This window comes from Ursus arctos, unplaced genomic scaffold (assembly GCF_023065955.2).
Source record: "Ursus arctos isolate Adak ecotype North America unplaced genomic scaffold, UrsArc2.0 scaffold_33, whole genome shotgun sequence".
Classification (NCBI taxonomy): Eukaryota; Metazoa; Chordata; class Mammalia; order Carnivora; family Ursidae; genus Ursus; species Ursus arctos.
This window is the reverse complement of record NW_026623019.1, coordinates 4,737,589-4,871,012: the sequence shown is the minus strand read 5'-3', so window position 1 is coordinate 4,871,012 and position 133,424 is coordinate 4,737,589. Positions and strand designations below refer to the sequence as shown.

Below are 133,424 nucleotides of genomic sequence, written 5' to 3'. Positions count from 1 at the left end.
TGCACTGGCCATTTCTTAAGTTTAATTCAAAGTAATCAGTATGCTAATGTGGTTTCCTAGGTTAGCACAAAGATACCATATCAGCCTAGTGAGAGCCCACAACCTTCTAACACAAGACATCCAGGCCTTTCATAAAAATACTACACACACACACACACACCAGTATTTCCTATATTGATGACATCCTTATGTGTGGTGGTAATATGCAAGAGCAGACTAGGGTAAAAAGAGTTCACGGAATACCTAAAACTCAGAGGAGGGACAATCAACTGAAGTAAAGACCAAGGACCCCATCTATAGTAAACTTTCTAGGCATAATTTCATTCTCTGAAGGCAGAAAAATTCAGTCATAAGCAAGATAGATTGTATACCAACTCCTACTACAAAGGAAAAAGCTCAGAAACGGATAGGAAACAGCACAAACCATACATGGGGTAATATTAAAACATGTTTATGACAGAAATAGGAAGAGCAGGGAACGGCATGGACAGAGACTCACGAGGCATCCTTTATGTCCTTGAAAAATGCGGTCAGAACTTGTAATACACTGGCACCAGCTAAAGAGAACTCCGAGTGTATACTAGAGTACCTACTCTCACAAGGGCCCGGAACAGGGCCACTGGGGACTAAAACACTGCAGGACCCCAAATTTTACCCAACTGGGTTTTGGGCGAGGAAGTCACCATGTTTTGAGAACAGATACCAGTTACTGGGAAGACTCACAACAGCACTCATGGAGGCTCTAGAAAATGCAGAGCCACTAACAGAAAATAAACCAATGATGCTTCAAGTCTGACAGCCTATTCTGGAGTGGGTAAGGCAGACCCCTGACAAACAGACGGGAGCTACTCTCGGCCATCAGTCTTACGTGGACACGGTACACGTCTGAGCAGGACGTAGAGATAGATGGTTGACCCTCTGCATTAGCTGAGGAGATCCTAACAATGCCAGAATTCCTGAAAGGTGGGACCACCCAAGCCTGAGCACTTGGGCAATGGGAAGCACCACAGTCCATGGAACTCAACATCGCACGGCTTACAGACGGACCAGACTCCATGACATCATCCAGAATAGTTGCCAGGTTATTGCCTTGAAAACTAATCCTAACGAGAATCAGCACAATACACTGAACAAAGAGCCATGAACTTGGCAACTGAAGAATTTGTTAAGGAAAATCAGAATGAAGTTTAGCTTTTCTCAGACTCATGGGGGAATAGCTAGTGTTGGTCAGGAACGTGGTGGGAAATGGCCTGGAAAATAGGACAAAATAACATATGAGGTAAGGACATATGGCAGAAAAGAGCACTGACTGACATCTCCATCTTCATCACCCATGTCTCTGCACATCAGAAGGGCAACTCCGAACTGACCAAACTTAATAACCAGGTAGACAAAACTCACTAGAAAAACGAATAAGGCAAAGATTCCTAAAGTTGGTCTTAAACAATACAATGATTTATGACTAAGGAGGAAAGCAATTCAAAACACAACCATATGTTGTGTTTTGAAAGACAATGGAACATGAAACCTAAACACATGGATATGTTAATCGACAGGACCATTGCATGGGCACCTGCAGGGCACCAAACAGGCTGTGCTGGCAAACACAGCAGGAGAACGTGGCTAGAGGCAAGGAACAACTATCTATATCCTTACCAAACACCTCCACTCTCAAATAAAGACACGTGTTGTAGGTTAAACTTGGAAAATTTAAAGGTTGAAGAACATTAACGAACACTCCAGATTAGGTCAAAGCTGACAAACTCTTCTAAATTATACAAATTGTTATAACAAACCCTTGTCTATATCAGAGAATAAACTATTGCACGCACCATAGTAGACACATGGCCAGGAATAGGATTCCCCTATCCTTGCCAGAAAAATGATTTAAAAAACCAACCCCAGAGCATTAGAAAGCTGGATTGCTTGCTATGGTATCCCAACCATCATCAGATCAGATTAGGGCACCCACTTCACAGAAAAGAGAATACACGAATGGGCTGAGGAACAAGGCATAACATGGAACTCCCACTTACCCAACTGCCCCTGGTTGAACTGAAAGGTACAGTGGCTTGCTCACGCAAAATTCTAGGTTGCTTACTAACAATCTAGGTAGGAAAGTGTGGACTAAAACAATTTGGGAGGCTGTAAGATCTGTAAACCATAGACACAGGAAGGATAGAAAAACTTCTGTTGAATGAATAGTGCAGACACCCACGGATATAATAATGAGCACTAACAACACCCTGGAATCTAAATTAAAGGAACCATTAATTAAAAACCCAGTGCTGTATACAGTACTGGGAAAACTACAGCACCTGACATTAATAAAATCAACTGGGTGACTAAAGGAAAAGGCATATTAAATGAAATTACAAAAAATAACATAATGTCTCTAGAAAAATTTCAGGCATGAAGAACACTATCTTTTATTTGTCAACACTAGGTGCCTAATATTTAGCCTCGCGTGATGCAAGGCAGCTATGCTTGAGTCAATATCAGCACTCGTGGCCATAATAAGTATAGATGTCCTTGAGTGGCAAGAACAAGAGAGAATTAAAAAATATAGGACACTATCTTCATGTGGCAGGCATGAAACCACTCGCTGGCCACAGTATCCACTGACTTGTCCCTGCTAGACACCATGCTCAGTGCAGCCAAGGACACTCTTCTAACAGCTCCAGAAATAGCAGTCATACCACTGCTCTGAACGGGAACACCACCTTTCTGGTCCAGATCCAACTCCAGTGTCTGTGACATCCCCTATATCCTCTGTGGACCGCCATCCTGGTCACCTGATTACAACTGAGGACTCACCAGCATCACCAACACCCCCAACATGCCCTTCCACCCAGCCTTTGCTATCAGCACCATCTGCTCATTGGAAAACCCTCAACCTCCTGAGAAACCAGATACATAGGAAGCTGATGAAGCAATGGAAACCTTCCCTTCAGTCTCCACGAGGATCAACCAGGCTGATGAACACCCCCCCCCCATTATACATTGAATTGGAGGACAAGATTGGCCTGACCACTAACTGGATCTCAGTATTATAACCCAGGGTAAATATCAAGACCGTTAGGGACCGACCTCTATACTTTGCCTTATCTAACTGAATTGAATGCGGCGTTGGACACATGGTGGAGATTCTGTGAAAACAACCATGATTTAATCCTGAATTACTTTGTGGGCTGCATTTTATTGTGGAGGGGCAGCTGTTGCATCCATACAATTGTACCTTCAAATATTAATAGGCCAACAACTTGATGATTTATGACCTCCCAGTTTCACTGTTTAATCCATAGCCACTGTTGGAGGAAGCTGTCTAGAGGGTGTGACCACTCCATCATCAACTGGACCTGGGATCAGAGGCTCTTCACACTCCTGTCCTTGGAATGTGGGTGCCGCTTGCCTTCCCTGCTCCTGGATGCCACTCCTAGGCCACAGCCTTGAGATAGTGATGTGCCATCTGGGTGGAATATGTGGCTGAACCCAGTTAAGGCCTCTACGTAAACCTTAAGATGTGGCAGTCCGGTTAGAGATACACTCATCTTCCTGCTGCCCAAGACAACCCTAGTATGTAAGTTCCCTTGCTTACTAAACCTGCCACCTTCCGTTCTGGAGTGGCTGCCTCTTTCTTCAGTCTTTCCCTGTGCTCTGAGTACAGGGGCCAGTTTCAGATCATACCTGGGAAGCTCCTGAGGAGCCTGCGATCCAAGATTGGTGAGCCAGAGACGGGACAGAAGACACGGGCCTTGGGAAAGAGGCATCTGCGGGGGAAGTCTTGAGTTTGTCAGGGACCTCTGCATGGGGGTGGTGGCCCATATGTCACATAGTTGTGGACCAGAGCATGAGTGTGGGGACAACCTGAAAATACCAGCCTTCCTAATACACTTGTTGGAGGAACTGTAAGTGCACTACAGCAGAGAGGGGAACTGAATGGCTGTGCAGCGGGCTCCCTCTTCCGTGGGCGGTTTGGCTGCCTACTGATGCCCGTTGGAGGCTGAAGCTCGAGTTAGAAATTTGGAAGGAGAGTGGAGGTTAGGGAAGAATGTGTGTGTCCATCACTCTGCTGGCTTCAGGGCCTACAGACAAGGTAGAGAGAGAGAAGGATGATAAATTGGACCTTTGCACATGGTTCTACAAAGCTAGGAGGACAAGATCTGTTGACCATTAAGACCTGATCCCATGGGACCAAGCCCTGTTGGGACACTAAGAGGTGGGATCCCTAAAAAAGTGAAGAGATTGAAGGGCCAGATGTGGTGACTGACAGTGAAGTAGACAAAATGCCCCGGGCCATTCAACCCCTAATGCAAAGGAAAGAAAAACACAGCAATGTAGCCCAGCCAGTAGGCACCCCACAGTTCAGAAATATTTGTGAGAGAACCCCCCCCCAAGATTATTAGTATAGCTGCCAAATTCCAACAAAAGGCCACGAATATCCAGGCATGGTTAGTGCGGCTACGGGATATGGGGCACAATGGCATTCTGACTAGGCAGGAGGCACAGAAATGAACACCACCACCACACACCCTGCCTTCTGGCAGCACCCGCACTGTGCTGGGGTGGGGGAAAGGTACTCACTCACTCATAGATCAGATCATTCTATCCTGCAGGAGGACCTCCTTGAACAGGTGGGAGCTGGAAATCCATAAGGGAGGTACAGCAAATTCTCAGGGAGTTGGGGATGAGACAAACATCCTACATTCCTATCGTTGAAGGCCCTGATTAAGCCACATTCACTGCAGGAATGAAGGTCAAGATTCTTCAGCCTGCCCACAGCACCTGCTAATGTGATACTGGTATCCATTCTGAGCTCAGTTGTGGGACAAGACATTTATGATGGGCAATCCATTGCTTATCTGGGGAAAATGGACAAATCCCAGGAATGGGTACAGGCTGTGGGAAGGACCCAGGACACAGAGGAAGCTTGGAAAGTCAAAAGCTCTTCCAGTTTGCTATAAAGCATCCAGTAATACTAACCCACAAGTAAATGTGGTTTGACCTCATTGCTGCAGGATGCTTCCTTCTCTGGAGCAACCCAACAACCCAACACTGCTGGTCAGCCTGTGGAAAGCCTTAAAAACTGAACAATAGTTAATATTTGCCCCATCTTCCCCTACCATCCCTGATGTCTCACCTTTTCCTGAAAAGATCTCAGAGATACAGTCCTAGACAGAGTGGGTGCCTCCCTTCCCCAGGTCTAGGATGCAGGCCAAGAATGCCTCCAGGAGAAGACCACTGGAGGCCATCAGAGGCTTCATGGTGAGCTCATTATTCACTGGTCCTCCAGAAATAAAGGGTGACAGCTCTGGCAGATAGTAGAGCTGGATGTACTCTATACATGATAGTCCTCAGAGATTTCCTGGTTCCCTCGGTGCCATTGATGGTTAGGGAGGGCAGACAGATATAGTCGGGAAGGTTCTCTAACACTGCAAATCTGGCATCCCCCCACCTCCACTGAGAATATAAGGTTTCTATCTCTCTAAGACCAGAGAACATATTGGGCTTTGATATCCTCCAAGGGTCAAACTCTGTAAAACTCTATCAGTAAGTTCTGCCTCTTGGTTAAAGTAATCAAACCAGTACTGAGGGAAATAGGAACGGGGAACTGGTAAGCCTGCCATACCTGTAAAGTGTAGTGATCATTAAATGTATAAATTTGAAGAAGGAGATGAGAGAAACCATTCAAGAGCTGTAGCAAGTGGCTATTGTACGCCCTTCCCATAATAATCTCAACAGCCCAGTATGGTCTATGGTCATAAAGAAGCCAAATGGTTCATGGCAGAGGATGGTGAGCCTCTGAGAACTGAATAAGGCAATGGCCCCCCATCTGTTTGGCTTTGCCCAACAAGGACACCATCTTAGATACTTTGGCCATGTTCCTAGGAGTGTACCATGCTGTGCTGAACTTAGCAAATGCCTTTTCCAGTATACCCCTAACCACTGAGTCACAGGATCAATTTGCCTTCACAGGGGAGGGGCAACATAGACCTTTCAAGTGCTTCCCCAAGATTACCTGCATGGCTTCACCATATGCCATGGCGATGGCATCCCACACCAGTGAAGTGGGCTTATTACATTGATGGTATAGTGTTAACATGTGAAGATTTGCCTCTGTGGCAGGACACCCTTCAAGCTTTGCTGGAGCATCTGTGAGGGTAAGGGTGGGCAGTGTACCACATAAAATTCAAGGTCAACATGGACTGCAGTAAGGTTTTTGAGAGTTGTCTGGTCAGATAAGACCGTGTTGTCCCAGAAACTGATTGATAAGGTACAAACCCACCCAACCCCTACAAATGTGAACAAGATGCCAAGACTTCATAGGGATTTGGGGGCTTTGGAGGACTTTTATTCCCCATCTGGCACAGTCCCTCTGTACTTTAGACCACCTGTTAAAGAAAGGGCATGTGTGGGACAGGGGATCAGAGCAGTGAACCACCTTTGAGAAGCAAAAGTACTAGGTGAAGCAGGTTATAGCTTTGGGCATCTCTCAAGCAGGACTACCACCTGAAATAGATGTGTCTGTGACTCCAGGTGATATGGGCTGGCCATGTGGCAGAAATAAGAGAATGAGAGAGTATCCCTAGGATTTTGGTCTCAGCTCTGGAAGGGGGCAGAAAGCTGATATCCCCCCCCCCCCTTACGGAGCAACTACTCCTAGCAGTGCACATAGCACTCCTCCAGGTAGAGCCCCTCACTAAAGAACAGTCCATAGTGATAGGACTTCCCTGCCTGTCAAAGAGTGGGGTAAGAATATGTCCCATTGACCTATTCCTGCTATGGCTCAAACCCCCACTGTGACTGAAGGGCATGACCATTTGCAACAGAGGAACCCCCTGTCTGGGAACCCCCTGTCTGCTATTCCACTGTCCATAGAAATGCAGGTACTACTAGACCCTATAGGGTATGTAGGTCCTGCAGGTGTCCCTGCACCTGTTTCTGCCATCCCGGCAGCCCATAGAGTGGAAGCAGCAAAATTCTGGCTGGTGACTGGTGTACAGATAGATCTAGTTTTTGCAGTCTACCACTCTGACTGCGGTCACTATTCAGCCCAACACTGACACCATCTGGAGGGAAACAGGAACAAAGCATAGCAGCCAGTTCACCCAGGGCTGAACTCAGAGCTGCTTTGCTGGTGATCACTCATGAGCACATTAACCCATTGCACTGACAGCTGGGCTGTTCTAAAGGGATGAACCCGATGGCTTGGACCACGGGAAGCCGAGAGTTAGATGATCATGAATGAGTCCTTGTGGGGTCAGGATATGTGGAAAGACATTTAGATCCACTGCAAGAGCATGAGGTAGTCCCCACTGTTTCTCATCTTCCAGCTCCTATGGCACTGACAGCTCCTGGCATCAGAAAGTAGATGCCCCCGCTCAGGCATGAGTCTTTGCGACTGTTTCTCAGCAGATACAGAGACTGGGTGCATAGACGGTGGCCACCACAGCACCCAGGTGAGGTGGCATATTGCTAAGGATGCCAGATTGCCCTTACAGTACAGCAACTTGGTTAATGCAATGATGCCATGTCCTGTGTGCTTTAAACAGCACCCAAGGCCACTGCCGAAGGAGTCTGGGACCACCCACTGGTGTTCCTAACTGGGGAGGGATTGGCAAATGGATTATACTGGCTCCCTCCTGCTGAGTGAGGGTTGTAAATATGCCTTGGTTTGTGTAGACACCACATCTCGCCTAATCCAAGCTTCCCTGTCACCCTGCAAACCAGGCTGCCACCACTAGGGGTTAGAGAACCTGAGTACCATGGATGGACACCCTCTCTGTACAGACAGTGATTGGAGGGGCCACGTTTCAAAGGTCATGATGTGCAAGATTGGGCAAAAGGCCATGACAATGATGGAGGTTCCATCTCCCCCATAACCAGCAAACAACAGGGCTGGTAGAAAGGAAAAATGGAATATTAAAGCAGCAGATTAAATTACTAACTGGTAAAACCACCTTGGCTGGGGGGACTAAAGTACTGTCCAGGATCATTTGAATGATCCGCCAGTAGGGCCTGTTGCCCCGTATGCCAGACCGGGGCCCTTGCGGAGCACCCAACACTGTAGAGGTATGCACATCACAGGACACGGCCATTGCCCCGACTCTCATGGGCGATCAACGTGCTATTCTGCTGAGACCGGCAACCCCATCACACCTGGGAAAGGAATCATGCACTGGAATTTGCAATGGGAAGTCCCACCAGATTGAGTGAGTTATTTCACACTCCTGGGTGGCAGGAAACGACTCAGTCTCCCCTGGGATCCTGCTGTCCTGCTGCGGTAGGAACTATGGAAATGCATTATACCTGGAATGGCGCACACGCCATAGACAGAAGTGAGAAGACGAGTGTCCTGGTGTGGCGTACCCCACCCTCCATCCACCTCCTCATGGTGCTGCCTCCCCCAGGCCACGTGGCTGGAATGCACAACCTGGTCAAATTCTTAAGGCTGTGGCCACATTAACATCTAAAGATTAGGCCACAAGTGTCATGCTTGTAGAAGGGGAAGACATCCCCCATACAAGTTCCTACAAAATATCTGTCTTTTGACCTTCGGCTCTGCTGCTTCTGTGGTGTCCAGTCACAAGACGAGCACCTGAAGGAAATACCTTTCTACAGCGGGCCCACTCATATGCTCGACAAGGAAATCCAGCCAACTCTTGGGTATGTGGGCAACAGCCCCTCTCCAGCTTGTCAGGATTGCCAGGGTGGGCACTGTCCCTCCAGAGAAGGGATTGGATAGCCCTAAAGCATTACACTGGACAAGAACAAGCTAAAACCAGCACCTTTGGTTCATCTGATATCACTGATACTGACCCAGAAACTTGGCTCGTGCACACACGACTGATAACACCAGACATGGGTATTCTTTTTCTGTCAAACACACGATAGAGGCAGCCCATCAAATTGCTGACTGGAAAGGTCCTAGAAAGACCACTGTCAGAGCCATGAGTGGCTATGCACAGATTTGGGGTGGGTTTATGTGATTTACCCCAGGCTAAGGAGATTTGAAAACCTGGGCATCCCTATGTTGGAAACAGGAAAAAAAAAATCACTCTAAGCAAAATCAACCCAATTTTACCAGAAACATGGGTTTGACGCCACTGGGACTGTGCATCTGTTCTCTCATGTAAAGGGAGGCGACTAGCTTGACACTGACTGGTCATACCATGCAGGTGTTTATTGGGTAGCCCCAAATGGAGCCCAGTGGTTTTGTGGCACAAATCTTTGGCCACGGCTTCTACCTGGGTGGTTGGGCTACTGTATGCTGGGTTTTCCCTGGGCACGGGGAGAACTGGTCCCATGGTAACAACAGTGGACAACCTCCCTCTCCTGAGGCAAGATGGGTACACTCTGTCTTTGATTGGTACAATCATCTGGCTGCCATCTTTGTTTGCTCCAGTGGCTTTGCAGACGTTGCAGCACATACGGCTGTATGTCTGTAAGGACATACAGACCTCACTTAATTCACTTAGCATGCTTCGAAAGATCACGGAAAAAGCTTGCCCTTACTGAACACTGAAACGTCTCTAATGAGAAGAATTGTCCTCCAAAATACAATAGTCTTGGACATTATGACTGCTTTGCAAGAAGTGCTGTGTGTTCACACTTGATGAGTCTGCCACTGTGTCATGTTTAAGTCCTACAAGGATACAGTAAATGCCCTGAATGATCTCACCACTAGTCTTGGATTTAATTAATCGGTGGTTGGGATCATGGGACTCCTGGTGGAAAAAGTTGCCACTGATTCTGGGAATCTTGGTCTTAATCTGTGTTTTCTCTTGCACTGTTGCCATGGCATCTGCCTCCAACGCAGCCAGACAGACGCCACAGGCCCCACCTCCAGGCTAGTGAGGCCCCTTGCTGACCACGCAGGGCACACTGCAGAAGGGGTGGGGCATGCACGTGAGGTCATAAGAGCTGGTCATGAAAGGTGGAGTGTTGGGGAGGTCACCGAGAGGATGCGACCATCACGTGCTGTGGTCTGGACTCAGGCAACCAGAGGCTTCTCGCCCCCACCCCCTTGACTTGAAATGTGGATTTTGCTGCCTTCCCTGCTCCCAGAGACTGCTTCAAGGACGAGGCCTTGAGACAGTGAAGTGGTGTTGGGACTAAACCCAGTTAAGACCTCTCTCTAAACGTTCAAGATGTGGCAAGTGGGTGTGGGGATCTACTCCTTTTGCTGTAAGTGCCCTTGCTTAGTAAGCCTGCCTCTTTCTTTGGTCTCTTCCTGCCCTCTGAACAGGGGCTGCCTGCACATTACATCTGGGAAGCTCCCGAGGATACATGAATTAGATCGTTAACAATAGATCCATGGACATTATGTCTAGACTTTAACAGAACAGGGACACCTAGTAACGTGTACAGAGGACACACGGGAAACTTTGCACATAACACCATTATCCTTGGTGGCATATATCAGGCTTCAATCTCATACTACCGATTTCTGCCCCCAAGAATATGGGATTCTTTGTTAATAAACCCTCTCACAATCATATTGGGAGCTACAACAGTGGCCTAGTACTTGAAATTTAATATGCAAGACTTTCTAGACAGACAGAGGGCCCCCAAATGTGCTCCGTTTTATCCACCTTGCAACCTATGCCCAAAACAGAGTCACTAAAGGGAAGGAAACCCTTCCAGTTCCCTGTTGGACTGGTAGGAGGTTTAAGTGGAGGAAAAACAGCAGCCACATTTTCCTCAATTCCAAATCAATCAAATCACATTAAGCTTTAAATATTTTGAAACCAGACAATCTCAATGTAACACACATGCCATGGCAGCTCTGTCATCACTGGGTACACAGACGGATGACATTAGCAGCCTGTTACAAACCGTACGTGAATTTCACATGGAAGTTAACAGAGCAATGGGAATTCCACATAAAGCAGTTGGAGGAATCGCTAAAAATAACAGAATACCAAAAAACCGCCATGAATGATGTTTCTCTATTTGTAGACTGACAATGGTTGCAGTTAAGACTGGTTGAAACGTGGAATACATAGAATCATAGAGCATTTATGATCTAAGACATCGGATAACCCAGCCAGAAGCGAAGTGGGCAACACACAGCCTGATGGTTGTGATTCCTTGGGCAACTGTGGAATTGGACTATTGGCATTTCAAGGAGGACACAGGACATGGAGTATCACACTTCTGTGGTTCCCCAACATCGAAAGACGGAGTGGAGCCTATAGGCCACAGAAGCCCCTTTATGACAGAAGGGAAAACATGTTCTCAGGATGTGTTGGCAGAATGCAGTGAAAATGCCCTTATAGGTCTTAGAACTTTGGCTGTACCTATACGGCCTCAACACCTCCTTACCAGTTACGTAGAATATAGGGAACTGGACCAGGACAGTATGGTGTAAGCCCAGCGTCTCCCTGACCTACTGGAGTCAAGGGAAATGTAAGGACACAACGTGGTGGGATGCGTAACAACCCGAACAGGGCATGAACGTAACCATAGAAAGAAAGGATATTATTCGAGGCTAGAGAAGATAAAGCAACTATTAAAATAACCAGAGAAATATTTCACATTGAACCTCCAAAAATTGATCTAATACATACATGTCGTATGTTAGCAAAGTAAAGACAAGTACGGAAACATTGGAGATTGAGGCTAATAAAGTAAAAGAACTTTTCAGGAAATGGAAAGAGAGCAAAAATACGCATGCCTGAAATAAATTGGCAGCTTGGAATTATGATGTTCTCGTGTCTGGAGACACGCTCGATCGTGCTGTACGTGGTTCTGGCCCCTGGAAGGGGACCTTAAGAAAATAATATTTACTTGAAGACATGATTGTCAAGGAAGGTAACAAGGACTGGTTTAGGCAGTTTAACTCCTGGTCATTCGACGGTTAGATATGGCGCCGTGTTCAAGATTTCTTTGGTGCGCTTGTGCTGACCGTATTAGGTACACAGTGGCTGAAGCGGGTCAGTAAAGTGTGGTGTCAAAAATGCACATCTGGGCAAAAATACTCACAGAATATGACTGATTGGGATTAAGACCCTAAGTGATACGCAATCCCAGGGCGGACTGACGTTTCGGTGGAGCTGGATTTGTACAGGGCATTCGGCCCTAGTGTGAATCACTGTGTGAGTGATTTGAAACCACAGGGTGGATCATTGTGTGTTGATTTGATGGGATTTCAAATACACCTGTTTCTGGTGAATTCCACCACCCCCCCAATTGTTCTTAGTAGCAAAGTTGTTTTGATCTCAGAACGCAGAAAGTTGTGAGGGGATGGCATCATCCCACCTGCTCTCACCTGTAGGAATTCAGTAGCTCAGCTGCTGTGGGGCCCCCGGGAGGGGTGTCAATGAAGACACAGGTGAAGCAACTATGGTAAGAAAACACTTAGACTGTAAACCCCGACAGCTGTGAGGACCATCCAAGAGTATTCGGTCTGGCAAAGCTAGAATCTGCGGACTTAAAATCTTTCTCCAAAGACCTTGGAACAATGAGTTCCTGCCGAGGAAGACGAGGCCCTTTTATGGGCAGTGGTGAAAGCCACGCAAAGGCCCCTCGGGGGCGTACATCTGGCCCATCAACACCAGCACCCTCCTTCCCTAGAAACATGCTCTAGCAACACCCAGCTTTTAATTTGGTTCTGATAGCCGCAGGCCCGATCTCGGTGGGCAAAGGTGTCTCTCCAAGTGCCGATTCTGTAAACATACACCAACTACACTTGAACTTTACCGCTTTCATCTCCCTTTGCCTGAAACAACAGTGTGACTAATCTAGCATTGGTTTGGGATATATTAATTCTTTAATGGTAAATTAAAAAGCATTACCCTGTATGCTATTGGCTGGAGATATCCACACAGTGACCCAGTGTTAAAGACATTGTTGGCAAAGAACCAGTCTGAGCATATTTGCTCCCCCAAACCAAGCAGACCTCAAGGGGAATATGCGTTTGTGTAGGTTAGGACTTGGATTCAGGCAGATGCAGGTAATCCCCCCCCCCCCAAGAGTCTGCCACTGACCTCACCTGTCCCGTGTCCCTGGCTCCCCTGACCCGGGAGGCTCACACAGGCACAGCGTACACCCACCAACTCCCCAACCCCCGGCATCATCTCAAGCATGGAAGGCGCCCACCCCTAAGAGTCCTTTTGCGGCAGCCACTGAAATGGCGAGAGACATGTGTACTTACCCTTTTCTGAAGCTCAGGGCTTCTGCAGCCATCAAGGCTCCCGGGTGTCTCTAATTGAGGACGCCCTGGTCAGCATGCTGCAATCAGCCCTTGCGAGCCTTCCAGACTCCTCAGCTCTGCCTGTGGGGACAATGCGTATTTGTGTGGATTAGCACTTGGAAAGAGATGCTGGGGACCCCGCTAGCCCACTCCTGCGAACTGGCCTCTCCAGACCCCTGCCCTGGACCAGACCTCTGGCTGTGCGCGCCCCTGCGAGGCTGGAGCAAGCTCCCGAAGCAGACCGTCAGCATGCAGACGGTAGCCCAGCGTCATCCCAGCCTTGGGATGGTCCTGAACCACGTGCATAGCTTCCAGGCTGGAAGGAGCCCACCACTCAAAAACCCTTCTGACACGCACCTTTCAACCGGCCAGGCTCAGTCCCCATTTGGAATGGCTCCGTGATGGGTCCCAGGCTTACCAGGAATCAAGGCTCCCAGGTGTGTCTTCGGGAGGGAGAGTCCTGCACCCGACAAGCCACGTCCTGGCCGTCCAGACTTCTCCATCTGTGCCTTCAGAGAGGATATGCACAACTGTGCAGGACGGGCTTGGAACAGGCAGGTGCGCTGTAACCCCAAGAGCCTGCTCTGGAGACCCAGCTTCTCAAGCCGCTCGGTCTGTTCCAAATCACCGGCTCCGCGGACCTCCCAGCTCGCCCATGCGCAGTACGTGCCCCATCAGCCAGCCAGCGGCAGCTGGGGCCCTCCATGCCCGTGGGGGGTGAGCCGGTCCTGAACCACCTGCCTAACCAACAGGCCACTGAGATAAAAACCCCACAAATATTTATCGATCCATTTTTTTTTTAAAGGTTTTCCTCTAGTAACTTTAGGATGGGGCTATATCCCATGATATAGGTCTACAATTTAATGAAAACCCCACAAATATTCCTGAAAAGCAGCTTTAACCTGGTGACCATCGGCCCCCGTTTGCACTGACTGCCTGATCAAATCCTTGCCTTCTCCAGAACTCGAGGCACCCAGGTGTCTCTTATAGGAGGATGACCCAGGCCAGACCCACCCCCGCAAGGCAGTTCAGTTCCCTCTAGCTCAGGCTTAAAGGGAAATAGGCCTATTTGTATAGGTTCAGGCTTGGAAGCAGATTTCATGTACCCCCAACAGCCAGTCCTTGAGACGCTGCCACACCCAACACTTGCCCTGACCGGGTCCCTGGATGCCCTGGCTGCCCTGGCTTGGGCAGCTCGAGAATGTCATTGGCACACCTGTCAGCCAGCTGAACACCTCCAGCCAGTGGAGATTCGGATCTGTCCCAAATCACCCCCAACAGCCTCCAGGGTGGAAGAAGCCCTCCCTCCGAATACTTTTCTCAGGTGGCAGCTTGACACTGTGACAGAAGGGCCCTGGTGGGATTGGCTGCCTGCTTAATCGGGTCCCAAGCCCAGAAGTCAAGGCTCTCCCAGGTGTCTCATAGTGAAGGATACCCTGGCAGCCACACGACCGGCAGGCAGAGCAGACCAGACTCCTCCAGCTTTACCTTGGGAGGGGGGGTGGAATAGGCTCATTTGTGTAGGATAGGGCTTGGAATGAGGCAGAAGCTTTGGACCATCCCAGGCCTGCTCCAGAGACACAACCTCTCTGCACACTTGCCCTGTTCACTAGCTCCCTGACCTGCAAGGCTCGAGCATGCTTAGTAGGCTCCTACTCAGCCCGTTTGGGGGAATCTGGGGCCCTCCTGGCCCTGGGAGCTCAGGTCGGTCCCGAACCACCAGGACAGCCTCCTGGCCAGAGGGATCCCAGCCCCGAGCGTCTATCAGAGGTGACAGCTTGAGTGTGGTCCCCATTTGGACTGCTTGCCCGATGGGGTCTCCAGCTGCTCCAGCAATCAGGGCCCCCAGAGGTCTTCTGCAGGACGGTTACCCCTGCCAGCCAGCTCCCACCCGGCTCTGGCAAGGCTGTGCCGTTGCCTCCAGATTGGCCTTCAGGAAGTGTGTGCATTTGTGTCAATTAAGGCCGCCAATGAAGCAGATGCCAGGTACCCTCAAATAGCCCCTGCTGCAAGCCGGCCTCTCCCTACACACGCCCTGGTCCAGGTGGCCGGTGCCTGGACCTGAACGGCCTGTGGACTCACCGTCTGCCCCTCGTCAATCTACATTTCTCCACGTCTGCCTCCCAGCAGGATACGTGCCTTTGTGTAGGTTTGGACAGAAATCAGGCAGACGTGTATCCCCAGGCGCCCGCTCCTATGACTTGGCCTAGCCCTGTAGCTTTCCTGGTTTCGGTACCTGGCTCCCCCCAGCTTCTTTGGCCTTGCGGACCCCGTGAGCTGGTCTTGGTGAGCCCAGTTGTGGAGCTCGGGCCCACCCTCAACCACGTGCAGAGCCTCCAGGGTACGGGAAGCCCACCCACCGAAAAGCTTGCTGAGGTGACAGCTTTAAACTGGTAACAGTCACTCCCCATTTACACAGACTGCCTGGCGGGGTGGGGGGGGGTGGTGAGGGGGTTTGCCAAGCTTCTCCAGGGCTCAAGGCCCCTGGGTGTAGCTTTTTGAAGGCCACCCAGCCCGTGGTTAGGCCTTGACCCAGGAGGACAATGCAAGTTCTCCAGCTCTTCCCAAAGGGGGCAGAGGCCCGATTATGCAGGTTAAGGCGTAGAAAAGGCTGATGCCCGGTACCCCCAACAATTTCCTCCTGGTAACCAGTCTCGCTGGGCATTGCCCTGTTCTAGGTCCCGGATATTTTGGCCTGCTGTGAGCTGGCCTGGGGCTGCCAGGGACAACCCAGGCCTGTGGACATATGACCTAACCCAACCAGCTTCAGAGCCTCCAGGGTGGAGGGAGCCCACGCTCTGAGTAGCTTTCGGAGCCTTCCTGTTACACTAAGGACTGTCAGTCCTCTTTCGGGGGCCGGTTGCCTCTCAGGCCTGGGGCTTCTCCAGCAATCACGGCTTCCCAGGTATCTCTTCTGGGAGGGTACCCCCAACCACCGCACATGGCCCTTCTCTCACGGCTCTCAGGTGCTCCTACTGCTGTGACTGGTGCTCTTCAGCCACTTGTCCTTAGTTACCCGGACCTGGGGCGCCTAACAGATAGACAGGGAGCACCCTGTCAGTTGGCCTTGGGCTGCAAGGTGCGCTCCAAATCTCTGGAGCTCTAGCTTGACCACGAGCACCCGAATGGGCTCAGGGTGCTGGAGGGCCACACCCTGAATATTTTTCTGAGGCTACGCTCCTGTTCATATCAACAGATTTCTGGTCCAGATGCCAGTCATCCTGTTGAATTTTAAAGAGCAGCTGCTTGTAAAACGGTGGCTGCTTCTGGCCCCGTTTAAAGGTCTTTCTGCCCAGTTTGAACTCCTTAGCTATGTGTTTCAAAAAGGAAAATGGAGCTTTTCTCAAAATGGAGTTTTTCATGTACAGAAGTTTTACCCAAGTCCACACCAGGGATCTCGAACACAGCAAGGTCTTCAGAAGCTGGTCATAGCTTTCAGAGGACAAGAAGGTTGTCTAACGACAAGCCCTAGCTTGCAAATAGGCACCTGCTCCCTCCCAGGGGCAGAGCTGGTGGATCCTGGGCTGCATAGCCAGGGAGGGGCAGGGCTGCTGGCTGGTGATTCCCCCAAGAATAGAGCTCTGGTTGCTGGAGAAGCGAGGACCTGCTAGGCTGCAAATCTGCTAGCATTGACAGATGCTTCAAGGTGATTTGGGAGGTATGGGGCTGGGCTCTTCACACCCAGCAGGGGTGAGTTGGGTCACATGATGCAGGAAAAGTGGGCCCAAGGCCTTCCCACCTGCTCTGTGCTGCCGGGAAAGCCACCGCGCTCCAGGGGAAGACCATAGTCTCTCAGGCTGAAGTCACATTTCCCATTCCTGTTTGTTCACTGCAAATCCCCCCAAGCCAGGGGGTATGGGAAGGCAGTGGGAAGAGCACTGACCAGCTGTGTCCCCAACTCACCACCCTCATTCAAGCCTTCAGTGGAGGCTCCATGGGGCAGGGACCTGGGGTTGTTCACGATACAGCCATGGCAGGTCCTGCCACCAAGTAGGTATCCATCCACTTTGTGAAGGATGCATTCCGCTGGGAGTCTGGAGTTGGGGGGGACAAAGAACTTGACTGTGGACTCGTGTCTTCAGTCCTAGAAGAACCCCAGAATGGGGGGGGGCATGTGAAAAGTTGTTCAAAGCGGCTGTTAAAAACCTTTATTATGACAGGTGTTTAGAACCAGTTAAAAGTTCTAGAGACGTCCAGAAGGCACCTCCTGGAAAGACACTGAGATCCCCACCCTACCCAGGGCGGTGGGGTGACCTCAGTCTCGGCATGCTTGTGTAGGGAGAGGGGTGCATGGGGAACACTGAACAGGAGAAAGAAGGTGAGGGTAGGCAACTTGGAGTAAAGAGGGGAGGGGACAGAAAGGGAGGGAGGGAGGAAGGGCTGCGTCAGGTCTACATGGCTACGAACCTCAAATGCTGAGACCCCCACCAGAGCACCACAGGTTGGTCGGGAATGCAGTGCTCACAGCCTGACTGGTGTGTTGTTGGAACCTTGCAGCTTGGGTCCTAATCTGAAACATAACAGAGAAGGGAGTCCCTGTGTTAAGAGCCTGTGGTTCCACCTTTTGGACTCCAGTTTCCCCTTTCTGACCCTGAAGCAGGATGGTGAGCAGGGGGGCAAGGTGGCTCGTGCCCTAGAAGAGTCCCCTTCAGAGGCCTCCAGACTTCAACCCCAGAGAACCCAAGGCCTGGAGTCAGCAGCCCCACCCAACCTGTGCCTGCCTGAGTCTTGGGATCCCACTGGAGAAGAGTGCCTGTGGCTCCGTTAACCTACTCCTATGTCTACACAGTCTTTGGGCTGGGTGTTTTGGGATTTGTCTTTTTCTGACCTCTGGCGTCCTGGCAGCTCCCAGGCCATGAGCCATCCTGTAGGGGTGTCCAGGGGTCACAAGGGTTCTTCCAATTGGAGCTGGGCTTGCAAAGAGCAAGGGCTCCCCAGATCTGCTCCCCTGGCCTAGGCTGCACACACTGATCCAAGGCTCCTGGGCGGAGGTGACCCAAAATAGGGAACCTCCTGTCTGCCGTCACTCATCTCTGACCTGCAGAGCCCAGAGGTGGCCTAAACAGGCTTTTATACCCAACCCAAATATCTCCCAAAACTGAAGGTCAGCAAAAATAGTGTGGAAGAGAAGAAATGAGACTACCTCTCTTTGGGGATGACATGCTCCTATATGCAGAAAAATCCCCGATAATCCACACACAAAAACTAACAGAGTCAATAGACTAACTCTGTAAAGTTGCAGGGTATGAGATAGACAAAAAAGAGTTGTTTCTATACACTAGCAATGAACAATCTGAAAAGCAAATTAAGAAAATAGTTTTATTAAGAAAATAGTTTTATTTACAATAGCACCCCTAACAATAAAATATCTGTGAATACATCTATTCAAGGAAGCAAAAGACTTACCCACTGAAAACTCTACGACATTGCTGCATGAGATTAAAGAAATGGAAGGCTAGCCCGTGCTCACAGACTGGAAGATTCCTTGGCATGAAGGGGGCACTGGCCCCCCAAAGGGATCTGCAGACCCAGTACAGTCCTATTCAATGTTTTTCTTCTGCATTTTCTAATTGCTGTCAATCCCTTACAGTAATTTCCTTTCAGACATTGTAGTGGGCATCCCTTGAAGTTAGATTGGGTCATTTATCTATTTTCCATTTGTCTCAACGTCTTGAACTTAGGGACTACTGTTTTAATAAATGTTCTCATGTCCTTTTCATCCCAGAATCACTAAGATATCTGTGCCAGCTCGGGGTCAAACTTTCTCAGGCAGTCAATGGGAGCAGGTGCAGGGCTCCCCTGTTTGTTTCCCGTCCTTTGAGCATTCCCATCCTCTTCGGCCTGATGCCCAGTATCTTGAAAATCTGCATTTCATGTATTTTGTGTGGTTTTGTTTGTGCTGTTCTCTTGCAGTGGCAGGCCAGCAGACCCCGTTCCTGTTACTCTGTACCGGTCTGGCATCCCCTATTTTAAAATCAAGGTTGGAAAATGTCGATCTAGATTCCAAGTAGAATAGAGTCTCTATTACAGAATAGAGACTACAGCCACAGCCAGGGGGAATCCTTGAAGGAAGAAAAAGCCCTTAAGTTTGTATTTAAAAAGGACCATGTCAGTTCTAAGAGCAGTTTTGCTTGACTCTGTCTGGGATTGCAAGAAGCCTCATGACCCATCACCCAAGAGCTGAGTGGGTGTTCCTGTGAGGTCTGTGGTGGAAACAGGATCTCTGCCAGATGACAGGCCTCTGTAAAAGACTTTCTTCTTCTTTTCTTTTTTAAGATTTTATTTATTTATATATTTAGAGAGAGTGAGTGAGTGTACAAGCGGGGGGAGGTGCAGGGGAGAGGGAGAGAGAATCCCAAGCGGACTCTGCACTCCGTATGTGGAACCCCCACGCCGGGCGGATCCCACTGCCCCGAGATCACGACCCTAGCCCAAATCAAGAGCCGGATGCCCAAGCCACTGAGCCACCCAGGAGCCCCTAAAAGACATTCTTTAAAGATTTGATCATTCTATTCTGTCAAAGGTCCTCCAAAGGATTAAGATGACTACAAAGTTGCCTGATGGGAAGTCCCCACTTTCTCTGGGGTTTTGTAGGGTGTCCCTGGGAACACTGGGCTCAGACCGATTTCTATTCCCTGGGGAGTGAGCAAGAGACAGCAGCTTTGCCCAATGGATGGGCTGCAACCCAAGCACTGGAGGGAGGACAAAGGTTCCCAGATGCCTCCCAGTGCTGCTCCAAAGGAAACCCCCAAAAGGGCTCCACTCACCAGACCCTTCCCTAAGCATCCCAGAATCACTAACTTCTGCGCATGCCCAGTGGGCCTGTTACTTAAACAGGACGCTAGGGAAGCGCCCCAGTTAGAGGTGCACCCACAGCCTGAAGTGGGGCAGTCAAGTTTCAGGTATCTGAAAACACCTCACAGGGACAGACAAGTCTCCAAAGAAAGGAGTGAGCACAACACTAAGAATTGTATCCTCATAAATGGGACATTTCCTCCCGTTCCCTACCCCCAGTTGCCTTCCCATTTGGGTAATCCCGCTCTGGTCCTCCTCTTGCATCCTCCCCAGCCTCCTTGGTCTCCTCCGCAGACTTTTCTTGTCACCACTCTTCCCTCTCCCTGCAACTGCTGCCCCAGCCCCGCCGGCGCGCGCGCACCCGCACACATGCACACATGCACAGGGACACACACACACACACACACACACACACACACACACACACACAGCGGCCAACACAAGAGAGGCTGCCCGGTCTGCGAGGACGACGAGGGAAGCGTTTCCGCCAGCGGGGAAGCGCAGATCCATCGAGGGAAGCGTTTCCGCCAGCGGGGAAGCGCAGATCCATCTCTCTCGGTCGGAGCCTGGTTTGGAGGAGACCGAGGAAGGTGGCTTTACCCGAGGAGCTCAGCCTCTACAGCCAACCCCCCAAGCCCGCGCAGCGCCACCCGGGCCAGCCCCGGGGATGCGTGACCGCAAGTCAGGAACCTCTGTGCACGCAGGCTGACACGCGAGCCCGGCAAGATCCCGACTCACGGCACATCCTAGTGCCCGCTTCTTTACCAGGCGAATTCCCAGGGAAGCACCGCCGCGCCCCCTCGTGGCCTCCGGCGGGAGGTGCACAAGGATCCCCGCGTTCGGGCGAGGGTAGGTCCAAACAAAACCATTCCATTGGCCCCCTTAGATCCAGCTGCGAGTTCATAGCCAGAGGTGAGTGGGGTCCCAGGCACACGGACTCCGCCACCGCCTTCCCTTCCTCCACCATTGCACTCTTCGCCCCGGACGAGATTTCTACAGTCTGCCTTTGCAGGGGGAAAAAAGCCACATCTGGAAAACACAACTACTCTAAAGAGGGAGTCCCTGTGCAATTTTAGGGTCATCAGCGGACACTTCTAGGCTTCTACCTTGGCTTCGTTTTCATTTGCTGTTCTAGATTGTGCTCTGGGGTACTGTCTTAATTTTACTAACCTGGCAAAATTAGAAAATATATGTTTTTAGTTTCAATATTTATTAGTTGGCCCCTGAGTCAATCGTGTGGCAGTAGGCAGAATAATGCCCCTCCCCTGCCGAGGAGGTCCCCATTCGAGGCCCTGGAACCTGTGGATATGTTATAATCACATAGCAAAGGGGGCTTTGCAGATGTGCTTAGTTAGGTTAAGGACCTTAGATGAGTAGGTTATCCTGGACTTCCACGTCATTACATGACGGCTTTAAGAGTGGAAGGGGCAGAAAACGAGGTCAGAATGATGCCTTGTGAGGAGGGCTCTACCTGCTGTTGCTAGTGCTGAAGATGGAGGAAGGGGCCCTGAGCCAAGGAATGGGGGGTGGGGTCCCTAAGTGCTGGAAAAGGCAAAGAAACAGACTGTCCCCTAGAGCCTCCGGAAGGGAAGGCAGCCCTGGAGACACCTGGATTTTCATCCAGTGAGATCCTTGTTGGAATCCTAACCCATAGAACAGTGAGATAATAAATGTGTGTTCTTTTAGGCCACTAAGTTTATGGTAACTTGTCAGGACAGCAATAGAAACCAGTACACATGTCATTGGCTCGAGCGGTAATACAATCTGCTGGGTGTAATAAAGGCTGTATGCATTCTGCAGGTTGTATCAGGTCGAGAGCTAGTTTTACACATTTAAAGTGTTACATTAGGCACCTGCCTCTTTCTCCTTTCCATTCTTTCCCGTAGGGTCACCCCGTTCCCTGCACAGAGCGCCAACATGGTTCTTAGGTGAATTACACAAATGGGAAGCCAGTGGTTGTCACACACAAGTTTTTTTAAAGAATGGGCTCTGTTTCTGTCGCATAGTAAGAAGAATATAACATACAGAATGTTAAATACTGGAGCACCCTCTTCTCAAAGATACGGTTTTTTTGCAACTAGTTTTATTACAGCACAGAGCTACTTTTTAACATCTCACAGAGTGGAATGCAAGAATGGTTTTCAGTCTTTTCCCCAAAAAGGATTTATGACTGGATTCTGAGCTGATCTGATATTTCCTTAATACCTTGCTGCTCTCATAAATGTTATGCACATAAAATGGATTTCTTAGAAGCAATATTTGAGTTCTTCACGGATTACTGATTATTTGATCAACACCGACCAGACCTGGGAGCACAGGGATGAAGGCAAAATTGCTGGGATACTTGAATAAGCACAAGGCAAGAGGGCCTCACATTTGCTACTGCATCTTTAAGTAATACTTTATGGTGTTGCTGGCTTTTCATCCATCCTGCTGCTTCTGCCAGTGAGCTCTGCCGTATTGACAGCCAAACACGCTCACGGAACCACTGAAGCCACTGAGTGTGAAAGCGGATGTTGAGGCCACTCCATCCATAATGAAAGTGGGGCATGTCTTCACCCCAGGCAGGAGTCTGTTCGTGGATCTTTTTGGTGGTGGTGGTGGTAGCAACAGTGGTTGTTTGTTCTTAGTCTTGTTTAAATTTTTCAACTGTTTCTGGGGAATAACTGTGGAGTGATAGTTTTATTTTAATGCTGGAGGGCGAAAGGACATAAGGAATAGCTGAAGATGTTTATGCCAACATCTATGGAATGACTTATATACTTTTCAGTGACAGGTTCTTAATTAAAGGAAAATGAATTGATTTACAGTTTTGACTCAGTGTTGCAGAACAAGGTTCTGTGAACTGTGGTCTGCAGCCCACTGCACCAGAGCCTTCTGGGGTGTTGACGTGAAACATGAGGAACCCAGGGCCGCCCACCAACTAAACCTCTTGGGACTGGAGCCGAGGAAGTTCTTCTATAATCTCCACCATAGACTCGAAGTCTGCCCAAACCTAAGAACTGCTGTCTCATATTTTTCGACTGGGGATTCTCATAAAATGACAACGGAGAAACGTATTCTTGTAAACTTAGACTTCACATATTAGGCTCTGAGCTACTTAACAAGTGTGTCTTTCCTACTCTTTCACACGCAGCCTGGAGACTGGTGCTGAAACTGGAAACAAAGCAGGTGAAGAAAAAATGTTTATTTCTTTGTATAACATTTTGCTTTTCTAGGCACCAAAATGACGGTGTTTCATTTCCTCTAATGGACCCTGTCCACCAGTTTTATTGGCTGTCAACATGTCGCTATAGCAACGCATATGAATGTGGACCCTACATTTATACACACATTCTAAAGCACCGTGAGACACAGGCTAGGCTTTTGCACAAAAAAGATCAACTGCACACGCAAATGATCACTGGTTTGCTTCACACAAGACTTTCAGTGGGCTTGGTCTGGCCATTAGTCCCAGTTCCCCAGAGTTCAGATGATGAAATGGGACAGTGTATTTAGAGTGAGGTCACCACACTTTGGAGATCATAAAAGAACGGAAATGGGAGGTGCTGGGCTAAGCAGGAGATGGCACCAGGGAAGCCACTGCTTTCATCATGTGGATTCAAAGTACTGGGGTGCTGCAGTGTAGACAGACACCCAGTCTGATGGTGACTCAGCTGAGCTGGCCCTGGGTCAGGTGTGGGTCTGGGAGTAGGGCTGGATGAGCCCCACTGGCCAGCAGCACACCGCTGCTCCATCACGTTTTTAGAACTGCCAAGGAGCTCCAGTGTTGGGACCACATGCCCCATTCCTCGGAAGCAGGGCCCTGCTTCCCCTGAGTTGACCATTTGAGGATGAGCGCCGAGGGGAGATGCAGTGGGACGCAGATGCCACATATGCCATGTATCACAGGCAAGCAGTGATACTGGCCACAGGCCTTCATCAAATGCACCCATGTTCCAGCAATGAGCTATGTCAGGTAAATGAGGACCATGAATATCCTTTTGTCAGTTCAGTTATGTTTTGTCACCAAACGAGTATATGGAAAAGATTTCAATTCACAGATCTTATTGGATTGTAGAATTAAGGGTAAAGGATTATGGGGCTTTAGTGGTAGTGCTTTGAAATGAATCCTAAAAGACCCATAAAAATGGATAAAGACATGAAAGGGGAAGTATTTCAGGATGAAGCTGTTTGCAGAGACTAACTCCAAAGTTCTATGATGTTCCTCTGTTTCCTTCCCTAAATCCAAATTCTCACAAAGCTTTGCTTACTATTTATTCCCCTTTATCTTCCTGACAGCACCTAGATTAGACCCTCATCATTTCATGCCCAGAACATCACTGCCCCCGTTCAGTAGGCTTCTCCGGTTCTAATGTCTCCTGACTGTAGCTGGCCACCATTCTTACCATCAGAGAGTTCTGTTTCTGTCACGTACCTACTGTACTCAGAAAAAAGTACTCATTTTCCATTGTCTGCTATGTGGAATGCACACTTTCATCCAATCCAATCGTAGGCCTTCTACATGCTGGCAACTGTTCTTTCAACTGACCTGACTTCTCACACCTTCCCGATAAAACACTCTCCTTGAGGCAAGTAGGACCCAACACTCCCACAACTTTGTGCATAAGCTATTCTCTCAGCCTGCTGTCCTCCTATATTTCTTCAATTTCTGGTTCACCTTCTCATCAGTAAGTCAGGAAATTCAACCAAGCTTTATAAAAACTCAAAGTTTGCCAAACAGTGAACATTCTTAATAAACCACATTAATAAACCATACGGAATTTTAAAACATATAATCAAAAGAACTTAGAATTAAAAGGTTAGGGAGTCAACATCTCACCCAAAGCAAGAAATGCTTCCATAGGATCTTTGACAAACCGTCCCTTTCTATGTAAAGAGAGCTTGGATGGGGAGCTTACTTCTTACAAACCGGCCATTCCTTCACTAGAAGGCTTGAGCAGCGAGGAAAGCATCAATTAAGTAGATTCCTTAACCTGTACCCTTTTCCCCTTGTTCAGCCCTCCAAAGGGACACAAAACACATCAGCTCTTCTTCACCCGACAATTCTTCAAATATTTAAAGCCAGTTCTCATCCCCTCATCATCTTTTCCAGGCCTAAACATTTTTAGTTTCTTCAACCAGTTTGAGATTTCTGGTCCTTCAGTATTGTGGTCCCTGTCTTAGTGATGTTCCCTCATTTGTCAATGTCCCTTAAGTGCCTCACAATCTACCAATATTTCTGACACGGTCTCATCACATGGACACCACTCTTACACAACTGCGGTCTCAGGTGGAGTTGGCTTTTCTAGCGACCTTGACCTATGAGTTCCTGTGTACATGTGTTTGCACTTAACTCTCTCATCCTCAAGCCCACAAACGGCTACAGGGCCAGACCTCCCCATTCCCCTGTACTCGTGCCACTGATACTAGCTCAGGACTTTCTGTTTGTATTTGCTGAATTTCATCATACTGACATCAGCCCTCTGTTGCAGACTGCTTGGATTTATTAATGTTTAGAATACCCTCCGATTGAAGCATGGGGGAAATACAAGATTCTCAAATAGTAGGCTATCATTTCAGCAAGTGGTGAAAGTGCTCCATAAAAGAGTTTAAAAATTTAGATTCAGGCTTGAAATTCAGCTTCTATTAGTGGTATTTCTGTAATTTTTTTTTTATCTTTTAATTTTCTCACTGTGGAGTGGGTCAGTGTGGGAGCAGGCTGTTACTACATTGGCTGTGTGGGTGGTCAGTGTGTATTATTCCCCAAATTTAAGACCTTTTCAAATGATGGTACCACCAGGACAGTTCCTTATATTTAAAAAAAATCTTGTATAATCCGGACTTTAACTTGTCTCTGGACATCTGGGTAGGTGAGGTTGGACTTTTGTGGTCTATTTTTAGGGTTGGCAGGGCTGGGTCTTGCTCATGAGACCAGCCTCTGGGTTTTCTGTATGAGGGCTCTCTATCTTCTTTTTGGGAGTCTCATGCTTGGCTAGGGGTCTTTCTGAAACAGAACTCTTAGCTTTCCAGATGTCCACAACTCCCAAGGTAAAGGGAGTCTATGATCATAAGCAAGGGAAGGAAACTTGTGGGGTGGGGGAGCACCTTACAGTCCCTTCTTGGAATTGCCATGAAGTGCCTCATAGATCAGTAGCTCTGACTGGAGGGACCTCAAGAGCTGCTATTTCTCTTCACACTGTTGCTGCGGGAGGCCAGCTTATGCTGCAGATGCCAGGGTAGAGGCAACGGTCTGCTGAGCTGGCAAGGGTCCCCAGGGCAACCAGCTGTGAGCTAGCCTTTGCATCAGAGTTTTAGCCCTAGATGTCAACCCACAGGTCATGAAACCCACCACTTTTATTTTACAGATGTGGAAACAGAGACTCAGAGAGGTGAAGTAACTTTGCCTGACGTCATGCCATTAGCTACAGTAGCTAGGGGCAGACACCACAGCTTCACGTTCTTACTGCCCCTGCTCTTTTCATGGTGACAAGCAGTTATACCGTTCATGCTGGGGCTTAGTGTCAGGGCTGGTGTAGATGTTTCCTACATTACAGTGAGACTAATATTTTTAAATAAACTGGAAGCATGAGAACATTCTTTCTCCAATATCCGATATGCTGCATCCTTCTATAACAAAACTTTAGCCTCCCAACTTTGGAGAGAAAAAGATGTCCCCACAGAAGTCTTCCCTTCTGCTCCAAGTCACCCATAATCAGGAATAGCGGAGAAGAAACAGATTTCCAAATGAGGCCATTAACTGTCTTGCCAATATCCCTTCTAAATCTGAAAATGGGGCCATTTTCCTTATCAATGGACTCCCTCTTACCTGGAGTAGTTCTCCTGGAGGGTTAGTTGTTCCTCCTGGAAAAGCAAGATCTCCTGTTGCTTCTCCTTCGAGTCTTCCAAAAGCTGCTCCATCCCACCTTTTGGTCCTCCAGCTCCGTTTCTAGCTCTTGAAGCCAGGACGGAGAGGAGCATTCTGTTTTCTGGGAAAGCTCTGGTGAGTAGGGACACAGCGGTATTTATACTATGGGGCTAAGGGTCAGCAGGAAGATGAGCCCTAGAACATCCATCCTGACAAATAGAACTAAGACAAGAGAAAAGCCAGCTTGGGCTGCAGCTGCCCAGGGAAGCAAGACAAGTGTCACCTCACTGTGTCCACACACCCTCCATCTTTGTAATACCTGTGATCCTCTGATTTACTAAGGTGTGTCTTGCTTTTCAGAGAAAATACTCTGGTTTCTAATGCTCACTATTTTCTAAGTTTTCACATACCCTCTGTACAAAAATCTATTCTTGAATTTTGCCAAAGATAATCAAGTTTGTCTACAGATTTTAGAATACATTAGGTTCATCATTTTGAAAATCGGGACATCTGTTCTTTTCTGGGCTTGCAGCATCTCTCGCTCTTCCTGGTTTCTCAAAGACTGTTGATGGGGATTCTGAGGATAAGGCTGCAGCGCTGTCAATCCTCTGGGGAGAGGTCACCTGGGCCAGACAGACTGTACTCATTTACATCTTATTATCTTCTCCCCTGTGAGGTCTGTGCTCATGTTGCCAGGCATGCAGTGGTGGTTTAGTAGTTCTGTCTTCTCTCTTATCTATTAAATTCTGTTACTTCCCTAGCACTAACCTTTCCCCTCACATCCTCTTGCTCTGAGGTGAATTTATAAATACCACTTGATGTCTTTTCTGGTTCCACAAGCATTCTTTCATTGTGGGCTTAAGCCTTTTTGACACTATTCTTAGTCTTTTATGGCTATTCAATAAATATTTGTAAATAAAAATAATTTGTTCTTGATAATATACTGATTTGATCAAGTCAATTAACACTGAGATCAGCTGTCCCCTGGGCCACACAAGAAATAATGCTCCACCATGGATGCCCATTGAATAGGGTTGGGAAAGCACTGGAGGACATTTCATTGGTACCTCCATACACAGAGTCATGAAGATTACTGACCAGAGAGGAGCCTTGAGTGCATGAGTGAGGGGACATGGTGAGGAGATATGGGGAGGGCAGTTGAGTACCAGGAGGAACACACAGAGCTGCAGTAAAGCCTGGAGAGGGAGACCAGATACCTAAATGGTATCCAGTTTGATAGCTAATGACTGAATATCTGAGTATCTGTGGGTTTGCATAGGAGTGGTAGACTTCCTGGTGCTATTTGTTTTTGAAAGTCTAGGAGTGTGAGCACCCATGGCTGGGACCTCTCAGGAAACAGCTCCTTCTAGACTGAGAATAGTCATGGGACTTCATGCTGATGGATCTGGGTAGCTCTGTTATTTCCACCTTCTTCTCTTTGCTTCTCCAGTTGGTGACTGGTATGGCCAGGGAGGAAAGGGACCCAGGAATGACCACTGTTTATGGCTTTTATTACCCACTTCTGGAAACATGACTCTGCCTGAAGGCTCTGGTTTTCTCCCCTAAGGGCTTGTTGTTCCTTGTTGTAGAGTTGAGGTGTTGACTCAAGGCTTGGACATAGAAGTTAAAGGTGGACCCTTGTCCCAGAAAGTACAAGATGAATTATCTATTTGGGTAATAGATGCTTTCAAAAGTTGTCCATTCTGTATCTCCAAAGATACTGTCCCAACCCTGCAGACACCTCTGGGGCTCAAGGCCTGGGCCTAAAGCCTGATGGACAGAGTACTTGGTTTCCATGTGCCTCCTCTCAGTGGCTCTGTGCATATTAATTGTAGTCATCATTTTTTTAAAGCAGGCTCCATGTCCAGCATGGAGCCCAACATGGGGCTCACAATCACAACCCTGAGATCAGGACCCAAACTGAAATCAAGAGTCGGATGCTTAACTGATTGAGTCACCGAGGAGCCCCTAACTGCAGTAATCATGTTGCCAAAACAGGACCTGTGTTATAAATAGTTCTTATGTTTTGGCCACCTTCATCCAGTTCTTCCCATCCCCAACCCCCTGCCTCTGCGAACCACAAATATGATCTCCTTTTGATGAGTTTAGTTTTTTGTTTTTTAATTATTTTAGATTCCACATATGAGTGAGATCACACAGTATTAGGTTTTCTCGGTCTTATTTCACTAAGCTTAATGCCCTCAAGGTCCATCCATGTGGTTGCATATGGTAGGATTTCCATCTTTTTTATGGATAAATAATATTTATATATATATATCACAGCTTCTTTATTCATTCATAGGTCAATGGACACTTAGATTGTTTTCATGTCTTCACTAATGTAGATAATGCTGCTATTTTCATGGGGTGTGTGGCTATTTCTTTGACAGTGATTTCTGTTTCCTTCAAACATCCCAAAACTGGAATTGCTGGATCATATGGTAGTTCTTTTTTTTTTTTTTTTTTTTTTAAGATTTTGTTTATTGGACAGAGAGAGAGCACAAGCAGGGGGAGTGGCAGGCAGAGGGAGAGGAAGAAGCAGACTCCCCAGTGAGCAAGGAGCCCGATGCGGGATTCAATCCCAGGACTCTGAGATCATGACCTGAGCCAAAAGCAGATGCTTAACCGACTGAGCCACCTAGGTGTCCCAATGGTGGTCCTATTTTTAAAAATGTTTGAAAAACCTCCATTCTGTTTTCCATAGGGTTGTAAAGGTTTACAATCACACCAAAGTGCACAGGGGTTCCCCTCTCTCCACATTCTCACCAGTATGTATTTTCGATGATAGCCATTCTGACAGGTGTTAAGGTGATATCTCATGGTGGGATTTTTTTAAATTGTAGAGTTGACATAATATGTTATATTAGTTTCAAGTGTACAACAGAGTGATTTGGCAATTTTATACATTATTCAGTGCTCACCATAATAAGTGTGGTCACCATCTGTCACCATATAGCATTATTATAGTATTATTGAATACTTTACTTATGCTGTAGTTTTCATTCCTGCGACTTATTTTTTTATAACTTCTTAAATTTACTGAGACTTATTTTGTGGCCTAACATGAGATCTTGGAGAATGTTCCATGTGCACTTGAAAAGAATGAATACTATGGGATGTCTGGGTGGCTCAGTCAGTTAAGTATCTGCCTTCAGCTCAGGTCATGATCCCAAGGTCCTGGGATTGAGTCCCACATTAGGCTCCTTGCTTGTCAGGGAGCCTGCTTCCCCCTCTGCCTGCCGCTCCCCTTGCTTGTGCTCACTTACTCTCTCTCTCTGACAAATAAATAAATACAATCTTAAAAAAAAAGTTAAAAAAAGAGAAAAGAATGCATATCTGCTGTCTTTGGATGGAATGTTCTGCATATATTTGTCAAGTCCATCCGGTCTAATGTGTCGTTCAAAGCCATTGTTTCTTTATTGATTTCTGTCTGAATGATCTATCCATTGATGTAAGTGGAGGTGTTAAAGTTCCCTACTATTATTGTATTACTGTCAATTTCTCCCTTTACATCTGTTAATATTTGCTTTACATATTTAGGTGATCCTGTATTAGGTGTATAGATACTTATGATTGTTATATTCCGTTTTGGGGCTGATCCCTCTGTTGTGCAATGCCTTTTTTGGTCTCTTGTCACAGTCTTTATTTATTTATTTATTTATTTATTTATTTTTTAAATTTTTATTTAAATTCTAGTGAGTTAACATACAATGCCATATTGGCTTCAGGAGTAGAATTTAGTGATTCATCACTGACATACAACACCCAATGCTCATCACAACTAGTGCTCTCCTTAATACCCATCACCCATCTAGCCCATCCCCAACCCACCTCCCTCCAACAACCCTCAGTTTGTTCTCTATCATTAAGAAACTCTTATGGTCCCCCCCTTTTTTTTCCTTCCCCTCTTCCCATATGTTCATCTGTTTTGTTTCTTAAATTCCACATATGAATGAAATCGTAAGGTATTTTTCTCTGACTTATTTTGCTCAGCACAATACATTCTAGCTCCATCCACATCGTGGCAAATGGCAAGATTTCATTCTTTTTGATGGCTGAGTAATATTCCATTACACACACACACACACACACACACACACACACACACACCCACCCCACATCTTCTTCATCCATTCATCAGTTGATGGACATTTGGGCTCTCTCCATAGTTTGGCTATTGTTCATAATGCTGCTATAAACATTGGGGTGCATGTACCCCTTCAAATCTGTGTTTTTGTATCCTTTGGGTAAATACCTAGTGGTGCAATTGCTAGATCATAGGGTAGTTCTATTTTTAACTTTTTGAGGCACCTCCATACTCTTCTCCAGAGTGGCTGTACCAATTTGCATTCCCACCAACAGTATGAGAAGTTTCCTCTTTCTTTTTTTTTTTTTTTAAAAAGATTTTATTTATTTGACAGAGATAGAGACAGCCAGCGAGAGAGGGAACACAAGCAGAGGGAGCGGGAGAGGAAGAAGCAGGCTCATAGGGGAGGAGCCTGATGTGGGGCTCGATCCCACAACGCCGGGATCACGCCCTGAGCCGAAGGCAGATGCTTAACCGCTGTGCCACCCAGGCGCCCCTCCTCTTTCTCCACATCCTCACCAACACTTGTTTCTTGTGTTGTTAATTTTAGCCATTCTGACAGGTGTGAGGTAATATCTCAACGTGGTTTTGATTTGTATTTTCCTAATGATGAGTAATCTTGAGCATCTTTTCATGTGTCTGTTAGCATGATGTCTTCTTTGGATAAGTGTCTATTCATGTCTTCTGCTCATTTCTTAACTGGATTATTTATTTCCATTTCTTTATGTCCTCTTCAGTTTCTTTCATTAGTGTTCTATAGTTTTCAGAGTACAGATCTTTTACCTCTTTGGTTGGTTTTATTCCTAGTTATCTTCTTGTTTTTGGTGCAATTGCAAATGGGATTGATTCTTTTATTTCTTTTTCTGCTGCTTCATTATTGGTGTATAGAAATGCAACAGATTTCTGTACATTGATTTTGTATCCTACAACTTTGCTGAATTCATGTATTAGTTCTAGCGTTTTTTTGTGTGTGTGTGAAGTCTTGTGGGTTTTCTACATAGAGTATCATGTCATGTGCAAATAGTGAAAGTTTGACTTCTTCCTTGCTGATTTGGGTGCCTTTTATTTCTTTTTGTTGTTTGATTGGTGAGACTAAGACTTCCAGTACTATGTTAAAAAGTAATGGTGAGAGTGAACATCCTTGACTTGTTCCTGACTGTAGGGGAAAGGCTTTCAGTTTTTCCCCATTGAGGACAATATTAGCTGTGGGTCTTCTGTATATGGCCTTTATAATGTTGAGTTATGTTCCATCTATCCCTACTTTGTTGAGGGTTTTTTTTTTTTAAGATTTTATTTATTTATTTATTTGACAGAGAGAGAGAGAGAGACAGCCAGCAAGAGAGGGAACACAAGCAGGGGGAGTGGGAGAGGAAGAAGCAGGCTCATCGCAGAGGAGCCCGATGCGGGGCTCGATCCCATAACGCCAGGATCACGCCCTGAGCCGAAGGCAGATGCTTAACCGCTGTGCCACCCAGGTGCCCCTTGTTGAGGGTTTTTATAAAGAATGGATGTTGTATTTTGTCAAAGACTTCTACATTTATTAAGAGGATCATATGGCTCTTATCCTTTCTGTATGAATATGGTGTATCACATTGATTTGTGAATACTGATTCAGCCTTGCAGCACAGGAATAAATCCTACTTGGTCCTGGTGAATAATCCTTTTAATGTACTGTTGGATTCGATTTGCTAGTATCCTGTTGAGAATTTTTGCATCCATGTTCATCAGGGATATTGGCTTGTAATTCTCCCTTTTAATGGGGTCTTTGTCTGATTCTGGAATCAAGGTAATGCTGGCCTCGTAGAATGAGTTTAGAAGTTTTCTTTCCATTTCCACTTTTGGGGACAGTTTGAGAAAAATAGGTATTAACTCTTCTATAAATGTCTGGTAGAATTCCCCTGGAAAGCCATCTGGCCCTGGACTTTAGTTTGTTGGGAGATTTTTGATTACTGATTCAATTTCTTTGCTGGTTATTGGTCTGTTAAAATTTTCTGTTTCTTTCTGTTTCAGTTTTGGTAGTTTGTATGTTTCAAAGAATTGTCCATTTCTTCCAGATTGCCCAGTTTGTTGGCATATAATTTTTCATAATATTCTCACAATTCTTTGTATTTCTGTGGTGTCGGTTGTGATCTCTCATCTTTCATTTTGATTTTATTTGGGTCCTTTCTCTTCTTTTTGATAAGTCTAGCTAGAGGGGATTATCAATTTTATTAATTTTTTCAAAGAATCAGCTCTTTGTTTCGTTGATCTGTTCTACTAGTTTTTTGTTTGTGTATTTGTTTCTATATAATTTATTTTTGCTTTTTATTATTTCCCTTCTGCTGACTTTTGGCTTTGTTTGCTGTTTCTTTTCTAGCCCTTTTAGGTGTAAGGATGGGTTGTGTATTTGAGACTTTACTTGCTTCTTGAGGTTGCAATGTACTTCCTTCTTAGGACTGCCTTTGCTGCATCTCAAAGGTTTCGGACTGTTGTGTTTCCATTTTCACTTGCTTCTGTGTACTTTTCAATTTCATCTTTAATTTCCTGGTTAACCCATATATTCTTTAGTAGGATTTTCTTTTTCCTTTTTAAAAAAGATTTTATTTGAGAGAGAGCGAGAGAGCAAGCATGAGTTGGGGGCCAGGGTAGAGGGAGAGGGAGAAGCAGACTCCACATTGAGCAGGCTGCCTGATGTGGGGCTTGATCCCAGGACCTTGACATCATGACCTAAGCCAAAGGCAGCTGCTTAACCAGCTGAGTCATCCAGGCGCCCCAGGAGGATTTTCTTTAACCTTCATGTATTTGTGGTCTTTCAAAATGTTTTCTTGGGGTTGACTTCAAGTTTCATAATGTCATGGTCTGAAAATTTGCATGGAATGATCTCCATCTTTTTATACTTGTTGAGGGCTGATATGTGACCCAGTATGTGATCTATTCTGCAGAATGTTCCATGCGCACTTGAAAAGAATGTGTATTCTGCTGCTTTAGGATGAAATGTCTGAATATATCTATCAAGTCCATCTGGTCCAGTGTATCATTCAAAGCCATTGTTTCCTTGTAAATTTTCTGCTTAGATGATCTATTGATGTAAGTGGGGTGTTAAAGTCCCCTACTATTATTGTATTATTATCAATGAATTAGTTTCTTATTAATTGCTTTATATATTTGGGTGCTCCCAAGATGGGGGCATAAATATTTACAATTAATAGATCTTTTTGGATGGATATACCCCTTAATTCTGATATAATGCCCTTCTTCATCTCTTGTTACAGTCTTTGTTTTAAAATCTAGTTTGTCAGATATAAGTATGGCTATTCCAGCTTTCTTTTGATGTCCATTAGCATGACAGATGGTTCTCCATCCTCTCGCTTTCAATCTGCAGGTGTCTTTAGGTAAAAAAATGAGTCTCTTGTAGGCAGCATATAGATGGATATTTTAAAAAATCCACTCGGATACCCTATTTCTTTTGGTTGGAGCATTTAGTCCATTTACATTCAGAGTGATTATTGAAAGATATGAATTTAGTGCTATTGTGTTACCTATAAAGCTATGTTTCTGATGATGTTCTCTGTTCCTTTCTGGTCTTTGTTGCTTTTGCTCTTTTTTCCCCCCAAACAGTCCCCCTTAATATTTCTTGCAGGGCTGGTTTAGTGGTCACAAACTCCTTTAGTTTTTGTATGTCTGGGAAACTGTCTTTCTATTCTGAATGACAGCCTTGCTGGATAAAGTATTCTTGGCTGCATATTTTTCCCGTTCAGCATGTTGAATATTTCCTTCCACTCCTTTTTGGCCTGCCAAGTTTCTGTGGACAGATATGCTGCGAACCTGATCTGTCTTCCCTTACAGGTTAAGAAGTTTCCCCCCTTTCTGCTTTCAGGATTATTTCCTTGTCTGTATATTTTGTGAATTTGACTATGATACGCCTTGGCGATGGCCAGCTTTTGTTGAATTTACTGAGAGTTCTCTGGGCTTCTTAGACATTGTGTCCTTCCCCAAATTAAGGCAGTTTTCAGCTATAACTTGCTCCAATAACCTTCTTTCCCCCCCCTTTTTAAAAAATCTCTTCATCTTCTGGGACTCCTATGACACAAATGTTATTACATTTTAATAAGTTGCTGAGTTCCCTATGTCTAAATTTATGATCCATTACCTTTGTTTTTTTTTTTTTTAGCTTCGTTATTTTCCATAATTTTATCTTCTATATCACTGACTTATTCCTCTCCTTTGTCCATCCTTGTTGTTATGGCATCCACTTGGTTTTGCATCTCTGTTATAGCATTTTAAATTTTGGCCTGACTAGATTTTAGTTCTTTTATCTCTGCAGTAAGGGATTCTCTAGTGTCTTCTATGCTTTTTTCAAGCCCAGTTAGTATCCTTATAATTGTTTTATATTCTAGTTCAGACATCTTACTTCCATCTGTATTGATTAAATCCTGGCTGTCATTTCTTTCTGTTCTTTCTTTTAGGGTGAATGTTTCTGTCTTGTCATTTTGGAGGTTAAAATAAAATAAAATAAAATAAAAATTAAAAAAGAAAGCAAGCAGGCTAGATCCTAGGTGTGTTTTGGTCTGCTTGTTAAGAGAAGCTTGATAGTAAAAAAAAAAAAAAAAAGGAAAGAACAAATAAAAATAATTAAAAAATAAAATAAAAATAAAATTAAAAAATGCTTTAAAAAAACCCCAAGGGGCGCCTGGGTGGCACAGTGGTTAAGCGTCTGCCTTCGGCTCAGGGCGTGATCCCAGCGTTATGGGATCGAGCCCCACATCAGGCTCCTCTGCTATGAGCCTGCTTCTTCCTCTCCCACTCCCCCTGCTTGTGTTCCCTCTCTCGCTGGCTGTCTCTCTCTCTCTCTGTCAAATAAATAAATAAAATCTTTAAAAATAAATAAATAAAAAATAAAAAAAACCAACAAAACAAAAAACAAACAAAACAAACAAATGAAAAACTACAAAGGAAGCTAGATCCTGTTTCCCCTAGAGCTGAAGCTTTATATCACTCTACGATCAGTAGACTTGGTGCATGTGAGGGGTTTATGCTGGTCTTCTGCAGGAGGGGCCTGCTGCTTGGATTCTCAGGTGGATTTACCCTAGAGGAGATGCGCCTGTAAGATGGAGGGGGGTGGGGCTTGGTGTAGAGGGCTCCAGTCTTCACTTGGTGGTGCTGTTTTTCTCTCACTGTAGTCGGTCACTGCTGGTGGGTGAGGGGTGAAAATGGGTTCGCCCCACTCTCTAGTTTCTGGAATGAGGAGCTCTTGCTTTAGGAAGCCCTCACTGTTGAGCAATCACCCCTCCTGTGTCCCTGGCTTCCATCAGATCCCTGCCTTCACCCTGTCTGCCTACCAAGTGGTGCAACACTCTTGTCTTTTTTTTTTTTTTTTTAAGATTTTATTTATTTATGTGACAGAGAGACAGCCAGCGAGAGAGGGAACACAGCAGGGGAGTGGGAGAGGAAGAAGCAGGCTCCCAGCGGAGGAGCCCGATGTGGGACTCGATCCCGGAACGCCGGGATCACGCCCTGAGCCGAAGACAGGTGCTTAACGACTGTGCTACCCAGGCGCCCCAACACTCTTGTCTTTTATCTCAGGCGAGGCTGGGTTTCAAAACCCCCTGTTCGTTCCCAGGGCATGGACCTGCACTGATCCTCTGGGGGAGAGTCTTACCGTGCTGTGACCAGTGTCGGCTTGTCTCAGAAAACAGTTGCAGGACCTCACAGTGTATTGGGAGTTTATGGTAAACTGCAACACACAGCCAGGGCCAGAGTTTGCTGCCCTCAGCTGGTGTCTTTGTTTCTATGCTGGTGAACAGGGCAGCTTCATGGCGCCCACAGGGTCTTTTGCCCCTGGAGCAAGAGGCCTTATCACCTCTATCAAATGCACTCCAAGCAGGGAAACCGCTTCTCCCTGTGTGACCTAGGGGATCCTCAGACTGTGCTGCCCCCTCCCAGGGATCTGCCCTCCTTCCCCACCAGAAGAAAGTCGACAGGTGCGACCCTAGTGATGGTGCTACCTCTGGAGAATTTTCCATGTGCACTCGAAAAGAATGTGTATTCCTCTGTTTTTGGATGGAATGCTCTGAATAAATCTGTTAGATCCATCTGGTCATCCATGTGTCATTCAAAGCCACTATTTCCCTGTTGATTTTCTGTTTGGATGATCTATCCAATGATGTTAAGTGGGGTATTAAAGTTCCTTACTATTATTGTGTTATTATTGATTTATTCCTTTGTTAATAGCTGCTTTATGTGTTTCGGTGCTCCCATGTTGGGTGCATAAATATTTACAATTGTTATATCTTCTTGTTGGATCGTTCCCTTTATGATTATGTAGTGTCCTTCTTTGTCTCATTACAGTCTTTGTTTTAAAGTCAGTTTTGTCAAGTTTCATTCTTTCACATGTAGCTGTCCAATTTTCCCAGCACCATTTATTGAAGAGACTGTCTTTTTTCCACTGGATGTTTTTTTCCTTCTTTGTCAAACGTTAGTTGCCCAAAGAGCCGAGGGTCCATTTCTGGGTTCTCTAGTCGTTCCACTGGTCTATGTGTCTGTTTTTGTGTCAGTACCATGATGTCTTTGTGATCACAGCTTTGTAGTATAGCTTGAAATCCGGCAATGTGATGCCCCCAGCTTTGTTTTTCCTTTTCAACAATTCCTTGGCGATTCGGGGCCTTTTCTGGTTCCACACAAATTTAAGGGCTGTTTGTTCCAGTTCTTTGAAAACTGTCATTGGTATTTTGATCGGGATGGCATTGAAAGTGTAGATTGCTCTGGGTAGCATAGACATTTTAACTATGTCTATTCTTCTGATCTGTGAGCATGGAATATTTTTCCATCTTTTTGTGTCTTCTTTAATGTCTTTCAAGAGTGATTTGTAGTTTCTAGAATATAGATCCTTTACGTCTCTGACACCATTCACAAAGACAAACTCCAAATGGATGAAAGACCTTGATGTGAGACAGGAATCCATCAAAATCCTAGAGGAGAACATAGGCTTCAACCTCTTTGACATCGGCCACAGCAACCTTTTTCATGACACATCTCCAAAGGCAAGAGAAACAAAAGAAAAAATGAACTTGTGGGACTACATCAAGATAAAAAGCTTCTGCACAGCCAAGGAAACAGTCAAAAAAACTAAGAGGCAGCCCATGGAATGGGAGAAGATATTTGCAAATGACACTGCAGTTAAAAGATTAGGTATCCAAGATCTACAAAGAACTTCTCAAACTCAATATACGTAAAACAAATAATCAAATCAAAAAATGGGCAGAAGATATGAACACTTTTCCAATGAAGACGTACAAATGGCTAACAGACACATGAAAAAATGTTCAAAATCTTTAGCCATCAGGGAAATTCAAATCAAAACCACACTGAGATACCACCTTACGCCAGTTAGAATGGCAAAAACTGACAAGTCAGGAAACAACAAATGTTGGAGAGGATGTGGAGAAAGGGGATCCCTCCTACATTGTTGGTGGGAATGCAAGTTGGTACAGCCACTTTCGAAAACAGTGTGGAGGTCTCTTAAAAAGTTAAAAATTGAGCTACCCTATGATCTAGCAATTGCACTACTGGGTATTTACCCCAAAGATACAGATGTAGTGAAGAGAAGGGACATTATACACCCCCATGTTCATAGCAGCATTGTCCACAATAGCCAAATTGTGGAAGGAGCCAAGATGCCCTTCAACAGGTGACTGGATTAAGAAGATGTGGTCCACATATACAATGGAATATTACTCAGCCATCAAAAAGAACGATTTCACAACATTTGCAGCAACATGGACGGGACTGGAGGAGATAATGCTAAGCGAAATAAGTCAAGCAGAGAAAGACAATTATCATACGGTTTCACTCATTTACGGAACATAAGTAGGAAGATTGGTAGGAGAAGAAAGGGAAGAAGGAAGGGGGGGTAAAAAGAAGGGGGCATGAACCATGAGAAACTATGGACTCTGGGAAACAAACTGAGGGCTTTAGAGGGGAGGGGGGGCGGGGGATCGGGATAGGCTGGTGATGGCTATTAAGGAGGGCACATACTGCATGGTGCACTCGGTGTTACACGCAAGTAATGAATCATGGAACTTTACATCAAAAACTAGGGATGTACTGTAAGGTGACTAACAAAAAATTTTTATAAAAAAATAGTCAATTTTGTCTGATTTAAGTATTGCTACCCCAGCTATCTTTTTACTTCCATTTTTATGATAAATGCTTCTCCATCCCTTCACTTTCAATCTGCATGTGTCTTTAGGTCTGAAACGAGTCTCTTGTAGGCAGCATGTAGATGGGTCTTGTTTATTTATCCATACAGTCACCCTATCTCTCCCTCCTTCCCCCCTTTATCTCTTTCTCTCTTCTTCCAGGTCTTTTGGAGTGTTTTGTCCTTTTACATTCAACGTAATTATTGATAGGTATATACTTTCTGCAATTTTGTTGTTATAGTTGTTTTTGTAGTTCTTCTCTGTTCCTTTCTTCTCTTGCTCTCGTGGTTTGATGGCGTTCTTTAGTAATAGGCTTGGATTCCTTTCTCTTTATTTGTTGCATACCTATTACAGGTTTTGGAATTGTGGTTACTATTAGGTTTATATATAATACCGTATGCACATATCAGTCTATAATAAGTTGATGGTTGCTTAATTTGAACCCATTCTAAAAGCACTAAATTTTACTCTCCTCTCCCCACCATTTTATGTACATGGTGTCATACTTTACATTCCCTGGAGCCAACTTGATCATCATGCATGATCACTGATTGTATGTTGAATTTAGTTTGCTAATATTTTGTTGAGGATTTTTGCTTCTATGTTCATCATGAATATTGGACCATAATTTTCTTTCTTGTAGTAACCTTGTCAGGTTTTTCTATCAGGGTAATGTAGGCCTCATAAAATGAGTCTCGGAGTGTTCCCTCCTCTTCTATTTTTTTTTTGGAAGAGATTGAGAAGAAATGGTTTTAACTTTTCTTTAAGTGTGTGGTAGATTCACCACTGAAACTGTCTAGTCCTAGACTTTATTTTGTTGGGTTTTTGATTACTGATTCAATCTCCTTGCTGGTAATGTCTGTTCAGATTTCCTGTTTCTTCATAATTTGGTATTGGTAAGTGGTATGTTTTAGGAATGTATCCATTTTTTATAAATTGTCAAATTTATTAGTGACTAATTCTTCATAGTAAAATCTTTTAAAAATTTTTATTTAAAATCAATTAATTAACATATAGTGTATTATTAGTTTCAGAGGTAGACTTTAGTGATTCATCAGTTGCATATAACATCTAGTGCTCATTACATCAAATCCCCCCCCTTTTTTTTTAAGATTTTTTATTTATTTATGTGACAGAGAGACAGCCAGTGAGAGAGGGAACACAGCAGGGGGAGTGGGAAAGGAAGAAGCAGGCTCATAGCGGAGGAGCCCGATGTGGGACTCGATCCCGGCACGCCGGGATCACGCCCTGAGCCGAAGGCAGACGCTTTAACGACTGCGCTACCCAGGCGCCCCACATCAAATCCCCCCTCAATGCCCATTACCCAGTTATCCCATCCTCTCACCCACCCTTCTTCAGCCACCCTATTTACTTCCTATAATTAAGAGTTTCTTATGGTTTGTCTCCCTCTCTGATTTCATCTTATTTCCCCCCCTTCTCCTGTGTTCATTTGTTTTGTTCCTTAAATTCCACATATGAGTAAAATTATATATTTATCTTTCTCTGACTTATTTCGCTTAGCAGAATACCTTCTAGTTCCACTCACGTCATTGCAAATGGTAAGATTTCATTTTTTGATGGCTGAATAATATTCCATCGTGTGTGTGTGTATACACATACATGTACATATACATACACACACACACACACATTCATACCACATCTTCTTTATCCATTCATCTGTTGATGGACATCTGGGCTCTTTCCATATTTGAGCTATTGGGGACATTGCTGCTATAAACATTGGGGTGCATGTGCACCTTCAAATGACTATGTTTATATCCTTTGGATAAATACCTAGTAGTACAATTGCTGGGTCATAGGGTAGCTCTATTTTTAACTTTTTGAGGAACCGCCATTGTTTTCCAGAGTGGCTGTACCCCAAAAGCAATCTATACATTCAATGTAATCCCTATCAAAATACCATGAACAGTTTTCACAGAGCTGGAACAAATAATCCTAAAACTTGTACAGTAGAATCTTATGATCCTTTATATTTCTGTGGTATCAATTGGAACATCTCTTTCATTTTTTTTCTTCTTTTGGTGAGCCTTGCTAAAGGTTTGTCAATATAGTTATCTTTTCAAAAAACCAGTCTTAGATTCATTGATTTCTTCTATTGTTTTCATGTTCTCTATTTTGTTTATTTAGACCCTGGTCTTTGCATTTCTTTTCTTCTACTAACTTCAACTTCATTTGTTCTTTGTCTAGTTCTTTGAGATGTAAAGTTAGGCTGCTTATTTTTGATTTTTAAAAAATGTTTCTTGATGTTGGCATTAATTGCCATGAACTTCCCTCTTGGTACCGCTTTTGCTTAACACCGTAAGTTTTGGTATGTTTTAATTCCATTTAGTTGCCTTTTAAAAATTTCTTTTGATTTCTTCTTTGACCCATAGGTTATATTCAGTAGCATGTTTTTTGATCTCCACTTCATGGTGAATTTTCATTTTCTTCCTGTAATTGGTTCCTAGTCGTGGTCAGAAAAGATGTTTGATAGGATTTCAATCTTAAATTAATGAAGACTTGCAATGTGGCCTAATGTATGTTCTCTCCTGGAGATTGTTCTAGGTACATGTGAGAAGAATGTGCCGTCTGTTGCTTTTGTATGGAATGTTCTGTATATGTGTTTAGTCCCTTTGATCTAGTCTTCCAACTCTTCCAGTGAGAGAGTGGCCTCATTTAGAAGATGAATCTTGCTATCCCTTATGTTCTACATGAGTGAAACCATATGATAACTGTCTCTCTCTGCTTGACTTATTTCATTTAGTATAATCTCCAGTTCCATCCATGTCGATGCAAATGGTGGGTATTTATCCTTTCTGATGACTGAGTAATATTCCATTGTATATATGAACCACATCTTTATCCATTCATCTGTTTAAGGGTGAACCATGAGAGACTATGGACTCTGGGAAACATTCTGAGGGTTTCAGAGGGGAAGGGGGTGGGGGGATTGGGTAGCCCGGTGATGGGTATTAAGGGGGCATGTGCTGTAATGAATACTGGGTATTATACGTAAATAATGAATCATGGAACACTACATCAAAAACTAACAATATACTGTATGGTGACTAACGTAACATCATAAAAAAAAATTTAAAAAAAGGAAGATGAACCTTATCATTCAACTCTGCCGTAGCTCTTGGTTGTCTCTCAAGCCATTGTGATTGTCTAAGTAGTCGATTCTTTCTTTAATGGCTCCCCATATTTGAGGGTATGCCAACCTGTCAGTGTTCCAAAGGGGAGGATCTCAGCACCCGAATTCAGGCTGTTTGGAAGCCAGACACTCAGGCAACAGCTTTTATTTTTATTTTTTATAATAATATTTTTTATGATGTTAGTCACCATACAGTACATCCCTAGTTTTTCATGTAAAGTTTCATTATTCATTACTTGTGTGTAATACCCAGTGCACCATGCAATACATGCCCTCCTTAATACCCATCACCAGCCTATCCCATTCCCCCACCCTGCTCCCCTCTGAAGCCCTCAGTTTGTTTCCCAGAGTCCATAGTCTCTCACAGTTCATTCCCCCTTCTTTTAAAGTATGTAAATATATGTAGTCCTGTGGTACCACAAGTGTAATCCTCACTGACTACCAGAGCCAAGTGATCTGGAGATGTGCCCTGGTAATTGCAAAAATACAGGCTCCAGACATGTGTTTAAGCTTTTAGGGGTTTATTGGTGAGTTGTAGCAAGGCAGAGGGGGCACGGTGTCCAGCAGTCTACATTCTCTGAGAACATATCTGTAGGCCCTTTGATGTGTGCCAGAAGCCTGCCCTTCAGGCTAAAGCTCCAAGACAATCAAATATGACTTTTTCACAAAAAGACAGGGTGGTGTCTTAGTCTGTTGTCTGTGTAGTGCCCTATGATGGTATCCTGCCAGGAACTGACTCTCCAACTGTTAAAGTCTCACAGGACCCAGGAACACAAGCCCCCTTGGCTGCCAGAGCCAGGCAATCAAAGGGTATCCTCTGAGTGGCAACTGCAAAATCCATGGCACCAGATGTAAATGTTGGGACACAAGATGCATGTAAAAGCTCCTCTCCGGGAAATACTGGTGTTCCGGAACACAGCAGAAGGACAGCATAAAGATAAGACCTGCATATGGAGGTCTCTGGAAAGGATTAGAAGACTGCTTCTCAAGCTGTAGGTATAGTGATAAGCAAATGGGTCTTTTCACAGAAAGAGTGGGCTATAGGGTATGTTGACTCTTGCTGTGCCTTGGGTTAGTGCCATTTAAGAACAACTATTTCTCAATGCTTTTATAGTCCTGGGGAACCCATAAGCATAAGACCCACTGGTCACCAGAGCCAAACAATGTAGAGATGTTCCCTGGTGGTAGTCACAAAAACTGGAGCATCAGACTAGCGTAGAAGCTCTTTTATTGGAGAAGGAAAGCACAAAAAATTGTGTCTACTAATCTCCGTTCCCTGAGATTACCTTGGTTCCTTGCCCGAGCAAGACTGTAGGATGGTTTTCACAGTTGTCTGGGTTCTCTGATCAAGCTTTCTAGATGGTCAGGACTGGCTACCACACTCAGCAATAGGCAGGGCTATGAATTAGCTACCCTGCTCACTTGGGGCTGCAGAACAGGCTCCAGGATCAGCAAGGTTCTTTGGGAATCAAAGCAGAGAAACATGCATGCTAACCTCCCTTGACAGATGAAGTCAGTTTTGGCTCTGCATCTAGAGCTGCTGGTCAGGTTCTTTACTCAAGTGCTGCTGTAACTGGGGCTGAAGGATGGGCTACTAAGCATCGCAGGATCTCTGGTTAGGTTTCCTGGTTAGTGGGGTCAGGCTGCATTCAACAATGGGCAGGGCTATGAATTCCCTCTGCTGCCTGGGCAGAGTAGGGGGAACTGGATCCAAGGCTGACAAAGCTCTTTGTGGTCCTGACTCAAGCTGACCCTCTCCCCACATTCCCTGGCCACTGGGTTTGCTCTGCAGATGATCAGTTCTGCCTGCTGAACTCTGCTCAAGCATTGCTGGGTTATACATCTTCCAGGTGGTCTGCCCAGTCTTTCTGATTGGGTAGGGCTTAGAACTACTCTTTGCAGTGGACTGGGCTATGATTCAGCTCCCCAACCTGGGCAGAAGGGGGAAAGACCAGGCTCCAGGGCTTAAAAGGGTCTTTGAGGTACTGATTGCTCAGGCAGACTTGTGCCCCATGGTCTTGGCTCTGTAGTTCAGCAAAGCCACTGCCTGGGAGTACTACGTGGGTGCTGCACGCAGGAACGTAGTTTGCTCAAGTTGAAGCACTGGTAGTTTTCATCACAACCTGATTCCCAGTGCTCAAGCCCTGCTAATTCCCTGTGATCCCCATGAGGCAAGACCAGAGTGGGGACTCCCAAGAAGTGAGTTACAATGCTGGGGGAGCTAGGTGCCCACCCTCGACTCTCTTCTCCTATTGTAGGAGGAACTATAGGCTTAGGGGGACTTCCCAGTGCAGTGCTGCACCAGCTTGGGGGAAGAGCTATGTGGTAGTGTACAGCTGCTACCCCTGTAACATAGTCTGTCTTGTGTCGGTCTTGGTCTCCACTTATGGTGCAGGTGGAATGCTTCAGCCTCATTTCCATGTTGAGATTTTTTTCACTGGTGTCTTGTCCACGGATAGTTACTAGCCCTTCTGGTGAGGGGGGAGGGAAGTTGGGAATGACTTATATTGTCATTTGATAACATCACTCATGCTCAACAGATCTGAGACTTTCTAGCCTCTGCATGGGCACTGTAAGATGCAAGGGAGAATGGAGAGGAAGGAGGGGGAGGGAATGAGATTAAGAATATGCAGAATAAATTATAGTGAATGCAGTGTGAGTGCCTAGTCAGAATAGAAAGAAGAGGAAGCAGCCATGGAGAACAGGCCACAGGGGAAAAACAGAGGATATTGTCTGATGATAGGCTCTGCAGGGTGTGGGAACTGCTGGAAAAGTGGAGTCATAAATCTTCAGATGCCTTACCTTAGAAGTGAGAAGACTAGCTTGCAGACTTTTTTTTTCTTAAATAACTTTATTAAGGAATACTGTACATATAAAATTCACCCACTTCAAGTGTACAATTTGATGATGACCAGTAAATGCACTAAGTTGTGCAACCATCAGCTTAAATCATTTAAAAAAATTTTCATCACCCCAATAAGATCCTTCCCCCAGTCCCATTTACTGCTAATACTCATTCCCACTCCTGCTCCAGGCAACCACTGCTTGTCTTTGGAGATCTGTCTTTTCTGAAAAAATTTTTCCCACATAAATGGAGTCAGACTGGTCTCTTGTGTCTGGCTTCTTTCACTTAGCAAAATGTTTTGAGGTTCACCCATGACGTAGCATGTCTGCAGTTCGTTCCCATTTATCGCTGAGTGGTAGTCCATGGTACTGATTTACCACACTTGGCTATCCTTTCACCAGCTCATGACAATTAGGTTATTAAGTACGGAATATTCCTAACTCCCTCTGCTATTCCTGTGGTAGCACATCCTGCATAGCCAGGTCTCTCTCACTGAGAACAGAATAGAGACGAGACCCACGACCTAGCCAAGAGGCTGGAAAGGTAGAAGTCAGCACAGGCACTCTTACTTACAAAGTCCTGCCTGGGAATGAGTACCACTACCTCAGCCCTCCCTACACACTGACCTCTTGGATCTCCTTTTAACACCCTGTAAGGAATAGGGCAAGTGCTAGTATCAATGATGGAAATAAGGCCCAAAGAGGTGGAGTGGCTCTCTTAAAGTTTGAGCAACGAAGTTGAGGATCTCTAATTTCTGGCCAAAATCTCTAGATTTGGAGGTGTTTGCAGCCACACACTTCTCATCTGATGGTCTATTGTGACACAAGGAGAAAGAAGCAAGGATGAGCCAAAAATCAGACTACCAAGCTCTCTCTCTGGCTGCAAGACAGACCACAGGAGGAAGACACAGGATGGCTCCTGGTTTGTCCACCTCCCACTCCAGCACCTATCTGTAAGCAGGGAGAAAGCCCATCTGCTGCAGGGCTGTGCTGAGAGATGACAGAGCCCCCTGCTCCCTAAACGGGCCATGCTTAGAGCCTCTTCCTTCTCTCCCTCAAGTTCTGCTCCTCACCTGAGCGAACATCTAAATATGACGTTTTTCTTCCAAAGTACACTTAGTACAGTAACAAATCCAGGAGCTCTGACAACCATCACAGTAGCAGCAATGATTCCATCCTCTGTTCAATGCACTGGATACAGTGCTGCATGGAAATTTGCGTTTTTTTTTTTTTTAAACATGGGGCTTGAGATCAAGGTCTGAGCTGGGATCAAGAGTCAGATGCTTAACTGACTGAACCACCCAGGTACCCTGGGAACTTGCATTCTTACTCCTTATTGGCATCAACCCTTATTGGGCGTCAACCCTCTCAAATCTGAGCCCTCGTAGTAGGTTGTTTCCTTTGTTCCTCACGGGAGGTCACAGGAAGTACTGTGTCTGGCCTTTAGCATTCCATCTGGCAGGTATATCTCTGAACCTCTTCAGGGGGACATTGTATGGACACCTGGTTCTGGTAACTCCACCTCCCCTGGGCAGGACTGTCAGACTCACGGGTAAATGTGACGTTGAGGACAGAAGCTAAAATCCCAGCCCTTTACCCTTCAAGGCTTCAATGCAGGTGACAAAGATGGGAGTTCTTGGCAAAGAAGTCAAGCCATAAAGAGACCTAAGACTGGAACCTCTGGGGAAAAATAGAGCAAACCCAGACTCATAAATACACAAAACAGACCCTAGTTGTGAGGCCCAACACACCTCTTGAACATCCCTTGTTTCCCAATGGCAAAGAATTTAAGAATCTCAATTCAATGCAAGTCAGTAAACATGGCAATGTCTCTGTGCAGTAGGACAGTACTCTTGCACATAGGTCTTGTCAATCTTTGCTTACATGTTCTGTGCCTCCAGCAGCCTGACATTTTGCACTGAGGCTGAATCACTCTTCATGTAAGAATTTCAGTGTAGGTGAGGGGGTCCAGCCAATTTAGCCCAAACTCTAGACCCTCTGGTGCTGTTGTCCTGTATGGAGTGGCATGTATGGAGTGAAAGCCTGAGCCCTGCACTCCAGACAATGGCCACTGCGATATACTGTGCTTAAGCCTCCCCCAGCTCACAATAAGCAGCTCTAATTCAGAGACACCTCTCCTTCCCCCAAATTAGGATTCTGCTCCAGATTCAGAAGGAATTATATCTGTGATGAATCCTGGATATCTCCTCACCGCCCTTGCCAGTAGTAACAGAAAAAGACCCCCAGATCTCTGGACCTTCAGCATCATAGAAAAGCCCCCACATTCACCTGTGCCATGGCCTTGCTGACTTGTGATGTCTAGTGTCAGCCTGAACCGTGCCACTACTCTCAGTAACGTAGGTCTTGGCTTCCATGCTCAGCTTCATCTACAATCCTAGGGCTCTCCCCTATGGCTGTCACAGGGAAAGAAGAGCTTGTCAGTTAATTGAATCAGAGCCAGGAACCAGTGTTGGCCAGAACCAGCCTGAGGTGTAATAAAAATTATATGATTCTGAGAGAGGACAACATAAGATTCATACTGATTGATCAATTCCAATTTCCTGCCACTTCAAGCAAAAAGCATTGAAATTCTACTGTCTTGGCCATTGAGGGGAATGTCCAAAGGGTCAAGAAGACTTGTAGTATGAGATGGTAGGACAGGAGAGACACAATCTCATTCTTTGGACAAGTTGTTTGTTATGCACAGGGCCCACAGTGACAAGCGGATAAAGAAGGGAATAGAGAAATGGCACAGATACAATCTAGGGAATGATAAACAGGTAAGGCCTGACGGGACCAACCTGAGGAGAGGGAGGCTAAGCACAGGCCTGACAGTCATGGTAAATGCCATCTAATAAGAAGTACCAATTAAAGAAAGTCTTAGGGCCTAGGCTCCTCCACAGGCTACAAATGCCATTAGTCCTCCCTACACAATTCAGCCTCAGATAGATGCCCTGGGTTGCCCATCATTGATCCAGGAGAAAGGAGAGCACAGCTAATCCAGTGCCCCTGCACCTCCGCAGACACCATGAAAGCACTGGTCTCGATGTGTGTGTCAAAGGATTTACAACTGTCTGAAAGGAGATGTCCAGCATGGGGACTGGCTCGCTTCCAGATAATCCCATATCCACAAACGGATTTGCAACTATAAGGTCAGGAGCTGGTCTCTCCACTAGTCATGAATGAATGACTAGATGATGAATCCTACCTCATTCCTTTCTCTACTTGGCTGAATAAAGTGGGGGAAGATGTTTACTGTGAGGTTCCTCTGATCCTGACTCACCAGGTCAAACCATCCACATGAAAAGGCAGAGGAGAATAATTAAATATGCCCCTTCCCAGCTACTGAGATGGCCAAGATTTACTTCATGTCCATTATTCACCAAATGGGTCAGATCCTGACTGTTCTGTGAATCTTTAATACTGAATTAAATTGGATCATTCCATCCTTTATTTTTAAGAGAATGAACTCCTCACCAAAACTTTACATTTCTGTCCCTGGTTGCCCTCAACTAGCCCAGCCCACGGTGTTAGCTATCTATGAGAGGAGGCTTACTGGGGCACGTCAAGAGGAGATACTGGGCAAATCCAGCTGGAGAAGCAACTGGGAACTGAGGCCTCATCCTGAGAGAGAACCAAATGGATACAGACAGGATCTCTACTGGTGATTCTAGCCAACGTCACGTCACCCTGGCAGGGCAGAGGGAGGGTAGGGCCAGGGCACCAGTGGGTGGCTAAGTCCCTGGCTGGGTTCTATATATAAACTGGAAATGCCAGGAGCCAGCTCCTACTTATTTCCTCTCCTCCATGGGTCTGACAAGTATTTAGTGGTATGAGGCCTTGGACTTTTTCATCCTACAGAGAGGGTGAAAATCCGAGACTGTCACAGATCCCAAGGGAAGGACAGCTGATGATGCCACCAAGATGAAGGGGAGGCCCATTATAGGAAAATACTAGAATAAAGATTGGCGCTATCTCATAGGGGGAAGGTGCTCTCCTAATAATAGTAGAAAGATGTTAAGTATTTCTTCAATTTTTGTCTGTCCTATGTTTAGTCTCCCTGATAAAGAAGGTCCAGAAAGGCAGAGCTTTTTATTTTTTAATAAACTTTATTTTTACAGCAATGTTAGGTTCATAGCAAAATGGAGAGAAAGGTACACATTTATCCCACATACCCCCTAGCTCCAACATTATCAACATTCTCCACTGACGTGGTACTTTTGTTTCAACTTATGAACCTAAACTGACACATCATAATCAGCCAAAGTCCATAGTTTATGTTAGGGCTCGATCTGGGTGTACAATCTATGGGTTTGGACAAATGTACAGTGACACATATCTATCATTACAGTGTTCCACAGAGAAGTTTCGGGGCTCCATCTAAACGTCCTTCCATCCACTGTAACCCTGGGCAACCACTGATCTTTTAACAGTCATCCCAGTTTTGCCTTTTCATATATTCATATTAATGACCATGTAGCTGGAATCACAGGCTGCCGTAGAGTTGTAATCACACAGTATGTAGCCTTTTCAGACTGGCTTCTTTCACTGAGTAATATGCATTTAAGGTTCTTCCATGCCTTTTCATGCCTTAGTGGCTCATTTCTTTTTAGCACTGAATAACAGCCCATTTTCTGGATGTATCCCAGTTTCTCTCTTCACCTACTTAAGGACATCTTGGTTGCTTCTAAGTTGTGGCAACTATGAATAAATGGCTAGGGCTCAGTCATTTTGGGAGCTTGTTGTGCCTCTGGACTGTGAACTGCACATGTGCTTCTGTTCCCCTCTCCTTAGGTGGGGCAGGATGGCCAGAAGGGTCTGTAGTTGGTTTTTCTCTTCTCCCACATGGAAGGTTAGTGTCAGCTGGATTTGGGTATTTACCTTCCCCCATGTCGGTTGGGTTCTGAAGAAGCTCCAGTGGGTCTTAAATTTGGTTAAATAATTTCTCCTTAGGACAGCCCTTCTTAAGAAAGGAATGCTGTGGTGTATTTCAATATAGTTCCTTTTGCTCTTCTCCTGCCAGAAGCGAGAGGGGATTTTTCTCCAATATTCAGTATGATCACCTTACAGAAGTGGGCAATGCTACTCTTTTTTTTTTTTTTTTTTTTAAAGATTTTATTTATTTATTTGACAGAGACAGCCAGCGAGAGAGGGAACACAAGCAGGGGGAGTGGGAGAGGAAGAAGCAGGCTCCCAGCACAGGAGCCTGATGTGGGGCTCGATCCCAGAACGCCGGGATCACGCCCTGAGCCAAAGGCAGACGCTCAACAACTGCACCACCCAGGCGCCCCGGGCAATGCTACTCTAACCCCAACTATGTCCCCTGGAGGTATTAATTCTCAGACTTGTGCACCCTGACCTTCTGGCAACTAGTGAATTACGGTATAGGTTTCCTTATGCCAGCTCCAGTTCCTACAGAGCTTGATGCTCCCGTAAGCTGGGAACAGCACACGTTTTAATTCACTGACGTGTACAAGTGCCTGGAGTAGTCCCAGTGCATAGCAGGCACTCAGTAAACATTACAGAATGAACGCATGAATGAATGAATGCACAGATTTGCTGTCAGTTACACGGAGATGATCAGTTTACAAACCAGCATAACTGACCAAGAAAGAGTAAAAAGTACCCCAGCCGCTGCTTTTTTTTTTTTTTTTTTTTTTAAGATTTTATTTATTTATCAGGGAGAGAGAGAGGGCACAAGCACGGGGAGGAGGCGGCTCCCTGCTCAGCTGGGAGCCCAAAGTGGGACTCGATCCCAGGACGCTGGGATCATGACCCGAGCCGAAGGCAGACGCTCAACTGACTGAGCTACCCAGGCGTCCCAAGCCACTGCCAGTGTCTGTCCAGGCCCAGGTGTTTCTACCTTTCACATCATCAGTCCACAGATGATGCTTGCTCCCTGTGGGCACACCTGCCCCACCCTAACATGATCCTAGCTGCTTCGGGCCTCAGCTCCACCACTGCACGGTTCTTTTGCTTCCAAGTAACTTCTATTTAACTAATTCTAAGTCGGATTAATAAGTGAGTTTACTGTACACATGTGTGGGTACCTCAGGCTGAAGAAGATTTATCTGGATCTCTGATGACCAGATCGGATATTTTTTAAATGAGGCGGTTACTACATTAAATACCTATTAAGGAAATAACTACAAATGTAATATGTATTGTAAGATCCTCTAAGGGCAGAGTTTAGGAAAAGTTACAAATAAATGACTATATAAATAAACCAAATCTCAAACAGCTTAAAATTAAGAAGGCCACACAGAGAAAACAAGATCACTGCCCAAGAAACCAATAAATTTTCTGCCCACAGACACATCAGCTCCAGCTGTGCTGGGTAGGAGGCAGAAGGTCAGCTAATGGAGAGGCCATGGGCTGGGACACAGGACACCTCCACAGCATCCGGGGGAGCAGAGATCAGGGAGGGAAGAGGGAAATCTGGGGCAGATAAAGAAAGTACCACTTACTCTTGTTCCTTGCCCTGGGCTGTGAGCAAAAACTCTGGTAGAAACAAATGTCTCAGGCGACATTAAAAGAAGGGTGGGAACTGGATCTGAGTGGAAAGACAGTGTGGCCAGACCTCCCAGCCCACCGTATTTAATTATAGCCCTCTTCTCCTCTGCCATATCCTGCAGTTTCTTGTCCTGTGAACTGTCTTAGTTGGGACCCCTCGTCTGAGGCCTTACCTGACCTGTCACTCCCACGCCATCATGCACATGTCTGTGTCGCCAGCCCCCTGCATATTACTGCACAGTTACAGCAAATACGGAAATATTCTTTTAATTAATTATTTAATTAATTGAGGCAGACCATCGAGAGGCTAGACAAGCCCCTGCAGGACGCAACATGCAGGAGAGCAGAGACTGATAGCTCCAGGCCACTCAGTAAAGGGTGGAGGCAGGGATACCCAAGTGTACATATGACTTCATCTCTTCCTAAAGATGTGTTTTTGGTCAGACCAGGTACTAACTCTCTGAACCACAGTTTTCTCCTCTGTAAAATGGAGACAGTAACGTCTACCTCTCAGGGTTGTTCTGAGAATAATGTAACCAAAAATCCTGGCACAGAAACACAGAAGGCACCGGTCAATCTGTCCCCATTCTGACAGTCCCACTTTCCACTAACTCCTTGCGGGGGAAGAAAGGTTACAGGAATGAACGAAAAAGTACACAGAGAAAAAGGTAAGAGGGGCAGGTGAGTGTCTTAGTCTGTCTGGGCTACTGTAACACAGCACCTTACACTGGGTGGCTTATCATGGCTCTTTTTTTTTTTTTTTGAAGATTTTATTTATTTTTTTTCAGAGAGAGAGCGAGAGAGCGAGTGTGAGTGCGCACAAGGGGAGGGGCAGAGGGAGAAGCAGACTCCTTGTTGAGCAAGGAGCCTGATGTGGGACTGGATCCCAGGACCCTGGCATCATGACCTGAGCTGAAGACAGACCCTTAACCGACTGAGCCACCCAGGCACTCCTAAGATCGTGGCTCTTATCTAGTGAAGGTCCTCATCCTTATTGATGGCCATCTGCTCCCTGTACCCTCATTCGGCAGAAGAGGCTAAGGAGCTTGTGAAGTCTTTTTTTAAGGACACTAATCCCAATCATGAGGGCTGCACCCAAATGAAATTATCGCACACTAAAATCCCCACCTCCTAACACTATCACTCTGGGGGTAAGGATTTCAACATATGAATTTTGGGAGGGACACATATTCAGTCTATAGTAGTGAGAGCAGAGGGAGAGAGAGAATCTTAAGCAGGCTCCATGCCTAGCACGGATCCCAAATTGGGGCTTGATCTCACAACCCTGAGGTCATGACCTGAGCCAAAATCAGGAGTTGTATGCTGAACCAACTGAGCCACCCAGGCGCCCCTGAAATGGAACCCTAAACCAGCTGATCGGTATCATCTGCTCTGCACTAGGCGGGTCATCTGCCTGACAGGCCCCTGTCACCCCCTAAAGGAAAGGAACCTTGCAATAACCATCCTACTTTTTTGCCCTTGTAGAATTTCCTTATTCCTTCAGGATATTCGTTTTGTGTAGTTCCTCAGAACTCCTTCCTACCTGCTAAATGCATGCTGCCTAATTCAAACAGGTTTTGTTCAAATAAACTACTAAAAGTTTTAACATGCCTCAGTTTACCTTTTAAAAGTTCTGGTGTCAGAAGAGGGAAGTGAAGGAGACCCCTGATGGTCCCAAGAGGCAAAAAGCAAGCAGGTATATCAGTGAACCCCTTGAGCTCACTGCTTTCTTGCTGTCTCTGGAGGCTGTAAGTAAATCTATCTTAGATCCTCACTCTACAGCTTTTGCTTTATGAGCTTTCAGACTTTGAGCATTTATTTTCCTGGACTGGGGCTACTGACTGATTGATTGACTGATTGAGAGAATCTTAAGCAGGTTCCATGCCCAACATGGAGCCGGATATGGGGTTCCATCTCCTGACCCTGAGATCATGACCTGAGCTGAAATCAAGAGTCAGATGCTTAACCAACTAAGCCATCCAGACACCCCTAGACTGGGGCATTTTAAAAAAAGATTTTATTCATTTATTTGTGAGAGAGAGGGAGAGAGAGAGTGTGCTCGCACAAGCGGGGGGAGTGAAGGCAGAGGGAGAAGCTCCCCATACCTCCTGATGCTTAACCGACTGAGCCATAGACTGGGGCATTTTTCAATGGAACTGGGTCTGGGGTCAGACTAGGCCCAACACAGCAGGACTGGGTCCAGTGTGAGGCCTCTGGTGAATACAATATTAAGGCGGAAGAAGCAGGTTAACCTAACCAAAGACAATCTTGAATTACAGTGACGACAGTGGAGAACTTTTAACCTAGATACGTTTATCCATTTACAAGGTGCCCTACAGAATAAGGGGTCTCAGTGAGGCACTCACCCTAAAGAGTAGAGGGGAAATTGTTTTTTCTTCTACAGTTTTTGGTGGTCAGGATGAGACCTGGTGGGACATCCCAATCACTCCAGAGCCTATGGATGGGATGCTACAAAAACTGGCAGAAGCCAGCAAAGTGTGAGAATTCCTACCAAAGTCAGCTCCCCCAGATCTCTATGGTGCTTGTGGACAGGAATGTAAAATTTCACATTGTCTGTTCCTTCCCAAATTCAGATTGATAGGCAAAGAAATATTTTTTAAAAATTAGGTCTTTGAGTTGTGACTTGTGGATTTGCTTTTGGGAAGCCACTGATTGTTGATCTTTCTCTCCCAGGCACGGTTATTGCCTTCCTATCTCTTTTTGTGTCCTGAGAACTGGGGCCTCTAAAATATAGCCGAACTGGGATTTGCACCCTATTTGTAGCTAGATATGGCTGGGCAGAAATGTGGTTGCACTCCACTTGCATCTAGGGTCCTCTTGGCTATTGCCAGCTCTCATGGGAATTGTCTAATAAGTATTTCTTTTGGTTATCTTTGGGAGTGGCTCTGAACCTTAGAAGGGTTAGTATCTTTTGCATCCTCTTTGGGAATGTCTCTTCTATCGAAGGGGTTGTTCAACACAGCCAAGGATATTTACTCTTTGTCTTGGCTGAAACTCAACTAGGTATTTAAAAGGATTTTTTTTTTTTTAAAGATTTATCTATTTTAGAGAGACTGGGCAAGCAGGGTGGAGAAGCAGAGGGAGAGGCAAGAGAGAATCCCAAGCAGATTCCATGCTGAACATGGAGCCTGATGCAGGGATTGATCCCAGGACCCTGAGATCATGACCTGAGTTAAAATCAAGAGTTGGATGCTTAACCAACTATGCCACCAGCGATCCCTGAAAGGAGTCAGGAGTCAGGCCAAATTGGAAGCAGATATTCTGAGCCTGATAGGAACTTTTTTAAAGGACTTCTCCCCTATGCTAAGATGAAAGTATCCCCCAGAGATAAAGAAAAATATTCTGAAGCCTTTTTAGGATTTACTAAAACATTCTAGAGATACACAGCTCTGCACTTAAACGTAAAAATCTTAATTTCCATTTTAGTTGAAGTTCTTCTCCCTGATATAAAGAAGCAAACTGAAGTAGTTGGATGGGTGGGGTCAGTCTTGATATAATTCAGATTACAACCCAACTCTTTGAGGAATTAAAGACAACTGTACTTGTCTTACAAATCAAGTCTTTCTAAGAACAGAAATATGGCTCTAGAAGCAATTCATAGCCCATCTATCCTTCCACCAACCCTCAAACCTCCCCTATTCATCTCAAAAGGCTTGCAGATGTTGTAAAAAATCTGACTTAGAGAACAAAAGTTTTTCTTGGTGATACTTACATTCTTTTTCTGTGCTTGTTAAGATGTAAATATTCTACCTGGTCTCCACTAGGAATGAAGATATTCTTATCAGAAGGAGGAAAGAAAAGGGGTGGGGGAGGCTATTTTGAAAACCAGGCCTATGAAAAATATTTTAAGTCTATTTCACAAATATTAGTAAAAAGCTTTAGCCATCTAAGCAGGAAACCTTAACTTTTTTTTTTTTTTTAAAGATTTTATTTATTTATTTGACAGAGAGACAGCCAGCGAGAGAGGGAACACAGGCAGGGGGAGTGGGAGAGGAAGAAGCAGGCTCCCAGCGGAGGAGCCTGATGCGGGGCTCGATCCCATAACGCTGGGATCACGCCCTGAGCTGAAGGCAGACACTTAACGACTGCGCCACCCAGGCGCCCCGGGAAACCTTAACTTATTCAATCTGCCAGAAACACAATTTGGATTCAACTGTTCTTTTATAAAGTAGTGAGTTCTACATCACTGTACCATGACTCATGGCTCACATTTTAAAATAAAAACTGTAAGATCTCTGTGTCTGTTTATGTATGTCTACATATGTACGTTATAGATGTGTCATAATTTTTCTACCTCCATATGGCATTGCCAAAGTTAATCTGTAAAGAGCTCTATTTAATTGGCTTAAAGACAAACACCAATCAAGTATACTTTCAGAAATATAAAAACTAGCCCAAATGTTTTTGAAGTGGCAGAATCCGCTGCTAAAGCGGCAGCCTCCCAATCAAAGTCCCCAGACTCTCTGGCCGAGTTGTTCTTGATAACTGGATAGCCACGATTATCTTTTAGCTGAGCAAGGAGCTATCTGAGCTCTGACCAACTCCACTTGTTGTACTTGAATTGACACTTCTGGGGAAGCTCACTTGGCTACATGTCACTAAACGAGGCAGGTGGCTTTAGAAAGTGACTCCTTTGACAGGGTCTTTCTACGACTTGTTTGCTTCTGATTGACTTGGGTCCTGGGGACCAGGGCTCCAAAGTGCACCCCAGTCATTGGGAATTATCCTGCTTATGATAATAGTTTCCCTGGTGTACTGTATTATCTCAAAGGCTTAAAATGGATGTTTGCAGCTACCAAACACCAAATGATCTCTCTTAGAATGTCAGAAAAGGAACAGAAATAATGACCAACTCAAAGAATGTGACTCCAACATCATGACCTGTTAGATGTCACTAAGACATTCACTTATGCCTTATTATTTTTGATTGTACCTCTCAACTGAGCCTAAAAGGAGGGAATTGCTAAAAATAACAGGCACCAAATGAAGTTGCTTATAAGAAGCCCCATGCCACCTAACTGAACTCAGTAACAGTTTCCGCTCTCCCAGAAATGGAAACTTAAACCAATCAGGAATCACCTGATCAGCACTAGTTAGGTAACCTCCCGTACAGACCTCTGCCATCCCCTACAGGAAAGTAACCTTGCAATAACCAGTCTCTTTCACCTGGTATAACTTCCTCGTTTCTACTCCCTTCTAGCTATAAAAGTCTCAACTTGTACAGCTTCTTGGAGCTCCTTTCTAGCTGCTAGATCGGATGCCACCTGATTCAGATCAATTTTTGCTCAAATAAACTCAAGAGTTCTACCAGGTAATAGAACAGGACTGACTGCTGTCCTTTAAAAGTCTGCCTACAAGGCTGATATCTAGAAACCTAGATTTTGGAAGGCTTCTCACCATTCTCGGAAATGATAAGAATAGCTCAACCGTGCCTACACTGTGAAAACAATGTGGTTTATATCGAACACTTGCTTTACCTTCTGGGAGAATGTACCTGCTAGGCAGACAGTGCCCACATGACTAAACCCCCAATAAAAACACTGGGTGTGAATTTGTAATGAACTTCCCTGGTAGACAACTTTTCACATGTATCATCACAACTCCTGGCTGGGGGAATTAAATGTACCTTGTGTGATTCAAATTGAGAAAGACCTCACTGATGTTTGCATTAAACTCCTCTCAACTTTGCCCCATGCACCCTTCTCTTTGCTAATTTTGCTTTGTAACCTTTGGCTGTGATAAATTATAGCCACGAGTATGAGGTGGTCTTGTGAAGCCTCCCAGCAAATAATCAGATTTGACGGTGGTCTTAGGGACTCTTGCTTCATTTGGCATGAGAAGTGGGATTCACTAGAATGACTCACTGAAGTGTGGCAAAAGCACTATAAAGCACTATTTGGAAGAAGGAAAAATGAAGGGGTGGAATGCAACCCGTCTTTGGTGCCTAGGAGCTGCTGCCTTCTGATGTGAGAGGTAAAAGCCATCTACAAAACTAAAATGGGAGTCCCAATTGTAAGACAGTGGGCTCACCGAATCCAAGGGCAGAGGAAAGGGCAGGGGCAGAGGGAACCTTTATAAATGTGAATTTCCTTTGCAAAAGGGAAATTTATGGTGTTTTTAGTTTTTCCTAATTCTGTTTTTCAAAATAGTCAGCTGAAAATAAACCTTATGCCACAGTAGCATACTTTTGGGTGGTCTCCTATGACTTTCAGTCTTCAGAACTGAGAAAATACATTTCTGTTGTTCAAGCAACCCAGTCTGTTACAGCAGCCCAAACAAACCAACACAGTAAGTACTGACTTTTGCTATGATTTTTTTTGCCTCTTGGAGTCTCTAGAAAAAGGGAGACAACATAAAAAGAGAGGCAATCTCTAACACTAAAAAAAAAAAAAAAAAAAAAAAAAGAAAGAAAGAAAGAAAAAAAGCTTGAAAAGGGGAGTTTTCCGTTGCTAATAAACTCCACTAAAATCAGAGATTGATTTTCTGGCCTGATGTGCATTTTGAATGGGTGAATTTGGACTCCAAAGCTGATGGCATAAAAAAGGGCTTTCTTGTCACTTGAATTTGTAATCTGATATTGTCTGCCTTAGGCTGTTTCATTTTTCCTGTGAACTATGGAGTGAAAGCAGGCACCACCTGAGACTTGGGACACCTCTGTGTGAGGCTAAACTACGAAAACTGCAAGGATGCTGCCGGGACTGTCTGGGTCACATACAAATGCTCACGGGCATGACTTGTTCTCTGATGGGAACATGTGAAATTAAGCTGCTAACTGGCTCTATGGTTCTGAGGCAGGGACTGAATGCGGACTGAATGCGATCCTAACCTGTGATTCTGCCTGCAGTTACAAGTTGGGGTGTACACATCACAGGAACTGTGACCCCTCCACACACTAACAGAGTAGACTTTCAAACCTCTCCTGCAAATGTCTCACTGCTGCTATGTTCAACTTTTGAGATTAGTTGCACAACCTTTGCAGCAATGGACTATACGACTGAACTCAACTCCCTTCACACTTTTCTTAGTGTACATAACACAGTAAGGCAGTTTGATTACTAAATAAGCTGTCACCAGAATGGGATCCATCTGTTAAAATAAAAAACACATGGAGATCAGCCTTGAAAATTCCCTGAACAGCCGAAACCAGTTTAGTCATATACGCAAAGCTGAATTTAGCAAGGCGTACCTGACCTGAGTCATTTCTTGATTATGCCTCTGAAAATCATGAGCAAAACTTGAACTGTTTCCCAAAATTGACAGGAGGTAACCATTAACCCTATTATTTAAGAAAGTCCCAATATTACAACCAGTCACTGTGTGAAGAATAAGCAGCCAGGGCCTTCCCACTCTATGACCTGCTATAACAATATACCTTGAGCCTCGTTACATGTCTGGTTTGCATGCTCCCGGTGCATGAACGTTTTGGTGTGTGCAAAATAAACTTTTACTAATTACCATTTCATTGACTGAGTGGTTTTACTTCTGTTATTTCTGAACTTTTGACAGATCTTTTATACTTTCCTCACTAGATAAATGACTGAGACAAAAAGAGGGGGAAGTTGTATAAATACACTTGAAAAAAACTTTGGAATTCAAAATTCTGGCCTACCCTCAACTCTATGGTCAACTAATCTTTGACAAGCAGGAAAGAATATCCAATGGAAAAAAGACAGTCTCTTCAACAGGTGGTGTTGGGAAAATTGGAGAGCCACGTGCATAAGAATGAAAGTGAATCACTTTCTTACACCATACAGAAAAATAAACTCAAAATAGATGAAAGACCTAAATGTGAGACGGGAATCCAGCAAAATCCTAGAAAGGAACATAGGCAGCAACCTCTTTGATCTCGGCAGCAGCAACTTCTTGCTAGACACGTCTCCAAAGTCAAGGAAACAAAAGCAAACATGAATTATTGGGACCTCATCAAGATAAAAAGCTTTTGCACAGCAAAGAAACATTTGACAAAACTAAAAGGCAACCTATGGAATGGGAAAAGATATTTGCAAATGACATATCAGATGAAGGGCTAGTATCCAAAAACAATAAAGAACTTATCAAACTCAACACCCAAAAAACAAAAAATCCAGTCAAGAAATGGGCAGAAGACATGAACAGACATTTCTCCAAAGAAGACATACGAATGGTTAACAGACACATGAAAAATGTTCAACATCACTTGGCATCAGGGAAATACAAATCAAAACCACAGTGAGAGACCACCTCACACTGGCTGGAATGCCTAATGTGAACAACTCTGGAAACAACAAATGTTGATGATGCAGAGAAAGGGGAAACCTATCACACTGTTGGTGGGAATGCAAACTGGTGCAGCCACTCTGGAAAACACTACAGAGTTCCTCAAAAAGTTCAAAATAGAGCTACCCTACGACCCAGGTATTGCACTACTAGTTATTTATCCAAAAGATAGAAACATAGTGATTCAAGGGGGCACATGCACACCAATGTTTATAGCAACAATGTCCTCAATAGCCAAAATATGGAAAGAGCCCAGATGTCCCCTGACAGATGAATGGATGTGGTATATATATATGTACAATGGAATATTACTCAGCCATCAAAAAATAAATAAATCTTGCCATCTGAAACAACATGGACGGAATTAGAGGATATTATGCTAAGCAAAATAAGTCAGTCAGAGAAAGACAAATACCATATGATTTCACTCCTGGTGGAACTTAAGAAACAAAACAGATGAACACAGCAGAAGGGAAAGAAAAATAAAATAAGATAAAAACAGTGAGGGAGGCAAACCATAAGAGAATCTTAACTCTAGGGAAGAAACTGAGGGTTGCTGGAAGGGAGGTGGGTAGGGATATGGGGTAACTGGGTGATGGGCATTAAGGAAGGCACACGATGTAATGAGCACTGGGTGTAGTATGCAATTGCTAAATCACTAAATTCTACCCCTGAAACTAATAATAAACTCTATGTTAACTAAATTGAATTTAAATAAAAAATTTAAAAAGAAAAGAAATATGTCCATATCTGAAAAAAATTCTGTCCTAATTCTTAAATATGATGTGATTTTCTTGTAAAATTATATACTTAAAAAAAACCCCACTTATGTCTGTCATGCAATATAACATTTCTAGACCAAAAGGTCTGGATAACAACAGAGGATGATTTTAAAAAATGTAAAATTATTACTGCTAAATACAAAACAATGTGGTGGTGGTGGGGGAGAACTTTCCTTGATCCTCTTAGGGTTCCTGGCTGGGTGTGAAAATTAAATTGACAAAGAAGATTAACAGGAGAAAGCATACTAATTTATCTTAGTTTTACGTGACACAGGAACCTTCATAAGGAAATGAAGACCCAGACAGAGCCAGGGATGTCTAGGCTAGGTTTGAGGAAGAGTGGTCAGTCATGGAGAGTTGTAACAGGCCAGAGTATGAGGGAAGGCCAGAAAACTGAGGGAAACAGCAAGTGCTGTTTGTTTGAATTCTTCCCAGAGTCCCTCTGTATTGAAGATAAAGATGCTCTTTTCTCCCAAGTATAGGGAGGGCACCTCTCATGTGAGGGTTTTTTCTTTTTTTAAAACTATATCTGAGGAGAAAGGTGGGGGAAGATCAAAGTGGTGTTCCTGCTTCTGCTGTTTTCTCAAAGTCCTTCAGCTTGAAATATTCAATATGCCAAGGTGGCATATTTTGGGGCAGCATATCCTGACAAATTTTGTAAAAAGTGACAGCAAAAAATGAATAACCTCAGCATCCAAGGAAGGATGGGGAACGAGGGAGAGCATTATGGTACTCATTTCCCAAAAGAAATAATAAGGGAATTAGAATGGTATTATACCGGAACCCTGGTAGAATGTATCTATGTAACGTGGAAAAAGGCAGATGTGAGAGAATTGAGGAATAAAAAGGCAGAAGATATATACAAAACAAAATGGCAGAGATAAATCTTACCTATCAGGAGTTACACTAAATGCAAACTGATTAAACTCTTCAATTAAAAGGCAGAGATGGACACAGTGGATTTAAAATAAAACAAGATCCAAAGACATGCTCACTTTAGATTCAAAGACACAAAAAGGCTGATAGTAAAAGGATAGAAAAACTACACTATGCAAATGGTAAGCAGAAGAGAGCTGAAGTGTCTACATTTATCCTACAAAATAGACTTTAAAGCAAAAAGGGTCACTATAAGAACATTTTAAATCATGACAGGATCAATCCATCAAGAAGACATAACAATTATAAACACATTTATACCCCAACACTCAAACAGCTTTAAAATACAAGAAGCAAAACTGACAGAATTGAAGGAAAAACCAGGCAATTTAACCATTGCCCACTTTCCATGGCAGGCACAACCAGACCGAAGATGAGTCAGGAAACAGATGTGAACACTATAAACCAAAATTAAACTTAACAGACACATACAGCACACTCCTGGAATACACATTTCTCCCAAGTACACATGGAACATTCTTCAAGATGGATGATAGACTAGGCCATAAAACAAGTCTCAATCAATTCAAAAGAGTAGAAATAATCCAAGTATGTCTTCCAAGTGTAATTACACAAATTTGAAAATCAATAGCAGAAAGGTATTTGGGAAATTCACAAATATGTAGACGTGAAACAGAAGAAATCACAAGAGAAATTAGAAAATGCTTTGAGATGAATGAGAACCAAAGTACACATCAAAACTGGGATACAGCCTTGATGACTACAGCTTTGTAATGCCGCCTTACGTCTGGAATTGTGATGCCTCCAGCTTTGCGTTTCTTTTTCAAGACTGCTCTGGCTATTTGGGGTCTTTTGTGATTGCATACAAATTTTAGGATTGTCTGTTCTAGCTTTGTGAAAAATGCTGGTGATATTTTGATAGGGATTGCATTAAATGTGAGTAAGACAGTACAGCACTGGCACAAAAACAGACACACAGATCAATGTAACAGAACAGAGAACCCAGAAATGAACCCACAACTATATGGCCAACTAATCTTTGACAAAGCAGGAAAGAATATCCAATGGAAAAAGACGGTCTCGTCAACAAATGGTAGTAAATTCTTACTACACACATCTCTAGGGGCAAGGGAAACAACAGCAAAAATGAACTATTGGGACTGCATCAAGGAAAAAATCTGCAGCATAGTGAAGGAAACAATCAACAAAACTAAAAGACAGCCTATGGAATAGGAGAAGATATGTGCTTATCTGTCAGAACAGCTAAAATTAAAAACACAGCAACCACATGTGTTGGCGAGGATGTGGAAAAAGGGAAACACTCCTATGCAAACAGGTGCAGCCACCCCGGAGAACAGTATGAGGGTTTCTCAAAAAGTTAAAAATAGAGCTACCCTATAATCCGACAATTGTACTACTAAGCATTTACTCAAAGGATACAAAAATACTGATTTGACACATGCACCCCAATGTTTATAGCAGCATTATCAACAATAGCCAAATTATGGAAAGAACCCAAATGTTCATTGACTGATGAACATTTGGGGGTGTGTGTGTGCCTGTACAGAAATAGAAATATATTAAAAAAAATATATATATATAAAACAAATATAAATAAATATAAATATATAAAATGGAATTTTACCCAGCCATAAAAAAGAATGAAATCTTGCAATTTGCAATGATGTGGATGGAGCTAGAGTGTATTATGCTAAGTGAAATAGAGAAAGACAAAACACCATACGATTTCACTCATATATGGAATTTAAGAAAGAAAACAGATGAACATAGGGGAAAAGAAAAAACAGAGCGAAACCATAATACAGACTGTAGAGAACAAACTGAAGATTACTGGAGGGATGGTGGGTGAGGGGTGGGGTTAAATGGGTGATGGGGATTAAGGAGAACACTTGTTGTGATGAGCACTGGGTGTTACAGGTAAGTGATGAATCACTAAATTCTACTCCTGAAACTAATAGTACACTATATGTTAACTAAATGGAATTTAAATGCAAACTTGCAACAAACAAACAAAAAAACAAAACTGGGACACAGCAAAAGCAGTGCTCAGTGGGAAATATACAGCTGTAAACACCTACATTTAACAAGTAGTTAAGATCCCAAATCAATATACTGTTCCATTTTAAGAAACTTGAAACAGAAGAGTAACTAAATCCAAAGCGATCATAAGTAAGGAAATAATAAAGGTTAAAATATAAATTAATGAAATAGAGAATAAAAATACAATACATAAAATCAGCAACAGCTGGTTCTTTGAAAAAAATAAAATCGACAGGTTTTACTTAAACTGAATAAAAAAGGAAGATTCAAATTAAAAATCAAGCATGAAGGGAGGAATATCATGACCAAGTTGCAGAAAGAGAATGTTAAGGGAAAACTATAACCAACTGTATACCAAAAAACTGGATAATTCAAAAGAAATAGAGAAAGTTCCAGAAAGAGACAAACTACTGAAACAACTCAAGAGAAAATAGAATATCTAAATGAGTCTATAAAAAAAAAAAAGAGAGACTAAAGCAGTAATAAAAAAACAAAAAACAAAAAACAAAACTTCATGCAAAGAAAAGCTCAGGATGAGATGGCTTCACTGGTAAATTCTACCAAAAGTTTGACAAAGAAATAACACTAACCCTTTACAAAGTGTTTCAAACAAGAAGAGACATTTTCTAACCCATTTCATAAGTCCAATATTATCTGGATATTAAAACCAGAAAGACACCACAGGAAAACTACAGACTAATTTCCTTTATTATTATACATGCAAAATTCCTCAAAAAATTGACTAGCAAACAAACTACAAACGTACAAAAAGAATCATACATCACGACCAAGGTGAGGTTCATCCTTGAACGGCAAGGGTAGTTCCGCATAAGACAAGTAATACAAAATGTGTGACATTAGTTGAACACAAAATTGAATTCAATTTTTTTTCATGGATTGTGCTTTTGCTGTTGTTTAACTAGAAACTCATCACTAAAAATTAAATAAATAAATAAATAAAAACTAATCACTAAATCTGAATGATAGATTTTCTCCTGTGTTTTCTTCTACTTACGTACTTTGCATTTAAGTCTAAGATCAATTTTGATTAGATTAACTTTTGTGAAAGATGTGAGGAATGTGTTGAAATTCTTTTTTTTTTTTTTTTTTGCATACATCCAGTTATTATACATGATGTGTTGAAAAGACCACCTTATCTTCATTGAATTGTCCTTCACCTTTATGGAAAATATATTTGTGTTGGCCTATTTCTGGGCTCACTATTCCACTGAGTTAGGTCTCCATCTATCCTTTGCCAGTCTGGATTACTGTAGCTTTAGAGTCAGGCTTCAAATGGGCCAATATTGAGTCTCTAACTTCTTTCTCAGAATCGTTTTGGATTCTCTAGTTTTTTCTTTCCATATGCATTTAAAATCAGCTTGTCCATGCCTACAAAAGACCTTGCTGTTGACCGGGATTTTGCTCAACCTATAGATCAAATCAGAACACCATTAAGTTTTTCAATTCGTGAGCACAGTATAGCTCTCCATTTAATTAGATCTTTGATTTCTTTCAACGCATTTTGTAGTTTTCTAAATAAAGATTATGCACATATTTTACTACACTTATACCTAAGTATTTCATTTATTAGTGCTATTATAAATGATATTTTCTTAAATTTCAAATTCCAGTTGGCTGCTGAATTTGGTATACAGAAAAGTGATGTTTGGAAACTGAATTTATATGCTGCAACTCTGCTGAATTTGTGTATTAGTACTAAGAGTATTTCTGCAGCTTTAGAGTTTTCTACATAGACAATGATGTTATATACAATAAAGAGACTTTATTTCACACTGAGCCACATTATAATCAAACTGTTGAAAGCCAAAGCACAGAGCTAAATAGCAAATGAAAAGTAACTCATCAAATTATCAACAGGCTTCTTGGCAGAAATGTCATAGTGCTGAGAGAAGTCTATAATTGTAAACACATTTAAAAAAGAAAAAAGATCTCAGATCAAGAACCGAAACTTAAACCTTAATAAGAAAAAGAAGAACAAAAATCCAAACCTGGAAGGAACAAAGCAGTAATGATTAGAGTCAAGATAAACAAAACAGAGATTTTAGAAAAACAATAGGAAAAAACTGCAACAAAACAAAGTTTGCTCTTCACAAAGATCCAGAAAACTGACAACCATTCCTTAGATTAAATAAGAAAAAGAAAAAAATACTCAAATAACTAAAATCAAAAATAAAAGATGGGAAACTGCCAATTTTACAAAAATAAAAAGGATAAGAGAGCACTATGAACAATCATATGTAACCAATTTGGGAGAACCTAGATAAAATTAATAAATTCTTAGAAATACATAACCTCCCAAGACTAAAACACAGAGAAACAGAAAATCTTAATTGATCTAATACTAGTAAGCGCATGAAAATCAGTAATCAAAAATCACCCAAAAAAGAAAATCTCAGGACCAGATGAATTCAATAATGAATTCTATCAATTCCATCACTTGAAGAAGACTTGACATCAATTCTTCTCAATCTTTTCCAAAGAAGAGGCCAGCATTACTCTGATATAAAACATAGGAAGAGATACTACAAGAAAAACCATACACTATATCACTTAGGAATACTGAAGTAAAATTACTCAACAAAGCACTAGCCAAGAGAATTCAATGGCATATTAAAAGGGCTGTACAATGACCAAGTGGAATTGATTCCTGCAATACAGGGATAATTCAACATGTGACAATTAGTCAATGTAACACACAACATTAACATCATAAAATGAAAAGAATATGATCGTCTAACTTGGTGAAGAAAAAACATTTGACAAAATTCAATAGCCCCTCAAGGAAAAAAAAACACGTAGGAAAGAATCTCAAAATAATAAAAGCTATCCATGAAAAATCCATAGCTATCATCGTTCTAGACATGGAAAGACCGAAAGGTTTTCCTCCAAGATCAGGAATCAGACAAAGGTGGCTGCTCATGCAACTTTTATTCAACACAATATTGGAAATCCTAGCCAGAGCAATAAGGCAAGAAAAAGAAATAAAAAACAGCCAATTTGGAAAGGAAGAAGCAAAATTATTTCTGTTCAGATGACATGATCTTAAATGTAAACAACCCTGATGATTACACACACACACACACACACACACACAACCTGTTAGAACTAATAAGTGAATTCAGAGGAGTTGTAGGATACAAAAATCAATAACAAAAAATCAGTTGTTCTAAACACTAGGGATGAAAAATCAGGAAATAAAAATAAAAAAATTAATTTACAATAGAATTTAAAATAAAGCACTAAGAAATAAATTTACCTAAAGAGGTCAAAGACTTATACACTGAAAACTATAAAACATTGCTGTAAGAAATTAAAGAAGATACAAATGCAAATAAAAACATCCATGTTCATGGACTGGAAGACTGAAAAATTGATAACATGTCAATACTACCCAAAGCAGATATATAGATTTAATGCAGTCCTTGTCAAAATCCCAAAGGCAATTTTTTAAAAAGAGAAATAGAGGGGTGCCTGGGTGGCTCAGTCACTTAAGTGTCTGCCTTCAGGTCATGATCTTAGGGTCCTGGGATCCAGCCTGTGTTGGGCTCCCTGCTCAGCGGGGAGTCTGCTTCTCCCTCTGTCCCTCTGCCCTCTACCCCACTTGTGCTCTCTCTCAAATAAATGTCTTAAAAAAAAGAAACAGAAAATTTTATTATAAAATTCATACAGACCTCTGAGACCCTGAAGATACAACCACCTTAAAAAGAACAAAGCTGAAGTCTCACACTACCTTATTTCAAAATTTACTACCAGAAGAATTCCCAAGTGAAGACACACAACAGTAAGGTGGCAGAACAGGAGGTCCTCTATGCCTATCACCCCTCATTAACAATAATTTGGCAGCCATCATAGTACAAAAGTGCCTTTGTAGTTTTGGGATCCAGTAGGAAACTGTAAAACGAGGGACCTGACAGGAGACACATCAGTCCATGTGGCCAGAGGTGAACCCACTATTATAAAGATAAAAGGTCAACTCATTAAGAGACTATAGCAATTGTAAGTATATATGCAGTTAACATAGGAGCATCTAATTATATAAAGCAAACGTTAATAAGAGTGAAAGGAGAAAAAGCAATATAATAATAGTAGTGTACTTCTATATCACACTTATATCAGAGGACAGATCATCTGGGCAGAAAATAAATGATACACTGGACTTGAATAACACTAGAGAGCAAATGGACCTAACAGACACGTACAGGAAATACTCCATCCAATACCCAGAATACACCTTCTTCTCAAGTGCACACAGAACACTCTCCAGGACAGATACTATGTTAAGTCACGAAACAAGCTAACAACTTTAAGAAGACTGAATTCATATCAAATTATCTTTTCCAACCACAATGGTATGAAATCTAGAAATGAGTAATAGGAAGAATGCTGGAAAGTCACAACTATATGGAAATCAAACACACTCTTAAACAAACAATGGGTCAAAGAAGAAATAATGAACAGAAACGTATCTGGGGGCAAACAAATTGGAGAAACAGTATACTGAAACCTACGCAATGCACCAAAAGCAATTCCAAGGAAAAGTTTACACTGATAAATGCCTAAATCACAAAAAAAGAAAGATATACAATTAATCAAGCTTTACAGGTCAAAGAACTAGAAAAAAAAAAAAGAAAAAACTAAGCCCAAAGTTAGCAGCAGTAAATAATAAAAATCAGAGCAGAAATATATCAAATAAGGACTAGAAAAACAATTTTAGGGGCGACTGGGTGGCTCAGTTGGTTAAGCACCTGCCCTTGGCTCAGGCCATGATCTCAGGGGTCCTGGGATCAAGCCCCATGGTGGGCTCCATGCTCAGCGGGGAGTCTGCTTGTCCCTCTACTCCCCCCCCCCAGCTTGTGCTCTTTCTCTAATAAATAAAGTCTTAAAAGGTCAATAAAACTTAGCTATTTTTAAAAAGACAAAACTGACAAATACTTAGCTAGACTAACCAAGAAAAAACAAGGATTCATATAAATAAAATTATAAATGAAAGAGGGCACATTACAACTAATACCACAGAAATAAAAAGAATCATAGGAGACAACTATTAGCAATTAAAAACCAACAAACTGGATACCTAGAAGAAATGGGTAAATTCCTAGAATCATATAATCCAACAAGACTGAATTATGAGAAAGAAAATCTCAATAGGCCAATAATGAGTAAGACTGAAGCAATAATCAAAATTTTCCCAACAAAGAAAAATATAAGACTAGATGGCTTTACCCGCGCATTCTACCAAACATTTAAAGAAAAAATAATGCCAGCTGTTCACAAACTCTTCCAAAAAACTGAAGGTAAGGGAAGACTCCCAAACTCAGTTTATAAGGTCAGCATTACCCTCATACCAAAACCCAAAGTCACAAATATATGGAAATTGAACACAATCTTGAACAATGGGTCAAAGAAGAAATAATAAAGGTCATTACCAGAAAAGAAAATTACAGGCCAATATACATGATAAACACAAATATAAAAACCCTCAAAAAATATTAGCAAATTGAATTCAAAGGCATAGTAAAAGAACGTACATGATGATCAAAGGGGAATTTATCCCTTGGATGCAAGGATGGTTCAACATATGCAAATCAATAAATGTAATACACTACATTAATAGAATGAAAGATAAAACTCATACAATCACCTCAACAGAGGCAGAAAAAGCATTTGGCAAAATTCCACATCCTTTCATGATAAATGGCTCAATAAAGCAGATATAGAAGGAAAGTACCTCAACTTAACACAGGCCACATTTGGCAAACCCACAACTAACATCATACCTGATGGTGAAAAGCTGAATGATTTTCCTCTACAATGAGGTAACGAGACAAGGGTGCTTACTGCTATTCAACACAGTACTGGAAGCCTTACCCAAAGCATTAGGCAGTTAGAAGTAATAAAAGACATCCAAATCCAAAAGGAAGAAGTAAATTGTCTGCAGATTATGTGATCTTAAATATAAAACCCTAAAAAAACCACCAAAAACTTGTTAAAATGAATAAATGGATTTAGTACAGTTGTAGGACACAAAATCAACATGGAAGTATCAGCTGTATATCTACGGATATCAATTAACTACCAGAAAGAGAATGAAGAACAGAATGCTATTTACAATAGCATCAAAAACAAGAAAATACTTAGGACGAAATTTAACCTCGATGATGAAACATCTGTACACTGAAAACTATTAGACTTTAATGAAAGGAACTGAAGACACAAATAAATGAGAAAAGGTTCTATGTTCATGGATTACAAGAATTAATACTGCTAAAATCCATACTACCTAAAGCAATCTACAGATTTAGTATTTGTTACTACAAAGCCACAGTAATCAAAATAGTGCGGTAATGGCAAAATGACAGACGTATAGATCAATGGAATAGAGAGACAAGAAATAAACCCTCAACGTATGAGGTGAAACGATTGTGGATAAGGATACCAAGAGCATTCAGTGGGGAGAGGACAGTCTTTTCAATAAATACTGTTGGGAAAACTCGATATCCACATGCAGAAGAATGAAGTTGGGGGCGCCTGGGTGGCGCAGTCGTTAAGCGTCTGCCTTTGGCTCAGGGCGTGATCACAGTGTTCTGGGATTGAGCCCCACATCGGGCTCTTCCGCTGGGAGCCTGCTTCTTCCTCTCCCACTCCCCCTGCTTGTGTTCCCTCTCTGGCTGGCTGTCTCTGTCAAATAAATAAATAAAATCTTAAAAAAAAAAAAAAAAGAAGAATGAAGTTGGATCCTTACCTTACACCTTATTTACAAGATTAATGGATCAAAGATCTATACATCAGAGCTAAAACTGTAAAACTCTTTGAAGAAAACATAGGGGAAAAGCTTCATGACATTAGATTTGGCAATGATTTACTAAATATGCCAAAAGCACAGGTAACAAAAGAAAAAAACAGATAAACTGAAATATGTGAAAGATTCTATTGACAGAACAAATAGACAGGTAAGTCACAAAACTGGGGAAATACCTGGAAGCCATATATCCATCAGGAGAGTAATGCCCTGAATACATAAAGAACTTCTACAATTTAACAACAACAAAACAAACCACCTCATTAAAAAATGGGTAAAAAGCTTCAGTACACAGTCCTCCCAAGAAGATATTCAAATGCCAATAAGGACAAGAAAAGACGTTCAATATCACTAATCATTAGGATTAGTATGGCTATTACCAAAGTAATAGAAAATAACAAGTATCAGGGACATTGTGAAAAAAATCAAAACCCTCGTGGACTGCTAGTAGGAATGTAAAATGGTGCAGATGCTATGGAAAATAGTGTAATGGTTCCTCAATAAACTAAAAATTGAATTACTGTAGGATGCAGAAATTCTACCTCTGGGTACGTACTCAAAAGAACTGAAAGTGGGATCTTGAAGAATTAATTATTCATACACCCATGTTAACAGCAGCAGTATCTACCATATCCAAATGGTAGATGCAGTCCAAGCGCCCGCGGACAGATAAATGGATAAACAAAATGGATAAACAAAAAATAAAAAAAGGATAAAGAAAACACACAATGGGATATTATTCAGCTTAAAAAAATGAAGGAAATTCTTACACACACTGATGAATCCCGAAGACACTCTGCTAAGTAAGATCAATCAGTCACAAGGAGACAAATGATTCCATGTAGATGATGTACACAGACCAGTCAAACCAGTAAAGATAGAAAGCAGAATGGTGTTGGCCAGGGGCTGGAAGTAGGATTGGGGAGTTAGTGTTTAATGGATAGAGAATTTCAGTTTGGGAAGATGAAGAAAGTTTTGGAAATGAATGGAGGTAAATGGTTGCACAACACTGTGAATATATTTAATGCCACCGAAAAGGTACTTCAGAAATAATTAAAATGGTAAATTTTATGTTATGCATATTTTACCTAAGTAAAAAATTTTAAAAAGCTACCAACAAATATCAAGAAGAAAACACTCCCTACCTACCCCATCATGTTTTCTGAACTTATCAGTCACAGAGTAGCTTCTGGACACATCTTTCCAAGTCCTGCTTGGTAACTGTACACCATCTTTTAGACTATGGGACAGTTCCAGCTGAGATCCTGCAGCCCAGGTAAACTGAGTCAGAAAGTTTCCTATCAACATCCTGGCATAAGCTCGCAACCCAGCCTTTCCATTTCTTTTTTTCTTTTCCTTCAAGAAGTTAGAATTTAGAAATACATTTCTCTATTCCAAAATATGTGGGCAAAACCACAAATGAATACATTTTAATATCAAGCTGTACATAAATGAAACTGAGTGAAGTACAACCCTATAAATCAATATGTACAAATGTTAGGTATGTAACATTGAATCAAAAATAGCAGGACATACGACCATTCTAATTAACCTTGAAATCAGTAGAACCAAACTATTACTATTTACAGATTCATAATTCATCATGCTAGTTTTTTCAAGCCAAATCACACACACACACACACACACACACACACACACACACGCATGCACACACACACAGTTTTGAAGTTGTTGCCTCTGGGAAGGAGGGGACAGACAGGGAAAGAGTATACCAGTAGATACACTGTCATGACCGATACTGTTATTCCTGAGCTAGGTGGTGGGTTCACAGACACACATTCCGTTATGTTCCACAATGGGCATGTTTCCCACATTATCGCTACATTTTAGTGTCTTAGAAGAAAGAGTCTGAACTACAGCTCTGGTGATGGGAACGGAAAGGATGAGACTGTGTGAAAGAATTACACTTTTCTTCCTCAGAACTTGATTTGCCCATAACATGGCAGGGGGGACCCGGAGCCAGTTTCATATATTTGGGCCCCTAAAACCAACCATGAGCATATTCTCCTCAGACTGGGAGCATTCTGAAATGGTGCAGAGGCCACATTCCAAACAAACCAGGTATCCCAAACTCCACTTCTAAACACGGGGAAATAAGTTGCTTCCATAGGGGAATGAGTGCTGGTCTGTAACAGGTCTTTGCTTGGGATCATGCCCATAATCTAGAAATCGTACACTTTAATTGTGAATGCCTCCATCAGAACTGGTTTGAGCCGCATCCTTCCTTCCCCCTTATGGAAATTAGCTTAGGTCACGTCAGCCCTTTGAACTTTGAGACAGTGAGATATTTCAGTGACTGAAAGCCCCCAAGACCTGATAGTCCTTCCTATATCTAGGAGGTTCCTTCAAGTCATTTTTCTAATGTCAGAGATGATCTTTAATGAGCACTGGGTGTTATACGCAAACAATGAATCATGGAACACTACATCAAAGCTAATGAAGTACTATATGGTGACTAACAAGATAATAAAAAAAAAACTGATGAGATCATAAATTTACAATTTTTAAGTTGCTGTTCTGTTTTTGCACATGTTTTTTCAATTAGTTTCTATAGATGGCAAGTTATAAGCTGGTTTCCTTTAGTAATACTAATAAATGTTTCTTTTAAAGAGAAATGCATCTGTAAATCAAACTATGAGTTGCTTTAAGTAAAATTTGAATAATGTAGTTATTAGCCTTTACATATTTTAAAGATTATAAAGAAACTACAAGAAAGGCTTGGTCGAGAAACCCAGACTTCACCCAAATCCTTAGAGTCCCCAAATGTGCTCTGGCAACAGAGCTCCCATTTTCGCCCATTTCCAGTCCACACACATCTGAAGATGGTTGCCGTGGCCCTGAGCTTGTATCTGTGAACACCAGAGACGCATGTCTCTGCAGACAGTCCACTGGGACCCACTCAGTCGCCACTGTGGTCGTCCAGGGAGACTCAAGTCATGAGGGGGTGATATGTGGACTGTCCTGGTAGAGGTCCAAGGAGTGGAGCCATGAGCCCAGGGCACTGCACGGATTCCTCTTGCTCTGCTTCCATCCCTCCTTCAGCTCTCTCTATCCCTTCAAGTTCCTGTCATAGCCACGCTCCTGCCTCTTCTTCCCCCTAACTTCATCCGTAAGCATCTCTTGGGAGATGTGAATTATCTAAACACAGAAGGGAACTGACATTGCTTTGTTTCCACCATGAGCACTTGAATCTTTACCACAACCACGCAAGGCAGACGCTGCTGCCACACTTTACAGACGAGGGAACAGACTCAGGGAGATGAGGTCACTGGCCTAGGAGGCAGCTAAGTCCGGATTCCAACCAAGGACCACAGGTTTGCATCGATCCACTGAACTCCTGGCTCTCTATCAGGGTTCTAGGATCCAGGGAAGGCTGATGTTTACACATACTCTCTGGAAGGTCTCAAAAAGCATTCTTGCATAAGCCAACACATGTCAGAGGTTTTGTGAGGCCAGGCATACACATATGTAGACAGAGGCAGGCCAAGCTGGGCAAATATTCAGGCAAATGGCCAGCCCTGGAAAACTCACAGGAAAACAGTCTGAAGTTTGTAAAACAGAACAGCTATAGTTCTCTCGTGTATTTGATTTGCAATCGATGTTTTCGTTTGCTCAGTATGTTCACATAAGGCTTTCTTGTGCGTGATCTCTGGGGTTTGACTTCAGGATCTAAGTTGTTCCACATTCCTTACATTCATAGGGTTCCTTTCACTGTGTGAATCCCCTGATGTTTTCTTAAGCCCAATTTATGACTGTGGGCTTTCCCACATTTATCCCATTAATACAGACCTTCCCCTTTATGAGTTTCCTGATGTCCTCTGAGGACTGATCTGTAGTGAAGGCTCTGCCATGCTCATTACATTCACAGAACTCCTGTGTGAGTTCTCTGTAGTAATCTTAAACCAGATTTCTCACTAAAAGCTTTCTCACATTCATCATATTTAGAGTTTTTGCCTTTTATGAGTTTCCTGATGTCCTCTGAGGACTGATTGAGAGGTGAAGGCTCTGCCACACTCATTACATTCATAGGGTTCTTCTCCTGTGTGAGTTCTCTGGTGTAATCTTAAGCCAGACTTCTTGCTAAAAGCTTTCCCACATTCATTACACTCATAGGGTTTCTCTCCTGTGTGAACCCTTTGATGTACTCTTAGGCCTGACTTTGTGGTGAAAGCCTTCGCACACTCATTACATTCATACGGCTTCTCCCCTGTGTGAGTTCTCTGGTGATTTTCTAGGCTTGACTTCTGAATGAAAGCCTTCCCACACTCATTACATTCGTATGGTTTCTCCCCTGTGTGAATTCTCCGGTGTATTTCTAGGCTTGACTTCTGTTTGAAGGCTTTTCCACACTCGTAACATTCATAGGGCTTCTCCCCTGTGTGAGTTCTCTGGTGTTTTCCTAGGTTTGCCTTCTGATTGAAAGCCTTCCCACACTCTTTACATTCGTATGGTTTCTCCCCTGTGTGAGTTCTTTGGTGCGTTCCTAGGCTTGACTTCTGGTTGAAGGCTTTTCCACATTCCTTACATTCATAGGACTTCTCCCTTGTGTGAATTGTCTGGTGTTTTCTGAGGGTTGAGTTCTGGGCAAAGGTTTTCCCACATTCATTACATTCATAAGGCTTCTCCCCTGTGTGAATGATCTGATGTGTTTTGAGAGCTGACTGCTGGACAAAAGCTTTTCCACATTCACTACATTCATAGGGTCTCTCCCCTGTATGAGTTCTCTGATGTACTCTCAGGCCTAACTTGCGGCTGAAAGTTTTCCCACATTCAACACACTCATAAGGTCTCTCCCCTGTGTGAGTTTTCTCATGTTTCCGTAGGCCTGACTTGTGGCTGAAATCCTTCCCACATTCGTTACATTTGTAAGGTTTCTCCCCCGTGTGAACTCTCTGGTGTGTAAGGAGGTACGATTTCTTATGGAAGGATTTTCCGCATTCACTACACTCAAACCTTATGTGAGTCCTCTGACATACACTGCGGGCTGATTGGTGGCAGAGCGTTCCCCTGCACATATTATGATCACAGAATTTCTCTGTTGTGTGAGTTAAATTACGGCTGAAGTTTTGTCCACATTCAAAGGGCGTCACGTCCGCGTGATTTACTCTTAAGTGTGACTCCTGGCTGAACCTTTCCTCTCCTGTGTCAGTTCTCTGAAAATGAGTAAATAAAACTTGCCACAAATGTCTGTCTTGGATTTCTTGGCTCTTCTCTAAGAGGTTATCATGTTGGCAATCTTCTAAAAATGAGAAAATTAAAAATACCTTATGAATCTTAAGACACATTTCTTATGGGAAGGAGCCCATATATGTATAGTCTGTTACATATTTGACTCTTTGGTTTTAGTAATGTCATACAGGATTGATTAATTTGTAGGCTATATCCCCTATATTGCTTTCATTTGGAAAGAAATTGCTGGAGTGGGAAAAAAAGAAAACCAACTGGCAATGAATACATATATTCATATGATATTTAAAAAACGTGATTTTCAAAATTACATAGAAAGGAAGTACAAGAAAGGTACAATGATGAGTTTGGGAACTGGAAACATCTGAGAATAAGATAAATTCAACAAAGATTATGGGCAGTAAGTATGGACAGGACTAGCAGTGGGTAAGGCTTTCAAGGTATACATAAGAGAGAGGGGCAGGATCAGGGATGAATATCCAGGTCTATGTTCTTACAGGTAACCTGCCAAATACAGGTTACAGGGCAGGAAACTCACTAGTCTCCATGTTTCTATTAGAAGCTTCCTTTCTTCCCCCCCCCCCGCCCAGTTTACACATCAACACCAAAATACATTTATAATAGCACAATTTCCTTCCACTTGAAAAAACAGGCCGATACTTCAAACTCAAACTCTCCTAGTTGTTATTCACAGGAAAAGAAATGCACTAATGAGAAGAGCCATCTCTCAGCCTTGGCTGAGTTCTCTGCTCTACACTGGCTCTGGGGCCTTGGTATATTGTATCAGGGTTGTTCAATAACAATACTGTCCTGACCGTCACGCTGTAAGTGTCCTGTCTGCTTACTCTCTTGCAACAAATCCATCCCCAAGTAATCTGTAAGTCAGCATTCCATCTACGGGTCAACATATAGCTTCTACTGGCTTCTAGAACCGTAAGGACTTTGTTTCATCCTGCTTCTAGAAACTTTAGATATTCTTTATATTCATTTAACATAAAAGCCTTTACTTTTATCTTTGGTATGCCTGACTGCTATTACGCAGGTGCTACCCACATTCCAGCACCAATTTCAGGCCTATACTGGAAATTTAACATGGTCCCTAAAACCACTGCCCCAGGTTCCACTGGACAACAGTCAGGAGACATTCTGGAAAACAATGTTTTACGCCAATTCAGGAACATTAGCTGTTCAAGCTAGCGTCAGAGAAGTCCGCCGTATTTTTGGGGTGTAGTCTGGCTAGACTACTTGACACCCCTTAAGTGAGTCATTCCAAAAAAATCTTGCCCCACATTATTTCTCTAAGTTACCACGCATTCCTTTTCTAGCTCAAACTCTACATAATCTTCAGGGCAAGCCTATTTCCTGAAGTTAAAAAAAAAAATGCCTTCTTATATCTATGAATTTAAGCACCATTTACTTTAAATCTGAAAGCAATTAAGCCTATTCCATTCATGTGAACAATGGATACATGAAGAGCAGTTACATATATGGGGACACAATTCTTTCAAGTAAATTACTACCATTGCAATCACAGTGCAGCTTAAAGTTGATGACATCACATCTGTTTTCTCTTTCCTAGCCAGATCTAAAATAATATTTTACCTTTTAACTGATGGTATTTTAAATGCTATGAAATACATTTTGCACAGCTTTGCTTTCCTTTACCCAAAACAGAACACTGATTCTCTGATTTTCCTTGCGCCCCTCCAGGATACAGAGAAGGGTCCTTGATACAGTGTGTCTGGAGCTACCTAGACTGTGACACATTAGCTCAGACGTACTGCCAATGTGTATCGGTTAGCTCACAAGTCACAGAAATCGGACTACGGCATTTGCATTCAATATGGAATACCATTCCCCTAAAAAGCTATAGTGTCAATCACAATGTAATTATAAAATATCATATATTACATTCCAGACTAGAAAGAGTAAGAAAGAATATTCTTCTTGCTAGAACCACATACATACACACACACATACATGACACATTTACATTTAGTTTTTACTGTGCCCAACTACCATTAATATATTTTCCTTTATGTAGATTTTTGGAATGTGCTTCTTCATGCCACGTTTCTTAGATCCATCCACATTACACATTGCAGCTATCTAATGGTCCACTGTTTGAAAATATCTCTAAGTTTTTTCATAAATAAATATGGAAGTTATTTCTAGGTTTGTACTTTTAAAAAGTTTTGATGCCATGGAAAGTCTGATTCATGTCTTCTGTGGAACATATTCAAGTCTTTCTGGAGAATAAACCTGGAATGGACAGCTGTCCTAGGGAATATGCATGCTCAATTTTATGAATACGCTCCAACTTTTCCCAGTAATTGTGCCAATTTACACCACTGCCTGCCTTGTGGACATTTATCTTGCATTATCTCTTAATTATTCTTGGTACTATTGGAATGAGTTCAAAATCATTGTACTGTGGTCTGAATTTGCATTCCTGAAATTGCCAGTAATGTTATGTATTTTTCATGTTTATTAGTCATTTTTACACCCTGTTTGTCCTTTCTTTCTAATGAACTGTTTGACTTTATATTTGCAATTCTTAGAAGTTTAATAACGTAAGCCTATCTGAATGCCAAATTACATACCAGGAGATGAGCCAGGGTAAAAACTCCCCCTTCTCAGAAAGCATATGCTCCAGTGGAAACAGGCAGACAGTACACAAAACGGAATACATACCCGATATAAGGTGTGTTAGATATTGAGTGCTTTGAAGGAAAAAAGGGGGAGAAATGGACTGCCTGAGTTCATCACAGACACGGGCAGCCATACCAAAGAGATACATAAGATCTGGATTCCTTATTTATTGAAGCAAACCCTCTGTGACGGATATTTACTTGTAGCAAGTATTACCTCCCATTGTTTATCTTGTAACCGTCAAACTCTCTGAAACCATAAAATTCTTCTGTGCGGTTTAAAATATGACACAGAATGAACACTTTGGAGTCACCACCCCTATCCAAGAGCAGAGCAGGATCAGATCAGGGAAGACCCACGTATTGTTTCTGGAGCAAGACGTTCTTCATGCTTACGCATCACATCACTCATAAAATTCATAGCAACACCTTCCTTACTTTTCTTTAGAGTTTACAGACTGTGCATACATCCCTGAAAATACACAATTTTACCAGCTGCTTTATAAAAACCGAATCCTACAGCTTGCTATAATCATTTTTGTTTTGCTCTTTTGTTCAATATTGTGTGCAAGATGCCTCCATGGTTTTGCTGTAGTTTATAAGTTAGTATACTATCTCTGACGTGTAACACTCCGCCAAATAAATGTAATTACTTCTGAGCTCATCTGCTGATGGGTGTTCGGCTTGTTTACACTCACCCTATGATGCCACCATTTTCAAAAGCAATGGCACTAGTTTGCATTTTCATAACCAATGGATGCGGGTCCCGAATGCCCCCCACCCCCCGATGCAGTCAGAGTTCTTATTCTCTGCCAATTTCATAAATGCAGAGTGGCAGTATGATACCGTTTTCATATTTCTCTCAAAACTAATCAGATTAAACACTTCTTCCCATGTTTGCTGGGTAACTAGATTTCCTTTTTGGGGAAGGTTCTTTAAATTAAGCTTTTGCCCCATTTTTCACTAAGCTACTTGCCTTTTTCCTCAGACTTGCAGAAGCACTTTATAGACTGTAGGTCCTAGTTTTATCTCGCTTACATGCACTGCAAATAGATTCTGCTATTCTGTGCCCTGTCTTCTCATAGTTTTTATATCACCCTTTAACACCTAGAAATTGTGAATTTTAATGCAAACAAATTTTTCCTACGTGGCTAAGTGTTTTTTGGTCTTACTTTATCCCCACCCACAGTCATAAAGATTTTCTCCTATATGATTTTCTAAAATATTTCGTTTCACGTTATACAATTCCACCCCAATTTGATTTCTGCTGTATGTGTAAAGTAGGGGTACAAAAAGTCAAGCGTCTAACACGTGTTTATTCCTGGGCTATTATATTTCAATGATTTGTTTAACGATAGTTACATGAGTACAATTAATTGTATCGACAAGAGTGTCATTCAATACCATGCAGAGGAAGTCCCAGAACATTGTTTTTCGAAGATGTTTTAAATTATTACTGGGCCTTTGTTATTTCCATATAAATTTTATTTTTACTTACATAGGTATGTATTTAATTTCTATATAAATTTTAGAATCAGCTTGCCAAGTTTTACAAAAACAAACAGAAATCAAATGAGATCACTTGGTATTATACTGCATCTTTACATACACTAAGAGTATTACTAAGAGCTTTAAAATTGTCTAACCAATCTGTGAACACGGAGCATCTCTCTAATTAAAGTCTATTCAGTACCTCTCAGTTTTCTCAAGTTTCTGTCTACCTGTCTTACTCATATTTCTAAATGTTCACCCTAGTCTATTGTTAGGTACGTCTGCGGAGTGATTTCTTAGGAAGGACTGTCTGAGAAACACCTTTTGGCTAGTTATTATTTACACCACTGTAGTTTTCCAACTCACTGGTTTCTACTTTTATCTTTATTAAATTATTTCTTCTGCTTTGCTTAGTCTTTTTTTTTTTTTAAAGATCTTATTTATTTGAGAGAGAGAGTGAGCGAGCATGGGGGGGGGGAGGTCAGAGGGAGAAGCAAACTCCCCTCTGAGCAGGGAGCCTGATGCAGGACTTGATCTCAGATCATGACCTGTGCCAAAGGCAGTGACTTAAGCAACTGAGCCACCTGGGCACCCTGCTTAGTCTTTTTGAAACTTTGTTTTTTAAAATAAGTATGCTAGAATACAATGTTCCCATAAGCAGGCCTCTACCTAAAGCCCAGAGGCTCTGATGCCATGCTTCCCCATTCTTACAGTTTTCTGCATATACTGCAATTTCGGATCTCATGCCAGCAGGTTCTTAACTCCCAGAAAGAGGTTTCAATTTCCTTACATTGTTTGCAGTTTCTAGTTTTGTTGAACTTTGGTTTTTCTATCGCTTTGAAATTTACTGATGCTTCCTTTTTATCTAAAGTTCTTTCATATTTTTTGACTCTTCCACTGGCGGTGGGGGGAGGGAGGAGCAGAGGGAGAAGCAGACCCCCCCTCACTGAGCAGGGAGCCCAACACGGGGCTCGATCCCAGGACCCTGGGATCATGACCTGAGCCGAAGGCAGATGCTTAACTGACTGAGCCAGCCAGGTGGCCTTCATTTCATGGTTTATAACCTGAATTCAATCTTGACCAAAATTAAGATAAATAATCCCAGCATAGGCTTTTTGTTTTGGCAAAGCACTTTACCATTTTTTTAATATCAAACTTTCCAAATTATCCTTCAGGTCTACCTCGATAAAATCTGATAATATATTTTCACAACAGTTGGCTTTAGCCCATTTTCATTACTTGCTACGGCAGCAGGTTTCTCTTACTTCATGTCATACAGTGTGCTTAACGAAGCCTTTATAAAAGAACACATTCGGTAATAGGCATGTTTGTTTTATTAAGTGAATTTTTCTTCTACTAATTATGAAGGGTGTATTCTGCCCCTCATGGTTACCTTTATAATCTTATGTAATTCCTTAGTCATCTACCTATTAAGACAGTATCTAGTAATTCCCTAATATATAATCAATAATAACATTAGTTTCTTCTCTCTCTTCCCATTCATTAACCTCCAGTCTTATGTGCTTTCGTTTCTTAGTTTTTATTCATTTTTATTATTATTTTTTTCGCTGTTTAGTATAGCTCTATTACTTGATTTATCTATTTTAAATTATATACACTCAGGCTCCCAGCTTTTAAAGATGAGAAAACGATCAAGATTGCACCCATCCCTTGTGTTAGACCTTCCCCTTCCATATACTACTGGACAGGATATAGTCTTCCTCAACATCCACGTGGATGGGGCTCTATAAGAGAGTGCTGAAATTATTTCATAGTAGACACCTCTAACTGACCACTCTGGATCTAATTTACCCTGAATACTTTCTTCCAGTACTTAATAACTCACCTGAGGAGTTCCTGGTTAGAAATTCTTTCTCTAACAAGCATGGATCTTCTGCTTGCTCCAACCTTAAGATCACTTCTGGTTTTGTATAGCAATACCCTGTAAATGGGAAATAATTTAAGACTTGGGCCTGTTACCTGGGCTTCTGTGATTCTGAACATGAAAGAAGACACATTTTCAGGGATGGCACAACGAAGATGCTCATTTGAGCCTTTCTTTGCAGAGCTGACAGCAACTTTTTTTTCCTGATGCTCAAACGTATTAACCTCCTTGAGCTAAATCGTAAGCGTACATAACCCCGAACTCAACAGGGATCTACATGCATAAGGCTTTACAAAGGGACTGCACGGGCTTTCCACTTCATGCCTGATGGAGCAGCAGATGACAGGCACTGCAGGACAAGCCACAATGCAGTACCAGAGCAGAACCCAGAGGTCTCAGTAAGTCGAGGAGATAGAACCAGAAAATCAGAGGCCAAGCCTAACTACCATCTGTGGTGTAAAACACTGGAGACAGAGACCCAGCAGCATCTGCAGGAGGGTCGCCTGGAGTCGCTGAAGAAAAGAAACCATTTGAAACAGGCCAGAGTATTCTATTCTTAACAAAGTGTGCTCTCAAAAGGAATTGTTGAACCAGAGCCCAACCTGTTGAGGGTTTATCAGAGTCTAGCTAAACTGGGGGAAAGGGAACACTCGACTCCAGTTCTCTCTCCTATTCCACATGGGGGAATAGGTTTCCATGAGCCACTGAGCCAGGCCCCAAGCTCCGCGAGGACATCGCTCTATGCCACTCTTCATCTCACTATGGATTCATATCCTTTAATAAAGTGGTAAACCTACATGCTTCCCTGAGTCCCGTGAGCTGCTGTAGCAAATTAATCAAACCTAAGGAGGTCGTCTTTGGAACCTCCAATCTGTAGCTGGTTGGTCAGAAGCACAGGTAACAGCCTGGTGCTTGTGACTGACACGTGAAGTGAGGGGGTGGCGGCAGTCTGCTAGGACTGAACCCTTAACCTCTGGAATCCAAAGCTATCTCCAGGCAGACAGTGTCTAAATTGAGTTAAATTTCCAGATACCCTGTGGATGTCAGAAAATTGCTTGGTATTGTGTGGGAGGGAACTCCCCACATTGGAACTGGGCCCACAAACCCTAAGAGAGGTCCCTCTAGCCATCCTACCCACCTTAGCTAGCTCTTTACACATCTTTTCTTTTCTTTTTTTTAAAGATTTTATTTATTTTTCAGAGAGCGAGTGATCGAGTGTATGCACACACAAGCAGTGGAAGGGGCAGAGGCAGAGGGAGAAGCAGACTCCCCTGAGCAGGGAGCCCAATGTGGGACTTAATCCCAGGACCCTGAGATCATGACCTGAGCCGAAGGCAGACACTCAACCGACTTAGCCACCCAGGCACCCTGCTCTTTATACATCTTAAAAAATTTAAAAGCACTAGTGAAGTTCAGGGTCTAGGGACAGAGGTCCACCAAAAGACTGATCTAATTATAGGACTCCGAACATTTCTCTTGCCCTACACCTTCCCATTAAATTACTAAAGACCTGTCACTGCAGATCTTTTCATCCAGCACATCACATCCACCTTATAACAAAAAATTGCAAGACATGCCAAAAGGCAAGAAATGCAGTCTGAAAGGATGGAACAAACACCAGACTCAGAGTTAGATATGGTAAGAATGCTGGAATTATCAGACCAGGATTTTTTTTTTTAAACTATGATCAATATGCTATAGGCTTTTTAAGAACACTAGATAATACACAAGAACAAATGGGTAATGTAAGTGAAGAGTTAGAAAGTCTAACAAAAAAGCAAAAAAAAATGCTAGAGATTAAAAAAAAAACACACCATGAACAAATGAAGAATGCTTTTGATGAGCACATTAGCAGACTACACATGGCTGAGGGAATCCTGCGCTTGAGAATCTGACACTGAAATTTTCAAAAGTGAAAAACAAAGAGAAAAAGACTGAAAAAAAAAAAAAAAACCAGAATATCCAAGAATGGTGGGGCAACTACAAAAATGTAACATAGGTGTCAAAGGGATACTAGAAAGAGGAGAAAGAGAGAGGGGAACACTCAAAGCAATATTTGAAGCAATAATGAGAATTTCCTTCAAATTGATGTCAGACACAAAACCATAAATCTGGGAAGCACAGAGAACACCAAGTACAGTAAATGCAAAAAACAAAACTACACTTAGGAATAGTGTATTCAAACTTCAGAATATCAAAAGTCAAGAAAAAACTTTTTCAAAGATTTATTTGAGGGGGGGAAGAGACAGGGAGGGAGAGAGAGAAACTCAAGCAGACTCCATGCCCAGTGTGAAGCCTGACACAGGGCTTGATCACCCTTAGATCAGACCTGAGCCAAAACCAAGAGCTGGATGCTTAACCAACTATGCCACCCAGGCACCCCAAGAAAAAATCTTGAAAGAAGCCAGAGGAAAAAATCATCTTACCCAGAGAAGAGCAAAGATAAGCATTAGATCCAGTTTTTCTTTCTCGGAAACCATGTAGTAGGGAGAGAATGAAATAAAAAATTTAGAGTATTGGGAGAAAAAAAATCCACCAATCTTGAATTCTGGACCTTGCAAAATTATCCTTCAAAAGTGAAGAAGAAATACTTTCCCAGAAAAACAGAAATTGAAGCAATTTGAGGTAATTTATTAGTAGACCTGCCTTGCAAGAAGTGTTAAAAGAAGTTCCTCATAAAAAGGGAAAATGGTACAGGGGCACCTGGGTGGGCCAGTTGGTTAAGCATCTCCCTTCGGCTCAGGTCATGATCCTGAGGTGCTCCCTGCTCAGTGGGGAGTCTGCTTCTCCCTCTCCCTCTGTGTTCGCTTTCTCTCTCCCTCTCTCTCAAATAAATAAATAAATAAATAAAATCTTAAAAAAAAAAAAGGAAAATGGGACAGATCAAACTCAGATCTACACAAAGAAAGGAAGAACGTTGGAAAAGGAATAAGTGAGTGTTCAAAAAAAGCTTTTATTTTTCTTACTCTGAATTGATGTTACAGAAAAAGTTTACTCTAAATAATATATCCTATTATATATGCCTGTACACATATAAGTAAAATTAATGACAATCATGTTAAAAGGAGTGGAAGAGAAGAATTAGGAATATTTTGTTAAAGTTCCTACTTATAGTACTTGAGAAACTGTAGAATGTTATTTGAAGCAGACTTGGATTACTTGTAAAACAAAAACAGAAACACAGGACAAGGGCAAAAAATGGAAAACAGCAACAAATATGGTAGGTATTACTCCAACTACATAAAAAATCGCTTTGAATGTCAATGGTCTACATATATTAATTAAAAGACAGACTGTCAAGATGAATCAAAAAACAAGACCCAAACATATGTTGCCTTCAAGATACCGAAGGGGGAGCAGTTATGTTAACTTTCATAGTAAGTAAATTTATCAAGGAGAAAGAGGGGAATTACATAATGATAAAGAGGTCAATTGTCCAAAAAGATGTAACAGTTTTAATATGTATGTGCTTAACAACTAAATGTCAAAATACATGAGACAAACACTGAAAGAACAGTAACGAGAAATAGAAGGATCCATTATTTATTTATTATAGTTGGGGATTTCAAAACCCCTTTATCACAAATGGATGGATCCACCAGGCAGAAAATCAACAGGGCACAGCTGAATCCAAGAGCACCATCAACTGGATATAAATGAAAACCTATAGACTACACTCCATCCAACAACAGCAAATTACATTCTTCTCAAGCTCACATGGAACATCCTCCAAGACAGACCACATTCTGGGCAATAAAGCACACCTTACCAAATATTTACAAAAACAGAAATCAAACAATGTATGCTCTCAGACCATAATGTTGAATTCAACTAGAATTCAACAAAAAGATAGGTGGAAAAAACCCAAAGTACTTGGAGATTAAGCATACACTTCTAAATAACATATGCTCAGAGAAATATTAGGACAAATTAGAAAATATTTTCACTGAAATGAAAATACAGATTATTCAAAATTATGGGATAAGTGAAAGCACTACTTAGAGGGAAATTTATAGCAGTGAATGCTTAATTAAAAAGAAGAAAGATCTGAAATCAATAATCTCAGATTATACTACAGGAAACTAGAAAAAGATGAAGATATTAAATCCAAAGTAAACAGAAAAAAAAATTAAAAATTAGAGCAAAAATCAATGAAACTGAAAATAGGAAATTAATGTAGAAAACTGATGAAACCAAAAGTTGAATCTTTGAAAAGATCAATGAAATTAAGAAGCCTCTAACTGGGCCAAAAGAAAAGGAGAGAGAAGATATCACCCTGTTTCATCAGAAATGTAAGACGGGGCATCACAACAGATCTTGTGGATATTAAAATATAATGAAGAATACTATCAACAACTCTATGCCTACAAATTCTATAATCTACACGAAATGGACCAATACCTTGAAAGACAGCATGTGCCAAATCTCACACAAGAAGGAAATAGTTATCAATAGGCCTTTATGTATGAAAGAAATTCAATAAAAAAAATAACCACCTTTCAAAACAGAAGCCATTACACCCAGATGGGTTCACTGGTGAATTCAATCTCTACAACCTCTTCCAAAAGACAGGAGCAGAGGTAATCCTTCCTAACTCATTCTATGAGAACAGTATCCCCAAATACCCAAACCAGAAAAAGGCAATATAAGAAAAGATAACTATGCACTAGTTTCTCTCATTTACATGCAAAAATCAGCAAAATACGAGCAAATCAAAATTCACAGTGTATATAAAAAAATTACACACCATGACCAAGTGGTATTATCCTAGGTATGCAAGGTTGGATCAACATTCAAAAATCAATTAATATAATCTATCATATTAAGGAGGAAAGAGGAAAAAAGTTCATACAGTCATAGCAACAGAGGCAGAAAAAGCATTTGATAAAATTCAACAGTTCATGATAAACACTCTCAGCGAAACAGAAAAAAAGGGAACTTTCTCAGCTTGATTAAAATATCTGTAATAACTTACAGCTAACATCACACTTAACAGTGAGAAACTTGAAGCTTTCCTGCTAAGAGCAGAAATAAGCCAAAATGTCTTTTCTCACCACTGCTTTTTGATACTATACTGGAAATGCCAGTTAATGTAATAAGACAACGGACATAAAGGGCATACAGACTGGGAAGAAAGAAGTAAACTGTCTTTTCTCACAGATGACATGATCGTTTATGCAGAAAATCCAGACAGACAGACAAAAAACTGGAATAGGCAATTATAGCAAAATTGGAGGATATGAGATTAATATAAAAAAAAAGTTAATCACTTTTCTATACACCAGCAACGAACATGTGGAATTTTAAATTAGAAACATAATGTCATTTACATGGTATACCCCAAAATGAAATAATCAGGTATAAATCTAACAAAATATGCACAAGAACTATGAGAGAAAAATTCTGTAAAACTCTGAAGAAACGTAATAAAGACCTAAATAAATGGAGAACTCTTACATGTTCATGGTTAAGAAGAGTAATTTGTCAAGATGTCAGTTCTTCATAATTTGATCTATAGATTCAATGCAATCCCAGTCAAAATCTCAGAAAGTTATTTTATGGATATCTACTAAGTGAACCTGCTTATATGGAGGCAAAAGACACAGAATACCCACCATCAAACTGAAGAAGAAAAAGGTCAGATTGACACTACCCAACTTTAAGACTTAGTATAACCTTACAGTAATCTCGACAATGTGATATGGGGGGAAGTGAGACAAACAGATCAACAGAACAGGATAAAGAGCCCAAGAATAGACCCACAAATACATTGTCAACTGAGCTTTGACAAAGGTGCAAAGGCAATATAATGAAGATAGTCTTTTCCAAAACTAGTGCTGGGACAACTGGACACCCACATGCAAAAAAGTGAATCTAGACGAAGACATGCATACATCCTTCACAAAAATTTATTCAAAATGAAAAGAAAATTTATTCAAGATGGATTAGACCCTAATGTAAAAGGAAAAGCTATAAAATGAGAAGATAACAGAGAAGAAATCCTGATTGACCTTGGGTGTGGCAATGACTTTTTAGATACATAATCAAGGAACAATGGGGGGAAGATAAATTGGACTTTATTAAAATTAAATACTCTGGTCTGCAAAAGACAAGATTAACAGAATAAGATAAGCCATAGATTGAGAGAAAAGTACTTGCAAAAGATACATCTGGTAAGTGGCTGTTATCCAAAATACACAAAGAACTCTTAAAACTCAACAGTAAGAGAACAACCAACCCTATTAAAAAATGGGCAAAAGACCTTAACGGACTTCACCAAAGAAGATATACAGATAGCAAATAAGTATACGAAAAGATGTTCAACATCCTATGTCATCAGGAAGTTGCAGTTAAAAGAATGAGATCACCACCACACACCTATCAGAACGGCCAAAATCCAAAACACTGGCAACACCAAATGCTGGTATGGATGTGGAGCAACAAGAACTCTCAGATATCGCTGGTGGAAATGCAAAGACAACATGAGGTTTTCTATGATAAAAACTACCACATAACTAAGTACCAAGTGATAGTGAATACACACAAACTCTTCTAGAAAACCGAAGAACATATCTCAGGAGGCAAGCTTTACTACATTAGGAGAAAAGAAATCTCACTATAAAAAATATTTTACAAATACGTCATCTTTAAGAAAATGTTATTAAATGAATCTAACAATTGGTAAAAAGGATGATACATCATGACCAAGTGGGATTCATCCTAGGAATGCAAGCTTAACATTCCAAAAGAAATAAACTTCTCCATATTAACTGAAAAAGAAAAACCATACGATGATGTTAATATAAAGAAAGAGTTTGAAAAATTTAACACCTATTGATTAAATTAAAAATGAGGGAGGGGGACTTCCTTAACCTGATAAAGGACAGGTATGAAAAACCTACGGGAACATAGTACTTTGTGGTTTCTGGTTCAAGACAGTGCAGTAGGACTGCACTCACCCACTCCCAAAGACACACTGAGCCTACAGCTAATATGGAACAATATCCTCTTAAAAAAAAAAAACCTGAGGGCTGGCTGAGTAATGAATACAAATAGGGCAAAGAGAAGAAAACCACATCAAAGTGGGTAGGAGAGGCTGAGACACAATCTGGTCATAAACCCCACCACCACTTTGGTGACCCCCAAGTGTGAGGGAACTCAAAACCTAGAGCTTCTCCCTAATGCAAAGGGTTCAAATCCTGCATGAGGAACTCCCACTTTTAAGATCTGCACCAGAGAGATGAGCCTTTGATATAGAGAACTTTGAAAATCAACGGGGGATTGTGTCCTGAGACCCACGAATCTGGGGACCTGAGAAACAGTTCTTCATAAAAGGCTCTCATGCCTGGATTCACCCACCCCAGGGCCCAGTACCAAGGCAGTTGATGGCGCCTAGACTTCAAGTGAAGGAGGCTCACCTACTTATATTAAAGCACCGTCCTGAAGGGCAGGCACCTAACTGAGCACACACATCTAGGAGCCTGCTGGAACTCTCTGGGAATGCACACTGATGGACACCACCTCTGCATTCTCCCTATACGGTGCTCCAGAGCACCAGCATCTCCCGGGATGGAACCTTTACATGCATCGGGTGCCCTAATTTTTACAGTTGCTACACAGGGGATCCCTCCTGATCACATGACTCTGCAGACCAGGAAACTTGCATTCCTGGTCCCATGGGGCTGTAATAATTGGCATCACCCAGAAAGGAGCTCACACCATTGCTGACCCACCAAACTGTGTGGCTGCTGCCTGAGGACACCTCACATCACCTGGCTCAGATGTGGTGGGGCTTAAGCCCGTGGGTCCCACAGGACTGTTACCACCAAAGATTTCTTAAACACTCACCACCCCTGGGGCAGAACATGAGGCAACACACCCAGAAGCTCAATCCTTCTGTGAAAGAGGCTTATTAGCTAATCATCATCGCTGTGACATGAGAGGTAGGCTCCTCATGAAACACACATCTAAGGCTGCCTATACTCCCTTCCAGAAACCTCGGGGAGCAGACACGATCTCACTGCCTCTCTGTCATTCTCCAAAGCACTTGTGTCTCCCAATGGGGAGTTTTACATGCGTTTAACAGCATTCTTCACAGAGATATGACAAACAATCCTAAAATTTGTATGAAACCACAAAAAAGCTCAAATAGCCTAAGCAGTTTAGAGGAAGAAAAATGAAGCTGAAGGCATAACACTCCTTTTCTTGAAACTGTATCACAAAGCTATAGTAGTCAAAATAGTATGATATTGGCATAAAAACAGACTCACAGAGAAATGGAAGAGAACAGAGATCTCAGAAATATACCCACACATATATGGTCAATTAATTTAAGACAACGCAGCCAAGAATATACAAAAGGAAAAGGACAGTCTTTCAATATATGGTGCTGGGAAAACTGGGCAGCCACGTGCAAAAGAATGAAACCAAACCACTATCTTATACAGAAATTAACACTAAATGGAATAAAGATTTAATGTAATACCTGAGGTTAAAAAACTCCTTGAAGAAAACATACTCCGTAAATTGCCTGACACAGAGCTTGGTGAAGATTTTTTTAAATATGACACCAAAGGCAAAGGCAACAAAAACAGAAATAGAGTGGAATTATTATTATTTTTATTTTATTTTTTTAAAAGATTTTATTTATTCATTTGACAGAGACAGCCAGCCAGTGAGAGAGGGAACACAAGCAGGGGAGTGGGAGAGGAAGAAGCAGGCCTCCAGCAGAGAAGCCTGATGTGGGGCTCGATCCCCGAACGCCAGGATCACTCCCTGAGCCGAAGGCAGACGCTTAACGACTGCGCCACCCAGGCACCCCAGAAATAGAGTGGAATTATAACAAACTAAAAAATTTCTACACAACAAAGGAAACCATCAGCAGAATGAAAAGGCCATGTACTGAATGAGAGAAGATATTTGCAAATCATATATCTGATAGGGGGTTAATATCCAAAACACATAAGGAACTAATACAACTCAATAGCAAAAAACCAAACAATCCTTAAAAATGGGCAGAAAATCTGAACACATATTTTTCCAAGAAGACTTATAAATAACTAACAGACACATGAAAAGATGTTCAATATCATTAATCATCAGGGAAGTGAAAATTAAAAGCACAATGAGATATTACTTCACACCTGTCACAATGGCTAGTATCAAAAAGAAAAGAAATAACAAGTGTTGGTGAGGATATCGAGAAAGGGAACATTTGTGCACTGTTGGTGGGAATATGAATTAGTGCAGCCACTATGGAAAAATGTATGGAAGTTCTCAAAAAACAGAAAATACAACTATCGTATCTGGCAATTCCACTCCCAGGTATTTATATGAAAAAAAAAAAAAAGAATGCTACCTCAAAAAGATACATGCACCCATTTTTCATCGAGGAATTATTTTACAATAGTGAAGATAGGAAAATAACCTGAGTGTCCATTTATGGACAAATGGTTAAAGAAATCATGCTATATACACACAATAGAATATTATTCAGCAGAAAAACAAATGAAATCTTACCACTTGCAACAAATGGTTGGACCTCGAGGGCATTATGCTAAGTGAAATCTGGCAATCGGAGAAAGACAAATACCATATAATCTCACATATATGTGGAATCTTAAAAACAAAACAAAAAAAATCCCTGCAAACAAACAAAAAAAACAAGTTTATAGATACAAAGAACAGATTGGTGGTTGTCAGTGGCAATGGGTGGGGGTTGGGGAAAATGGGCGAAGGGGGTATTAAATATTTGAAAAATTAAAAAAAACCTAAAGTGATTGGGGGAACAAAAAAGAAAGAAAGTCTTATAAAAAGAAAACTTTGTAAATGAATGTTTTGCCCTTCAGATTAGGAACAAGACAAAGTGGTCCTCTCTCATCATTTATATTCGGTATACATTATATTGCAAGTCTTAACAAGTTTCATAAAGGAAGAGAAATAAATAGCATAAAGACTGGAAAAAAATCTTTATTCATAGATGACATTATTATATACATAAAATATATCATGGAATTTTCAAAACATGTACTACAAATAATGAGGTTGATAATGTTATGAGGTATGATGTTAATACAAATAAATTACTTGTATTTTTACATTTTCCCCAAAATTAGAAATTAAAATTAAAGATATCACTTAAAATATTAAAATCATGAAAGCTATGCATACATCTACTCATGTAAGTGTTAAGATGAAAACAAATAATGGAAAGGAAAATTTAAAAAGCCAACATAGCAGAAAAATCTCACTGACCTTTTGTTAGGCAAAGATGTCTTAAAAAGGAGGGAAACAGCATTAAGACATAAAAGAACACAAAGTGATATGACTTCAAGATGAAGATCTTTTGTCTTTCAAAAGACGCTGTTAAGAAAAAGGTGAGCCACAGGTGTGGAAAAAAGTTCAGAAAACATTTATCTTATAATGGTCACCTCTATTACGTAAAGAATTGTTTCAACCCAGGTAAGACCAAAAAAAAAAAAAAAAGATAGAAAAAGAAGATGAGTTAAAGATTTGAAGAGATACTTCATAAAAGATATGCAAATAGCCAAAATGCACATGAAAAGATGCCCATCATCATTTTCCACCATGGAATTGTAAATTAAAATCCAGTAAGTTATAACCTGGTGCCAACTGAACTGGTTGAAATTAGTTGAAATTAACAATACCTGGGGTGTAGGTGAGAACGTGGCTCAGCCAGAACTCTCATATGTTGCTGATGGGCATGAAATAGCGTAGTCACTTTGGAAACATCTGGCAGTTACTTATAAAAAGTTATGGTAGTAAAAGACCCAGGAAAACCTCTCCTAGGTTTTCACACAAGAGAAATGAAAACACGTTTGCACAAAAACTTGCGCTGGAATGTTTGTACAAGCCTTACTCAGATAGTGCCCAATCTGAAAATGATTAGTATCTATTCAAAAGGATACTACTAATATAAAGAATAAACGACACACAAAACATGCATGAATCTTAAAATAATTATTTTTGGTGAAAGAAGTAAAGGAAAAAGAGTATGCACTGTGTGATTCCATTTATATGAAAGTCTAGAAAAGGCAAAACAGTTACAACAGAGAGCGGATCAGTAGTTTAAGGGGTGAAAGCAGGAGGAGGGAACAGGAAACAAAACACTTTAGGGTGATGGAAATAGTCTATACATGATGTGGGTGGTAAAAATCAACAAATACATTTCTCAAAACTTGACAAATTATATCTAGGAAATGGCTGAGTCTTATTTTTGGTTAATTACAGCCCAATAAAGTGATTTAAAAAAAAAGAAAGAAACAGACTGCAATAGAGAGTCAGACACATAAGGTAAACTCACCCACGGAGACGAGGTGGCTGAAGGTCTCCAGCATCACATCTCTGTACAGAGTCCGCTGAGCAGGGCCTATTTTCTGCCATTCTTCCTGGGTGAACTCCACAGTCACATCCTTGAATGACACGGATGCCTGTAATAGCACATTTCTGTTCAACCTGAACAGTTCAGAGACAGGCGACATGGAAAATGCCCTTTGGAACTAATTCTATCATGTTTACTGTAGAGTTTAAAACAACACGTTACAAAGGATGCCTGTTATAGCCTTAACGCTGTCTTCCAATTTGGGGATACATAATGAATACAAATATTCTCATGTCCTGATTCATTGGCAATTACTTATAAATTATATACATGCACCATCCGTTAACTTGATACCTATAATGTTTAGTGGGATTTTTTTTTTTTGTTTAGATCAAGTTACTAAGAAAAAAAAAAAAGATCTTTCTATATTTGATCCTATACCCAATGTTTTGTCCCAAGCCTCTCTAGGGTATACAACACTCCCACTCAGAGTCTTTTGCTAGGGTAATGGGGAATCAATGAAGGGGCTAATGTAAGCCCTGGATATATCCACACATAACTACATATTTATTTTAGAATTGACCTAGAGGAAGAGTGGAGTATGTTTTAAGCAGAAGAGATCAATTTAAGAGCAGCAAAGCAATGGGAATGAAACATAGGAAACTAATTCTCCAAGAGAAGGAAGCACTAATTTCTTGGTCAGTTCCACAGAGAAGCAGCATAACCAGAGGGGCAGATGCTGATGCCATATACTGAGACTGGAAAAAGAGGTAAAAAGGGTTGGGGAGAGGATCAGTGAGGCACATCTTGTTTATGTTGTACTCAAAATATGTGTGGACACACAGGAAAGTTATCCACTGTGTAGCTGGTTACGTGATTTTGTAGCATATGAAATCTACAATAAAGATAAGGATTATAATAGACGTTAGTCATTAAGGTGATAACTGAAATCATAATACAGAATCTGCTGGCTCAGACGTGACATATACTGAGGGGAGAAAAGGTCCAAAACTGAAATTGAGAGAATACCAATATTTACCAGAAAAAGAATAAACCAAGAAGGCAGAGAAAAAATTTATTATTGGTGGTAAGAGAAAATGGACAAAGTAGGTTATTAGAAATTAAGAGACCATTTCAGGCATAAATGATTGCTCTAGTTCATGATAATAGACTGAACATATGCATTTACATCGTATCCCCTAAACACACTCTGGTGAAATAAAAAACCTACTATGGATATACAACAAAGGAAGACAAGAACACTGCCATGAAAGACTGGGAAATCTGACTAAATTCTTGAAGGTAAAGAGTAGACAGTATCAGATAAGAAAAACAGGGAAAGGTTGCTTAAAATCGAATATAGACACAGAGGGAGGCAAAGAAAGTAGGCTTCTGATGAAAGCTCAGAAAAATGATTAGGGTCAAGTTCAGCAACACTTAGAATCATCAGTGTGCTATAGGGTGAATGACTGGCCGAGCAATTCATCAAAGAACAATCAGATAATATTGGAGATGCTCGACCTGTGTTTTGAGCAGACTATATGAAGAAAATCTACATCAGGTGGAGAAATACTTCAGGAGTTATCGGTGTAGATAAGGCAGTGAAAGGGAGAAGAGAGCTATTCTGGCACTTGATATTTAAAGACATCAAATTTAGAAATTTCATTTTCTAATTGTTTGTTGCTGACATAGATATAAATTTTTATCTGCATAAATTCCTAATTTTTCATACTGATCTTGTATCTAGCATCATAAAGTCTAATACTTAACCAAAGATACGTCTAGATTTTCTACATCAGCAATGATATCATCGATAAACACTGGTGAAATTTTTTTATTTCTTGCTTTCTGATCTTTACTTTTTCTCGCCTTATTTCACTGGCTAAGACTTCCAACATTTTTCATCCCAGGAAAAGTTTTCCTAGTGAACTATGAATTACAAACTTTTGAAAAAGTTTTTGCTAGATATAGCTTATAAAAATAAGGAAGATTCCTTCATTTGTAGAATGCTAGAAATTTTAATATTCTTTTTTAAAAAGATTTTATTTATTTACTTATCTGAGAGAGAGAGAGTGTGTGTGAGCAGGGGGAAGAGCAGAGGGAGAAGAACAAGCAGACTCCGTGCTGAGTGCGGAGCAAGATGCAGGACTCGATCCCATGACCCTGAGATCATGACCTGAGCCAAAATCAACAGTCAGATGTGTAACTGACTGAGCCACCCAAGCACTCTGGAAATTTAAATATTCTAAAATTTATTTCCCACATCCAATAGTATGATCATGGTTTCTTTCCTTTGGTGTTAGTACAATGAATTATACTGATTTTTGCTAAATTGCTAATTCCAACTAGAATTTCAAATAAGTATATCTTCTTCATTATGTATTAACTATACACATACACAGTTTACTTATCTTGGCTTGAAAATTCATATGGAAAGCTAAAGAAGCATATGTAGCCAGAAAATATTTAAGAACAATGATGCTGGAATTGTGGTACCTGACACTCAAACTGTGTAAAGTTTTAATAGATGATGAGTTGGAATGACCCACAAACAGAAGAGAAGTTAAAAATGACTACGAATACAGGTGATTTTTGAAGGAGAAAAAGGATAGCATCTTTTATTTTTGGAAAAAATATAAACTTTCAAAAATGTCATATGTATAATTAAATAGGAAGGGTAAGAAAGTTAGATCTATATCTCACACCACTGAGCAAGGTAAAATTAGAGTGGACTGAACATATAAATGTAAAAAATAAAGCTAATCAAATTCTATAACACAACACGGGAAAGTTTCTTTTACAATTTAAGACTAGGAAATGGAGGGTTCTGGTCAAGTTGGCGACATAGCAAGTTCCTGTCTCACCTCCTCCCACAGACACACCAAATCTACAGCTACACATGGAGCAATTTCCTCAGAAAGAAATCAAGAGAACAGCTGAACAACTTCTATATATTAAGTGAATAAGAAAATGCCCACATCAAAATGGATCTCGGTACACCCTCAGCTACTGGGAACCACTAGGAACGAAGGAAACAGGTTAGACCACCACAAAGATTTGAGAGACAACCAAGGGCGTGGGCTGGGCTGAAAGATAAGGCCCATCTTCCACACTACACTACTGTCAAGACTGGAAGAAGTGGCTGTTTTTTCTAATGTGCACAAACCAACACAGAGAGAAAAGAAAAATGAAGAAACAGAAATATGGTCCAAAAAAAAGAGAACAAGATAAAACCTCAAAAATGTCCTTAATGAAAAGAAGATTAGTGAGGTACCTGATAAGACTTCAAAATAGTGGTCATTAAGATTCTCACTGAGGTCAGGAAAACAATGCATAAAGTAAAATTTTCAAGGAAGAGATAGAAAAGATGAGAAATTAACAGAAATAGAGCTGGAGAATACAGTGAATGAACTAAAAATTTCAATAGAGGGGTTCAACAGTAGCCTGGATCAAGCAGAAGAAAGGATCAGTGAACTTGGTAACAGGGAAGTAGAATTCAATAATTAAGAAGCAGAAAAGGAAAAAGAATGAAAAGGAATGAAAATAGCTTAAGGGAATTATGGAAAACCATCAAGTGGACTGTATTTGCATTATAGGGGCTCCCAGAAGGAGAAGAGAACCAAAAAAAGAGCAGAAAGCTTATTCAAAGAAATAATGTAATGGTGGTGGGTGAATAACTTATAAATCTACAATGAAGGTTAAAGACAAAGTATTATAGTAATAACTATGACTACGATAATTTGTTACTGATATATAAGGTAAAAAGATGGAATTGTGACATCAAAAACATAATGTCAGGAGCAGAATAAGAATGCAGAGCTGAGGTACGCATTCAAAATTCACTGGTAATCAGCTTGAAACAGACTGCTATAAATATAACATGTTTTACGTAACCCTCACGGTAACCACAAGCAAAAACCTTTAGAAAACCAAAAGCTAAATCAAAGCATACCACTACAGAAAATCACCAAGTCACAAGGAATGGACAAAGAGAAGAAAGGAACAAAGGAATTACCAAAAGCCAGAAAAACAATGAACAAATGGCAACATAATTATAAATAATTATTTTAATGTAAATGGACTAAATTCTTTAATCAAAAGAGAATAGCTGAATAGATTTTTTTTTTTTTTAAAGTTACAACTACAGGCTGCCTACAAAAGACTCACTTCAGCTTTAAGGACACACAAACTGAGAGTGAAGAGATCCAAAAAGATATTCCATGTAAATGGAATTAAGAAGAAAATAAGGATAGCTATACTTACAACAAATAAAACAGACTTTAAGACAAAGACTGTAACAAGAAACAAAGAAGGTAATTATAGAGTGATAATGGATCCATCCAACATGAGGATGTAACATTAGTAAATATTTATACCCAACATAGGAGTACCTAATAGCATACAGAAATTAATGGATCTGAAGGTAGAAATAGACAGGAATACAATAGTAGTTTGGGACTGCAATATCCTACCTGTAACAATGGATAGATCATTCAGGAAGAAAATCAATAAGGAAACATAAGACAAACTACATGTTATACCAAATGGACTTCACAGACATTTATAAACATTCTATCTAAAAACAGCAAAATACACATTCTTCTCAAGTGCGCTTGGAAACATTCTCCAGGATACATCACATGTTAGACCACAAAACAAATCTTAATAAATTTAAGAAGACTGAAATCATATATATATATACATATTTAAAGATTTTATTTATTTATTCGACAGAGAGAGAGACAGCCAGCGAGAGAGGGAACACAAGAAGGGGGAGTGGAGAGGAAGAAGCAGGCTCCCAGCGTAGGAGCCTGACGTGGGGCTCGATCCCAGAACACTGGGATCACGCCCTGAGCCAAAGGCAGACGCTTAACGACTGAGCCACCCAGGTGCCCCAAGACTGAAATCATATTAAGCATCTTCTCTGACCACAATGGTATAAAACTAGAAATAAACTGCAATTACTCCAGAAAATGCACAAATATGTGGATATTAAATGACATGCTACCAACCAACCAATGGATCAAAGAAGAAATAAAATGAGAAATCAAAAAATATCTTGAGACAAGTGAAAATGGAAACACAACATACTAAAACTTATGAGACATAGCAAAAGCAGTTTGAAGAGGGGAATTCATGGTAATAAATGCTTACATCAATAAACAGACTTCAAATAAGCAATCTCACTTTACACTTTAAGGTAATGAAAAAGACAGAGTGGAAATAAATGAAACAGAAACTAAAAAGACAATAGAAGAGACTAATGAAACTAAGAGCTAGTCTTTCCAAAGAAAAAATAGACAAACCTGTAGCTAGACTCATCAGGAAACTAAGAGAATGCAAATAAATACACAAATTTAGAAATAAAAGAAGAGGGGCACCTGGGTGGCTCAGTCTGTTAAGTGTCGACTTTTGATTTTGCCTCAGGTCATGATCTCAGGGTCCTGGGATGGAGTCCCACACGGGGATCCGTGCTCTGTGGGGAGTCTACTTGAGGATTCTCCCTCTTCCTCTCCCTTTGCCCCTCCCCCTGTTTGCGTGTGCACTTTCTCTCTAAAATAAATAAATACATCTTAAAAAAAAAGAAAAAGAAATGAAAGAGAAGACATTACAACTAATACCACAAAATACAAAGGTTCACAAGACTACTATGAACAATTATACCCCAACAAATTGGACAATCTGGAAAATCTGAGCAGACTGATTGCTAACAAGAAGATTGAATCAGCAATCAAAACCTCCCAATATGCGAACTCCAGGACCAGATGGCTTCACTGGTGAATTCTACTAAACATTTAAAGAAGAATACCAAACCTTCTCAAACTCTTCCAAAAAGTGTAAGAGAAGGGAATACTTTGAAACTAATTTTATGAAGCCAGCATTCCTGATACGAAGAATGGACAAGGACACTATAAAAAAATTACAGGTTAATATACCCAATGAACACAGATGGAAAATTCTCAACAAAACTGGCAAACCTGGTTCAGTAATACATTAAAAGGACCATATACTGTGATCAAGGGGAACTTATTACAGGGATGAAAGGATGGCTCAACACCCACAAATCAATCTATCTGTAACAAAATTAATAAAATTAATAAAAATTATATGATTGTTTCAATAGATGCAGAAAAAGCATCTGACAAAATCCAATATCCGTTCATGATAAAAACTCTCAACAAAGTGGGTAGAAAGGGAATATATCCCAACATAATAAAGGCTATGTTTGACAAACCCATAGCTAACATCATACTCAATGAGGGAAAGTTGAAAACTTTTCCTTTGAGATCAGAAACAAGGCCAGGATGTCCTCTCTTGCCGCTTTTATTCAAAATAGTACTGAAGTCCTGGCCAGAGCAATTAGGTAAGAAAAAGGAAAAAAAAAAAAAAAGGAATCCAAATGGTAAAGGAAAAAGTAAAACTGTTTCTATTTATAGGTGACATAACATTAGATATAGAAAGCTCTAAAGACTCCACTAAAACTGCCAGAACTAATAAATTCAATAAAGTTGCAGTATGTAAAATCAATATTCAAAAATCAATGGTTTCTATATATCACAGTGAACTATCAGAAAGGGAAATTAATACAATCCCATGTATAATTTCACCAAAAGTACAAACCTAGGAATAAATGTAACCAAGGAGGTAAAAGATCTATGTAATAAACACCATAAGACATTGGTGAAAGTAACTGAAGAAGACATGAATAAGTGGAAAGATATATGCCATGCTCATGGATTGGGAAAATTAATACTGTTAAAAAAAATCCTAAAATTTGTATGGAACCACAAACGATCAGAAATAGTGCAAGCAATCTTGTGAAAGAACAAAGCTGGAGACATCACACTCCCTGATTTCAAATGATATTACAAAGCAACAGTAATCAAAACAGTATGGTACTAGCATAAAAATAGGCATACTGACCAAAGGAACAAAACAGAGCCCAAAAATAAATGAACAAATATGGCCAATTAATTTATGACAAAAGACACAAGACTATACAGTGGGAAAAGGACAGTCACTTCAATAAAAGTGCTGGGAAAACTGGACAGCCACATTGAAAAAATTAAACTGGACCACTATCTTATACCATACAGAAAAATCAAATCAAAGTGGATTAAACACTTGAATGTAAGACCCGCAGCCACAAAACTCCTAGAATAAAATGTAGAGTTAAGCTTTTTGACATCGGCCTTGATGATTACTTCTGGATTTACACCAAAGGCAAAAATAAACAAGGGGGCCAACATCAAACTAAAAAGCTTCTGTACTGCAAAGAAACCATTACCAGAATGAAAAGGCAACCTTCTAAATGGGAAAAAATATTTGCAAATGAAAAACTCATATGGGGTTAATAACCAAAACTCTTTATATAAGAACTCATACAACTCAGCAAAAAAAAAAAAGCCCAATCTGATTAAAAAATGGGCAGAGGAACGGAATAGACATTTTTCTAAGGAAGAAATCTAAATGGCCTGCAGGTATATGAAAAAATGCTCTACATCACTAATCATCAGGGAAATGCAAATCGAAACCACAATGAGATACCACATCTGTTTGAATGGCTATCATATAAAAGACAAGAGACAACAAGTGTTGGTGAGGATGTAGAGAAAAGGGAACCCTTGTCACTGTGGGTGGGAGAGTAAATTGGTGCAGCTACTATGGAAAAGAATATGGAGGTTACTAAAAAAATTAAAAATAGAACTACCATATGACCCAGCAGTAGTACTCCTGGATATATATCTAAAGGAAGTGAAATAACTATTTCAAGGAGGTACCTTCACCCCCTATTCATTGGAGCATTATTTACAATAGGACATGTAAATAATCAGGCATCCATCAATGGATGGATGGATTAAAAAAAAAGGGGGACATTATATATATATATATATATTTATATATATATATATATATATACACACACACACATATATATGTGTGTGTGTAATACACATACTACAAATATCATATATATGTATAATATATATATCACATATATATATTATTCAGCCATAAAAAAGAAACAAATCCTGCCATTCACAACAACACAGATGGCCACTGAGAGCCTTGTACTAAGTAACAAAAGTCACATATAGAAAGACAAACACTGAATGATCTCACTTACATGTGGAATCTACAAAAGTCAAACTCGCCGAAATGGAAAATAGATTGGTGGTTGCCAGAGGTGGGGTGTGGGGGGTAGTGGTAACTGAGGGGATTGTGTGAAGACGGTCAAAGGTACAAGCTTCCAGGTACAAGATAATTAAGTTCTGGGAATGTGATACACGGCACGGTGACTACAGTTAACAATACTGCCTGTATATTTGAAAGTTGCTAAGAGAATGAATTCTAAAAGTTTTCATCACAAGGAAAACAATTCTAACTATGTGAAGTGAGGGATGTTAGCTAAACTTACCGTGACAATCAATTTGCAATATATACATACATCAAATCATTTTGGTGCATATCTTAAACAAATGCAATATCACACATCAATGATATCTTAGCAGGACTGGGGAGGGGAGTGGAAAATACCCAAATAGGACTCAAAATCCAGAATTCATAAAATAAAAGGCTGCTGAAATTGATGATAATAAAAATTAAATTTCTTTATGGCAAAAGATAGAAATTATAAGCAGGGCCAAAATATAACATATTAGAGAAAAATATGCAATCTACATCACAGGCACAGGTGAATCTCAAAATACAAATAAAGATCAAAACACAAAGTAGAATCAGGATAAAAAATATGCAATTTAAAAAAAGGGAGTGCAATGGACCCAAATCATAAAACAATGTTCATCAGATAACCTGAGACGTAAAACAAAACAGGTTCTTATCCCATTGTCAAAACTCCTACCTTCGGCAGCACACTCTATTTGCAAAGCTACAGGGAAACAGGTACTTTCATACTGTTGGCTCCACCTTCAAAATATACCCAGATTCTGACCACCTCAAGATATCCTCAGTGCTAACTTACTACCACAGATTCTTACTTGAATCACTTGAATAGCTTCCTAAATTGTCAGTGCTTCAACCAGTGCCCCACTAGAGTCAATTCTTAAACAGGAGCAAGTGATTCTTCTAAAATGTACAACAGATCATGTTCTTTCATAGCTCCTAACCCACCTTATCACTAAATAAATGAAAAGCTATAGTGTGTTCAGGGACTGGAAGGCTCAGTACGCTCCAATGTCAGTTGTTAGTTCTCCCTAAGTTCATCTACAGATCTCATACGATCCCAGGCAAAAACCCCAGGAAGCTTTTAGGAGACAGAATGATTCTAAATGGAAAAAGATAGGACCAGAATATGCAAAATAATTCTGAAACGAGAACAGAGTTGAAGAACTCACATTACATTTCAAGATATGTAATTAATCAATTACACATTAATTAAAACATGTAATTAGAATAATCAAGACAGTGTGGTAAAGGCAAAATGATACAGAAAACAACAGAACAGAGTCCAGATATAGAGGGACACAGAGTCAAATGACTTCCAACAGAGGTGCTGACGCAATTCAGTGGAGATAAAGTAACTTCTTAACAAATGGTACTGGGAGTAATAAAGCCCCATAAGACAGGGAAAAAAAAAACTTTCCTTGAACAGTTACAACTTGTATCATAAACAAAAATTAAACTCAAACCGGTCATAAATGTAAAATCCACAACTATAAACTTTTAACAGATAACACAGGAATATATTTGTGACCCTGATTAGGCAAAGATTCCTTAGATGGGACCAAAGGAAAAAAAAAAGAAAAAAACCAAACAACCCATAAAGTCTGATATTTCGATAAACTTTAAATTGATCAATTAAAAATGTCTGTTCTTAGAAGACAGCATTAAGCAAATGAAAAGATAAGTCATGGATTAGAAAACATCCATAAAACATTACCGATAAAGGACCTGTGTCGGAATAGCTAAACAACTCTCAAAATTTGGGAATAAGAAAAACTCAATTAGAAAACACTGACAAAAGATTTGAGAAAAGATCTGATATTTCACCACGAGGAGGGACAGACAGCAAAGATGCGAACGAAATCATGCTCAACACCATCAGACATCAGATTAAACTAAAAACAAAACGAAATACCTGGACGTGCCTGGCGAGGTGGCTTAAATTGAAAACAAACTAATTCACCCGAAAAACAAAAACAAATAACCCTACACAAGTTCCTCATCCCAAACTGACAATTCCAAATGCTGGCGAGGATTCAGAGCATCTAGAAATCTCAATGGCATGGTCACTCTGAAAAACAGTATGGCAGCCTCTTATGATGTTAAACATCCATCTTATATACATACCACATCTTACTACAAAACCCAGTATTCCACACACTCTTAATCATCTTCTCAAGAGAAATGAAGGTATGTGTCCACGCAAAAGAGACCGAAAAATGAACACTTATTGCAGCTTTATTCACAAAGCCAAAAGCTGGGAACAACACAAACGTCCATCAACTGGTAAAAGGATTAACAAATTGTGATAGATCCACTCATTGGAAAACGGGACAAACTACTGAAAGATCCAACAGCATGGATGGGTCTCAACTGTACTACGTGGGTGAAAAGTGTGATGGCCTTCAATTCCGCACACGGACTGTCCTGTTTTACCTATTCAGCTGAGTACAGCCACCCTGGCCTACTGCTGTTCTTGCTGGTTACAGACCTCTGGTCCATGCTGCCCCAGGGCACTTGCACGGGCAGCTTGCTTGGCTTCCAGTGTTCTTCTGTAGATACCTGAAAGTCTTCCTTCCTCACAACTGTCAAATGTTTTTTCAAGTATTTTCTCAGAGAAGCCTAACTGATCAACTTATTCAAAATTAAAACTGGTCCTCACAACATGTTCCTTGTTTTATTTCTTCTGTATCGATTATCAAATAACAAAGTCTTTAAAGTTTATGACCTCCCATCATCTGAATGTAAGCTACAGGAGGGCTGTTCCCAATCAGGGATTGTCAGCTGTTTACGCAGTAACTACCACACCAGATGTGGCACTACAGGTGCTCAATATACCAATTTTTAAAAAATTAAATTTAATTTTACTTAAATTCAATTAACTAACATATAGTATATTATTAGTTTCAGATGTACAGTTTGGTGATTCATCAGTCTTATATAATACACAGTGCTCATTATATCTCGTGCCCTCCTTAATGCCCATCATCCAGGTACCCCATCCCCCACCCACCTCCCTTCCAGCAGCCCTCAGTTTGTTTCATACAGTTAAGAGTCTCTTACGGTTTGTCTCCCCCTCTGGTTTCATCTTATTTTATTTTTCCCTCCCTTCCCCTATGATCCTCTGATTTGTTTCTTAAATTCCACATATGTGTGAAACCATATGATAATTGTCTTTTTGTGACTGACTTATTTCGCTCTGCCTAATACCCTCAGTTCCATCCACGTTGTCGCAAATGGCAAGATTTCAATTTTCTGATAGCTGAGTAGCATTCCATTGTATATGTATGTCACCTCTTCTTTATCCATTCATCTGTCGATGGACAACTAGGCTCTTTCTGTACTTTGGCTATTGTGGACACTGCTGCTGTTGATACACCAATTTTGAACAAACACTTCATATGCACCAATACAAATATAACAGCCACTATGGAGGACAATTATACAGTATTGAACAAAATGAAGCTGCATTTAAGCTCTGACCATTTTAGCCTATAGTTTCACCCATACAAACATAAAAATTATCAACAACCCAAATGTCTTTCAATAGAAGGCTGACTAAATAATCAGTACTTTTACATAATGGAATATTACGCAGCTATATAAAAAATGAATATGCTTTTTAAGTATAAATATGGAAACATGTCCAAATTATATTTATGAAAAAACAAGCCATAAAGCAAGAATATACAGTATGCATAACTGTTGGTTCCAACGAAAATAGTGGAGGACATCACATAGGTAGGAACAGGGATGCTAGCAGGAGTAGGGCTTCTCAGTATGTATCTTGGAGCCATATGAATGCGTTATATATCCAAAATTTAAAAAAAAAAAATGACAGATGGATATGCAGAAGCAGAAGGACCAAGACATTGGGTATATGTTCCCTTAGCTCACAGGATTTAGTGTACACTGTCAGCATAAAATCTGAGCCCACCCTCAGACCTTGGAATTCTAATTCTAGTTCCACCTTTGGGCCAACTAGAACATAACTTCTGCACGTTTATGACTAAAACAACATCTTAGCAAACTGTCACAGGAAGGACTCTACTTATACTGATAAAGGGTGCCCACTCGCATCCGAATATTAAAAATCAGGATTAACAGCAAACAGTGTAAAATAGTGTAATAAAGTAAAGCTTAACTTGATCTAATCTGAACGTATGGACTCTATAAACTTAAGTTCATCTAATACAAAGTGAGGAATGAGTGAAATGCTCACCTGAGATGTGTTCATTTTCGGTCCCTCTTGGGAGATTATAAGGCTCAGCTGGGTGGAAAGAAAGAGGGAGTCAAGAGACGGGGCATATCTCACTGCTCCTAAATTCACTTCCACAAAGTCTCAGAATCCCAGATGGGGCACAGGCTCCCTACAGGAATAGGGCGTTTGAGCCCTTGAAAAGACATGGAATGACCATGCAGAGCCAACAAAAACTGTCCACATGAGTCCCTGAAGTGATTATGGGAACATAAACCGACAGGTTACTACACTTTTTTTTTATCAACTTAAAAAAATAATAGAAAAAACAACAACAAATGATTCAAGTATACGAAAAGACAAAGCACTGCTCTTTCATTAAAATAAAGACAGAAAAAAGATTCAGGCTCCATCTTTATCCACCGTCCTAGGAATATCATTTTACCCCTTGCGTTAGGGAACACAGAGAGCAAAGTAAAAGGGACAGGACGGTGGACACCCTGCTGGCCCTCTCAGACTCTAGTATCTCACTAATCCGAGACTTAGATTTCCCACAGGGACAAAGCGTGTGCTTCTACTTGGACCTGGCTCCAGGCTACAGGTTTCACCGGTGACCTCTTACCTAACTCAGAGAAGAGCCAAGAAACAGACCTTATTATTATCCTCATTTCCAGAAAAGTAACAGGCGGCAGACTTGAAATTTACCTAGTCTTTGCGGCTCCCCAACTCGGGCTCCACCGCAGACCCGCCTCCCGAGCTTTCCAGCACGTTCTCTGTCAACGTTAGGAACGCGCTTTCCCCTCCTGCTGCGGTGAAGCGTTTTCCCGGGTCGAGCTGCAGGCAGGGTCGGGCGCACGGTCTCCGCACAGCCCGGCCCGCGCCGAGCACCTGCTTCTGACCGGGCTCAGCCCCACCTGCCCACGGTGACTGCGGGGCCTGGCGCGCGCCCCGGGCTCGGGAGGTCCCCCCCAGCCGCTCCCAGGTGTTATTCACCGCCCTCGCACAAGCCCAGCCTTCCACGCTGACTCCGCACTTGCGCCAAGCCCCGCCACTCAGCGCTCTCGTCCCACGTGTGCACCTCCTCCCCACAAGGACCAAGATCCGAGAGGAAGAGGCGGGGCTGGGAACGCACATGCGCAGAAGAAAGCCAGAGGACCCGTTCCCAGAGTGCTGCGCGGTGATCCCTCTAGAGTTGACTACATTTCCCATTGTCCTCTGCCCTCGCTTCTTCGCGGTATTTTCCGCTTTTTGAGACATTTGGTAAAATATTGTCGGTGACCATCTTTCTGCCCACGTTCTTTTAGAGCCCCCAGATGTTCTTGTTTCATTGTGACTTTACAGTCCAATGCTATGTTTGCCCCTCGATCAGATCCCAATGGAAAAAACAGCAGCTACCACAGACTATGGGGATAATTTGGGAAATTCGAATATGCGCTGGTAATTTGGAATATTAAGGAACAGACGATTACTCTTCTTTGGTGTGAAACTAGTATGGGAATCACATAGGAAATATTGTAATTTCTTTAAAGGCATGAATAGTTAAGTATTTAGGATTGAAATTATGCATTTGTAATTTGACTTTACCTTTTTAAAGAAAAAACATATATGGCAAAACTTTTAAGATCGAAGAATGGGTGCTTATTTTGATGTATTCTGATTTTCTGTGTGGAAAGTCTTAAGTAGGTCTATATCAAATCTCCTGCTTTATTGTACTACAATCTGGAGGGATCTTCTTGATAGTCCAGAGAATGTTACACTGGTCTACAATAGATGACATTATGTTAATTAGAAAACTGGTGAACAGGAAATAGAAGCCCATCAGATTTCAAAGCAAAAAGCATTCATAAAAACCAGTGGAAAGTAGGATTTAAAAGTAAAAGAACTGTTATAAAAATGAAGTCTCTAGAGGTTCAGTAGTCTGGAGTACATCCGAATAGCTCCTCAAAACTGAGGAACAATTATTGCATTTTTGCTATCCACCACATAGATGATGCAAAAGGCTTGATGGACATTGTTAAATTCTTAAAAATACATGTATATAATATATACTTTGAAGGACCATGGTAAAGTCTATATCTAATTCATTTCAATGGATCTAATAATCAAGTAGTTACAAAGACAAACCCCTACAAATCTTTTTGGTTCTCAAAGTTTGCTGCAAATTGATAATATCCAGTGAATTAAAAAAATCATGTTTTGGTCCTTTTGGGGAGGTATTTATTTCAGTTATATGGAATGAAAGCTTGGCAATGGGATTTTCCTAACTGCCCTAAGGAACACTAATGTAAAGCCCATTTGAGAACCACTGCTCTACTTCACATCACTTGTGGACACTGTCTCTGCTGACGATTGTGTTAACTGCACTCATCTTACCACTGAGAGTTAAATGCTGCCATCAGGACTCCACCTCTCCAATGAGCTCAATTCCCAATGAAATCCAGGGACCTATTTCAATAGATGCCTTTGTTGCCATCATTTTCAACCTAAAAATATGGTCATCATAGAGCTGTTCAGAGTTTCAGGTGTCTCCCTCTTCAGTGCATTTCATGTTGATTAAGGGAGTGTTCTCCAGGCCTCTTGGGGACTGGTTTAAGAGTGCTGGGCAGCACAAGCAATACATTCACCCTATCATTCCCATCACCATGAACCTTCAGTCTATTCCTTTAAGTATACATTGGATATCCTGGAATCTTAGTCTTATGTACTATAGACCAACATTTAATCCTTGATTCAATAAACCAGTCGGGCAAACTGTTAGAGCTACTCCCACAGACTCAAGCTAACACATTCATTCCTGAATCCACAGCTGGTACAGTCATATCAATAAATATGACTCGATCCAAGTATATTTTTATCCGCTGTAGTCTAACATCCTAAAAATTGTTTTAATCAGTTATAGTAAGGTGACAGACATGGAGACAACTGCCTTTGAAAGGAGAGTTTATTACTTACATTTCTAAGAGGGGGGCATACTATGTCATGCAAGGCCACACTGATAAGTACCAGAGTCATTCGGGAGGCGGAAGGAGCAAGGAGAGAGCATGACCCAGAGCCTTTATTGCCGTTTCCTTGGAAAGAAATGGTCAAGGCAGGGTAGGCAAGTCTGAGCACGGTTAGAATAGGATAGTTTGACAGTTTCACTGGACTCTGGGCTATAGGGGCGGTCTCTAGTTGCATACTACCTGACCTTACTCTGATTTTAGGGCAGGGGAAATACTCTCTTAATGTGTGAAAATTAGATAATGGAAATAGTTGGGGATGTGGTCTTTGGATTTGTTGATTTGCAATGAAAATGTATTCCTGCCTAAGGCCGTATCACCCTGAACAAGTCAGATCTCTCTGAAAAGTGTGTTCTCGGGGAAGTTGTGTACTACCTCCAGAAAGTAGCTAGCCCTTGGGATAGGGAGTCTTTCCAGGCCACAGATGTCAAAGCATTATAAAATACAGGAAATAGGAGTGCCTGGCTGGCTCAGTATGTAGAGCATGCAACTCTGGATATCAGGATTGTAAGTTTGAGCCCCATGTTAGGGGTAGAGATTACTTAAAAATAAAATCTTAAAAAAATACAGGAAATAAATAACATGATTACTATAGAATCCTTTCTCAAATGTGCCACACGATGCTTGCCTTTATTATCTGGCAAGATTCTGAAGAATCAAGACTCCTGGTCCATTCTCTTTCTGGAGAAGTTCAATTCCTCTGTGAATTGCTAAGATTTCACTCTCGTAATGGATGTGGAGCAATAAGGGGAGGTGAGTAGGTAGGTGAGAAGTGATTCCCTTTCTAGGGTGAGTCACGCTAAGGGGAGATTCTGGAATGTGAAAAGTGGGGAGGAGGAAGGTACTGTCTGAGACAACCTAATCCATCTAATTTTTCAGTTTCCCACAAGCAATAATTGTTAGTAAAACTGGAAAGGCATTGAAATTGCTGAAGGTGTGCTATCAAGTAATCCTAACCAGTAAGCCTTGGAAGTCTAATTTCCCGGGCAAAGGGCTCAGAGAACAAATGTGAAAGCATATACACAACATAAATGCAGCCATATGTTTGCCCAAGAAATGTTCAAGAATTTTCTTAGCAGCATTTTCATAATAGCTCCAAATTGGAAATAACACAGAGGTCAATTTACAGTAAAGCTCTCAATTTTCAAAGAAGCAATAGTTATCCAAAATGTCTATGAACTTAAGAATGTGCACTCAAAATATGTTAAAAAATAGTAAAGTAATAAAAAATTCCCGAACATATTTATGGAGCTATTAATAAGACTTTCTTTTTAAAAAAGTTTTTGTTTACATTTCAGTTAGTTAACATACAATGTAGGATTAGTTTCAGGTGTACAATATAGTGATTCAACATGACCGGGTACTCATCACAACACATGCCCTCCTTAGTCCCCAACACCTATTTCTCCCATCCTTCCACCCACCTCCCTTCTGGTAACCATCAGTTTGTTCTCTACAGTGAAGAGTCTGTTTCTTGGTTTGTCTTTTTTTTTGGTCCCCTTCGCTCCTTTGTTTTATTTCTTAAATTCCATATACGAATGAAATCATATGCTATTTGTCTTTCTCTGGCTGATTTATTTCACTTAGCATAATACTGTCTAGCTCCATCCATGTCATTGCTAATGGCAAGATTTCATTCTTTGTTATGGCTGAGTAATATTGCATTGTGTGTATATATACATATATGTGTATATACACACACACACACATCTTCTTTATTCATTCATCTGTCCATTGACACTTATGCTGTTTCCATAATTTGGCTGTTGTAGATAATGCTGTTATAAACATTGGGGTGCAGGTATCCCTTTGAATCTGTATTTTTGTATCTTTTGGGAAAATACCTAGTAGTGCAATTGCTGGATTGTAAGGTAGTTCTATTTTTAACTTTTTGAGGAATCTCCATACTGTTTTCGAGTGGCTGCACCAGAAAACTTTCTAATGAATAAATAAAGTAAACTGTGAAGTAATAATAATAATATGAAAAACATTAAAGAAAAATATATGATCAAAATAAAATGCAAATACCTGCAATTAATAATTACATGTTTACTTAATGTCTGTAAAATAATATAAAAATAAAGTCTCAACATTCAAATAATCTGTACTGTAAGAATATGTTACATGAAAGTAATGTGATAAAATTATAAATTAATTCTAAAAACTCAGTCAGTAAATGTACTGTGCTATATATTGGGCAACTAGAAAGTTGACATGTGTATTTAAACTGCCACTAAAATAGAACCTAGGGGAAAATTCATATCCAGAATGTCTTATATTTAAAAACAAAATGTGTTAACTTAAATAAGATAAACATTTGCGGATAAGGAGTTAAAAAGAACAGAGTCAACAAAGGACATAAATGGTAGGCTGTAATGAAATTCGAATAAACAATTAGAAAGGATAAAACAAAACAAAGAGTGTTTGCCAATAGAATTTAATTGAGTAAGAAAGTGTTTTATAAGACTAGGAAAAATAGAAAAAGAACAAACAATAACATACAGTGATAAAATTTTATGATCACTAGAGATTCAAAACTAATAACAGAATAATGGAGAAAATTGCATGCTAAGAAATTAAAAAGTACGTACACATGGACAATTTTTTGATGAACGTGTTTTAAAATCTAAAATATGATTTTGGATTCTATTCCCCACATTATGACAGAATTCATGTGTTCAGAAACATGCTCCAAATGCAGAACACATAAAAAATTTAGATAAAAGAAAATGTACTCCTGGGGCGCCTGGGTGGCACAGCGGTTAAGCGTCTGCCTTCGGCTCAGGGCGTGATCCCAGCGTTATGGGATCGAGCCCCACATCAGGCTCCTCCACTATGAGCCTACTTCTTCCTCTCCCACTTCCCCTGCTTGTGTTCCCTCTCTCACTGGCTGTCTATCTCTGTCAAATAAATAAATAAAATCTTAAAAAAAAAAAAAAAAGAAAATGTACTCCTAAATTTATGTGTAAACTAGCAGTGAATTAATTGAAATTCTGACATTATAAAGAATAAGTACAGGAACGTTACTAACCTTTGAAGCCACTTTCACTATTTAGAGAATTTGCACATGTCTGGTGTACTGGAGTTTGAAGTCTATGGGGCATATGTTTGAGGAAGACAGAGATGAAGGCTGGTGGTGCTCTAAAACGGTGAGCCATTCAATATGAGACTCTTCGTAAATTCAATACCTCTCTTAAAGAAAATAGCTTTAGAAGTTGAGAAATGGAAAAATATTTTATCCTACATAGTACAAAACGTATATATTTCAGCCTAATTAGTCTCAACAGCATTCCAAACCACAAACCCACAATTATATGTACATATAAGTATAATTCACACAGCATACATGGTGCCAAACAACAAACCCCAAATCTGTTCACCAGGAGCTTGGTAAAGATGAATGGAATTCCTTTGCACGATAATTTAATTTAAAAGCAACACTGAAAGAATTTTCACAGAGAAAATTCTAAAGAATCTGTTTTAACAGTCAAATTCCACAAAATATACCATGAAACAAACCTTCATGATGAAAAGTACAAGATGAAAATAATAGCAGAATTAGAACAGATATTACACTATTGGAACTGTAGATAATGGGAATATCATATAGAAAAATATGTTCAATATGCCTAAATAAACATGTTAAAGTCAGACTCACAGTCTGAATAATCTTTTTTAAAAAATATTTTATTTATTTATTTATTTATTTAATTGACAGACAGAGAGAGAGAACAAGCAGGGGGAGCAGCAGGCAGAGGGCGAGGGAGAAGCAGTCTCCTTGCTGAGCAGGGAGACCTATGGACTCTGGGATCATGACCTGAGCCGATGGAAGACACTTAACTGACTGAGTCACGTAGGCACCCCTCTGAATAATCTTCTTAGTAAAATAAAAATAGCTCTATTGCTGAAAAAATTGTAACATTTAGGGGTGCCTGGGCAGCTCAGTTGGTTGAGTGTCTGACTCTTGGTTTTGGCTCAGGTCATGATTTCAGGGTCAAGGAATTGAGCCCCAAGTTGGGCTCCTCGCTCAGTGGGGAGTCTGATAAAGAGTCTCTCTCCCTCTCTCTCTGTCTCTCTCCCTGCTCATCCTGTTTCTCTCTCAAATAAGTAAATAAATCTTTTTAAAAATTGTGACATTTAAAAAAATTATATTGCTCAGGAGGTGGAAGTGCAGAGAAAGACCCAAGAGGACTGAAGGTAAGGTCTCTGAGATATATGCAAGTAGTAAACATGGATTTCTTCCTAAAGTCTCTGTTGAGTCAATGCAAACATGGTAGTTATTGACGATTTCTTGATATTGGAAATACAAAAATATAAAATCGAGGGCACGGTAAATGATACCCCCACATAAAAAAGGAAAGTTTAATGTGAACAATAATTAAATTTACTGCATAGAGGGAGACAGAATGGAACATGTATATCTTCAATTTGGTGTTAAATAGGAAAAATTCCCCACCAATTTCCATTAAGAATTCATAACCAGGGACACCTGAGTGGCTCAGTCGGTTAAGCCTCTGACTCTTGGTTTCTGCTCAGGTTGTGATCTCAGGGTAATGAGATTGAGCCCCACGTTGGGCTCCACACTCAGTGTGGAGTCTGCTTAAGTTTCTCTCTCCCTCTGCTTCTCTGCTTCACACTTCTCTCTCCCTCTGCCCCTCTGCTATCTCCCTCCTCCTCTATCTCTGTCGCTGTCTCAAATAAATAAATAAATCATTAAAAAAAAAAAAGAATTCATAACCAGAAGAGTGGTGTTCCCAGGATGGTGACATAAGTCATTCCTGACTTTACTTCCTCTCAAAAGAAGAATGACTAACAACTATTCATGAACAAGATGCCACTGAGAGAATTCTAGAACACAGGAGTGAGGCTGAAGCACCCCCTGCACCACAGAGAACAAGACAGACCATTAAAAAAACCCAGAATTTCTAGAGCTGAAAAATATAATGATTGAGCTGAAGAGTTCAACAGAGAGCTTCAAAAGCAGACTGAATCCATGTCCTGGAAGAGAAGACATTTGAAAGTACCCAGACAGAGGGAAAAATAATGAAAAAGTGAAGAAAGCCCATGGGATTTATAAGACACAATAAAAAAAAAAAAAAACCCAACAACATCTGCATTATGGAAATTCCAAAAAGATAAGAGAAAGACAAAGGGATAGAAACTATATTTAAAGCAATTAAACTTTCACAACCTGAGGACAGAAATAGACATCAAAATCCATAAGGTCCAAATAGGTTGAACCAGAATATGGCTACCCAGATACACATTAGAGCTAAATGTTCAAAAGTCAAATACAAAGAAGGAATTTTGAAGGCAACAAGAGAAAAGAGAGACGTTACATACAAGGAAATCCCCATGAAACTATAGATGAATTTTTCAACAGAAACTTTTCAAGCCAGGAAAGAATGGGACAACATATTCAAAATGCAGAAACAAAAAAACCTGTCAGTCGAGAACTCTACAGTCAGTGAAGCAGTCCTTCAGAAATGAAGAAGGGGTAAAAACTTTCTCAAACAAAACAAAGCTGAGGAAATTCAACACTGCTAGACCTGCCATACAAGAAATGTGAAGGGAGTTCGTTGAGTGGAAGTAAAATGATGCTGATTAACTTCATGAAAACATTAGAAGGTAGTGTAAAACTCCTTGGTAATGGTAAACATGCAGTCAAAGTTAGACTCAATAACATGATAATGATGTTGTGTAATTCACTTAAAACTCCAGTTTAAAACTTAGAAAACAAACATAACAACAACAAAAAAAGCCATAACAGCGATAATCTGTTATTAGTTACACAATATAAGAGATATGTAAATTGTAACATCAATAATCTAAAATGAGAAGGGAAGGAGAAGTAGAAGTATAAAGCTTAGGGACTCTATTGAAGTTAAGTCGTTATTAGTTATTTTTTATTTTTATTGTTTTTGAAATTTTATTTTAGTTTTAAGTGTTGAGCAGCAATTGTCCACTTTATTAATTTTAATATATTTAACAAATGTTTTCAGAGTGTCATAAAACACTGTTCCAGGCACTGTTTGTATCCACTGAATTAGGAGTAGGTGATCCATGTTCTAGTGACATTTCAGTCTGAGAAATGCTGAATAATAAATCATTTATTATTTCATGTAAGCTTAAATACCTCTTTTCATAAAAGAAGGACAATATCACCTGGTTGGATGGACCAAATGAACTAATATATGTGAAAGGGTAATGTCTTGCCCTCCTAGACAGAAACAAGTTGTAACTAACAGGTTTTTGAATGAGTACTACTTCTTTGGCTTCCCTACTCCAAGAACCAGTATTTTGATGTAATCAATATATTTGGGATTCACTCTTTAACTTGCAACATTTTGAAGAGAACAAAGGACATGAAAATAAATGTATCCCAGAATGACAAGTTGTTATTAGTTTAAAATAGGTGTTATAATTTTACAATATTTTATGTAAGACTCGGGGTAACCACAAAAAGAAAAACCTGTAGTAATTACACAAAAAAGCCATGATAAAGATGTCAAGTATAGTGATACCTGAAGACATAAAAAACCCACAAAACACAACACAAAAAGACAGTAGGTTAAGAAACAAAGAACAATGGATCTACAAAACAACCAGAAAACAAATTAATAAAATGGTAATAGTAAGTCCTTACCTACTAATAATTACTTTAAACATAAACAGATTATTCTCCATTCAAATATGTAGAACAGCTGAAGTTTAAAAAACAAGACCTAATGATATGCTGCCTACAGGAAACTCACTCTAGCTTTAAAAACACACACAGACTGAGAGTGAAGGGATGAAAAAAGGTATTTCCAGCAAATGGCAATAACCAAAAAAAAAAAAAAAAGTATAGGTAGCTATACTTACATAAGACAAAATAGACTTTAAAAAAAATAATAAAGAGGTACGAAGGTTATTATATAATGATAAAAGGATCAAAACATCAAGAAGATATAACAATTGAAAATATTTATGTACACCAAATTGGAGCATCTAAATATATAAAGCAAAACATAGCAGAACTAAAAAGAAAAAATAAACAGCAATACAATAATAGCTGGGGACTTTAATAACCCACTCTCAACAATGGATACATCATCCAGACAGAGAATCAATAAGGAAACAACACTATAGAGTAAATGGACCCAACAGACATACAAAATATCCTGACAATAGTAGACTACACATTCTTCTCAAGTACACATGAAACATTTCCTAGGATAGACCTATGTTAGGCCATGAAACAAGTCTTAACAAATCCAAGAAAATTAAAATCTAGCAATTATCCTTTGTGACCACAGTGGCATTACACTAGACGTCAATTACAAGAGGAAAACTGGAAAATACACAAATACATGGAAATTGAACACTCTATTAAATGACCAATGAATCAGAGAACCAAGAGTTAGTTCTTCAAAAAGATGAACAAAATTGATAAACCTTTAACTAAGATAGCCTAGGAAAAAAGAGAAGATTCAAATCAATAAAATTATAAATGAGAAATTAACATTACAACAGATATCACAGAAATACCAAGGATCATAAGGATCTACTATGAACAACTATACACCTACAAAATAGAAGATCTAGAAATAGAAAAGTTCTTAGTAACATAGAACCTAACAAGACTGAATGGAACAATTGCTAGTAATGAGACAGAATCAGTAATCAATAATCTCCCCAAAAAAGAAAAAGACCAAATGGTCAAATGGCCTCACTGGTGAATTTTATCAAACATTTAAAAAAGATTTAATGTTAATCCTTCTCATATTCTCCAAAAAAAAAAAAAGTAGGGAAAACTCTCAGACTCATTTTCTGAGGCCAGCATTACTTTGATAACAAAGCCATAAAAGGACATCACCAGAAAATAAACCATAGGCCAATATCCCTCGTGAATACAAATGCAAAAATTCTCAGTGAAATACTAGCAACCCAAATCCAGCAGCACATAACAGGATCATTTACCATGATCAAGTGGGATTTGAACCTGGAATGCAAGGATGATTCAACACACATAAATCAATCAATATGATACATCACATGAATAGAATTAAAGAAAAATTCATAGGATATTTCCAAAACACAAAAAATGTATTTGACAAAATTCAACAATCATTCATGATAAAACTTCTCAACAAAGTGGGTATAGAGGGCTTATACCTTGACATAATGAAGGCCATATTTGACAAGCCCATAGTTAAGAGCACACTTGATGCTGAAAAGTTGAAGCTTTTCATCTAAGATTAGGAACAAGACAAGAGGGCCCATTCTCAGCACTCATATTAAAAATTGTACTAGAAATCCTGGCCAGAGCAATCAGAAAAGAAAAAGAAATAAAAGATGCCAATTATGGAAAGGAAGAAGTAAAATTTTTCTGTTTGCAGATGACATGATTTTATATACAGAAAATCTTGAAAAACCTACCAAAAAACTGTTAGATCTAATCAAATTCAGTAAAGTTGTAGGATTCAAAGCTAACATACAAAAATTAGTAGCGTTTCTGTACACTAACAACAAATTATCTGAAAAAGAAATAAAGAAAATGATCTCCTTTACAATGGCATCAAAACCAATGAAATACTGAGGGATAAATTTAATTAAGGAGGTAAAAGATCTCTACTCTGCAAACTACAAGATATTGATGAAAAAAAAAAAAAGAGAAGGTACAAATGAAGGGAAAGGTATCCTGTGTTCACAGATTGGAAGAATCAGTATTGTTAAAATGTCAATACTACCAAAAGCTATCTATGGATTCAATGCAGTCACTATCAAGATTCCAATAGCATTTCTTACAGAAGTAAAAAAAAAAAAAAACAAACTTAACATGTATGTGGAACCAAATGTATAGACCCTGAATAAACAGAGCAATCCTGAGAAAGAACAGAGTGAGAGGATTGCATTTCCTGATTTCAATCTATATTATAAAGCCTTATTAATCAAGAGTATGGCATAGACATCAAAACAGACAACAAAATGAAAAGACAACCTATGGAATGCGAAAAAAATGTGCAGATTACATATCTGATAAGGGATTAATATCCAAAATATATAAAGACCTCATACAATGCATAGCAAAGAACCCCAAATAATCAAATTAAAAAATTAGTAAAGGACCTGAATAGACATTTTTCCCAAAGAGTATCAGTGACTCACCAACAGGTACATGAAAAGTTGCTGGTACCACTAGTCATTAGGGAAATGCAAATCAAAACTGTAATGAGATTCACTTCACACCCGTCGGAATGGCCATCATCCACTGATGAGAACGATGAGCCTGCTTATAATGAAGCTGTTAATGAAAATGTGGTTGGCATTACCACATCCCCACTGGACTTCTGATGTCTGGGAACATCCGCCAAAATCAGAAGAGCCAAAGTGTAGCACTGGCCTCCTCCTTACCCTGTTAACAAGACTTGCTTTTCCCACACTATATTTAAGCCAAACTTTTTCACTAAGAGTTTGGAGGTGAACACTTTTCATCATGCAGTGAGATGTCCTGCGTTTGCCTATGTTGCTTCAGCTTATTCCTACAGATGAACACCGTCACTGGGAGCCATGTGAAAATGGGACAGACCTTTGGTATAGTCCAGCTTCTCAGACAGGGGAACGTGTTTTATCGCAGTCATCTGCTTGAACAGCCTGTAGACAGCAGGAGCCAGCGGCCGCTGAAGGTACCGCTCTTGATCCGGTTCTCTTATGCTACGTGTGAGGAAGCGTAGATCCACCAGGGTCTAGCACCCCTGTTGGTGGCAGAGCCTGAAAGGGAATCAAGCGTCTGACCTGGGGACCAGAGCTCTCAAGGCAATACCCAGGGTGCACCCCTACCCCAACCATTTCCCCAAAGCCTCATTACCCTGACATTTCAGACATGATGCTTCTCTTTGCTTGGGCTTACAGGGAAGCCCCTGTGTGATTGTGAAATAACAGAGTACGTCTGTAAGGGCTCTAAACAGTCCCAAGTGCTCTGATAGATTTCACCAGCCTGTTTACCTCGCCAGACCTCACGTCCCTTAGGAGCAGCTATGTTGGACATACTGCCTTTGCCGCCCCTGTGCGGTCTCTCTATGTTACTTAGAGCAGAATGCTTAGCTACAGAGCCTCAAGCTGATGGTCCTCGGGCCTGGGCTGAAAGAGCATGCTGGAATTTCAGATGCTCTTGTTGTTAAAGCCTACAAGCCCTTCTCTGATTCCTGTGGGAACTCAGCAAAAAACTTACCTCAAGCATTAGACACAGAATTACCTCTAACTGTTAGAAATTATGTTTTTGATTTCATTTTGCCCAGAACATTCAGTCATCTATTGCTGTGCTTTTAGGAAGGCAAATTGGTGTTGTGAAACAGATTGTCCAGAAGAGGGGGCCAAAAACTCAAAAGTTGCAAAAAGATCATTCAACAACGAAACAATGTTGAAGAGAACAGAAGCCCAGAGTTTCTCGCCTGCCCTTCTGTGCAAATACTTAGTGGCTTAAGAAAGTATAATTGCCCGGTGAAGGCTGAAGGGTGGGCTGGCCTCCAAAGAAAGAGAGCAGAGCTGTCTTGGAAGGAAAGTTGCTGACCTCTTAACAAGCAAGAATACAGGCAAATCTTCCATTAAAAGCAACACTAGATGCAATTTTATACAACTTATGCTTAAGTGGTTTTTTGTAGGTGGGGTATGTTCACTGACACATAATAGCTTTGGAGAAATTTTACATTAATTATGGTTGGAGTTTGGACTGACAGCATCTTCTAACATTTTGATTATGCGTGACTGTTGTTATTATTATTATTTTTGTTCCTAGGATCTCAAGCAAGGTGTTTATATCTGTGCCCACGCAAAGACGCATCAACATAAAGCACAATGTAAAAGACAAACTCTGATGACTAAATTGTCACCAAAAAAAGGAAACCATATTTAAAGGAAATAATCTCCTAATCTAATTTTTATTTTTGATATATTCCCTTTTTGTATTACCAAGTTACAGCATGTTATTTTTCTTATAAAATAAATTAATTCATTTTCTACTGTTTGTGAATAGAAAATACACTTTTACAAAACTCAAACAGAAATAATAATAAATGATAGATGATACATAATCAGTAAATACATGCTCATTTTCAATCCACCCACGGAGATGAATTGTATGTGACAGTTCCCTAGCTTTCTAAACACATATGTCTGCAGCATAACTGCATTAGACTACTTGCAGCCTACTTTTGGTACTTAACACCACATGCCTGTTTTAAAGAGTAACGTAATTCAGTTATTTTAGTAATGGCTACAAGATATTCTGTGGTCTGGGTATATCACATTCATTTAATCAACCCCCACTTTATGGAGATGAGATCAGCTGTGCTGGAGCAAATGGAGACTGGCAGGGAAGCAGGCATGTGTATAATGTACGAAGCTTTCTCTGCATTATCTGGGGGTTGAATCCTGCCCGGGGTGAGTGCAGGGTTTTGAGAGGATGTCATGAAAGAAGGCAGTCAGCAGTGGGGAGATCTAGGGAGATCAAGCAGGGATTATCCTGGAGACAGTTGTGGGAAGGGAAGAAGGAGACAGGAGGATCTCAAAAAAATCACAGCTAATATTTTGCTCCCCAGCAAAGGTGTGTCCTGTCACCGACGAGGTGGAAATTCTACTTGGGAAGCATGGCCACTACGAAATTGGGCTACTGTCTGTGTCTGTGTAGCTCCTCTTTGGAAAGCTTCAGTGATTCTGCAAAATGGGACATAGTTCTTGGGGTTCTCTTTACCTTGTAAAAGCAAACTTGAGGACCTTCCTTTTGCAGATTGTATTCTTCTGTAATTAGATGGAATGTTCTGTGAGCATCAGTTGGTTTAAGCTGGTTCATAGCGCTGTTCAGTTCACCTATATTGTATCTACTTTGCGACTGCTTTTTCTATCAACTCTTTAGTGAGGAATGCTTAAATCTCTACCTAAAATTATGTTTCTTTCCATCTTTTCTTTGAGATTTATGAGTTTTGCTTATGTATTTTTAATTGATAATAATTTAATTCATGCAATGCAACATTATTTTGACGTGAAAAATTCAGAGGAATACAGTGCATTCACAATGTTGTACAACTCGTACCTCTGTCTAGCTCCAAAACATTTTTATCACCCCAGAAAGAAGTCCCATTCCTATTAAACATTCTCCCATCTCCCTGCTCCTCAGTCCCTAACGGCCATCAATATGTTTTCTGTGTCTGTCTTTACTTATTCTGGATATTTCACATAAATGGGAGTATTTAATATGTGACTTTTATGACTCATTTCTTTCATTTAGCATGATTTCAAGGTTCATTGACATTGTAGCATGTATCAGTACTTGATTACTCATTCATTCTCTTTGCTTGTTATACATTTATTCTGATTTTCTTTTTTCTTTTTTCTTTTTTTTTAAGATTTTATTTATTTATTTGACAGAGAGAGAGACAGCCAGCGAGAGAGGGAACACAAGCAGGGGGAGTGGGAGAGGAAGAAGCAGGCTCATAGCGGAGGAGCCTGATGCGGGGCTCGATCCCATAACGCCGGGATCACGCCCTGAGCCGAAGGCAGATGCTTAACCACTGTGCCACCCAGGTGCCCCTTATTCTGATTTTCTATTTCTTCTCGAGTCAGTTTTGGTAGCATGTGTTTCTAGCAATTTTTCTATTTCATCTAAGTCATCCAATGTGTTGGTGTACAGTTTTTCGTAGTATTCTCTTATAATCATATTTTATTTTTGTAAGGGCAGATATAATGACCCTATTTTTATTTCTCATTTTAGTTATTTGAGTTTTATCTCTTTTTCCTAGTCAGTCTAGCTAAAAGGTTTGTCAATTTTGTTGATCTTTTCAAAGAATCAAATTCCAGTTTCATTAATCCTGTTTTCCATCCTGTATTTCATTAATTGCTGCTTGTGGTTATTATTTGCATGAAATATATTTTCCATAATTTCACTTTCAATATATTTGTATCTTTGAATATCAAGTGGGTCTATTGTAAGAAGTGTATATTTAAAATTTTAAAAATGCATTCAGCCAATCTCTAACTTTTGATTAGTGAGTTTAATCCATTTATATTTATATTAATAAAGGACTTACTCCTGCCATTTTGTTATTTACTTTCTCTATGTCTTTTTCCTTTATTGTACCTCATTTTCTATGACTGCTGTTTTTTTGGGGGGGTTTAATTGATTTTTTATAGTGTACCTATCTATCTAACACTATTGATTTCTTTCTCATTTCATTTTCTATATATTTTTAGCTAATTTTTAGTGGTTGCCACTGGAATTACGATTAACACTATAGATATAAAATGATCTAATTTGAACTGATGCCAATTTAGCTTCACCAGGTTACAAAATCTCTGATCCTGTATAGCTCTGTCTTCTCCTTTATGATGTTATTGTTTAAAATTACATTTTTATACATTGTACACTGATTAAGATAGATTTACAATCATTGTTTAATGCATTTGTCTTTTAAATAATATAGGAATTAAAATGAGGAGTTATAAACTAAACGTACAATACTGCTGACTTTTATATTTACCTACATATTTACCTTTACCAGAGTTATTTATTTGTATGGCCTTGAGTTACCATCTAGAGTCTTCTCACTTCAGCTTGAAGGACTCCCTTTAGTATTTCCTGTAGGTTGGGTAATCCAGTGACAACTCCCTCAGTATTTGCTAATGTAGGAATGTTTTAATTTCTCCTTCATTTTTGAAGGACAGTTTTACCAGATCTAGAATTTTCTGGTTAGTTTTTTGCCATTTTCTCCCACTCTTTTTTTTTTTTTTCTTATCTGTGCATTTAAATGTGGGAAGTTTCTATCAACCTGGATTCTTCCCATGGCTGTGTTGAGTCTATTGATGAGCCTGTTGAAGACACTCTTTAGTTAAGTGTTTTTGATTTCTAGCATTCCTACTGCATTCTTTCTTATATCTAGTATCTGTCTGACAAAATTTCTGAGTCCATTTTCCTAATATCTTTATTTTTCATTAGAGACTTTTCCATATTGATCATAGTTATTTTAAATTTCCTGTCTGAGAGTCCCAACAGCTGTGTCTCGTGTTAGTCTGGTTCTCATGTTTGCTTTATCTCTTCAGACTGTGACTTTAATTATGCCTCCTCTTTGTTTTTTTTGTTTTTTTGTTTTTTTGAAATCTGTTCATGATGTGCAGAACAGTAGATATTGAGGGGTTTTTTCCCCCTTCTTAATCCTTTAGTGTGGGGATTTTTGTGAATCTAGTCAGGAGTTGGGTTTGGTATGATGTTTGTTGTTGCTATGGTTGCCAGAGTTGATGGTTGTTGTTCTTATGAACACCAGAGAGAAATGCCTTAAATGACCTTGTTTTTGTCTCTATGCTTGAGTTTGGGTCCTCCCTGTGTGCTGCTTCCTACAGAGGTGGTCTTTTTGCATCTCTCTCAGGTTTTGACCTCTGTCCTTGGCAGTAGTCACAGTCTTCACAAATATTCTTGATCCTTCCACGTGGGTAGAGCATCTTTTATTTTCCCTGTTTTGTTCCTTGGTTCCCAGTGGGTGTCTGAGGCCTGTGATTTTGAGGCCCTTCCCCTTGCTTATATGGAGTCCTGCAGTATCTGCCTCAGGCAAGACTGAATCCTGTTTCTCCCTCAGGCATTTGTCTTTTCCAGTTTTTGAGCTGGTTGCTTACTGTGAAAATACCATATTCTGATGTGGTCAAGAAAAGTCATTGATTTACAGTGTGTTCAGGTTTTGTCTTATAAGAATGGAACCATAGCTTTCTAACTCTACATCTCTGATGTGAATGCCCTTTCCGTTCTCTTGCTTGATTTTCACCATGTGTGGTAGCTAGTCCTCATGTTTTGTGCTTCAGTTCAGATGATTCTATTTTTTATTGAAGATAGGTATGTATTTCTGCTTCTTATTCCCTTTCTAAAAATTTTAGTATAGTTGAGACACAACATTACATTAGTGTCAAATGCACAACATAGAGACTCAGCAAGTCTATATGTTATGTTACGCTTACCGCAAGTGTAGTTACCACCTGTCAACAAGCGATGCTATTACGATACCATTGACTATATTCCCTATGCTGTACCTTTCATTCTCATGACTTATTCATTCCATAACTGGAAACCTTCACCCATTTTCTCATCCCCCTACCACCTTCCCTCTGGCAGCCATCAGTTTCTTCTCTATTTGACTCTGCTTTTGTTCATTATCAATTTGGGTTTTTTTGGATCCCACATAAGTGAAATCATATGCTATTTGTCTTTCTCTGTCTGACTTATTTCATCTAGCATAATATCCTCTAGGTTCTATTCTCTTGTATGCGGGATATATTTGTGGAAGAAGAAGTAGAGTAAGATGACTTTATTTATTTGTTTGTTTGTTTATTTATTTATTTATTTCAAATTTCATCCCTTTTATTCATCAGAGGACAAAGTTACCACAATTGAAACAGCCTGTCTCAATAACATTAGCATGTACAAATGTACACCTAATACTGCTGCAAACTTATTATGGCAAGTTCAGAGTGAATCAGAAGATTCAGGAAAAAGAGAAAAGTCAAACATTTTCTTTGTCATTATCTCCCCACTGATAGCCCAAGAACCTATGATTTCTCTCTAAAAACGCTAAGTGCACATCACGTAGATCCAGGAAATACTTTGGGCCAAAGAAGCTTTTAATCTGGAATTTTATTACTTTAGATATTAGAAGATATTCAGGTATATTATTTATTAATGTGAAAATTCATTATTTACAGCAAGCCTCTATGCCTTCCAGAATTATTTTTTAAAAACAGTTATTACCTACATTAAAATTTCTACATTTAAAAATACAGACTTGTGAGGTTTTTTTCTATTACTCTACCACTTTAAAACCAGAGATTTTAGCATTGTTTTGATGCAAATTTACTTAATCCATTGTGTAGGAACATTAATTAGGAAGGAGAGAGTCTGGCAACCAGACTTAACAATTTACTGCTGGAATAATTTACTACAAATCCTTTGTTTTATGTTATTAAATACATTATAAAAAAATAAGCCTTACCTCGGGTAAAAGATTTTACTTTTTACATTTACTCAGAAAATTTGGAAGAAAGTCAGCCTGAGATAATACGGTGGCTCAAAAGGGAAGAAGAAAGGATGAACAATTTAGTATCAAACGTTGAAGTTTTGGGTAAAATTGTAAGTTGCTAGTAAATTTTTAAAAAAAGATTTTGTTTATTTATTTGTAAAAGACAGAACGAGTGAGAGAGAGAGAGAGAGAGAGACCACAAGCAGGGAGCCCAATGCAGGATTTGATCCCAGGACCCGGAGATCATAATCTGAGCTGAAGGCAGACACTTAACTGACTGAGCCACCCAGGCGCCCCTCACTAGTAAATTTTAAAAATGATTTATGATGGAATGTCTTCCAGTAATTGTCCAAGAACTTATCTGTTTGTATTATGACCCGTTTGATATAGAAGCCTTCAGATTTGGCATATTAACACTTATGTATTCATTGTTGTATCTTAGAGAACACTCTTGCTTCTTATGGCTTAGATTTTTTTAACACATAGGTCTAATATAATTAAAAGATTTCCAAATTAGTTAGATGCAATTTGGAGCTAAAATATTGGTAGAGATTAGAGAAAGCAAAATAAAATGGAATTATGGTAAACATCTGGTATATACCTCTGTGCTGGAAGGTAAACATAAACTAAAAATCCTATATTTAAAAACTTAAGAATTTAAATCCACAGGATACATATTCATTGCCAGCTTTTAACTACTAGCACATCTGTTGGACGATCCATATAGTAAACATAGTTTATCAAGAGAATTCTGAAATTACACAGAAGGTAGCTACATGACCCCAAAAGAGTAAATCTTCATGAAGGAGAATCTTTATGGACTTTTCTTAAGCACCAAAAAAGAAAATCAGGTCATAAAACTTTTCTCTCCTAATAGAAAGAGAGTTGATAATACCGTGAATCCCATTTGATAATGTGAAATTCACTGTTTTTCTTGTTTATGATGCAAACATCTAGTGCTTCTGTGAAGTGTAAATATGATATTAAATTTTAAACATATAAGTTGCTTGCGTGAGTGTATCTAAACGTCATTTACAAAATGGTCTCTCTTAGTTATGTTTATTATAGAAAAGTCTGAAAAATAAAGGCCAGCCAATGAATGAATGAATGAATAAAATCTCTTACACTTTCGCACTATATAGCTTTGACTATACATCATTATATTATATATTATCTTCCTATTTTATTAACTACTTTGGACAAGGTCATTCATATTGTTAAGAATGTCAATAAACATGTACTTTAGTACTCTTTGAGAGAAAATTCAATATCAATTAAACCTTCCAGTTGCATGGTACTTTCTCTTTTAGAAACATATCCTAAGGAAACAACCATAGAGAGAAGCAAATATTAGATATTATTTATAACAGTGAAATATGGTAAGTGGCCCCAAGTGTCCAACAATTGCAGGCTGATTTATGGAGTGTTGGACAGGCAATCGAGGTGGACAGTCTGACACCTCAGGGGCATAGCAGGGCACAGGGCAGGGAGAATGTGGAGCAGCTGATTAAAGAAATACAGCAAACCATTTCAGCATTTCATCAAAGAAAGCCAGCACAGACTAGATGGAGAAAAGAAAGTGTAAGTGAAGACCGTGGACTTCAAAGGAGATGATTTTGAGAGTTAGGGGCGGAGCCAGAATTATGAGAGGGAAGAGGGTCCTCACTGGAGAGAGGTGTATGAGTGAGGTTAAAAAAAAGGCACGCAATTGATACTGAAGAATGAGTTTGGCTCCTCATGGAAGGTGATAGAAGCAGCATGGCAAGGATCTAATAAGTTATTTTTCTCTATAAAGGGAATTATGTGGGACCCAGTTAATGGGCACTGGTTCTGCTTGCTGAGGAAATTGGCTTGAAATGGCTTCTACAGTCCCCAGGGTGATGGTCCAGGTTGCTGATGTTGTCACCATGATCAATCAGTAGAGATGGAGAGGCTCTGCAGTGTAGTACCAGCTGGGCAAGAGTGATCACTTTGTCACATGCCAGCAGGGCTGAATTAATAGCCACGGGGGCTCTGAGTTCTGATGGTGGCCGTAAGCACTGGATGATGTAACTGGAAAAGTGTGGGTGAATCAACACCAATGTGAGAGTAAGAAAATAGTAAGGAGTCAGCAGATACATTCCTCTTTTTCCTCCTGTACCCTCATACTGTCCTGAGAAGTGGTGGAATAATTGGCATCTTTAAAATTGTCCAGTATGATTGAGCCATTGGTTGCACTTGCTGCTACGTGTTGGTCTGATGAGTGATACTTCTCTCCTTACCTGCTTGCTCTCCTTCCCTGCTTTCCCTTCTCCCTCTCTTCTGCTTCCTTGAGATTTCAGTCCCTAATACCATGTTAGTATGCCAGCTGATCCTCAGGGAACCGGAGATATTACAGTTTATAAAGATAAGTCTTCAGAACATAGAACAGCATAAAAATAAAAAGGAAAAGCATGTAAATCACATGATGGGCTTCTGAGGCACTTAAATATTTAACTGAACAGAAATAAAGGAGAATGAGACAATGGGGAATAGAGCTCCATGTATTAGATTGTTGAGAAGGAAAGTACTCAAAATAATTAGAGGGAAAAGAGTTGAAGTAGAAACAATTCTAGGTTAGATGTCAAGATAAATTTTCTGTTACTAAGTGTGCTCTTAAAGAATCAGTGAGCCCGTCAATAAGCATATACTGAACTCCTGCAGGCCTGGGAAGCATGTTGGGCAGGATGGATTCTTCTTTGGATATTTCTAAATTGGAAAAAAAAAACCTTAAAAAAACACCAGAGAAGATATTCCTTACAAAAAAGAAAACAAGCACAGAGTTTCACAGACTTCCTTCTAGTCTCTCATTCTATGACTGTGCATTTTGGCAAAAATACCAAGAGCCTTTGCCAGCCTACAGACAGAACAAAAGAGAAGATGCCTGAAGTCTCTTGTGAATAACGGATCTCATGATCAAGGCAGGAGACACACTGATTAGGGAAATGAGACTTGGAAATGAGAAAAGGAAGAATCACAGGTGGCAGATGTACCAAGAGAAAAATAGAATGGCCTACATTTAGGACAAATGATCAGAAAAAATGGAGAGAAATAAGACATCTGCAAAGACCAAAAATAAAACCAAGTTCATAATGAGCAAATCAAGGGAGGAAATGTCATAAAACACAATGACAATCATTTACTGCCCGCAAAGTACCAGTTCTGAACCATTTTAGAGAAGATATTAAAGTATTCATGTGGCTATAGATTGTGGAGTTGTGCTTCTGGTGGTTTGGTCTTAGTCACTGCTAAAGAACTAAGACCACCCTTACAGCCCTCTATTGCTCTCAAGGTAGAAAACTTTTTATTACCAGAGTGCCTGAGTGCTTGGTATTGGAACACCCAACAAAGAAAATTGGATTCCCTCCATAAAACTACAAGGATAGTCAAATTGTTTTCTAAGACTCTTTTAAATAAGAAATTCAAACATTGTGTATTTCTAAATAACTTAATGTGCTTATAAATAGAAGTTAATCCAGCTGAGGAGAAAGATGAGGAACCTAGAGAATTGCCGTAGAGACCAAGTAGTCCTAGGCATGCAGAGAAAATAGGGAACGTTAAGTATCTCCTCGTACGGTGTCCCTTTCTTTTCCTTGGTGAGTGTAATAGACCGAATATTTATGTCTCCCCAGAATTCATATGTTGAAACCTAATCCCCAATGTGATGATATTTAGAGGTAGGCCCTTTTGGAAATGATTTGGTCATGAGGATGGAGCCCTCATGAGTGGGATTAGTGTCCTTATAAGAGACACGAGAGAGCTCCTTCACCCTTTTTGCCATGGGAGGACAACCAGAAGATGGCCCTCTGAACCAGGAAGTGAGATCTTACCAGACACTGAATTTGCACCTTGATCTTAGACTTCCTGACATCCAGAATTATGAAAAATAAATTTCTGTTGTTTATAAACCACCTAATCCATGGTATTCTGTTACAGCAGCCCAGATGGACTAAGAGAGTGAAATCCTTTTTCCAGTCTTTTCTTGTCCCATGTGCTGAATGCCTCCCCTTCTCTACCATCTCCCTTCTCAGCACCAGAGGGCTTTTAGGTGCTTATTTCATATGAACTTTCCTGAAACCATCCTGTTTCACCTGGAACCTTCTTTCCCATTTTGTGGAGACTGGCCCTGACCAATGTTCTTTAATTAAGATTTTCCTTAATATAAAAGAAAATTTTAGAAAGAAACTTTCTTCCACTTTTGTATTTATATATTCTTGATTGATCCTGGTGAAATAAATCTCTTGAATTCTTAATTATTTGAATATAGAATATATATTGGATCGTTTTAGTGGATTATTTTATATTTAATTGACCTTTATCTTGAATCTCTGAGAAATTCTCAACACTTTTCATCCTGCCATTTTGTGTATCTTCAGGAATTACTAAAAAGATTTGAGCCTAAGGGAAGAAATAACTAAGAGTTGAGGTCATTATAGAGCTGTAATTCTTGGCCTTTCCAGAATCAGATGGAAGTCATGGAGTGTATCACATAAAACTGAACCTCACTCATCCGCAAACACTCACCTACCATTGCACACAAAAGTCACCAGGTCTTCCAACCTCTTGAATCTGATCCACAAGCTTGTGCTGGAATCCCTAAAAAGGATCTCATGTCTTGGGAGGCAGATCTCAGAACAAAAAGAATTACCGATGTCTGTGGGTCTGCTTGATTTTTCTTTTATGCTCTTGAGATTACATTCTTTGTTTCCAAAGGAAACATTGGAACATACGCAATAATACTTGAGAGCATTTATGTCACCACTTAGAAGAGCCTGAGAGAATAATATTTGAAACTATTTTATGAGGCAACCATCTGTGTAATAAGAACAACAACAACAACAATACAAATTGAGAATCACAAGACCTAAAATGCAAAGATTAGTGGAGGTGGAAATCGGGGCACCTCAAACTGATAGCTTCCACGGAGAGGCTGAGTACAGCTATAGCATTGAAGCAGTAGTTGCGGGATAAGCCTAAGGAGGACGATGGAAAGAAAACACAGATGGCTGGGGTGCCTGGGTGACACAGTCAGGTTAGAGGCTGACTCTTGGCTTCAGCTCAGGTCATGATCTCAGGGTTGCGAGATCAAAGCCCAGTGCCAGGTTCCGAGCTGAGTATAGGCCTGCTTAAGATTCTCTCTCTCCCTCTGTCCCCCCTCCCTTCCCTCTCTAAAAAAAAGAGAAAAATAAATCAGAGATGGCTTAGTAAGAACCTGTTTTCATGTGGACACTGGCTAGAACAAGCAGAGAGCTTTGTAAAAACAATAATATTTAACTTCCTGTGCATTGTCTGTTTATATTTCCTCCCATCCATCATCATCATCTTTACAGATTTTGTTCTTACTAGCTGCTTTTTATTTTTAGCATGGTACAATTCAAGTATATAATATAGTTCTTACCTTAAAGTCTAAGAAAGTTAGTAGCAATTTAACAGGCATCTGGCCAGACCAAGACAACACAGCACACTCCACATAGCCTTAGCATGACCGTGAACAGCACACCAATTTCCTCACCAGTTTCATTCCCTAGTTCACTCAACCACATTTTCTCCATCTCACATTCAGAATACTGAAATACTCTATTCATTTATTTTAATAGTATATTTTAACAGGATTTTTTATTTAAAGCAACGCATGTTTAATTTTAAAATGTAGAAAATAAAGAAAACCATAAAAAATCATCTAGACAACATCCATCCCCCTTTGTCTTACAGATAACCACATTCAACATGTATCCTATAGTGTGTTTATCTTGCTGCTTTCAAGATGTTCTCTTTATGTTTGATTTGCAGCATTTTTGATATGGTTTATCCTATTCGGAGTTTGTTGATCTCCTCGGATGTGAAGATTGATGTTTTTCAGCAAATTTAGAACGATTTCAGTCATTCATTTCTTAGAATAATTTTTTTTCTCCATTGTCTCTCCTCCCTTCTGGGACTCCTATCACATATATGTTGGTGTATCTAATGGTGTCCCAAGTTTCTCTGAGGCTCCGTTCTTTTTTCTGCATTCAATTTTTGCTCTATTTTTCAGATTATACAATCTCTATCCATCTATCTTCAAGATTTCTGATTACTCCTTCTACAAGTTCAGATCTACTGTTGAGCCCAACCAACGAATTATAATTTTATTTATGGTACTTTTCAACCCTAGAATTTTCACTTTTTTTTCTAAATAATTTCTGCCTCTGGATTGGCATTCTCTATTTGGTGAGACATGGTCTTCATACTGTGCTTTACTTCTTTAAGCATGATTTACATCGGTTTTTGAATATATTTTTTCATGGCTGTTTTGAAGATTTTGTCTATTAAATCTGACATCTGGTCCTACTCAAAGGCAATTTCTATTGCCTGTTTTCTTGCCCGAGTATGTGTTCCTATCCCTATTTCTTTGCACATCTTATATTTGTTGATGTTGTTGAAAACTGGACATTTTAGGTAACATATAGCAACTCTGGGTACTGATTTCCCTCCCCGTTGTTATCAGCTTGTTTATTTGTTGTGTGACTGGGCTGGGCTATTCTTGTGAAGTCTGTTTCATCCACAGTGTGCAGCAGTGTGCACCCTCGGAGCGTGCACCCCGGGCATGTGTACAGTCCCCTTGGGATGGTGTCGTGTTGTCTTTCCATCATCTCTCTGTTGAGCTGTCTGCTGCATTTTGGTATTACTCCTCCTCCCACGCATGCCCATTTGGTCTGCTAATGACCTTGTGATTTCTCTATTATTTTCCTCAGTGCGCTGGGCATCACTTGTTCAACAGTCTAACCCAATTACATTTGGGCAGAGGTAGTTTTTTAGGCTAGTCTTTAATGTTTGTTTGAACCCTAGGAGGGCGCTTGGTGGCCTCTTTCCTTGGGTCTCTCTGGTGAAATCGCTGGTCAATGGCTCAGCTTGTCGATCTTAATTAAGCTCCTTTGAGCTCCTTTGACTCGAACTTGCCCATGCCCTTTGTGGAGAGTTCTGGAGCTCCCTTTTCTGATGGACTCCTGCTCCTCCTGGGCAAACTCTCTGAGCCACACTCTGGGCACCGGGTGAGACCGTAGACTCTGGCACTCTCAGCTTGCCTCTCAGAAGGCCGAGAGCTGGTCCACAGGGGAGCCGCAGTGAGGGTGGCTAGGGCGCCAGGATTCTCAGTCTGCCATGCTTCCAATGGAGCCTCCATTTTGTGGGCAGAGACTGTGTCAGAGGAGGAAGTTGACCTCTTGGCCACACTTAGCAGGAATATAACCCTTTTAACTTGGGGTTGAAGGAAATGAGAAATGTGGGTGGTCTATCCCCTTGGTGAGATACTGTAAGCCTTGATTGAGAGCAGAGGGAAAGGGGCCCCATCTTCTTGGCCAGGCCCACCTGCAGGAAACCTTCCTTTAAGTCCAACTGAGGATTCTGGTCATGAGGGAGAGAATAGTTTGTGGCTCAAATGCCACACTTTTCATACACAGTTTTAGAAAGTTTTCTTGAATAAACTTTTCTTTATTTGCTCCCTGCCCTGAGGACAATTTCTAGATACCTTTACTTTCTAAATCTTGTTTCCACCCGCATTGCTGGTTTCACTGGGGAGTGGGTCCATGGAGCTTCTCACATTGTCATCCTGGAAGTGGAACTCCATATGGTGTATTTATTACTCATCCTTTTCTTATGTTTATCTTGAATAATTAAAAAAAATAAAATTGGAAACATCAGAATAGAGTTTAGTATTCTGCTTTTTTTCTTTTAATATCACATACATGTTCTTTTTCCAAGTAGCGTTACATTTTTTTAAGATCATGATTTTTAATGACTGCCTTGACATTTTCACTCTATGGCGGTACCACAAATTCTCTGGGGAACCCCTGAACTGTTATTGCTGCTACAATTTTCTGTGCCTTCTCTCCTCTGCCATGCTAAGCTTTGTCAGGAGAGTTGTCTTTCTAAACACCTATCTGATCACATGATTTTTTTCTCTGGAGACCCTTGACTAGGGCGCTGTTTATAGAGATAAGGCTACTGGATGTGGTGACACACTGGTCAAGCTACCAGCCTCCGAGGTGTTTGTCCGCAGTGCAGGATGCAGCTGCTATCCCGAGCGTGGCATTCAAGACCCCTCACCTCCTACCCCAACCACCCCCTCCAGCCTTTGCCACCAGCGACTCCCCCATTTCTTACTGATACAGGCACTTGCCCACCCCGTGTCACCCTGCATATTCTTGCCTCTGTGTTGTGCTCACCTTTGACTCCTACCCCCTTTCTGTCGGAAAATTACCGCTGCAGACTTTTTCTTGTGGCTTCAAGCCCAGAACTCCTCTTCTCTCCCCCATACAAGCTCTTTGTGGTGAGCACTTTCTAGGGAGATGTGTGCTGGTCATAACAATCTCTTTAGATGACTGTATTCCTTTCGATATTGCTTTAGGCATCTGGTCATTCTCTCTTATTCCCTCCTCCTTCTCTTGGTTACAGATCTCCGAGGTGCCCAGCACCTTGCTAAGGAAGCCCTGGTGTGCCTTTCACTGTTAAAATGAACAATGGGGAGAAACGTGGCTATATTTTCTTCCCTTGGTAATCATTGTGGCCTTTTAAATATAGCATCCTTTGTTTCTCACTGTTTAAAATTTTATGTGGACTATTTTATTCTTCATAACGGGTCTCATTTGTTACTAGTAATCATTTAAATTTTTCTCAAAAATAAAATTAATGTGGGGGTGGTATAGGGTCTTGGGCTGTGAATGTCCTCTTCAAAGAATAGCAAGAATTCTGACTGGTTTTGGTGTGGATGTGGCAGCTTCCTTTCATAAAGTTTGACAACAGTTTTATTTTGTAGACAAAAGGAGAAAAAAACTTTAGAGACCCACAATTTAACAGATAACTTTGTATTCATTAAACCACTACGGATAGGATTGTAAACCATTAGTTTACAGACCAAAATTGGAGTCAGGCTCTAAGCCAGTCTCAAATTTATCTGCTTTCTTCAGGATCACCCCAGAGAATATTTC

The 133,424-nt window shown here is 40.8% G+C and overlaps 1 protein-coding gene across 4 annotated transcripts; it reads right to left on the bottom strand.

Annotated features, from left to right (window-relative positions):
- Positions 1 to 17,246: 17,246 nt before the first annotated feature.
- Positions 17,247 to 106,489, bottom strand: LOC113270150 (zinc finger protein OZF-like). Of its 4 annotated transcripts, none has more exons than XR_008956902.1 (4): positions 106,119 to 106,489; positions 105,438 to 105,485; positions 93,014 to 93,140; positions 17,247 to 17,708 (listed from the first exon to the last, which is right to left on the bottom strand). XR_008956902.1 is itself a non-coding variant. In XM_057305639.1 (4 exons), exon 4 carries the CDS (start codon positions 75,759 to 75,761, stop codon positions 74,418 to 74,420), a length of 1,344 nt encoding a protein of 447 aa, XP_057161622.1. In that variant the 5' UTR covers positions 75,762 to 81,747; positions 93,014 to 93,140; positions 105,438 to 105,485; positions 106,119 to 106,489; the 3' UTR covers positions 64,728 to 74,417. The 4 variants fall into 4 exon arrangements, 1 of the variants encoding a protein (XP_057161622.1); XR_008956901.1 differs by lacking the exon at positions 17,247 to 17,708 and adding an exon at positions 31,746 to 37,938; XM_057305639.1 differs by lacking the exon at positions 17,247 to 17,708 and adding an exon at positions 64,728 to 81,747.
- Between the last annotated feature and the right edge of the window lie 26,935 nt (positions 106,490 to 133,424).

Coding starts and splice junctions, on each gene's coding strand:
- LOC113270150 (XM_057305639.1), bottom strand. CDS start 75,761: ATGTGTCTTAAGATTCATAAGGTATTTTTAATTTTCTCATTTTTAGAA.